Genomic DNA, 144,179 nt, shown 5'->3' with positions numbered 1-144,179 from the left:
CATATTGAGTGCAGCACTTTCACAGCATCATCTTTCAGGATTTGAAATAGCTCAACTGGAATTCCATCACCTCCACTAGCTTTGTTCATAGTGATGCTTTCTAAAGCCCACTTGACTTCACATTCCAGGATATCTGGCTCTAGGTGAGTGATCACACCATCGTGGTTATCTTGGTCTTGAAGATCTTTTTTGTACAGTTCTTCTGTGTATTCTTGCCACCTCTTCTTAATATCTTCTGCTTCTGTTAGGTCCATACCATTTCAGTCCTTTATCGAGCCCATCTTTGCATGAAATGTCCCCTTGGTATCTCTAATTTTCTTGAAAAGATCTCCAGTCTTCCCCATTCTGTTGTTTTCCTCTATTTCTTTGCATTGATTGCTGAGGAAGGCTTTCTTATCTCTCCTTGCTATTCTTTGGAACTCTGCATTCAAATGGATATATCTTTCCTTTTTTCATTTGCTTTTCACTTCTCTTCTTTTCACAGCTATTTGTAAGGCCTCCTCAGACAGCCATTTTGCTTTTTGGCATTTCTTTTCCCTGGAGATGGTCTTGACCCCTGTCTCCTGTACAATGTCATGAACCTCCGTTCATAGTTCATCAGGCACTCTATCTATCAGACCTAGTCCCTTAAATCTACTTCTCACTTCCACTGTATAATCATAAGAGATTTGATTTAGGTCATACCTGAATGGTCTAGTGGTTTTTCCTACTTTCTCCAATTTAAGTCTGAATTTGGCACTGATCTCTAAAATGGGAATAATAATCCCTCTCAAAAACAATTGTTGATGATTTTATTTATCCATTCATTGAGCAAATATTTATTAAACTATAAACTACTATGTGCCAAATTTCACTCTAGATGCTAGGAAAGAAGCAGTGATTAAGATCTACAGAACTTGTCATGGAATTTGTGTTCTATTGGGAGACACAAATAATAAGCAAGTGAATAGATGCACACATAATCCAATATTCTGAAGTGAAAAGTACCATGAAAAATGAGTGTGTGAGAGAGAGAGATTGTAGGAAGGCAGTTGGTAAATTGTTGTTGTTTAGTCACTGAGTCATGTCCAACTTTTTGTGACCCCACGACTGTAGCCCATCAGGTCCCTCTGACCATGGGATTTCCCAGGAAAAAATACTGGAGTGGGTTGCCATTTCCTTCTCCAGGGGATCTTCCCAACCCAGAGATTGAACCCAGGCCTCCTGCATTAGCAGGCATGTTCTTTACCACTGAGTCACCAGAGGAGCTCTACTTGGTAAATTACAGAACATCAAATAATTGCCTGGCATGTAGTAAGTGCTCCATAAATGCTAAATTCCTTCTTGTCTTCATTTCTCATTTCTACCTTCCGTAGTCATTTCCACACCCACTGTTATTCTCAGGATGCCCATAATCCCACTTTGAGCATCCTCACCATTTCTATCCACCATCCACCCAGCCATGTTATGTTTCTTTTCACACTCCACCTCTTGCAAGCCCCTGGACCAGGCACTGGGCATTCAGTGACAGCAGGGCATCAGTGACATAGGAGTCCGGTGCACAGCAGCAGAAAGGCAAGGAACCAGAGGCACAGGATGTAGCCTGGAGCATTGCCCTCTGTGCTGCACAGCTGCTTAGCCCTGGGGACTTGCCCTTTTAGGACTGGGAGATCTTTATGGACAAGTTTTCAGTTTAGTAATGAAGAGATTCTCTGAAAATACCACAGTGATCATCAAGGATCAAGACTGTCTCTTCCAAATTTATTTGTAATAATGAAGTTTAACGTCATTAATTAATTGATCTTATTCACCAAAGAGTGTAAAAAGCAGTTCCAAAATATAGAGCAAAAACAAGGGAAAAAGCTTAAAATAATTTTTTAAGTGAAAAAAGGCAAGGAAAGGAAATTCAAGAAGTCCATCATGTTTTTTTTTTTTCATTTGTAAATACATACTCTGTCCCCTTTCACTCTCTGCCTTTGTTATGATTAGCTCCAGGTGTGAGGTGCTTGTCAGAGTTCAAGTTCAGGAAGGTTCTTGATTAGTTCTGTTCAGGGTTTCAGAAGGACAGTTCACATTTTTTGGGAAAGAAGAGTTGAAAACAATCTTCCTTCCGTGGCAAAGCCTCCCTTTTGCCCTTCTCTTCCTCCTAGAGCCCCCATCTGAAGCCCCTTCTCTGAAGTAGGCACCTACATTTCATCTCTGAGCAAGGCTAGGTGCCAGCACCTGAGGCCACACAGAGATCCTATCTCAGGGATCCAGCTCAGGCTTTCACCACTAATATAACTGGTATGACCAGGCCTCAGTTTCCCCACATATAAAATGAGGGAGCAGGCATATATCAGCCTCCCCCAACTGTTATCCACTAACTGCAGGCCCATGAGATGCTCTGGGGACAGCAGCACGTTGGACCATAAGCTCTTGAGCCACTCCTGCCTGCAGAAGCCCCCGGGGAGGCCTGCAGCTGAAGGTCAGCTCTCACTGCAACCAGCCCAGCCACCCACCCACTTGGCTGGGACTAGAGCCCTTTCCTGCCAGGTGCCTGCAGGCTGCTTTCTGGGAAGAGCCGGCGGTGGGTTTCTAGTGGCCTTTCCCAGTCAGAGCACAGGGCTGTGAGGCTCTGGGTCCCCTCCCTGACCTGTGGCCTGTGGTCACGTCCTGCCTCCCGGAGCTGCTTCGGCTGCAGTGGGCCTGATTCTCTGCAGGCTGGTGGTTAAGGGCAGGACCCACTGGTTGCATAGCCGCAGCCGTGAGCAAGCGGGGCTTCATTGCTGCAGCCCCAGACAGGCTGCCTCATCCTGCCCCTCCTCACACCCTCCCTCAGCTTTTCCCAGATTCCCTGGGGCAAGTGAGACTCATGGTGATGCTCAGGATAAACCATGGAAGGGCAGGTCAGCTTTGCCGGGTGGGGCCCACATCAGGGTCACCAGCAGGCTTCAAGAAGTGGAAGAGAGGCACGGCCGGCAGAGCAACCGAGTTAGTTTGGTTCCCTTCCCATTCTTCTTGGTTCCAGAAAGAGGTGACAAATGAACCATCCTTGGTGAAGGAGAGGAAAAGCAGTGCACAAAAACCCTAGGACTGAGGCCGTGGTGGCCAACATCAGGAAGGGGGAGCTGGTGACCTCAGCCTGTGCGGGGTCGACCAGGAGTCCAGCTGGCACGGCCACAGGAGCCGGTGGGAGGTCTGGCTGGAGTGTAAAACTGAGTCATCCTGGGACGGCGGAATCCAGGGGAGTCACCCCTGTGAGTGATGATCACCTTGAGGAAGGATGTCACGGATGTATGTGTCTGGAAGGTGAGTCAGGGACCCACAGAACAGAGGTCTCAGCAGTCCTGGGAATGGCTTCCTCTGTCGCCCTGTTCTGATGTGTTTTCTGTCCTGAGTGACTTCAAAGGAATGAAAGCTTCACAAGTGATGTTTCTACAGCAAAATGAGCGGGTGTGCATCAGCTCTAGGAAATTGTGCAATTAGAGGTTGATAACGCTCCTCTCCCTCCCTCCCTCCCTCCTTGCTTCCATCATGTCTGTATGCGTCTTTCAGATATTTACTAAACATCTGCCACATGCAGGCACATGACTGGGAACAGAGAGATGATTGAGACACGAATGGTCCCTGCTCTCACATCGCCTGTGCCTAGAGCAGGAGAAGGACACGAAACAATCCCAGATACCCACCAACAACCTGGACCTAGTCTGGGGGGCTCTGAGTGCCTCTAACAGGGGCCTAGGCAGACCTGGAGGGCCAGGAAGGACAGCACACTGAGGAGGAGACAGAAAGGGAGGAACATTCCCGGGAAGTGTGCTCCAAGCAGAGGGGCAGAGGAAGTGGAGGCTTTGAGAAACAGTGTGGTCAGTGGACCTGAGAGAGGGGAGTGACGGCAAGGGCAGGAGTCAGGCCAGGCAGGGTCTGGGGCTGCACTGAGGATGCTGAGATTTATCCTAAGAGCAATTCTCAGGTAGGGGAGGGTGGAGGATGGGTCCCCAGTGGCTCTGCAGGGTGGCTTTGAGATCCTGCTGGTGGACTCTTCTGACCACACCATCAGTCACACCTGTGGAAAGGTGTGAGCTCACAATCAGGGAGAGGCTCAGGACTGGGTGTTCCGCTCCAGGAGACTGGCTTCCAGGTGTCATCCTGCCCAGACCCATGGTGGGTGACTGTGGGCAGATGCTTCAGTCTCCCTTACTGTAAAGTGGCTTGAGTATGACTTGGATCAGTATGTTGAATTTCTAAGGATAAATGATTGCAGGAGGCAGGGGGAAGCCTCGTGCTCTTTCAGTGGAGAGTCTAGGCCCAGACAGAGGATACTGACAGCCCTGCTCCAGCCAGCAAACTCTGGGGTCATAGAACATAGCTGTCTCTTCCTCGTGAGGTGGTACCTTACTGCAGGTATTGGAGAAATCCCAAGGAAGAACCAAGTAGTTCCCAGATACTTTGACATAGGAAGGAGTCCAAGCTCTGGAGTCAGAAAGGACTTGGACTTGCTTTGTGGATCTGCTTCTAGCTGTGTGGCCTTGAGCAGATCACTTCATGTCTCTAAGCCACATGTCCTCATCTGTGACATGGGGACAGTGGCAACAAGTCGCAATGCTTACCAGTTGTTTCAAGATGGTGTTTGTAAGTAGTGGAGGTGGGGAATGTTCTGAGAGAGGGGGCTTCCCACCTGCATTCCTAGAAAGGAGACGCTTCCTCTGTCATCAGAGCCCTGCAACAGTCCTTATTACATCAGCCATCACTGCCAGGAAGTCCTGCCCTGTCTCTCTCTGCATGGCAGCTGGAGCCCATCTCCCTTGATGTGTCCTAAGTCAAGCCTGGCAGCATATGGGCTCCAGGACCCCTCTCCTCCTCGCCCCCTTGGAGTTCATGGAGACAGGGAGTGTTGGTCCCACTGAATCCAGTGCAGGAAAGCTCCCTGGATTGAACCCTGTCAATGCAGGCACAGAAACTACCCCCTCATCCCTATCTTTGGGCCACATGCCAACACCTACGCCTGCAGCTCTAAGCCTTCCCAGGACCAGCACAGGAGAGACCCACCCTGAGATGAGCAGGGGGCCAGGATGAGGATATGGGGTTTCTGGGGCTGCAAACACACACAGACATATGCACCAACATGGACACACATAATTGCATAACACATATAAATATGTGTCAGGGGACCCAGAACCTAGAAACCCCCCCCAGATAATTCAGTCCATGAACTGAACACATAATTGTGTAACACACACAAAGATGTGTCAGGGGACCCAGAACCTAGAGACCTCCCAAATAATTCAGTCCATGAAAATGTTACCTAACTTTTCCAGATCTCAGATCTCCTGTCTGTGAACAGGGATGGTAGTAAGAGGGTAATGTGGTTAAGGTCACACATAAGGTACATGGAACCTGGCAGGGCTCAGAGTGGATGCTCAAGTGTTCCTTAGCTGTGATTCATTACAGCTAGAAACCCTCCTAGGACACAAACAGACATGGGAACACCAGGACACCAGGCCCATGGGATCGGATCACAGTTCGGTTCAGTTCAGTCGCTCAATCATGTCCGACTCTTTGCTACCCCATGAATCCCAGCACGCCAGGCCTCCCTATCCATCACCAACTCCCAGAGTTCACCCAAACTCATGTCCATCGAGTTGATGATGCCATGCAGCCATCTTATCTTCTGTCGTCCCCTTCTCCTCCTGCCCTCAATCTTTCCCAGCATCAGAGTCTTTTCCAATGACTCAACTCTTCTCATGAGGTGGCCAAAGTATTGGAGTTTCAGCTTTAGCATCAGTCCTTCCAATGAACACCCAGGACTGATTTCCTTTAGAATGGACTGGTTGGATCTCCTTGCAGTCCAAGGGACTCTCAAGAGTCTTCTCCAACACCACAGTTCAAAAGCATCAATTCTTCGGTGCTCAGCTTTCTTCACAGTCCAACTCTCACATCCATACATGACCACTGGAAAAACCATAGTCTTGACTAGATGGACCTTTGTTGGCAAAGTAATGTCTCTGCTTTTGAATATGCTATCTAGGTTGGTCATAACTTTCCTTCCAAGGAGTAAGCGCCCTTTAATTTCATGGCTGCAATCACCATCTCCAGTGATTTTGGAGCCCCCCAAAATAAAGTCAGCCACAGTTTCCCCATCTATCTGCCATGAAGTGATGGGACCAGATGCCATGATCTTAGTTTTCTGAATGTTGAGCTTTAAGCCAACTTTTCCACTCTCCTCTTTCACTTTCATCAAGAGGCTTTTTAGTTCCTCTTCACTTTCTGCCATAAGGGTGGTGTCATCTGAGTATCTGAGGTTATCGATATTTTTCCTGGCAATCTTGATTCCAGCTTGTGCTTCTTCCAGCCGATCACAGGTATACACATTTCCCAGGTCTGGCCACAGACACAGGTGCAGGGGCCCATCCGAGAGAAGCCCACTGGTGGCCAGTGTGGTGGGGCTCATCTGGTTTGGCCTCGGCCCAGTGAGGCCCGCTCTGTCTCAGTCAGACGGCAGGAAGAAAAAAGAATGAGAAAAGAATTTGCCTGGCAACTTCTAACGAGCAGAATTTTGAGACAGAGTGTGGAGGGAGACCAGGGAGAGAATGGTGTGAGGAGGGTCCGAGGGCTGGGCCTGAGACATCAAAGCTTCTTTCAAGAGGTCAGTTAGTCAGTTAGTTTGCTTTTAGCTCACAGTTGGGCCTGCTGTGTAGCCCCCACCTTAGCCTCTGCCCCTTCAGTGGAAGCTGTATTGCCAGCAGCATCTGGCGTGACAGGTGTTTCGAGATGATCCAAGAGAGTGGGCTGCGTCCCCATCTGAGTTACTGCAGGATAGGCCACTCTTCAAGACTGAGATGAGGAAATTAGAACCTGCTGACCAGTACAAAGGGAAGGGGCCTGAGGCCTCTGGGAGATGGGGATTGGAGTCGTTTCTATGGCTGGAGGGCTATTCAGGTGACCAACTTCTGAATCATAAACACAGCAGAAATGTAAGCACATAGGCCCAACTCTCGCAAAAACAATATCCCCAGCTGCTAAGGGTGGAGGGAGGGTGTGGGGATTGTGAGGGTTTAGTAAGAGGAAGCTCTGTGAAAGGTGAGTGTGGGACAGACGGGGATACTGCATTGAGGTCAGTCGACCTGAAAGAGGGTTAGACATGAAGGGCTCCTCTAGGAATCTTCTCTCAGTTCACCAAATGATTTACCATGATCCCACACTACTTACATTTAAAAGGAGTCTGTGGGTGAATAATTAGTCCCTATCATTTTTTTCTTTCAAGGATGAAGTCCTCCCCCCTCCCCCGCCCCCGTAATCTGTGATTAACACGCGCTGACTCTGGATGTCAGGGAGGATTAAAGGAGGGGTTAGGCACTTTTGAACAAAAGGTGGCCATCTGGCTGCTGCAGGTGCAAGGGCTGGGCTGGAAGGTGGCAGATGGTTTGGTTTTCTGAAGACAAATTAGGGAATATGGAAGATGACAGATGGGCAGGTGTTGTGAAAGAGTTTTGCCCAGGTGAAACAAAGGTTTTTTTTCGTTTAAATTGGGGCTAAGCACAAGGATTTCATCAGTGTTTATTAACTGCCTTTCAAACTTTGCCCACAAATGCAGGAGGAATCTCTCTATGGCATATTAATTTGGGAAAGAAACAATAAAAAGAAGAGAAAGGAGAAACGACGCAGGCCTAGCATCCCTTATCTGCAATTTCAAAATGTAAAACAGTTCTGAAAACTGCAAGTTTTTTAAAAACTCATTTGGCAGCACGACCTGACCTGAACTGACCTGCAGCTCTTCATTCTCTTTATCCCATGTAGTGCGAACGTTTGGTGCTCAAATACTGATGCATTTGACTACTGAGTCCTGCCAAGTTTCCACTGGGGTTTTACATAATATAAGTAAAATATATTACATTAACTTTCTAAAATTCCCAAAGTTCTGGATTCTGAAACACATTTGGACCCAGGGGTTTGTGGATGGGTCCCAGCCACTTCAAGACTGAGATGAGGAAATTAGAACCTGCTGACCAGAACAAAGGGAAGGGGCCTGAGGCCTCTGGGAGATGGGGATTGGAGTCATTTCTATGGCTGGAGGGCTATTCAGGTGACCAACTTCTGAATCATAAACACAACAGAAATGTAAGCACATAGGTCCAGGCTGGGTGGTCTGCCTAGTGGTGGGTCTCAGCCTGGGATGCCCAGGTGAAAGACAGTGGAGGAGAGGCTTCAAGAAAAGGCTGCAACTCTTTGTTGAGCGGGTGGGGGACACTTGGGGAGGGGATGGGGCCATTTGAGGAGGATTAGAGAAGGAAATGGCAACCCACTCCAGTGTTCTTGCCTGGAGAATCCCAGGGATGGGGGAGCCTGGTGATCTGCCGTCTATGGGGTCGCAGAAAGTCGGACACGACTGAAGCGACTTAGCAGCAGCAGTGGGGGACACTTATGAAGGGGTGGGGGAGGGGAGCGGTGGGGGACACTTGGGGAGGGGTGGGGGACATTTGGGAGGGGATGGAGGGATACTTGGGAAGGGGGACCAGGGGTATACTTGGGGTGGGAAATGGGCATACATTTGGGTTGGGGGAGCTGGGGGTTGGTGCATGCCCAGGCTGGTTCTGCTGACTCAAGGATGTGACATTAAGAAAGGAGAGAAGCCCTTAGGAAAGCTGTCTTCCTGTATGAAGTGATAGTACACTTTGAAATAGTACTAGCAAAGTATTTTGATGGCAGTTTTCTTTTTAACAGACTCTTTAACAAATGTCCACCTGCCAAGCCATCCCCACTCCTTTTGCAACACGTTTCAGCAGTCTAGGGTGTGTTTTTTCTATTCCCTGACTTGCCTTTTTGTCTCCATCAGGTGGGTCCCAGTCCTGTGTCCCTGCAGTGTCCCTTCCAGGGCAGTGAGGAGGAAGGTGGAGGTGGGAGGGAGCAAGCAGAGCCAAGGAATCATAAATAGATTCCACCTTTCCCCTTCTTCTCACTGAGGTGTCCTGAGCTGCCCCAACAATAGCAGAAGCTGCAGCCACGGCCACAGAAGTGTTGTGTTACCCAGGACCCAGCATCAGGTAAGAGCGGGTGGCTGCAAAGGAGGGTGGAATCAGAGGGGTCCTGCTGGCTGGAAGCTCCAGAGCAACTGATAAGAAAGGCTAAACAAGTAAACAAGTGAACATCCAGAGAGCTCTCATACTAAAGGAGAAAGCTTACCCATTTCTTGGACAACTTTTAAAACACAGAGTGTAACTCAAAAAGGAATATTCTGTGTGGTGTTTGTGCAGAGAACACTGAGTGACTTGCATCTTTAAGAGTGGTTTTGCCACTGATACAAAGGTAAATTCTTAATGATTTCTTGTTGACATGATCAGTAATGGATGACCTGAACGAGGCTCCAGACCAGTGATTCTTCGGGGGTCACTGTAAATGTGCAGCATAAACACTCCTGTTACAAAGGCAGCAGGGCAGCGTCTGGGAGGTCCCTGCACAGGGCGCAGGAAGAGATGCTCTGGGGCAGGGCTTATCGCCAGGAGAGGCTAAGGCTCTGGGTGGGAACCTGCAGTCCTCTTCACAGACTGAAGAACTTCCAAAAGGAGGAGGAATCAGGGAACCAGGACCAATGGAAGGAGTCTTCATAGTCACCTTCTGTCTGCCTCTGTTGAGTCACCTTCTGTCTGCCTCTGTTGAAGGAAGAGTCCTTTGATGGGGTGGGCTCTGGGGAGAAGAGATGGGCTCCTCATCATCAGAGGTGGTGAAACAGATTGGCAACTCCTTAACAGATGGGCTGCAGAGGGGATTCACGTGTCAGGTCGGGGATTAAAATATACAAGTTATTGAAAGACAGAGGATTTCGGAATCCATGGGTGTAGGGGGTTAGGATTTAAAGTTATCTTTGGAGCCACTGATCGGTCCTTCCTCAAATCTCAGATTGTGAGTTTCTGAAGCCAGTGGGTAGGCACTGTGTCCCTCAGCTGCTGGGGAGGAGAGGTTGACCTCTGGGGTGCTGATCTCCCCTGAGGGACTTGGAGCAACAAGTACCTGGGTAACTAAAGACAAATACTGAGTAAGAGCTTCCTAGGAGTATTTCAGTCCAGGAAGGGAAGCTCATCTCACATTTGACAACAAGCAGACTTTCTAGGGAGTGGCTTCTTCCCCATGTAAGCCGGGACCCCCCAAACCCCACTGCAGCCATTGGCCTGGCAAGGGGCTGCTTCTGGTTTGTGGGTGATTGAATATAAAAGATGGATATCTGCTAATACTTAAAAGCAGGGGAAATGTGGCGCTATCTAATTTATGTCTAGTACCCACTGCCTGTCCCCACTCTAAGCACCATCCAATGGAACTCTTTGCAATAATGGAAATTTTTTCTGATCTAGTATGACAGCCACCACCACAGGTGGCCACTGAGTGCTTGGAATGTGGCTAGTGTGAATGAGGGACTGAAATTTTAGTTTCCTTAATCTTCATAGATGTAATTTAAATGCTGCCTAAGTCATTCGGTTGGTAAAGAATATGCCTGCAATGCGGCAGATCCAGGTTCAATCCCTTGGTCAGGAGAATTCCCTGGAGAAGGAAATGGCTACCTATGCCAGTATTCTTGCCTGGTGAATTCCATGGACAGAGGAGACTGGTGGGCAACAGTCCATGGGGTGGCAAAGAGTTGGACATGACTGAGCAACTAATACTTTCACTTTCATTGTCTATTATACCAGACAGCACGCTGCTAGAGTATCTTATTTGTGGGTTCTTTGTTCATAGATTCAACCAACCTCAGATGAAAAATATTCAGAAAAAAAAAATTCCAGAAAGTTCCCCAAAGCAGAACTTGAAATTGCAACTATTCATATAACATTTACATTGTGTTAGGCATTAAAATAATTTAAAGTATACAGGAGGATGTGCATAGGTTACATGTAATTAGCATGCCATTTTATATAAAAGACTTGAGTATCCTCGGATTTTAGTATCCCAGGAGGTCCTGGAACCAATCCCATATGGATATCGAGGGACAATTATATTTATTCTCTGAGAGCAGAATTTGTGTTTTAAAACAATCTTCCTATCTCCAACTCCTTGGATAATACCAGTAAGTAAGTATTCTGTAAAGAGATAGTAAATGAAAGTGAGGACCTTCTGGGAGTTTTCTGGAGAGGGCATGGTTAGAATCTGAAAGCCCAAGCACTGCATTTAGTAGATTAATATAGAAAGCGAATCAATGGAGATTGCTGGCTGGTTTGTCTGCAGTTTTGTTCTCATCACTGGCTTTGGAAACTGCTACCATTTAAACCCTAGTTCACTATGCTTTGACAAATGTACACAAATGTGTCAGTTCAGTTCAGTCGCTCAGTCGTGTCTGACTCTTTGCGACTCCATGGACTGCAGCACGCCAGGCCTCCCTGTCCATCATCAACTCCTGGAGTTCACTCAAACTCATGACAATCGAGTTGGTGATGCCATCCAGCCATCTCATCCTTTGTTGTCTCCTTCTCCTGCCTTCATTCTTTCCAACCATCAGGATCTTTTCAAATGAGTCAGTTCTTCGTATCAGGTGGCCAAAGTATTGGAATTTCAGCTTCAGCATCAGTCCTTCCAATGAATATTCAGGACTGATTTCCTTTAGGATGAACTAGTTGGATCTCCTTGCAGTCCAAGGGACTCTCAAGAGTCTTTTCTGACACCACAGTTCAAAAGCATTAATTCTTCGGTGCTCAGCTTTCTTTATAGTCCACCTCTAACATCCATACATGACTACTGAAAAAACCATAGCTTTGACTAGACAAACCTTTGTTGGCAAAGTAATGTCTCTGCTCTTTAATATGCTGTCTAGGTTGGTCACAACTTTTCTTCCAAGGAGCAAACATCTTTTAATTTCATGGCTGCAATCACCATCCACAGTGATTTTGGAGCCCCCCAGAATAGTCTGTCTCTGTTTCCATTGTTTCCCCATCTATTTGCCATGAAGTGATGGGACTGGATGCCATGATCTTAGTTTTCTAAATGCTGAGTTTTAAGCCAACTTTTTCACTCTCCTCTTTCACTTTCATCAAGAGGCTCTTTAGTTCTTCTTTGCTTTCTGCTATAAGGGTCGTGTCATCTGCATTTCTGAGGTTATTGATATTTCTCCCAGCAATCTTGATTCCATCTTGTGCTTCATCCAGCCCAGCATTTCTCATGGTGTACTCTGCATATAAGTTAAATAAGCAGGGTGACAATATACAGCCCTGACGTACTCCTTTGCCGATTTGGAACCAGTCTGTTGTTCCATGTCCAGTTCTAACTGTTGCTTCTTGACCTGCATACAGATTTCTCAAGAGGCAAGTCAGGTGGTCTGGTATTCCCATATCTTGAAGAATTTTCCAGTTTGTTGTGATCCACACAGTCAAAGGCTTTGGCATAGTCAATAGAGCAGAAGTAGATGTTTTTCTGAAACTCTCTTGCTTTTTTGATGATCCAGTGGATGTTAGCAATTTGATCTCTGGTTCCTCTGCCTTTTCTAAATCCAGCCTGAACATCTGGAAGTTCATGGTTCACGTACTGTTGAAGCCTGTCTTGGAGGATTTTGAGAGTTAGTTTGCTAGTGTGTGATGAGTGCAATTGTGTGGTAGTTTGAGCATTCTTTGGCATTGCCTTTCTTTGGGATGAGAATGAAACTGACCTTTTCCAGTCCTGTGGCCACTGCTGAGTTTTCCAAATTTGCTTCCATATTGAGTGCAGCACTTTCACACCATCATCTTTTAGGATTTGAAATAGCTCAACTGGAATTCCATTACCTCCACCAGCTTTGTTCATAGTGATGCTTCCTAAGGCCCACTTGGCTTGGCATTCCAGGATGTCTGGCTCTAGGTGAGTGATCACACCATCGGTATTATCTGGCCATGAAGATCTTTTTTGTTTAGTTCTTCTGTGTATTCTTGCCACTTCTTCTTAATATCCTCTGCTTCTGTTAGGTTCATAACATTTCTGTCCTTTATCGAGCTCATCTTTGCATGCAATGTTCCCTTGGTATCTCTAATTTTCTTGAAGAGAAATCTCTAGTCTTTCCCATTCTATTGTTTTCCTCTATCTCTTTGCATTAATCACTGAGGAAGGCTTTCTTATCTCTCCTTGGTATTCTTTGGAACTCTGCATTCAAAGGTGTATATCTTTCCTTTTCACCTTTGCCTTTCACTTCTCTTTGTTTCACAGCAATTTGTAAGGCCTCTTCCAGACAACCATGTTGTACACAAATGTATAATCACCACCAAAATCAAGATACAGAGCATTTCATCCCCACAAAAGCCCTCTTGTACTCAGGGTTAGTTTCCTGGGTGTGTGACTTGTGTGTTTATATGGGGGCTCACTGGTGGCTCAGATGGTAAAGCGTCTGTCTACAATGTGGGAGACCTGGGTTCGATCCCTGGGTTGGGAAGTTCCCTGAAGAAGGAAATGGCAACCCACTCCAATACTCCTGCCTAGAAAATCCCATGGATGGAGGAGCCTGGTGTCCATGGGGTTGCAAAGAGTTGGACACGACTGAGTGACTTCACTCTTCACATTCAGAAGGGCCACACACTTGGTTTAATGCTCTGCTGCCCCTGCCTTGGCATTCTTAATAATTTTTTAATAGGGGGCCCCATGTTTTCATTTTACACTGGGCCCCCACAGATTATGTAGCGCATCACTGACTCGATGGACGTGAGTCTGAGTGAACTCCAGGAGTTGGTGAGGGACAGGGAGGCCTGGCGTGCTGCGATTCATGGGGTCGCAAAGAGTCGGACACGACTGAGCAACTGAACTGAACTGAACTGTTAGTCCCCCTTCAAAACTGATCCCCTTCAACTACCCCAACCTCAGGTAATCACTGATCAGTTTTTGTTGCTCTGGGTCAAATTTGTCTGTTTTTAGAGTTTTGCTACTGAATCAAATCTTGGGTTTGCTCATCTGGTGTGCAGCAAAGCCAATGTACTGATACCAGGTTGTGGTAAAGGAAAGTTCAGTGTTTATTATGGGACCAAGCAGGGAGAATGGGCAGTTCATGCTCAAAAGACCAGAACTCCCCAGTGACTTCTAGGAAAGGATTTTTAAAGACAGTGTGAGGGAGAGGGTCACAGGGTATATGATCAGCTCATGCACAATTTTCTGATTGGTGGGTGGTGAGGTAATTGGGAAGGTCACAGAGGTCAATGTTATCAGTTTTCAGGCTCCAACCAGCTTATGGGGGTTCAGTTCAGTTCAGTTTAGTTCAGATTGGTTGCTCAGTCATGTCTGACTCTTTGGGATCCCATGAACTGCAGCACACCAGGCTTCTCTATCCATCACCAACTCTGGAGCCTGCTCAAACTCATGTCCATAGAGTCGGTGATGCCATCCAACCATCTCATCCTGTCATCCCATTCTCCTCCTGTCTTCAATCTTTCACAGCATCAGGGTCTTTTCCAGTGAATTAGTTCTTTGCATCAGGTGGCCAAATAGGGGGTTCATCTGGGGGTTATTATGCAATTAGCTTCATCCACTTGGTGGGGGTTTTAGTATCTGCAGAACAACTCAAGGATATGGCTCAGGATATTATCTACCGCTTGAGGAGGAAATAAATGTCCTTGATTTTGTTTTATGGCTAAATTATTGTTATTTTGTCTTGCTCAAGTGTTTTCCTTTGTTTCTGTATTTTCTCACTTCTCTGGTTAAATTTGCTCTTTGGAACTTGAAGAAGTCCTAGGAAGCTAAATTAGCTTTTCTATAAATTAGAGCTGTGGGTCATGGAGTGTGTATCTGGGAAGGCCTCACAGAATCCCACTCCATTTCAGTTTCGTACAAATGGACTTATAAACTATGCACTTTGTGTCAGGCTTCTTTTACTCAAAGCTCTTGAGGTTTATCCTTTTTTTGTGATTAGCAGTAGTTTGTTCCTTTTTTATTGTTGACTCTTGGGTCCTATTTTATGGATATGCCATAATAAGCCTATCCTTTCACTTGTAGGTTGTTTACAGTTTGCATATTATGAATAAAGCCTTTGTGTGGACATAGGTTTTAATTTCTCTTGAGCAAATACCTGGGCACGGGACTGCTGTTGTAGGATAAGTGTACCCCTTCATGCACAGCCTTGTCACGACGAAGGGCTTAAGTAACTCAGTAAAGCTATAGGCCATTCTGTGCAGGGCCACCCAAGACAGATGGGTCATAGTGGAGAGTTCTGACAAAATGTGGTCCACTGGAGGAGGGAACGGCAAACCTGATTCTGGGAACGATTGAAGGCAAAAGGAGGAAAGGGCAGCAGAGGATAAGATGGTTTGATAGCATCACCACCTCAGTGGATGTGAACTTGAGCAAACTCCAGGAGATAGAGGAGGTCAGGGAAGCCCAGCATGCTGCAGTCCACAGGGTTGCAAAGAGTCAGACACAACTTAGGAACTCAACAACAAAAACAACAAGGATAAGTGTATGACCAACTTTTCAGAAAGTGCCAAATTATTCTCCAAAGTGTCCGTACCATTTGGTAAGCTCACCAGAGATATGGGAGAGTTCTGGTTGCTCCACATTTTTGCTAGTACTTTGCCCATCTTTTTAATTTTAGCCATTCTAATGGGTAGGTTATACTTCTTATTGTGGTTTTACTTTGCATCTACTTGGCAATTAATGATGTTAAGCATCATTTCATGTGTTTTTGATAATTTATACATCTCCTTTTGTGGTTTCTGTCCAAATCTTTTGTCCTTATTTGTTTTCTTATTATTGAGTTCTTTATATATTTTAGATCTACATTTTTTTTGTCAAATGTGTGTATTTATCAGATATATTTTCTGCCATGTTGTGTATTACCTTGTTGTATCCTTAATGATGTCTTTTAAAAGTAGAAGTATTTTTAACTTTGATGGACTCCAATTTAATAATCTTGTCTTTTATGGTTTGTGCTTTTCAGTATCCTAAGAAATTTTGCCTACCCCAAGATTACACAAATTTGCTCTAAGTTTTCTCTTAGAAATTTTATAGTTTATTCTTTATCTTTATGTCAATGATGCTGTTTTTTGAGTAAATTTTTGTGCATGGTATGAAATAAGAGTAAAGGCTCTTCTTCTTCTTCTTCTTCTTTTTAAAATATTCTATATTCAGTTGTTCCAGCACCGTTTTCCCAAAAACTTCTCTCTCATCGTTAAATTACCTTTGTACTTATATCAGAAAAGCAATGGCCACACATGGGTCCATTTCTGGATTCCCTGTTTTGTGCCACTGATTGATATGTATCCTTAATATGATATGTTAATACCATATTGTCTTGATAATTATAGTATTTAGCAAGTGTTGGAATCAGGTAGGTAAATACTCCAAATTTGTTGTTCATAAAAGTATTTTTAACTAATCTGGATCCTTTGTACTTCCTTATAAATTTTAGATTCCACTCATGAACATCACATGATCAGTTTGGGTAGATTTGGTTTCTTAATCATATTGAGTCTTCCAATTCATGTACTCTCTCTCCATTTATTTAGTTCTTCTTTAGCTTGCTTTAGTGATGTTTTATAGTTTTGAATACATGTCTGCACATTTTTTGTTAACTTTATTCTTAAACATATCATGCTTTTTCATGGTATTTTATAAATGGAATATAACATTTCTTTTCTAATTTGTATTGATACTATATAGAAATACTTTTGATTGATTTTTGCATATTGGCTTTGTATTCTGAGATCTAGAACTGATGCATTCTACTAACATTTTGTAGACTCATTAGATTTTTCTGTGTATGCATGCATGCTTAGTCACTCAGTTGTGTCTGTCTCTTTTCAACCCTATAGACTGTAGTTAGGCTTCTCTGTCCATGGGATTTTCCATCAGTGATGCTATCTAGGACTGCAGTTTTCCTTATGGAAAGATATTTATTTAATAATTTTTTTTAGTAAGCATATGACTATTTAGACTCTATTTCTTTTTCTGTTTGGTAAATTGTATTTTTCAAATAATTTGCCTCTTTAAGTTGTCAGAGTTATTGGCATAGGATTGTTCTTAATATTTCCCTTCATCCTTTAATATCTATAGCATCTGTAATGATGTGTCCTCTTTCATTCCTGATATTAGCAATTTGTGTCTTCTCTCTTCTTGGTCAATCTAGCTTGTCAATTTTATTGATTTTTTTTTTTTTAAAGAAACTAGAGGTTAAAAATTGATGTTCTTATTGTTTGTTCATTTTCATTGATTTTCACTCTTTTGACTTTGGGTTTAATTTGATCTTCATTTTTTAGCTTCTCAAACTGGAAGCTTAGATAATTGATTTTAGACTTTTTCAAATATAAGCTTATAAAGCTATTAATTTTTCTCCAACTACTGCTCCAGCTATATTGTGCTAATTTTGGTATGTTGTATATTCATTTTCATTCACTCTAAAATATATTCATGGTTTCTTCTTTGACCCATAGTGTATTAAAAGGTTTATTTTTAAATTTCCAAATATTTGGGGAATTTTTCTCCTAGATATATTTGTTACTGATTTCTAATTTAATTCTGAGTGGGCAGAGAATATATACTTCAATATATTTATATTTATTGAGACTTGTTTTGTGGCCCAGAATATGGTCTATCCTAGTGAACATTTCATGTGTACTTGAAAAGAATGTGTGTTCTGTTGTTTTTGGTGTGAGTGTTCTACAAATGTTATTATATCAAATTGGTTAATTACTGTTCAAATCTTCTAAATACTAGCTGATTTTCTGTCTACTTGTTCTATAAATTAATAGAGAATGTTGAAATATCCAACTGTAATTAAAGATAAATTCTAGTTCTCTTTTCAGTTTTGTTAGTTTTGCTTCAAGCTGCTTGAAGTTTTATTTTTGGGTACATAAACATTTAGGGTTGTTATGTCTTCTTGGGAAATTGACCCTTTTATCATTGTGAAATGTCCATTTTTATCTTTGATTATATTCTTTGAACTAAAGCCTACTTCATTTAATATTAATATAGTATTGTTAGCTATCTTATAGTTAGTATTTGCATTTTATATCTTTTTCTCTAAACTCTTTTTTTACTTTTGACTTCTATGTGTCTTTATGATTAAGGTAGGATTCTTACAGACAACATATACTTGGGACTTAAAAAAAAATCCCGTTGGTGTTTCACTTTATCTCCACTTTTAATTTTTAGCTATATGTCTTTGTTTTATTTTTAATAATTACAACAGGATTTATAATATATTGCTATGTCTTTAACTTATCACAGTTTACATTTAAATAATATTAATCACTTTGAGTATAAAATAGAACTTTACAACAATATATATTTTAGACCTTAATCCTTTGTACTGTTGTTATCATATATTTCACTTCTGTTACAATATATTATTCTTTCTTTGAACAGCTATCTTTTAAATAAATTTTTTAATGTGGTAAAAGTATTTTATATTTACCCACTTATTTGCTATTTTGGGAACTTTCATTCATTTGTGTAGGTACAGGTTTCCATCAGAGTCATTTCCCTTCTGTCTAAAAAGGTTCTATTTATATTTATAAAAAAATTCTATTTCTATTTATAAAAATATTATTTTGCAAAGCAGGTCTGTGGACAATGAATTCCCTCAATTTTTGTTTGCCTGAAAATATCTTTATTTCACTTAAAATTTTTTAAAAATTTATTTTGGCTACACTGTGTCTTCGTTGCTGCACACAGGCTTCCTTTCGTTGCAGAGAGCCGAGCCACCCCTCAGTCACAGTGCCCAGGCCTCCACTGCAGCAGCATCTTTTGTTGCAAAGCACAGGTTCTGGAGTACAGGCTCAGTAGCAGAAGCGCACAGGCATAGTTGCTCTGTAGCATATGGGATCTTTCCCAACCAGGGATCAAATCCATGCCCCCTGTATTGGCAGGCGGATTCTCAACCACTGAATCACCAGGGAAGTCCTCCACTTTTAGTTTTGAAGTATATTTTCACATCTTACAGAATTCTGGATTGATTTGTTTTTTAATTTCAGCAGTTAAAAAAAGCCATTTCATCGTCTTCTGGTTAGCATTTTTCCTGAAGATAAATTTATGGGAATTCTCTTTTTTTTTAAATGTTGTATGTGATTTTTTTCCCCCATCTGCCTTTAAGATTTACTCCTTATCCTTGGTTTTAGCAATATGCCTTTGCGTTGTTTTATTTATGTATGCCCTTCTTTAAGGTTAGTTGAGCTAATTAGATCTATGATTTGAAAAAATGTATCAAATTTGGAAATGTTTCAGGTATTATTTATATATAGGAAGAAATACGTTCAACCACATGACATGTTTCATGGTTCACAGGCTCTGCTGATTTTTTATCAGTTGTTTTTTTTTCATCTTAATGTGTTAGTTTTAGAATTTCTATTCCATCTTAGAATTCACTTGCATTTTCTTCTGCAGTATTTTATCTGATGATAATTCCATCCACTAAACTTTTCATTTCAGATATTGTATTTTTTATCCCTAGAATTTTTCTATTTGTTCTTTTTTAAATCTTGTATCTTTTTCATGAGCCTATTTATTTTAACATTTATAATATCCATTTTAATATAACTGTTTGCTTATTCCAAAATTTCTTTTCTAGAGATGCTTCTATTATTGATTTTTTTCTAGTTATGGGTCACGTTTTCCTGCATCTTGTATGTCTAGTACATTTTTAGGGGATGCTAGGTATTGTTATGGGCTTCCCTGGTGGCTGAGCTGGTAAAGAAACCATCTGTAATGTGGGAGACTTGGGTTCGATCCCTGGGTTGGGACGATTCCCCTGGAGAAAGGAGTGGCTGCCCACTCCAATACTGTTACAGGGCTTCCCAGGTGGCGCTAGTGGTAAAGAACCTGCCTGTCAATGGAAGAGTTACACAAGATGCAGGTTTGAGTCCTGGGTCAGGAAGATTCCCTAGAGGAGGGCATGGCAACCCACTCCAGTATTCTCGCCTGGAGAATCCCATGGACAGAGCAGCCTGGTGGGCTAAAATCCATAGCGTTGCAAAGTCGGACATTACTGAAGCAACTTAGCGCAACACAGCACGTAGCCATTGTCATAGTTGCCTTTCTGAGTAGACTTTTCTGTTTGTTTTTCTCTTTAAAGAATATTGAATTTTGTTTCAGTATGCACGTGGGGAATTTAGGATCAACTCAATTTTTTGAAGGTTTGCTTTTAAATTTGTTGAGGCAGGTCTAGAGTAGTCTTTACTTTAGGTCTATTTTAGCTCTGCTACTAAGATATAGCCCTTCTAGGGCCTGTAGAGTGCCCTGGGTGTCCAGTGAAATCAATTCCCCAGCTGGATCTATACCATCTTGTATCTCTGTGTAAGCTCTGGGACTGTTCACCACAGATTCCCAATACTTCTTTGCATAGCCTCTTGGTGTTGTACCCGAAGTATTCATAGCTTGGTTTTCAGCAATAGACTCAAGGAGCCACTCTGTAAATCCAGGAGCTCCTTCTTTACATAGTTCTTTCCTCTCTCAGCCCCATAAATTCCAGTCATTTCTGCCTCTCTGAACTCTGATCTCTGTTTGCTTGACTTGGCAAAACTGTAAAGCTATTCTGTACCACCATCTGGAAAAGCGGCTCCTGGCAGAAAGCCAGGGCAATCATAAGGCTCACTGTGTTTCCTAGCCCTCCTTGACCATTGTCCTGCACTGCCCATTGTCTGGTATTTGGAACAGCAGTTTCATATATTTTGTCTAATTTTACAGTTTTTTAAAATAATGGGAGGTCAAGCCTGGTACCAGTTACTCTGTCATGCCTAGAAAAGAAAGATGGTGGTTTTTAAAAGATCACATCCACAGCAGTGGTGATCCTAAACATTTTTTTATAGAGTCACATACCAAGGGACTTTGGGAACTGGAAAGGACTTTGGAGAATCTGAGATATGGAGATTTGACAATCAGAGCAGAGGCCAGGATGCCGGGAGAAGGCTCTCAGCAGAAAACCTGACAGTTTAGGCTAGAACAATTATAATTCCTGGTGTGCAGGCTAAGGACATGATAGAAAAAAGATTTGAGTATTTTTTATCTGAATATTATTTGCTTCTTCTTGAAGCAGGGAACCCAATATGAGATGGACTGAAGCCTTTTCTTCTAAGAACTGGATTTCAACATTGGGTACATATTAGAATCATCAGGGGAACATTTACAAATCCTGCTGCTCAGAAGCACTGAAAAAAAAACAATTCAGTCTCTAGGTGGGTCTAGTTATCTGCATTTTTTAAAGTGTCTTAGTTAATTCCAGTGTCTTGCCAAGGTTGAGGCAACTGCCCTGAGATGCTCCACAGCCTGCATTGGGGCTGTAGATCTTTCTCCTCAAGGAGCTGTGTCAAATGCTCTCTCTGTATCACTGTATCAGATGTGCATTTCGCCTACTTAACACCCCCTTCCTTTACTTTCCTGAACATCTTGTCCCTTCCCCTTCTGCTCTCTCCCTTCCTTCCTCTGCTCCAGGCCCAAACGAGTTCAGAGCTGGGCAGCTCCACTGGCGATTGTCCAAGGTCTTCTGCCCATACTCGCTGGCCACAATTCCCCTTTTGGAGTGATGAAAGAGCCCTGGAAGTCCCTTCCTATTTACCGAAGAAGTGTGGGCTCGTTTCCTGGGAACAGTGTCCACATACTTCTGTGATGAAAACAGGCCTGGGTCAGAGCTCCTGCTATTGTTGACTCCACAGTGACCTGGCTCACTTCTCCTCCATGCCCGTTTCTCCACCTGTAAAATTAGGGGCTCATGCTGCCTGTCTTCCATCTCTGACAGTGTGGACATGTGCAGGCAGCCTCTGTTCCAGTGGGAAGGCTCCAGAATGTCTCCTGAGATGTGTGGTATCTGGTGGGTGTGGTTCTGACCTCCCGTCCTGAACGTGCCCAGCTCTGAGAAACAGGTTGAAATGGAAATCTTTGGCAGCTGAGAAGCTTTCAGGTGGATTATTGGATGTGTGACAAATTAAGCAGTAGAACTGGATCAGAGCATGGTCTTTTCTTTTTTTTTTTTTTTAACTGAGAAAAATGATTACTTTGAAAGGGTCATATTGGAGACAGACTAAATATTTATTTTTCAAGGAACCACGTAGTACTGCCACATGGTTCAGGGAGAGAGAGACCTGCTCTCTCATGGCTGAGCGGGTACAATGGAGATGCCTGGGGATTAGGTTGGCAAGGCTGGAGGGCCATTTGGAGCATGCCACAAGAGGTCCTCAGAGGATGTCTGGGAGCTGGGAGAAGCCAGCCAGCCATATAGGGACAGGCACTCTCTGAGGAGATGCATGGAGCATCAGGGGAGGAGGGATTTCTGTTCCTGGGAGAGTTGGGTCTCCAGGCTGGCCTCGCAGCAAGGCTCTGGTGGGGCTCAGACCAGCCAGCAGCAGAGACACACCTTCACACGGATGTTAGGCAGAAGAAGCAGCAGTGCTGGGGCTGAGGACGAGCGGGGAGACTGGAAGCAAGTCTGCAGAGCGCCCCCGGGATCAGATTTCAGACAGCCTGGATTCCCTGACCGGGAGGCAAGGGCTGACGTAGAACAAGAAATTGTCCTTCCTTTACGAGCCGGGGTGTGAGGGATGCTCCTCACAACACTTATGCTAAATACCCAGAGATCCACTCAGAACAGGGCAAACAGCTGATTAGGAGAGCTGAGAGTGTAGGAGCCAAGGCCTTTAGGCGAGTTTATAGACCTGCAGCTGTGGTTGGCATCACAAATGATCTGTCATGGGAATGTTTTCACGAACTGTGGCCCAATTCATGTGGACCTTTTTGCTGACTTCTGCTCGATAACCAGGGTACCACTGTCCAGGTCTGTTTCTCACATTTGCGGAGCCCAGGCCAAGAGTGTGAATGGAGGTTTACGTACTGAAACATTACAGATCCCACTGATGGCCAAATTTAATAGCAATGGGAATGATGTAATAAAATTGCAAAGCATTCCTTAGCTGCCATATATACACAACTGCTGTGAATATGGCCCTAATTAATGGAGACCATCTAGAAGCAAACACTGGAATAGGAAGAGAGCAGGAAATTGAGTCCTCGGTACATCTGAGAAATTATATTCTGTTATACAAGGATCTATTGTGTTCATACTCTCAGGGAAGGATCAGTTCAGTTCACTTCAGTCACTCAGTCGTGTCCGACTCTTTTTGACCCCATGGACTTCAGCACACCAGGCTTCCCTGTCCATCACCAACTCCTGGAGCTTGCTCAAACTCATGTCCATCAAGTCAGTGATGCTGTCCATCCATCTCATCCTCTGTTGTCCCCTTCTTCTCCTGCCTTCATTCTTTCCCAGCATCAGGGTCTTTTCCAATGAGGTAGTTCTTCACATCAGGTAGCCAAAGTATAGGCATTTCAGCTTCAGCATCAGTTCTTCCAATGAATATTCAGGACTGATTTCCTTTAGGATTAACCGGTTGTATTTCCCTGTAGTCTGAGGGACTCTCAAGAGTCTTCTCCAACACCACAGTTCAAAAGCATCAATTCTTCTATGCTCAGCTTTCCTTATGGTCCAGCTCTCACATCCATACATGACCACTGGAAAAACCATAGCTTTGACTAGACAGACCTTTGTCGGCAAAATAATGTCTCTGCATTTTAATATGCGGTCTAGATTGGTCACAGCTTTTCTTCCAGGGAGCAGTCATCTTTTAATTTCATGGCTGCAGTCACCATCTGCAATGATTTTGGAGCCCCCCAAAATAAAGTGTGTCACTGTTTCCATTGTTTCCTCATCTATTTGCCATGAAGAGATGGACCAGATGTCATGATCTTACTTTTTTGAACTTTGAGTTTTAAGCTGGTTTTTTCCCTCTCCTCTTTCACTTTCATCAAGAGGCTCTTTAGTTCCTCTTTGCTTTCTGCCATAAGGGTGGTGTCATCTGCATATCTGAGGTTATTGATATTTTGATATATCTTGATTCCATCTTGTGCTTCATCTAGCCCGGTATTTCACATGATGTACTCTGCAGGGTGACATAATAATGATAAGCAGGGTGACAATATACAGCCTTGACGTACTCTTTCCCAATTTGGAACCAGTCTGTTGTTCCATGTCCAGTTCTAACTGTTGCTTCCTGACCTGCATACAGATTTCTCAGAAGGCAGGTAATGTGGTCAGGTATTCTCATCTCTTTAAGAACTTTCCACAGTTTGTTGTGCTCCACACAGTCAAAGGTTTTAGCATAGTCAATGAAGCAGAAGTAGCTGTTTTTTCAGGAATTCTCTTGCTTTTTCTATGATCCAATGGATGTTTGCAGTTTGATCTCTGGTTCCTCTGTCTTTTCTAAATCCAATTTGAACATCTGGAAGTTTTCGGTTCATGTACTGTCGAAGCCTGGCTAGGAGAATTTTCAGCATTACTTTGCTAGCATGTGAGATGAGTGCAATTGTGCAGTAGTTTGAACATTATTTGGCATTTTCTTTCTTTGGGATTGGAATGAAGACTGATCTTTTCCAGGAAAGGATCAGGCAGGTTAATTTGTCTTTCTTGATCTGAGCACTCCATCTCCTCTTAAGTACACTGTATCTCTCTGCGGCTGTACCTTCACAACAATCAGTTACTTTGTTTTGAGGATTGAGGACAAAAGGTCTGGGGATAGGGTTTCTCGGGATCTCGGTGGTGCTCATCATGAGAGTGGATGTTTAGGTTTTGTGTTTGTAATATGGGAGGTGCTCAAACGCATGGGGCCCCTCTTGCTGGATCAACATTGTTTTATTTCATCTTGTTTTCTCTTTGGAGCTTAGCCACAGAGATTTTAGCCTGGAGTACTCCCTATTTCACAATACAATATAATCCTTGGTATGTCCAAGGGCCTCTTAATGTTGGATGTAATATTCAGGATGAGTTTTTTTTTCAGAGAATTACTAAATTAAACTACATGTACTGCTAAGATATTCTTTTCTATTTTGAGAAATATGATTTAGAATGTGTTTAGTATAAATTTGGCTTAATTCTTGGATTTTTTTAAATCAAAACAATTTTCAGGGGTTTTCTACGATGTAGTAACTCATGTTACTAAGTTCCTGGAGCTTCCCAAGTGATGCAGTGGTAAAGAATCTTCCTGCCAATGCAGGAGATGCAGGAGGCATGGGTTCTAACCCTGAGAAGGGAAGACCCCCTGGAAAAGGGAATGGCAATCCACTCCAGTATTCTTGCCTGGAAAACTGCATGGGCAAGGAAGCCTGGTGGGCTACAGTCCATGTGGTCCCAAAGAGTTGAACAGGACTCGATGACTGAGCATGCACACACTAAGCTCCTGAGAATTGGAGGGTGAACCCCACTGGGTGTAGATGGATGTTTATAGAGGTAGATGTTCAGATTTGCCCTGAGGAGCATATAGGGAACCCAGGAAGAGGTGCTAAACTTGGGGGCTGGGCTGCCTGGCTGTGAGGATCGTGTCCTGCATCCCCATTACTGGTTAGTCCATGTGGTCACTCCTGGCGATCAGCCACTTCCTGTTGCCCTGGCTCTCACTGGCTGGCTTTCCCATTCTTGTGACCACCCACAACTATCATTCAGCCATTTCAGCCGGCACTGTTGGAGCCTTGGCAATACTTCTGGTGTCTCCTTAAAACCCAGGAACTGTGTCCTCTGTGCCCGCCACCCCCATCTTACTGCTATTGTCTGCCCTGGAGGACAAAGGCTCTGCTATGGAAAGACTTCCTTGGTATCCAGGATGGCAGGGGAGACTGGAACTGTGGTGAGGCAGCTACAGGAGTGAGCCATGCTGCTCTCCCTTCAAGAGAGAACCTGTCCAGAAGAGCTCACAGGCTCCACTGCCATGCCTCCAGGATCCGTTGCTGCGTTAGAGCCGAGGCCACACTCTCCTGGGCAGCGACAGGAAATGACCACATACAGCAGGGGTGTCCGGTCATGACAGGACCCCTCTCACAGGCAATCCTTGTCCCAGGGCTCCCAGTTGGGCTGACCAAGATTTCCTGGGGGCTGTACTGCTGTGTACTGTACTGATAGGGAAACCTGGCATGTTGCAGTCCATGGGGTCACAAAGAGTTGGACACGACTGAGCGACTGAACTGAACTGTACTGCTCTGACGTTCTTCCTACTTAATTCTATTTCCTTCCCTCTCTCCTTTCAAGGGATGAGAACGGTATTGTGATCTGAAGGCTCTCCCTGCCTCCCATTGCTTCTTCCTCTCTGCCTTCTTCTCGGTCATCTCCTCCAGGAAATCCCTCGCTCTCCTAACTCCATCTTGGTTTCTGCCACCTGGAGGACCTGAACTGATGCAACTTGTGAGGAAGTCTGTGTGAGAAATAGCACACGTGACTTTTCAGCTGTCGGCAGAGAGGGGAATATGGTTGAGGGCAGGGCAAGTCAACAACGCCCTGCCCAGAGCCTGAGCAGCAAGTGAAGTGGGGGAAAGCTGCAGGCTCTTGGTTTCTGTGCCTCCCGAGATCTCCCCTTTCCCAGGGTCCAGGGCTGCTGCTCACCGTCTGCTGCTGACTGTTATTTGCTCCCATTCCTCCCCAACTCCTTGCAGTGTTGTTGGTTTTTTTTTTTTTTTTTTAACAGTTGGAGTGTCACAGGGAAGAAACTGGCCGCAAGACTGTCTTTTCATCTGGCAAACTTACTTCCATATGAAGTCCTATCTGTATTAATTACTGGTGCAAATATCTCTTAAATGTCCGTCTTCCCCTCTACCATGTCAGCACTGTTAGCAAAGGGGCCCTGTCTGTCCTGTTCAGAGCTGATTTCTTAGAACCAAAAGTGGCCTCTGAAATGTAACAGTGACTCAATAATGACTGATGGATATAAGTGGGTGAATGCAGGATGGGCAGTATTGTACTTCCAGCAGCTACAAAAGCAAATCAAGAAATAAAAGGCTTCCCAATGGTTTAGTATTCTAGCCAAAATAATGCACCCCATGGCCACCTTTCTAATGGGATGGTCCCTGTGGTATGTCTAGTTACCCTCTCACACCATCATGGAGCAATCCTTCCCTCCGGAATATCTGCACCTGCCCTAGAGATGCCATTCCTGTATTTCAGATATTGTTGTTTTTTTTTTTTTAATTCCTTGTGGGAAGCCTGTTCCCCCACCTCCTGTGCCCAGACTTTCCTGAGAGGCTAAAGTCAGCTCTGTGTTGGCTAACGTGTTTAGAGTGCCCAGAAATTACTCCTAACTCAGGAAAGCCTGTGAGACTACATTCCAAAGAGCACTCCTCCCATCTTCTTTCATTTTAATAATTACAAGTCTCTTCCTCCCAAGGTCCTGAAAGAGGTTCCCTGTGGGGTAAAATCCTAGGAAGGTGATCCAAGTGGCTTTGTTGATGTGCACCCATACTTCACAAGCCATCCTCTGTCAACTGTCTCAGGCACTGGGCAACATTATCTGTCTCTACTGAGAGGAAAAACAATGGCCACACTCGAGTGTTGAACTCAAGACTCTGGGCTTTTACAGCAGAGGAGAGAGGGCTCTGTTCATGTCTCTCTTTACGGAGAACCAGAGGAGACCTGATGGATGGAAAAGGCAGTACACATCCCTTGGGCTGGGCGTTGCTGAGCCAGAGCTCCTTTAACAAATAAGGCCAGCTTGCTCCTGCAGAGTACGTTAGATGTGCTCTTGCGGAGTATCTTAGATACGCTCACATCCGTATGAGAGTGTATGTGTAACCGAATGTGCTCTGGATAAAGTCTTCTGTTACTTTCCTCCTTGCTCACCTCAGGACGTGAAGCCAATTAAAGGGCAAGTTGCTGTACCAGGGATGAGTCCTTTCAACAAATGAGTCTTTTTTATCTGAGTCTCAGTCTTCCAGAAAACATTATATCATATAGAAGGAAATTTCTCCAAGATCAGGGTGGGAAAGAGCAGGTTCATTTAATCATTTATTCATTCAACAAATGTTCCTGACATGGGTACCATGTGCCGGGAATTGTTGCAGTGACCAAGCAGGGTTCCTGCTCCCACAGACCTTATGCTTTCATGGAGAGGTAAGTCTGAAACAGGCAGAAAATAAATGGGTAGGACAATTTCCAATAGTGAGAGACAATGAAATGGATGCAGTGAAGAAGAGAATGGTGCTCTTTGGGCACATGTTGAGGACAGAATTGCTAATTCAAGTTGGTAGTCAGGAAAGAACTCACTAAGGAGGTACTATTTGAGCTGACATATAAACATTCCCCAAAGGCAGCCATTCAAAGACCTAGAGCAGGGCTGGGCACACGGAAGAGCATGGATGAAGGCTCTAAGATGGGACTGAGCCGGATGTACCTGAGGAATCAAAATAAAGACCAAGTGACTCAGTGCAATGGCCTTGGGGAAAAGGAAGAGGTCAGAGATGTGGATGATGAGGTGAAAATAGCCAACCTGCCATGCTAAGGAAAACATTAACTGTTCCATGTCATCTCAGTCTCTAGGTGCCAGTGGTATAGGGAGCTGACTTTGGTTACTACCACAGTCACATATATATGCAGGTGTATGTAGAATCCTTCGCTCCTACCAAGCTTCTGGCTGGTCTTTTCCATATTTCACTCTCATTTTGATCAAGTCAACAGAAGTGGCTTTGCAAACAAGCATTATAAACCAACTACAGCATTCCCATTTAAACAATTTGTGTTCTTTGAGAAGGAAGTGGTTAGTACTCGATGCTTTCTGGTGATGCCTCTGACTTCCACCTAAACTCTCTTACCACGAAGCATCAGGTTACAGACCAAAGCTAATTCAAAGAACTCACACCAAAGCTTCTCACTGATCATGCCTAGGCATTGCAGAGTTTTGAGCACCTTCCCTAGAGATTATATCTTCTACTTTATGTTGACTGCTAGGGCCAGAAGAGTCATTTAAAATTCACCTTTCCCACCCAGTGAAGGGATCTCAGTGCCAACATCTTTGTCAGGAGGCCATCTATCCTTGACTGGATTGTTCCTCTGATAAGGAGGTCACCTTCATCTGAAGGAGCTGGTTGTACAACTTTAATTACTAGCAAACTCATCTACCTGTTGAGCAGACACAGTAACATCCCTTGATATGGTATCTGAAGAGTTATTGTGTAGTCTTGGAATCTTCTCTTCTCTGGATTATATCACCAGTCCTTCAGCTCCTCTCCTTGGTGAAATTTCCAGATCCTTCTAAGTACTCAGATACACTTATTAGCAGTTAGGACACAAGTTTTTTACCCTTTTGGTAACAAATGACTGAAACTCCAAATCAAAAAGATTTAAACTCCAAAGGTAAATTATTGGCCCAAGTAACTGAAAAGTCCAGGAAATGCTCCAGGACTGTCAAGGTCCAGGGCCTGGTTTCTCCCTGTCTAACTGACAGACAGCCTTCCTTTGTGTTTGGTTCATTCTGGCACCCGATGTGATGGCCCTCAGAGCTCCAGACTCCAGAGTTTACTAGTGATACTCTGACTGCCTGGTCCTGATCACCTTCTAGTGGGTAGAGAAGGGGTAGGAATCCATGGCACTAGGAACAGAGACATTGACCATGAAGGAGAGGTGGTTCCCACAGAAAAGAAGTAAGGTACAGATACCTGGAGAAAAGAGTGAATAGATGATTTAGACCACCGATTTAAAAGTAACCAATATGTTCCACTTTATCTGCTTGGGATACAATTGAGGTCGTCTCTCTGTGCAATATTCCAATTAAAGATCTCAAGGTCCCAATCTGAACTCACCTTTCCTTTCTTCCTGGGGTCTACCCTGCCAGATAAACCAAGAAGCATGCAAGCTGTTAACTTGTATTTACTTGTTTTATCCTGCCTCATGGTGGAGAAGAACTCATACTTATCCCAGAAGCCAAGAATCAAGCATGACAGTGGATGTCTCTAGGGTCCCTAGAGACCTCTGCTTGCCACTGGGGTACTCCTCACGGAAGGATGTCACACCACTGGTCACAGGTGAAAATCAGTGGTCAGCTGGGACTGAGTCTTCTCGTCAGGGACAGCTTCAGCAGAGGGTCTGTAGGTTAGGATGGAGGCTGACTTCCCCCTTCTCCCCTTCCCACGTCCTCATGCTGAGACGCATACTTTAGGATCCTCAACAAAGAACGGCCCAAGCTTTAAGCATGCACATGAACAATTCTTGAGAGTTTTTGAGGATGGAGAAGGATTACTACTCCTGTACTTTGTTTAACGGTTCACTCACTGATGTTTCAAGTTTAATCAAATGATAAGCATTCCATTAATTTTAAATGTTCCATATTTCTCTACATATTCATTAATACTTACACAGTTGTAAATCAAAACTCATTGTCTTACAAATTAAATTTTCCCAGTCATTTTTCCACTGATGGGAAAATAATTTTCTAAGCATTTATCATACTCTAAATCATATTCTAAAATTATAAATCCATTATATTAGACTTTCTTAATGCTTCAAATACCTTAATAAACAAACTTCAAATATCACAGTCATTATAAAACTGATTATTAGATTTCTATTAAAATCATTTACAAAAATGCTAGCACCTGAATTTATTTATTATGCTAGTGTTTATCCTAATTCTTTATTCTAATATCTCACTGAAACTTTCTTCCTAGGATTAGCAATGATTGTAAAGGTTTTGTTTTTTTTTTTTAAATAAAAACCATCTGTGCTTTCTCAATGTAGACTGCTTGTAACAAAAGATGCTTCTAGCAAATTCAGCTTCAAACTTGGTGAAGTCTCATTTACTTCACAGTGTTAATATAGGTTATGTCTGGGGAGTGTCAGTGAGAAGAAAAAGAGGAGAAACTTTAAATTTTACTCTATATAGTTATATATTGTTGGAGTTTTTAATCAAGAATTTACTACCTTTGTAGAATATAATTTTACCCATTGGAGTTTATTTGACAGAAAATTGGCTAAAAGGAATGGACTATTGAGTATTTATTCAATTAATAAATACAATTTTAAGTGCTCTGAATAGTAAAAACTAAAGCACCCATGGTAAACAATGCTAATTTTTTTTTTGTGGTTCCTTCTAGGCTTTTATTTCTCTGAAGTATCTATTCCATTTTGCACCATTAGAACCATAATCTATGTTTAATTTTCTCATCCTACTTTTAATTTTAGCTTACCATCATGTCACAAGCACTTTCTCACTTTAAATATTCTTGGGAAACAAAGGGCTTGTAACAGCTGCACGATTCCCTATCATGAAGACACACCATTATTCACTGAGTCATCTTCCTTTTGTTGGCAAAGAATTGATTCAAATCTGGGAAGTACAGGAAAGATCACCCCATTGAGTTTCTTGTTTTCCAGATGAGAAAACTGCATTCCCTGAAGCTAGTAACTTGTCCAAGGATGGCCAGCTGGTCCAAGGCTCCCAGGCCCAGGCCTCTGCTCTCGCTGTCACCACACACTGCCTTCCTGGGCCTCTGCAAGGCGCTTCCAGCAACCTAACTGCCGGGCACTGCCTACATTCTTTCTAAATGACATTTTGTCATTTGGGGCCCATTATTCCTGTCTGTCAAGCTCATATTTTATCTTCTGTCATATAAACCATTAGCTAATGAGGGACACTGTAGCCAACATCAGAAATTGTGGTTTTTCCCTCTATCGAGATGTGCTTCCCAAATCATCTCTGTGCCAACAAAGAGGAAATATTGTCATAACTTTTATCAGATAATTTCGACAGTCACCAGCAATTAGAGGGTAGGGTGCTAGTTACCATGTTTCTTGGGGGTCCCATGGGTTATGACCTTCTGTGATCGACATGCAAGTGCTGGGCTCTGCCCAAGGGCCAGTGCTCGCAAGATGGAAGAAGAGTAATAACTGGGTGAAGAGAGGAGGAAAAAGACAGGAGGAGGGAACTAACATCCGTGACCAACTCTATGTTCATGCCCAGCTCCGGGCACCAGGGTGTGACCGACAGAGCATTACAGGAGGGTATCCTGGAGGATAGGATTGGTGGTTTGTGGGAAGACCAGACGTGGCTCCTTTTACTCACAGTCTCATCTTGAGGCTGTATTTGTTCAGTTCTATGCAGGAACTCAGCATGACAGAGGAGATTGTTCTGGGGGGGGGGGGATTGGGGCTTATTCTGCTTGTTCCTTCACATTTTATGAAATACACTTTATCCAAACTTTACAAATGAGTCTTTGACATCATAACTGTAGTCACTTTTTGAGTCATGTAATATAGCTTTATTCTGAATTCCATGTTCTCTCCCACCTAAGTTAGAGATACAGTCCCTTTAAAAATCCATCTTTGGAAATGTGGTGGCTTGGATTTATCCTGCATTAACATTTTTTTGTGTGTATTGCTTTTCAGAAAATGCTTAATTCATACGAATGTAATTGGCAGGCACCACAGAATGTGATGGTTTCTATTTATGACTGATGTTAATCCATTGACCATATGGTAGTTTAAATTTCTGGTACAAATTCCTTTTCCATGATGTTGTAGCTCATTCCTGGACTGCTATAATTATGTAATTTATCAATGTGAAAAATGGACTTTGAAATATAATAGTCCAGAGCTAACAGGGAGAGCAGCAAAGGAATTTAGTATGCTTTGAGAAGAGCTGTTTCCATGGAAACTAATTCCTTTGAGCAAGGTCCCTGGTTCCCCTGAGATTTGTGCATCCAGGTGATACGATCTGGATTCCAGGCTCAGCTCTGACATGAATCACCAAGTGATGGGCAAGTCCCTTAACCTCTTTGGGACTTAATGTGCTTATCTCTGACTTGAAGAAGTCAGACAAGTGCAGTGTTCTGACTTTGGAGTATTAGCGACTGGTAATATATATTTCTAAAGGTTTTATTTTGGAAGAATTCTAGATATTTCTAGATAGAGAAGTTGTAAAGCTGATAAAGAGAGATTCCACATACCTTTTACTCAGCTTCCCCTAATGTTAACACACACTGCGGCACATTAGTGAAAACTAAGAAATTAACATAGATGCAACATAATGGACTAAGCTACAGACTTTACTGGAATTTTCCTAGTTTCTTTCACTACTATCCTTTCCCTGGTCCAGGATCCGATCCAGGGTCCCACTTTGTATTTAGTTTTCACACGTCCTTAGTCTCCTGCAATCTGGGACCATTTCTCGGTCTTTGTTTATTATGCCTCGTCGGTTTTATTGAGTACTGGCCAGCTATATGTAAGACACCCCAAAGTTTTCAGGAAGCAAAACTGGAGGACCAGTCTAGGGCTGGAAAAGTTATATAAAGGAGGTCTCTGTGTTGCAAGTGACAGAAAACCAACCCTGAACCATCCTGTCAAACAAGGAATTTATTGGCTCAAGAAGCTAAAAGGCCAAGGGCATATGTGGCTTCAGAATGGCATTTGTATCCATTTCTGCCTCTTGATTCTTCTCTGAACAGTCAGATCATTCTCAGATATGCACTTACCACATAGTTATAAGACAGCAGGGCATATGGCTGTATCCATCCAGTGTGTATGTGTGATACTCACCTCTGTTCCACCTTCCCAGCTATGCTCTTTTTGGCTCTGATTCTGCCATCTGCCTATCCTTGAACCAGGTGGGAAATATAAATGGTTTTCTGCTTCTGAAGTGAGGATATGTTGCCCAGAGTTGTGACCACCATCTTGTGAATATGACAGGTGAGGAAGACAAAAGAACCTTAAAAATGGACAGGAACTTGAGTTCTGGATGATGTCATTTGGCTGCAGAATTAACCAACCCTGGATGTGGCCTGGTTATATGAAATAATAAATCCCCTTGCTTTAGCTTCTGTTAGTTGAGTCTCATATTACTTGCAACCAAAAGCATCCTAATTGACACAAACATAGTGCTTGTTTCCTTGTTGGATATAAGATATTACCTTGTTTGATACAGGCTTGTTTGGGGGCTTACATTTGACAGCATGATACAAACTGGAGTTCAAAATATTCTGATTCATGGTTTTTTTTAATCAAAGTTATTTTTGAAAACTCCAGTTTCACACTGATGTTTTGGCAAAAACAGAAGTGATGCTCCTCAGCTTCACACAATGTAGAAAGAACATCTAAGTAGTACCTCCAGTGTTCCTGGTTACTTCTTCCCATGAAGGCTAGGAGCACACATTGGTTATAGGCCTGGGGGAGGGGACAGGAAAGGGTCTGCAGCGTGTCCTCAGTCAGAGCACATCCACTACTTAGGCTCATCCAATGGGTACAGTCTGGAGTTGGTCAGAAAGGGCCAACTTGCCTGGAGAACACGTTCTCATGACAAATAACTGAGCACCCTGGGCTGAGATGATCTCGTCTAAGGCCCCTTCAAATCTAGTGCTGCGTGCTATAATGGGGTGGAGGCCACCATGCCAACAGCTGTGGGGTCCTTTCAGGGTAAATATAACTGAGATAATGAAAAGTTGGGCGATAAAGATTTTTTTAATAAGATTTTTATGAAAGGATCAAAGGCTTTTTATAAAAGAATAAAAAAAGTGATTGTTTAAATCCTATTTAAACTCCCTTCTTAGAGTCACTGAGATTAAAAAACAACAACAGTGCAATTATCACTGAGAAAATAAACACTAGTCCATGGTTTCCCATTAAGGAGTCATCTTTTCAAGGGCTAAAGGAATGATAATTTGGAAACGCATCGGCTTCTCCCATCTTTATGTCTTATACATTCACTTCCTTAATGATGTATATAAATAGTTTTTACTTGCCCCTCTAGGTTTTAAAAATTAAAACAGTTTCTACCCCTTCCCTCCCTCCCACACACACTTTCTCACGAGCAGACACATACTTACATGAATACACTCAGACCTCTTGTGGATCCACATATTTTGGGCATGTACATGAAGCCATTTATGGGGGTTTAATCCATGAATCATAAACAGAAGTTTCTCATTAAGAATGGGCAGTGGCCTCTTTAAGCTTGCCTAGTGCTTACAGTATTATGTACTCTCAACACTTTGTGGGAGGCTCAGAGATTCACAACAGACACTGCATTTTAATATTAAAAACTCAGATATGGTGTGAAACCCAAGAGGCAATAATCTGATACCATAGCCCCACTTTATTCAGAGCCTGGCATAGAGTATGTTGTTAAAAATATTTGCTGAGGGACTTCCCTGGTGGTCCATTGGTTGGGACTTTGCCTTCCCCTTAAAGGGGTGTGGGTTTCATCCTTGGTGGGAGAATTAGGATCCCACACGTCCTACGGCCAAAAAACCAGACCATAAACAACAGAAGCAATGTTGTAGCAAATTCAATGAAGACTTTGAAAATCGTTCACATCAAAAAAAAAAATCTTCAAAAAAAGATTTGCTGAGAAAATGAATGACACTTCCCCCCATTTTTAACAACAAAATAAAGGAAACGGGGGTTTCAGGATTAAAAAGTGTAGGGCAGAGCTTTTGGGAAAAACCAGTGACTTCAGGATAAATAGCAGCTATTCCTGAATTATGAACTAAAACAATTTTTAAGTTTCTGTATAAATTTCAACATGGCTGTGGACACTCTCAGGCAGATTTGTTATTTTTCTGTGAATGAAATTTCACTTTTAGTGTAAAACTGACTCTGTTCTGGAGCCCTTTTTTCAGGGAAAGCTGATGCTCTCCACAGCCCACATAGACCTGCTATGGCCTGGGCACTCACACTCCTAAGCAGCCAACACTTTCCCTCTTGGGCTCAAATTAGTTTCACTGAAACCCTATCTTTATGTGGGTCAGGGCTTCCTTTTTCCTTAAAAACTTTTTTTTCCCACTTCAAAAACAAACAAAAGAAAACATCCTCTTATTTCCAAAAATTCCTTGCAATTCTTTATTTCCTGTTGGCTTCTTCAGGAGCATTTTTTTACTAATGAAGTTTCAAGATGATTTCTTGAAACTGTTATACAGTTATGTAACTCTGGTGATTTAAAACTATCTTCTTTTCGAAAGAATTTAGCAAAGAATTGAGTCTCTTTTTTTCAGAACAGACACACCTTCTTAACTATCGATGGTCATAACAGTGAAACTAGGAAGGACTGTACACCATATTGATCTCAGTTGCGAAGGATGCAAAGCCACGCACTTCCCCCCCACCCTTCTCTGTAACCACCCTCTGCTCTGTGATGGTTCTACGCCCTCCTATTTTAACCCTGCTGATTCATCTGTTTCATCAAAACCCATTTTGGACTCCAAGGTCAACTATGGGCTTGTTTCCAGAGGTTCTGGGGACATGCTGTCCAGAAGAGAACCTTGTACCTGGACCTAGGACGTGGGGCCCAGCCCGACTCTACATTGGTTCAAACCCGCAGTGACTGCCTTAAAGTAATGGTACCAATGGCACCCCACTCCGGTACTCTTGCCTGGAAAATCCCATGGACGGAGGAGCCTGGAAAATCCCATGGACAGAGGGCTGCAGTCCACGGGGTTGCTAAGAGTCGGCACGACTGAGCCACTTCACCTTCACTTTTCACTTTCATGCATTGGAGAAGGAAATGGCAGCCCACTCCAGTGTTCTTGCCTGGAGAATCCCAGGGACAAGGGAGCCTGGTGGGCTGCCGTCTATGGGGTCGCACAGAGTCGGACACGACTGAAGTGACTTAGCAGCAGCAGGCTTGCTTCTGTCCAGGTACTCTGCCAGGCATTCTATTTCTAAAGGTTTCAAGAGAAGAAAATTCTAGGGTCCATAGGTTGTTTTTTCTTTGTTTTTTTTTTTTTTTGGAAGTACAGTTGATTTACAATGTTTCAGGTGTACAGCAAAATCATTCAGGTAAATATATATATGTATATATTTATATATACATCTTTTCCAGATTCTTTTCCATTGTAGGTTATTACAGGGACTATAGTCTCTGTGCTATACAGTAGGACCTTGTTGCTTATCTATTTCATGAGTTCTTTTTCTGCCTATTAACTCTAAAAATTTCTTCCTTCTATCACATAGATCTTTTCCCATTCAATCAAGACCCACATCTTTAGCCACAAGGATAGCTGGCATATGTATGCTGATCCAAGCCTCTCTCCTTCCTGAATGTTGACTACCATAATTATTCATTCATTTCAGAATAAAGATTAAGGGTGGGATATTCCGGTGCGAGGAGGATGGGCCTGGGTTGGGCAGATTGCCCTCGAATCTTGGCTTTCTGAATTTCCTTCGCCCATGTGTAAAGTGGGGACCTGGCCACCCTGGTCATTGTGGGTTATTGTGAGGCTGAATTGAGACGACGTAGAAGGGGGCGTCCTCGGGATCTGTGATTTTCCTGCTGCTGGGGAAGGACAGGGATCCGACTGTGCACCGACACCCCTCAGGAGCGGCTTTAGACCTGGTGGAATGCTTGGTGGAATGCGGCGGGCTATAAATAAAGAGAATAAGGTGAAAATGGAGACTTCGAGAGTCTGGCTCCCTGTGATTCCGCTGCGGTGCCGGCAGGGAGCGTTTATTCGGGGCACTGTGGCTCCCTCCAGCGCTTCCCTCCCCGCCCCCTCCCCATCCTAGGCTTGAAAACAAACAGAAAAACTTTCCCGAATTTTCCCATTCCTCCGTGGCCTGGCTGCGAATGCTGAAATTCCAGCCCGTGTTTGTTGTCACCCGCGGGCCCGTTTCCACGGTTACCCAGATTCCAGATTCCGGCGCTGGCCCCGGGCCCGCCGCAATGCATCCCTCAAAGTCTCCTTGGCAGAGGAGAGACATTCCTCCTCTGCCGCACGCCAGGGCGAAGAGAGGCGCTCTCCTCCAGCCCTCAGCTCTGCCTCACCCCCATCGTGTGTGATGTGCGTGTTCTAGGTGATTCTCTTCAGAGTCAGTTTTGGGGGGTAAGCACGATGTAATAGTTTCCTCCACTTCTCTTTTCCTCATTTAAACTAAGAATTACTTTCTTAGACCAAACATTACACCCTTGGCAAGCACTCCAGATGGTTCTCATTAAAATTCCTTTTTTATTTTTGCAATTCCTTTACCCCCATTCTCCTCACCCTTCTATCTCAAAAATAAACACCAGGTGGAGAACGGATGAAGGGTCCTGTGGCAATGAAGGAGTCCCAGGTCCTCTTCCTACCAGTGGCCACCTCTGCCCTTCCTGGGGTTGGCTGGCATAAATAGGCACTGGGGTGGGATATATTCAAGTTAAATACAGCCTCTCTAGGGCTTCTCTGGTAGCTCAGCTGGTAAAGAATCTGCCTGCAATGCAAGAGACCCCAGTTTGATTCCTGGGTGGTGAAGAAAGGGATAGGCTACCCACTCCAGTATTCTTGGGCTTCACTGGTGGCTCAGAGAGTAAAGAATCTGCCTACAATGCAGGAGACCTGGGTTTGATGCCTGGGTTGAGAAGATCCCCTGGAGGAGGACATGGCAACCCACTCCAGTATTCTTGTCTGGTGAATCCCCATGGATAGAGGATCCTGGCAGGCTACAGTCCATGGGGTCGCAGAGAGTCCAACATGACTGAAGCGGCTAAACATAAAACCGCAAGTGAACTCTGCCTCTCTAGGAAGAGGGGCAGAGACTCAGTTAGGTCTCTGCTCCCCAGTAGGGACTGACCTGGATTCTGTCTGCAGGGAGACTGGGGAAGGGGCTTCTGACCTCTCCATTAATGTACACTGAGGTCTCTGCAGGCTACTCAGGACACAGGAGTGAGATGCACTGGCTCTAAGAAGCCAGAGGGAAGGATGGCCAATGCTTTTTGGCCCTAATTGCATCTGGGCAAGCCACAGGCTTTGCTCCCACATCTGGAAAAATTTGCTTGCGCAGGAAAAGTGTGTGTGTGTTTTGGATATGTTTTTATTTCCGACTTCATGAGACAAATTTTAAAATACAGAAAAGTTGAAAAAATAATACAGTGAAAACCCATATCCCTCCACCTAGGTTCAACAAATTTTGACATATTTGCTTTCTCTCTCCTTGTCTTTCTAGATAGATGGAGGGATAATAGATAGATCCATCTCTGTATCTAATGTCTAGGCATTTGGAAGTTGGGATCTTGCCCTTGTAGTATTTTAGAAACTTTCAATCATGTATTATAATAATTTAATATATATGAGTGCATTCTTATTGTAAAATATTCATATGTTCAAATAATACAGATTAGAGAGTGAAAGCAAAACCCTGCACTGGTCCCTCCTCAGTCTTCAGGGTACTTTGATTTGGGTTCTTCTTGACCTTTGTCTAAAAGAAATCAATCCTGAATATTCACTGGAAGGACTGATGCTGAAGCTGAAGCTCCAGTACTTTGGCTACCTGATGTGAAGAACTGACCCATTGGAAAAGACCCGGATGCTGGGAAAGATTGAAGGCAGGAGGAGGAGGGGACGACAAAGGATGAGATGGTTGGATGCCATAACCGACTCAATGGACATGGGTTTGAGCAAGATCCAGGAGTTGGTGGTGGATAGGGAAGCCTGGGGTGCTGTAGTCCATGGGGTTGCAAAGAGTCGGACATGACTGAGTGACTGAACTGAACTGACCTTTGTCTGATTTTTTGCAGACATAAGCATATTCAAATAGAAACTTACACTTCTGTTATATGTATTTTTAGACATAAATGAGACTATACTACACATGCTCTTGCAATTTGTTCTTCATTTGAAAGACTTTCTATATCAGTACTTGGAGCTCTGTCTTATTCTTTAACTACTGTGGAGAAGTTCCAAAGGATAGTTGTACGTTAATTTTCTTAACTATTTCCTCTTGATGGATGTTTCGGCTATTGTTATTTTTCCATTTCTCACAACGATGCGATTAATATCCTTGGAAGATGTTTCCTTCAGGATAGGTGGTAGTGTTTCTCTTTGATAGATGCTTAGAGGTGGAATGCTGGGTTGAATGTGATGCATATTTTACATTTGGATAAATACTGCCAAACTGCTTTTCAAAAGGCGGCTCCAACAGCCACCAAGAAAGCACCCATTTCTTCTCATTCTCACCAATGATGAATTTTACCAATGTTTCTAAGTGTTCATGGGCTTCCCTTGTGGCTCAGCTGGTAAAAAATCTGCCTGCAATGTGGGAGACCAGGGTTCAATCCCTGGGTTCGGAAGATCCCCTGCAGAAGGGAAAGGTTACCCACTCCAGTATTCTAGCCTGGAGAATTCCATGGATTGTATATAGTCCATGGGGGCATAAAGAGTTGGACACGACTGAGTGACTTTCACTTTAAGTGTTCACATTCTGATGAATGAGAAATTATTTCATTTTTGGTGTAAGTTGCATTTCTTTGATTATTTGTAAGGTTGATCATTGTATCAACGTTCAACTACAGATAACAGAAACCACTCTACCAGTTTATGTAGAAAGATAGTGGGGTAGGGTAACTACTTGAATTAAAATAGGGAATTGGGTGCTTATAGTTTTGTCGGATTAGCCAGAAAAGCAAGTTCTAGTTTGGTCTTATAGGACTGACTCCTGGAACTCCAGCTCAAAACAGATCTAGCAAAGGAGTCTCTCCTGCCATGACCAGGAAACCTGGGGGTTGGGAAAGCTGTGTACAAACTGCTGACGCAGCAATCTGTAAACCAGGAAACCTCAGCCAGGCCTGGTCTCCAGGACCACGCTGCCTCAGCTGCCTAAGAAATGCCCTGCACCCTGTCCACAACACCCATGAAGCTGGAGATTGCATCTAGACACAGATCTCTATTATACTGATGAACCAAAAAAACAAAAAAAAATCAAACTAGTCACGAAAAATAAGAAACTCTGTATCCTTAACTCTGTTAAGGGAAGGAAAAAAAAAGAAATCCTTAACTCTGTGTACCAGCAGAGTCAGTAGATCTCCTGGAGGGTGCATCTGCCCAGGGAAAGCCAGGGCACATGCAGAAGCTCAGCCCTAAAGAAACTGGAAAATTGTCGGCATTAACTCTTCAAGCTCCAGCATGTGGCGAGGCAAGCTACAGAGTGGTAGGCAGAGTTGAGTGACTCAGTCTGAAGAGTTTGCCATAATCATATTTTCATGTTTTGTACCTTTGTTTTCTTTCTGTGAATAGCCTGACTAGACCTATTGCCTATTTTTCTATTTGGGTGTTTTTTTTTTTCTTATTAATTTATAGAAGCCTTATGGGTTATCTGGGAAATGATCTTTGTTATATAAGTTAAAACCAACTTCCATTCTTTCAATGTTATATCTTTTGCATGTAGAAATCTTAAGCTCACCTATTTTTGTACTTTCTGATTCCTGGGGTTTGTAGATTTAAGAAGGCCTCTCCTATCTTAAGTTTCCTAAAGTATTCAACTACATTTTCTCCCAACATCTTTAAAATATTTTATGCTGAATTCTTTAAACCATCTTGAATATGTGGTGTGAGGTATGGATCTAACCTAGGTTTTGTTTTCCTTGTTGAATGAATTTACTTTATTGTACTTCAAATTTGCAGAAGTTTAAAAAATATAGGAAGACTACCTAGCATTGGCTGATGCAAAACCAGGGTAAAGCTGAAAAAATTTAGCTTATCACTTCATATTCTGGTTCTCTTTAAGATAAAGATTTGGCATTTCTTAAAGTGGAGGTTTCATGGGAAATAAATGAGGAGACAGTGGAAACAGTGTCAGACTTAATTTTTTTGGGCTCCAAAATCACTGGAGATGGTGATTGCAGCCACGAAATTAAAAGATGCTTACTCCTTGGAAGGAAAGTTATGACCAACCTAGACAGCATATTCAAAAGCAGAGACATTATTTACCAACAAAGGTCTGTCCAGTCAAGGCTATGGTTTTTCCAGTAGTCATGTATGGATGTGAGAGTTGGACTGTGAAGAAAGCTGAGCACCAAAGAATTGATGCTTTTGAACTGTGGTTTTGGAGTAGACTCTTGAGAGTCCCTTGGACTGCAAGGAGATCCAACCAGTCCATTCTAAAGGAGATCAGCCCTGGGTGTTCTTTGGAAGGAATGATGCTAAAGCTGAAACTCCAATACTTTGGCCACCTCATGCGAAGAGTTGACTCATTGGAAAAGACCCTGATGCTGGGAGGGATTGGAGGCAGGAGGAGAAGGGGACGACAGAGGATGAGATGGCTGGATGGCATCAAGGACTCGGTGGACATGAATCTGAGTGAACTCCGGGAGTTGGTGATGGACAGGGAGGCCTGGCGTGCTGCAATTCATGGGGTCGCAAAGAGTCGGACACGACTGAGTGACTGAACTGAACTGAACTGAACTGAACTGAACTGAAAGTGGAGGTATGACAAGATCATTCCCCTAATCAAAGACCTTGATTGTGCCCCCTTTTCTTCAAGAGCTAGGTTTAATCACTGTGGACTAGCCATCTGCCTGCTCAACACCCACCATGGTACTTTCCAGTCTTATTTCCTTCTCCTTTGCCTGGAAGAAACGTCACAACATTCGACTTGGCTGACAAAAGCAGAAAATGTGCATGTATCTGTCAGCACTTTCTTTATGACACTGTAAAAATCTATTTATGATGCTTCTCTCACTAACTGGTATTTCTCAGCGTGGTCACCGTTAATATTTTGGAACAATTCTTTACTGCAGTATATTTAACAACTCTGGCCAACATACCACTAAATGCAGTAGTAACTGTTGACATCTCCCTTCCCCACCATCCCAGTTACTAACAACCAAAATAGCTTGTTTCCAAACACACTAGCTCTGTCTCTTAACTGGAAGGAAGTGAGAGAGGGAAGGAAAAGCTGGGATTGAATCAGAAATGACAGGATACCATCACTAAGGGACCTTCCCATCTTCCTAACTCCCCTTCTAATCTCTAGATGTCGAAATCTAGCCCGTGTTTCAGAGGCTATCTTTCCTACAAAGCTTTTCTAAATTCTCTCAACTCTAGATCTATTTCTCTTCTGATTTCCTGCTTTCATGGCGTCATCTTCATCTGTTCATCCATCCGTTTATCCACCCATCCATCCACCTCTGTGTCCATCTATCCAGTAAGTATTTACAGTACCCCAGGCACACTGACCACTGTATTTTTAGATTATGACCCTTTGCCTCAGTGTCTTATCTGATCTGACATGTTGTAATCTCAGGTAAAATCCCACATCTGATCTACTTTTGCATCCCCCAGAGTGCTTCACACCAAGCCGGTGTTCTGCTGAATGTCAGTAGAGTGAGTTATCAAAATCTGATGCAAGTTTTAATGTACTTTCCAAATCTTTATTCAAAGGCAGCAAGAACATTTTTTAAAAAGCAATGCCGTTCTGACTTTCACAATATCTACATTCTTATTTTCAAAGGTTACCCATAATCTCAGCACTACTCTTTTCTAGAAGGAGCTAGAGTTAAGAGGTGCCAATTTCTTTCTTGGCTGGTCTAACTTTGTCCCTAGAGGTAACAATTACCAAGAATTTGTTGTCTTTCCTTCCAGATTTGTAAAAGCATGTTTACCTACATACATAATTTGTATATAGATTTGCCTACATGTACATTTTCTGTGTTTAAATTAGCACATATGTTAAGAGCTATATGAAATATGAATTTTAGAATCAATTTCAACTTATGAAGCAAATAAATTATGATGTTTAACACAAGTGTATACAGTTCTTTATAACTACAAAACAGTTTTGAATTTATTGTACACATTTTATTCACTAAGTCCGTGATGTAGGTTCAGAGAGGTTGACAGGCAGGTTCCTGGTCACGCAGCTGGTAAATGGTGGTCTAGGATTTGAACCCAGATGTTTTGCCTTCTAATTCATTGCTGTTTCTACTATATAAAATAATACCCAAGGATTATTTAGAAATGATTCTTTATATAAGAAAATTAATTATCCTTTGTTTGACTTCAGATGGTCAGTGTAGAAAATTTTTGGAAATGCTTATTTTATTATACTGAAAACAAACAACAGCTAATATTTATCAAGTGCTTCCCACGTGCCAGAAACATTTCTAAGTGCTTCACTTGCATTGTCTCATTCACTCTTCCAGCAAGCCATCATGTAAGCAGTATTGTCAACTCAATTATCAATGTGGAAACTCAGGTTCAGAAAGGTAACTTGTTTGGGGGTAGGCACCTGATGTGCTTTTTTTTTCTGCTCTGGGTTTTGAACCTAGGTCTTTCTGCCTCCAAAGTCTGTACTTTTAGCCACTATATTTTGCAGCAGCCTGTATATGTTTTGCGTGTGTGCAAGCTAAATCACTTCAGTTCAGTCACTCAGTCGTGTCCGACTCTTTGCGACCCCATGAATTGCAGCACGCCAGGCCTCCCTGTTCATCACCAACTCCCGGAGTTCACTCAGATTCATGTCCACCGAGTCCTTGATGCCATCCAGCCATCTCATCCTCTGTCGTCCCCTTCTCCTCCTGCCTCCAATCCCTCCCAGCATCAGGGTCTTTTCCAATGAGTCAACTCTTCGCATGAGGTGGCCAAAGTACTGGAGTTTCAGCTTTAGCATCATTCCTTCCAAAGAAATCCCAGGGCTGATTTCCTTCAGAATGGACTGGTTGGATCTCCTTGCAGTCCAAGGGACTCTCAAGAGTCTTCTCCAACACCACAGTTCAAAAGCATCAATTCTTCAGTGCTCAGCTTTCCTCACAGTCCAACTCTCACATCCGTACATGACTACTGGAAAAACCATAGCCTTGACTAGATGGACCTTTGTTGGCAAAGTAATGTCTCTGCTTTTGAATATGCTGTCTAGGTTGGTCATAACTTTCCTTCCAAGGAGTAAGCGTCTTTTAATTTCATGACTGCAGTCACCATCTCCAGTGATTTTGGAGCCCCCCCCACCCAAATAAAGTCTCACACTGTTTCCACTGTTTCCCCATCTATTTCCCACTTCAGTCGTGTCCAATTTTGCGACCCTATGGAATGTAACCTGCCAGGCTCCTTTGTCCACGGGATTCTCCAGGCGAAAATAGTGCAGGGGGTTGTATATATTTTATTTCTATGTAATTTCACATAAGTAACTTTTATGTAAAATAAAACAAGATGTAAAGGTGATGTGGGTTCTATTTAAGGAATTTACAACATGAAAGAAGAAAGATAAGTCTAATGTACAGAGAACGATATTTAGGTAAATAAGTGAAAGGGAGATAAGCAAGAACAGAAATAGGAACATACACAGAGAAAGAGTGATTCCTTGATTGATCTTAGAGAAAGTAATTGGGTGAAAGAGGCAGGAAGCAGTCAATAGGAGGAGGGGGACCAGAGGCACAACCCTTCCACTCCTGTCTCGAGTCCAGTCTACCTGGAATCCTCCAGCTTGGCCTGGGGCTCATTTCTCTTATACTCCTGGAACCACTATTGCCTGTCCTCCAGGGCTAAGAACTTGGACTTGTGAGGACTGAATCTCCTAGAGGGCAGCCCCGGGTGAGCAGGAGCTGTGAATGGAGCAGAAAGAGTATCTTTCAACACCCACAGAGCCGTGAGAGTTGAGAGCCTGGGCGGGAGGAGAGCAGCTGGAAAAGCAAAGCCAGGAAGATGGGCCAGTATACAAAACGTATCTTTCTCTTTCTGACTTATATGGAATCTAGAAAGATGGTACTGATGAAATTATCTGCAGGGCAGTAACGGAGACACAGACATAGAGAACAGAATTATGGACATGGGTAGCGGGGAGGAAGGAGAGGGTGAAATGCATGGAAAGGGAGTAACAGGGAAACTTACATTACCATATGTAAAATAGATAGCCAGTGGGAATTTGCTCTGTGACTCAGCGAACTCAAACATGGCCTTTGTGACAATCTGAAAGTCTGACAATCTGAAGGGGTGAGATGAGGCGGGAGATGGGAGGGAGTTTTAAAAGGGAGGGGATATATGTATACCTATGGTTGTTGATTCTTGTTGCTGTTTGGCAGAAGCCAACAAAATTCTGTAAAGCAATTATCTTAAATTAATAAAACAAAAAGATGGGCCAGGAGAGAAGGGCCTCACCAGGCACATCTGTCTGGGCTGCACTGAGGGAGGATGAGGTGGGGGGGTGTCTTATTGGATGACAGATACAAGGGTGTTCCCACTAGTGATCTCCCTCTTCCTCAAGAAGTTCGGACAGTTAGACTGCCTGCCAGTTAAAGTGGATACCAATCTGTGAGCATGGCAAGGGGGTCGGGGGGAGGGCTTGAGACTGAGCTGACAGAGGAGGAGGCGGCGCCAGGAGCGGTGCCTGGAGAGAGGCAGCAAGACCATGGCGTGGGCGGAGGAAAACCCCCTTGTCCTTGGGTGGTGGCCACGATAAAGGGGAGCTGAGTCACAGGCTAGGCATGGAATCACGGGGATGGGTTTACACATCAACCTCTCTCACTTCCTTTCCAGTCATTTGGCTGTTTTCAAATTCTCCACCCTTTGCCAGATCCTTGCCTCCCTCATCAAGTCTGGTTTGTGTGCCTTGTGTATGCTGTGTCTTTGGGTGTATTCATGCACAGTTGGCTCTAAGAAAGAATAATATTAGCTAAAAACAGAGCAAATGGTGACTATTTTGACCTATAAAAATAGCTTTTGCATATGGCCCAACACAGAAGGTAAACTAAAGAAAAACCTGGGTTGAACCGTCCTGAAGGAATGCATGGACTGAAGTTCCCAGCTCTGCAGCTGGGCCCCTCCTCTTAGTCAGAGGCCCTTTTCTGAGCCAGCTGCACTGCTGAACTCAGGGCCACAGGGTACACATCCATGTAGCAGTTGGCTGAGCTCCAGATGAAATTTGGGCAAAAGCATACCTAGGATTGGGTGAACACCTCTCTTGAGGTTTGCTTAGCCGTCCACAAAACCACCTTGTTGCACTTCCAGCATTTCTCTACATACCCCTCACCCCAGGGGCCACTTTCAGGCAACAAGAATGACATAGGAGCTCAGGAAACACTTTCAGTAACGCATTGTACGACTTTGTGAGGAAACGGAATAACTTCCAGGATTGCATAGGAAGCCTGCAGGTTGGCCTCAGGTTTTCTCTGACTTTCCTGCCTGCTCTTCTGTCACCCCTAAGGCCAATGCTCATGGTGTCTTACATTGTCACTCCCAAGGTGAGGGCACCGTCCATCATGGAACCCCTTAGATGGGTGCCAAGAACCAGCTACATAATTTCGGGCACCTGGAACAAAATGAAAACGTGATCCGCTTGTTCAAAAATGATTAAAGTTTTCAAGACAGCCACGGTGGGGGCCTTCTGCATGCGGGGCCGGTGCGTCTGCACAGGCTGTGTGCCCATGAAGCCAGTCCTGGTTGGTGCAGGTGCAGAGGCCAAGGCCAGGAAGGCCGCAGATGGGTGTCTTCTCAAGTGACCATGCACTTGCCCTCGCCTGCCAGTCCCTGACTGCCCACCCCCGCCCTTTCCACAGGAGCCCACGATGGGGGGAAGCGTGGCTAGGGACTGGGGGGTGAATTTAACTGTGGGTGAAGCGGGGTTAAGTCAAGAAAGGAGACTTTGGGAAATAGTCTTTCTAGAGCCTAATGGTTCATTTTATGATGGTGAATAGCATCTCCAAATAACACCAAGAGCTGGAGAACAGCATAGTAAGGAATCTCCAGGCCTGAGTGTGAGTATGAGCTTGAGTCTCAGGTGGGCAAAACCCTGATTCTGGCTCTTTTTCACTGTAGCCCAAGTTCTGAACTGCCCACAATTTCCACGTGCCTTCTTGGATCCTTACAAAACGGGAGTGTGGAGCCCACTAGGTGAGCTGCCCAGGCCGTGTGTGGCCGGCCGAAATTCCAGGGATTCACAGAAACCCATACCCAGCACACGAACCCAGATATGCAGAATCACTCCCAAGCAAAACACCACATTTATTCAGGACCTTGAGTTTAGAGTTTAAAGGTCCACCAGCAATTCAGACTTTCTTAAAGAAACTGAGTGCCCCCTGCTGGGGACCAGGTAGCATTGACATGAAGCTGTCAAAGCACCAAAATCTGAAAACACATCTGAAGGGCTGAACCAGTGAACCAGTGAAGTTGCTCAGTCCTGTCCGACTCTTTGCGATCCCATGGACTGTAGACCATCAGGTTTCTCCATCCATGGAATTTTCCAGGCAAGAGTACTGGAGTGGGTTGCCATTTCCTTCTCCAAGGGATTTGACCTTGTATACAAAACTGTATAACAATATAATAATGATAACAATATAACTCATAATGGTAAAATTAAGAGTTACATGAATTATATATGGGTTTGGTAATAGGTTGTATTTGTAAATGTTTCATGACTCCTGTGCTTAGTAGCTCACTTGTGTTCAACTCTTTGCAACCCCATAAACTGTAGCCTGCCAGGCTCCTCTGTCCATGGGGATTCTCCAGACAAGAATATTGGAGTAGGTCGTCATGCTCTCCTCCAGGGGATCCACCCAACCCAGGGATTGGACCCAGGTCTCCCACACTGCAGGTGGGTTCTTAACCAGCTGAGCCACCAGGGAAGCCCACGAATACTGGAGTGGGTAGCCTATCCCTTCTCCAGGGGATCTTCCCAACCCAGGGGTCAACCTGTGGTCTCCTGCTTCATGACTCCTGGGATCTTAATAAAAATTATTTTTTCAGTTCTTTCTCTCAATTATAAAGGAAGGTAAACGTTTGGAAGTTCTAAATAATCAGACAGGATTTTCTTCCCAGTTCAGAGCAGAGTGGTCAAAAGTTTTTCAGGGGGCATAACATGGTCCAGGGAGAGGATGTGGGTTTTAGGATCAGTAAACTTAGGTTGGAACCCATTTACTATTTAAGTGACTTTATCTTGGAAGAAGCTGTTCAATGTTAAGCCTCCATCTCTTGGTCATGTGTTTAGAACATGAATAAGTGCTCAGTTAACAGTATTATTTTTACTATAGTATTAAGAATTGGGTTTAAGTTGGACTTCAAAGGATGGGTAACTCCTGGACTAGATCCTCCATTTCTATAGGACAGAGGCTACATCCAGAGCCCTGGGTCTGGCTCAGAGAATTGCCTCCTGGTCACAGGTTAGTGCTCACACTGGACACCCAAGTCTCTTTTGAACCATACAGCCACCACCTAGGGTGCTTGCTGCCTGATAGACACCTCTCACTCAGCATGTGAGGACAGGTCCCTCTACTGCCACCCTCCATCTTGCTGCTTCAAGCCATCACCATTCCTCGCCTGAGCCAAGGCAAAACCTCTTCTTTCTGTTTCTGTTCTTACCAACTCAAACCCAGAGTGATCTATGTTTAAAAAATAAAATAAAATCTGATCAGGCCTTCCCCTACCTTCTCCTGCCTCCCCGCCCACCTTGCTTCTGATGCCAGTTTCACCTCTGGGCTTTACGCAATTTGCTCTCGGCCATCAACCCTCACCCTCCAATTCTTCCCCTGGCTACTCCTACCCATCTGTCAGGTGTTGGCTCACAAACTCAAGGAGGGTACAAGAAATACCACGTTTTCTGATTTTTTCAGAGCAAACTAAGTATTTTTGGCTCCATTCTGTTGTGCTGCAGCAGCAATTAGATCTCTGGTCACTGAGGCATCCTTTCCTCTTTGAGGGTCTCACAAGCATTTCGTATGCTCAAAAATGGGCAAGGACCTCCGGTCCATCTGCATGCTTGCTCCTATCCTCACTGACAACTCTGAGGGCCCTTGAAGGAGGTGGTTCCAGTCCTCAGGGGTCTTTGCTCTGGCAGGGAGATTCAGGTTGACTTCAGATTTCCTTTGGGGGACCCCCAAACCTCAAGCCTCTGAAGATCACCATCTCGCTGGGTACCACCAGCCACTGGGGCACAGACTTCCACTGCTCCTAAGAGGCTCCTCCTCTCCATCCCTTCCCTGCTCCTCAAACAAGGATGAGGGTTGGTTTTGAGCATGTGCTGTCTGCTGTGAACAGGAAGCACTAAGGATCTGGCCACTTGACTGGAGAATGGGAAAAATTCAGAAACAAAATATGTGCTATAAAATCTACTTACCAAAAGGGTTTCACTGTGATCATCTAATCTAAATCAGGTCCCCAGTCACACTCTCTACTTTCTATACCCTGCAATTGTCACTGTTGGGGCCCAGATCCCCTCTGCTTGGTCTGTCTGGGCACCTACTCCCTCACTGTTGACTGTCAAGAGCTACACTATTCCTTGGAGAGTCCTGTCCCCTAGCAATGCCTGGTTGTGCCCTCCTTGGTTAGTCCCTCAGTCATGTCGGACTCTTTGTGACCCCATGTCAGGACTGCAGCCTGACAGGCTCCTCTGCCCGTGAAATTCTCCAGGCAAGAACACTGGAGTGGGTTGCCATTCCCTTTTTCAGGGGATCTTCCCTACCCAGGGATCAAAAGTGGGTCTCCTGCATCACAGGCAGATTCCTTACCATCTGAGCCGCCAGGGAGGCCCAAGAGGGCAGAGCTGGTGACTGACCACCAGATACTGGGCTCAAAGGCCTAGGACCCTGCCTCAAGGTGGGGAGACTCTCGTGACATCATGCTCTGTAGCTCCCAGGAATGAGGCACAGGCCAGACTCCAGCTGAAGCCCTGCTTTGCTCAGGTTTTTCCTTGACCCCACCCTGCTTCCCTCACAGGCTTCTCCAGGGAGCTTAATCTCAATAAACTCCTTGCAGAAGAAACCGCTTCTGATTTTGCTTCTAGGAACCTAAGGGACATCCTTTTTCTCCCTAGTATGTGTCACAATTTAAAACCATAGATTCATATGCCTATTGGTTTAATACTGTTCCCCACTAAATGAAGGCAGAAGCCGTACATTTCGTTCACTGCCATTACTAGTACCTAGTGGGGTGCCTCCCACAGAGAGCAGCACACATGCGCTGAACTGGAAAGCACAGCAGCCAAGGCATAGGAACCACAGGAGGGCCACGTGGACACGGCCCTTCAGACCCCCTGCAGACACCTTCCTCCGCGGGTATTTCAGCTCCTGTGGTTAGGGAGGCACCCTACAAGGGCAGCCTAGCATCTCTTGTGCCCATCATCCAGCCAGGCCTAGGTGGGCAGATTCTAAAGCTGCAGTTGACAATTTGGCCTAGAATTGGTCACCTAATTCCTTGCAGTGAGCTACTGTTCTGCCACCCTATCATGGGTCACAAATGTGTTGTGGGAGCAGTTCTCAGATGAGGGTCACAACCAAGCAGATAAACGAACAACGGTCTAGTTTACAAGTCTCATACTGTGAGACTGGTCTACCAATACTCCTGGGAAAGGTTGGGCCCACAAGCAAGGCTGGATTTCCAGATGTCAGTGTCTTGGGTATTGCACACAAGTAAAGCTGTAGTAAAGCTCTCAGTTACCTAGAATGTGGAAGAACTGTGGAATTTTAGGTAATTTTTTGAAAAGCTTTGTTTTCTCTTGGTATGTTTTTTCTGAACATTGTAATTTTCTTTTTTACTGAGCTGTCTTTGGTTACTGAGGGACTGGTGAATTGAGCCCTTTATTCTGAGATGAATGACTTCTGGGCAAGTCACTGATACCCAGGGACCCCATCAGCCTGGGTGTGTCTGGATGACAGGTGAGTTGTTACAACCATGTTTCTGATTGAAAGCCTAAAATCAGCTCATTTGTTTTGTGGTATACTTCTTATTCTTAAAAGGTATGTAAATAAAATGACCCAGTTAAAAATGATAAGGGAGATTTCAATTATTCAGTGTTTCCAGTTTTATGATGAGGGGTACAGATGTAAAAACCAGGGCCTCTCCCTGCAGAGTTTACAATCTGGGGAGAGAACAAGAGTGATACCACGTAACAGAGGCAAATAATTCTGGGAAATAAATGTCCATCAGTGTGTTATTCAAAATACAAGTTCTTACTCAAATGTGTAACCAAATATTGACTCTACAGTGCTTCAGTTACACCTTAAAGGGCTTTGAGAAAACAAAGAATCCTGTTACTGGGTAAAACTAGTGGTCCATCTCACCTTCCCTGAGGCACCAGAGAAAGCTGTAGGGAGAAGAGAAGTTAATTGTCAAGATAGCTTTTAATTTGTAAATTTATCCCAAAGTTTTGAAAATTTCATGGGGAATTTTAGGAATCCCTGTAGTCAGTGACCAGGCTAGGTATCCACAACATCTACAGACTCCACATATACCCACTCAGATGAGTCTCAGAATGGGAGTTCATTCTCATGCCTGACTTCATCTTTCTTCACCTTTCCCTCTCATATCCCTGTATCACAGGACACATATAAGTAGTTGGGAAGTGATGAACTCTGACAGTAAAGCAAAATCAGAATTAAAGGCAAATGTTTAATGAATCATGTTCAAACACAAGCTAGTCAATGAAGAACTTCAGGTTCAAAGGGCCAGATGTTCTCCATCCCTAAGAAACTGCAATCAGCTTCTCAACCTGATGGAGTATTTTCACATCATATTTCGCTGCCACAAAATTAGTTGCACATTTTTGAGTGTTAATCTATCACTAAAAGATTTAAGTTGGAGACAGAAAGAAAATGTTTTGTATCTGTATTTAAAAAAAAAAATCTGTTGATGAACAAGGAGCCAGGAGTCAGTTTCCTATGGGGGGAACGTTCTCATGGAGGTACTGTAAGGCCAAGTCGGTCCACTTCATCTCTTGTTCTTTAACAGATTCTGTGGTGCCTCCATTGTCCTGTTCAGGTTCAGGAAGCTCATTCTGAAAAGGTACAAAGGACATTCAGAACGATGGTTTACTTTGCATTAACAAACCCCTTAAAACTCAAGAACACTTAGAATGAAAACCTGTGAGTTCCTGAAACAGGTAGTATAGAAATATATCCTACAGAAAGAGTAAGAATCAAAAAAAGTGAGGAAAAAACATCACAACTTTGATCAAACGTGCCCCATCCACCTCCAGTCAGAACAACCGCATCATGACTCTGGGGCCTGTATGGGAGGCACTGTGGCAGAAGGCTAAAGACACAGGATTCCTGGACCACTGGGATCCTAGCCCATGACGCCACCATTTCCTGGGGTACTAAGGCGAGGTATTCAGACTTTGGAGGCTCTGATTCCTTTTCAGCACTGAGTAAAAAGTAGTCCTCGCCTCTCAGGACTGCTGTGAGGGCTAAGTGAGGTAACGCCGCAGGCCAGGTGCCCAGCACTGCACAGGCAGGGCATGAACTACTAGCCATCCTCACTAGTGGCTGCTGCTGCTCCTGCTGCTATGTCGCTTCAGTCGTGTCCGACTCTGTACGACCCCACAGACAGCTGCCCACCAGGCTCCCCCATCCCTGGGATTCTCCAGGCAAGAACACTGGAGTGGGTTGCCATTTCCTTCTCCAAAGCATGAAAGTGAAAAGTGGAAGTGAAGTCACTGAGTCGTGTCCAACTCTCAGTGACTCCATGGGCTGCAGCCACCAGGCTCTTCCATCCATAGGAGTTTCCAGGCGAGAGTACTGGAGTGGGGTGCCATTGCCTTCTCCGCACTAGTGGCTAGGAACAATGAAATCAGCCAGCACTAAATCCTTTGGAGCGGGTGGAGTGGGGAAGCTGCTTTATAGAATGCCACATCTGCTGGCATATGCCTTACGCACGAGAAAGGTATTCAAAACAATCCAATTCAAAACAATTCAAAGGTATCCAACGTGCCTCTGTTACATAATGGAGGTAAGTGGGGAGCATGGAAACATAAGACGATAGAAGAGACTTCCCTCTAGTGCTGGAGCAGGGCAACAGAAAGCAACACAGCTTACCTACAACTGTCTGAAAATGGTAAGCCATGGGCCACACTTAGGGTAGAACCTGGGTAGTGTCCTTATGTATTTCCAGGTTTACTGAGATTTAATTTACATGTAACATTGTGTAAGTTTAAGGTGTACAACATGATTTGATACACGTATATATTGTGAAATGATTATTGCAGTAAGGCTAGGTAACATGTCCATCAACTCACATAGTTCATCAGTTTTTTGTAGTGTGGTGAGAATTTTTTGACAGCTTCCTTGTATTTAAATTTGTTACTACCAGAACTCTGCTTAGTACTAGAATTCTCTGATACCAATATATTTCTTTTCATTTATCTTAATTTAGACTTTATTTTTAAGGGCAGCAAACTGTTACTCAATATCTAGACAGGATTTTCCACTGGACTCCAACTTGCAGTATATGAATATAATAACTTTTTACTTCAAAACGACATTCAATATGAATAAAATGATTTAATTGTAAGATGTACAAGTATATCTGAATCACATACATTTTGCTCTACAAAGGTAAAACTCAGATTCAAACATACTTGTACAAATTGAAAGGAATGATCATTTACTGTAAAGCAATAATGCACTCAAAGAGAAAATTTGGTTTCAATTACTCCTTATAGCTGACAAAGCATAAACATGTCCTTGGTTAATCAATTGTTTAATTTCATCTCATTCTAAAATAAGCATGTCTTTAATTTGGTCACTATTGTCTCTTGCAACAAATGCCAACATATAAAATTGCCTATGTGCCTGGAAAACAAACACAAAGTATCAAAAAATGGCCACAGTTCTTTGCAGCTACTCCTATGAAATGTCAGAGTTTATTTCCCCAACCCTCAGCTGGGGTTGGTCATGTGACTTCTGGGTCTAGGCTTCAGGAAGCCTTGCAGTTTCTTCTCATACTTTTCTTAGAATCTGAAAATGACTATGTGAAGTCTGGGCTAATCTGCTGGATAATGAGACTATGGCCTAGTTAGCTCATCATTCCAGCTGACAGCCTGGTAACTGTGAGACATGTCAAAGCCTCCAGAATTACTTAGCCACCAGCCAGTCTGCTGGCCCACTGTAAAACACCACCAAGTCCAGCAGGGATCAACCATGCTGGCAAAGACAAGAAGACTCAGCTGAGTGACAAAATCATGACATAAATAGCTATTGTTTTAAGCCACCATATTTTGGGGATATTTGTTAGGCAGCAGCAAAAGCTAACTGACACAAACACTGCCTTAGGGGAAAAGACATTGCCTGGGGAAAAGACACGGATTAGCAACAGGGCCAGGCTACAGCTTGGAAGTCAGCATAGAAATTTCCCTCTCCCTCAACCCCATCCACACAAATGGTCCCCAAATCCTGCTGTTAGCACGTCCAGAATTCAGCAATTCCTCTGCACTTTCTTGCCTTTGTTTAGGCCCTCCTCCTTTGTCTAGACACTGCATTAGCTTCCTAACTGGCCTCTCTGCTCTGTCACCGGCTCCTTTCTCCTTGGCAGACATTCTCTAATAATGCTGCTGAACTGATCTTCTAGTATTTTTGAATATAGCACATGTCTACTTTGAGGATCCTCACTTCTCAGGATGAGGGGTAAGCTTGGTATCAAATGCTCCTCTCGAAATAAGGTCCAAGACCAATTTTTCTTCTTACTTAAAACCATTATATTCTCCATCCACACTGAATACCTTAGCATCTCCCAAAGCCATTCAAAACTTTTGCACATCTGTTCCCACTGCTTGTCTACCCTCACTAACCCTCTGTTCCTCCCCTCTGACCAGCTTAAATGTGATTTTCCTCTTGAAGCCCTTTCTAATGCCCGCCAGGCAAGCAGTCACTTTTTAGACTACATAGCTGTTCATGACCTCCACTCAGAACATTTACTATTACAATTATTTTTTGATGTATGTTGCCTTTCTAGACTCAGAGGGGCAAGAAACATCCTTAAGTTTACCTAGTCTTAAGGCACACAGTAGGCTTCAAAGAACTGCTTGTGGAATGAAAGAACCAACAAAAGTCCACAGGACAGGATCTGGAGCCTCACAGACCTCAGTGCGAAGTCTAGCTTATTAGCTACCAACCTTTGGGCAAGATCTCCTCTTTGAACCTATTTTCTTCCTGTGCAGTGGGGATATCATCATCACCCCTGAAGGTTCTTTTAAGGATATAGATAAAATAAGTCAGGTTTCAACCTCAGCCCATGGCACAAAACAGGTATTCAATGAAAGTGGAGCTATAATTCTTATTATGCTCTTTTGATTATTTTTCTAAACGTGAACTAAGCTGTCATTTATTATCTGTTACGTGTATTATTCCTTGAACACATTACCTCTTATTCTTAAATGAAAACATGTATGGCCACAGCAGACCACCTGCTTGCAAATTCTATTTAATCGACAACTCTTGGCAGGCTCTAAAGAAAAACAGTCCTTATTCTTCTTGTTAGGCTTCTATGACAAAAATTCTATGACAGAATTTTTAGTAAGCATTTATTCGAGTAAAACGTTTAGATCTTATGACGTGAGGCTTAACAAACTCCCTGCAGAAGAATTTTCCAGAGATTAGGAAAGAAAAGAGCCTGATGATCTAAATGTAAAAGAAGAAAAGCCAGGTCTCTTCTGAATATTTTCCAGGGAACCTAGAATAGATATGTGTTCCAAAACTGTGAGTTTCTAAAAATGACAGGCCACAGGTAGAGAAATTAAGCGCAGATACCACTGCTTCCTGTTCCTCCTCATGGTGTGCATTAAATTCTTTACTCCCTTTGGTGTGGTGGACAGAACATGGCTCAGAGGACCTCAGTTCTAGTTCTCATATGACCTCTAATTGAGCTAGTCACCTCAGCAATCTGAACCACATTTCTCTTCAAATACAAAGTTGAGCTAAATACTCTCCAGAGGTTTCTAGAGTCAGAGGACTCCATAGTTTTGATTTCTTTGACTTTAGTTTATTTGTCCATTGATAACCTACAGCTACTAGGGTCTACCAGATCAGACCTTTAACCCATCACCCTCAGCACACATTACAGCCTACCAGTGGTATTGCAACATCCTCATAAGGCAGCTTGTCTTCTCGCCAAGCATCGTCAATCAAATCCAAGATCCTTCCATCTCTCTGTACCTCACTGTCCATTCTCTTGCAGCTTTGATCTTGTCGGATGGGACCTGTAAACCAGAGGTTATTTCTTAAACACGAAGAATGAAAAGATGATGTAATCCAGCCACTAGGGTTCTCTAGGCTCTCTAGTGTGGATGTTTTGGCATTGGATCATCCAGGGAGACTCATCTCACCTGGATTAGATTACAGTTTCTTTATAACATCACAGTACCTCCCAGCTGTTCTTCCTAGTCACACACAGATTCCATCTTTTGGTAAAGTTTTCTCGGATCACTCAGCGTCAGCAAGCATTCTGCCCTTGAATGGTTCCCTGTTTTTATGATTCACTAGGCAAGTTAAGTTGGCTTTATGACTGATGGTTCAAGCATTATTGTTTTCAATTGCGGTGCGTAAATTTTTAATTAATGATTCAGCATGTTTTCCCCCAATTTGGCCTCAAATAGTTTTTCACCTATTCTTCTTTAGAATATATCTAACTTGTCACACTTTCCAGCCTTTGCACCTAAAAAGGTCTCTTTGCCCCATCACGAACACCTATTTTTCCTTCCAAACTCGAAGTTGGGTGTCAGCTCATCGGGGCTAACATCTCATTTCCAGAGTTAGGCGCTAAGGTGCCGTCATTCTGCAGGGGCTGGAAGCGTGGAAAGTACAAGGCGGGCAATGACCAGGTCACAGCCAGGGTCCCAGGCACTTGCCAGTCCCCATAATTAACTGTTACCACTTTCCTGAACAAAATCTTACACATGTGACTGTCCCAAAGCTTGGAATACTCTGTCTTCTTCTTTTTTTCCTCAGCTAACCCCCAGTCACTCTAAACAACTTAGCTCCCAGGTTGCCTCCTGCAGGAAGCTTTCTCTAAGCTCCAAGAACGCGGCATCCGCCCCTCCGCAGGTTCCATATTTCCCTGGGCGCAGTGAATGGGCCCCATCAGGGGCTTGTTACATTGCCCGTTACAGGGTCTTCCCAGACAAGCGGTGCGTGCGTTTCTCCAGGACAGGGGTAGTTTTATTCACCTCTGTTTTAGAGCTCCGTAAACTTGTAGTTAAAAGAGCAAATCTGGAATGCCTTTTCCCCCCGCTAAATATGACCCTCTCGGGCCACCACCGTCCGTACAGGCGTGGGATCCCGCCCCATAGCCTCGGCTTCCGGCCCAAGGCGGGCTCTACCAAATGCGGAAGCGGGGGAAGTCCAGGGCCGTCGTGTAAGTCCCTTTCTACCCTCCCGACGAGCGGTAAGGGAGGTAGTTATGAGGATGAGGTGAGGACAACGACCTCTGCCGATAGGATCGGCCGAAACCCGAACATGCACCTCTCCTACACTACCTAAGCTAGGGCGCGGGAAACCTTTACCAGCACTGGCCCAGCGCGGCCAGAACCACGCCCCCAGCGGTCATGTGACCGAGGCGCCCTGCTCTCCGATCCCCGGATGTCGGTGAGCCCATTTGGCGGGGCGGAGGGGGGGTCGAGGAGGACGTTGCTTCAATCAAAAGTCAGGGAGCAGTAGGCGGAACGAATGTTCCGAAGACCGTGACTGGACCTCAGGTTGGCGGTGACGCGCGTGCGCGCCCCCGTCCGGAGGTAACGGCGGGAAGACTCGGGGGCGCGCTCGTGGCAGGCCTGTAACCGCATGTGTGAAAGTCCAACAGGCGACGGGTGCCGGTGTCCGGAACCGGAGGCCGCCCTGGCTGCAGTGGGGCCGCAGACTGAGCGGCCGAATGGCCGGGGGCCGACTTCCTCAGGCGCCCGCTGGCCTCCGGGCTCGCCTCCGCCGGCCCGGCTCCGCCCCGGCGCCCCGCCCCTCCTCGCCGCAAACGCTTCGCAGACCCGCGAAGCAAGATGTGGCCTCCCACGGCGCGCAGTCCGGGCCAGCCAGGTGGTCAGCCCTTCCCCTGAGGCCGGCCGGCGGGAGGGCGGCGGGGTGGGCGAGCTGCTCCGCTTCTCCCAGCGGAGTCGGCAGCGAGTCAGCCTGCCACTTCTAGAGAGGTACCCCCGGCCCAGCCCTCCCGCCTGGGCTGCCTCATCTGGCTAGCTTCCTAGCCTTGTTGCGGCTTAGGTTACTGACGGCAGGTGATAGTGGTTTATTTGTGGGTAGGAAATTTAGCAAGTTTTTAAAAATAATTGACTTAAAAACCTTAATGTTAGTTCCAGAGGTATGGTAATGTGGCAGAAATCATGACGGACAGAATTTGGGGAACCCTGAACTTATTGCTCCATAGAAATCAGGGATGTGAAATAAAGTGAGAAAAAAGAGGGATGGGCCCATAAAACACTATAATCATGAACATATTTGAAAGCAGTAAACCTAGGCTCATAATGTAGTTTTTACAACATCAGAGAGTAAAAGTGAGCTTGCTGTCAGCGACTCGTGTTCATTTATGGCGTCTAGTTAAAGCACACGTATTGCGCAGAGTAGTTTTCCTTAAGCCTTACAAACGGTTCCTTAAACCAGTGTTAACATTTGTGCCCTGTAGTTATACAGTTCCCCACATGCTTGCATTTAACTATTTTCTAGATACGAAGAGGAAACCATAAGGATCATTAACTACATGTTACCTTCAAATTTTTCTATACTGATCATAGCTGTAGCTTAATGATATAATAAAGGGTATGTATTTTCTTATTTGAAATGTAGTATCATTAGCTTTTTATCGAGCTTCTTGCCTTTTGACTATATCATCAGTGATCAGTATAGTAAGAACAACTGAAATTAAAATGGGCTAGATATTTATAAACATTCAGTTACACTACTCTTTAAAATGGATATAGATTCAGGTTTTAACAGTTATTGTAGTTGTTGTATGTATTAATTGTATTGATGCCACTTGTCTCCCGTTAAAAGGTAGAACAACTTTGGCCCTTCCCGTTCTCAGTTAACATAGTAGTGGTATTGGATGGTAACAGCATCAGTAGTCAACTTTATTAGAGCTTCCTACTTTTAGGAAGCTTGTTTGAAATTCAGCTAAAACCCACACTGACCTGGGTTTCAGGAGTTGAATTTTTGGTTTCTGTGTTAGTTTAAATATTTTTCTTTAAGAACTCAGATTGTGATTTCAGCTTTACAAAACTAGTTTTGTCATCACATCTATGAAAATTAGTAAAAATCCTATAGACTGAGGGCAGGAAGAGAAAGGGGCAGTGGAAGAGGATGAGATGGTTGGATGGCATCACTGACTCATTGGACATAAGTTTGAGCAAACTCCAGGAGATAGTGAAGGATAGGGAAGCCTAGCGTGCTGTAGTCCATGGGGTTGGAAAGAGTTGGATATGACTTAGCGACTGAACAACATTGTCAGTATTCAGTCTGGGTTCAGATTTTCCCACCTGTCCCATATATGTGTTTTTAAAATCAGCTTGTTTGGATTAAAATCGCATAGAGATCCATGTGTTGCTAAGATTTTTTTGGTTTGTTTTGATGAAGATCATTTTAAAAGTCTTTTATTTATTACAGTATTGCTTCTGTTTTATATTTTGGTTTTTTGGCCACTTGGCATGTGGGAGTTTAGCTCTCCGACCAGGGATGGAACCAGCAACCCACTGCGCTAGAAGGCAGAGTCTTAACCACTGGACCTCCAGGGAAGTCCCTCAGTCTTATTTAATGTTACAATTTTGTTACCTCCCTTTTTTCCCTTAACATTCTAGATTTAGTTCATTGCATCCAGATGCCATCTTTTAACTTGTACACCTGTTCCCTTTATTTCCTTTAAAGGGAATAAACTGGTAGTGAGGCACAGCCCATATAGTAGGTGTCAGCCACCTGTGGCTATTTAAATGAATTAAAATTAAATAAAACTAAAAATTTCAGTTTTCTAGTTGCATTGGCCACATTTCAAGTGTCTAATAGTCACATATGCCAAATGCTGCATATATAAAGTGTCTTCATAATTGCATAAAATTCTGTTGAACAGCACTGATCTAGAAGCTTGATCAGATTCAACCTTGACTTTTTTGGGGGAGGAAGCAGAGGAAGATTTCATTGTTGGTGCAAAATACTTAAGTGAGGCATGTTATTTCTGAGTTTCTCTCTTTCTTAATGTTAAGATTGAGCAGTGTGGGTTCAGGTATTGTCAGCCCAGTCCATTCATCATGAAATAATCCATGAACCATTCACTTAATGGTGAGATCCTTTCATGGATTTAAATTGCTTATATCCATTGCATTAGGGGCTGCAATATAGTGATTTTCTGATTCCATCATTCCTTAGTATTTATTAGCTGGAAATTTTTTATGAAGAACTTTTTAACTCACCAGCTGTTTGATTACCCACCAGCTATTTGAAATACAGTTTGTATAGGAAAAGCAAGAAAAATGCTTAATTCTTTCCCTCTATTTTCAGAGCACAGTAATGAGTTGGTGGCCTAGCAACCTTCAAAGGTAACCATGAGGATTTTCTTTTTTTTTAATCATCATGAACTTATAGATTTGAATATATTTTAACTGTCTCAACCTATTGCAGTCTTTTTTTTTTTTTTTGCATACTTAAGTTGTTGGCAAGTGGCAGCCTGTTTAAGTTGGCTCCTGTCCACTTTGATATGACCAGTGGTAGTCTTTGAGAGTTTCCTTATTTTCTTTTAAAACATGTTCCTGGCTCACTTATACATTTCTGGCCACCAAGAAGCCCTGGTTCCTTGAGGTGATTTGAGAGAGAAGTCTGGGTGCCAGAGGTCCTCTTGCTACTAGGTTGGTCATTGGTTTTAGGATTTACAGTAGCCAAAGTTAGGAAATAGGTACATTTTAAAAACAAGAACCATACAGAATTCACATTGATATTGCCAGTTTAATTTTATAGCTTTTTAAAAACACTTGATTTTATATTTTTTATATCTTTTTCTCTTTTGCTTATTAACATAGTTACTTTTTTCCTGTATGTAATTCTTTCAAATTAAGGATACCAGATTTACTGTTAACTGTTTCCTGAATGGTGTTTAGGATTTCTTTGTAGTACTTTTTTGTCCTTAGTACCTACCCCACTTGAAATATGTATAGTAAAGTTATTGTGTTTTCAAAGCATATGAAGCAATTTGTTACATGGTAAGGCTGCCAGCTTGGTATCTAGTTGACAGTTTATTTCATTTCTAGTAATTTTCAATACTGCTTTTTTCTTTCTTCATTTGGATTTGTTTCATTATAAGTAAAACATTGGCATAGTGCCTATAAAACAAGTACCTGTTAAGGTCCTTCCCGACAAATTTAGCTTCCTGTTTTCTCCACCCTGACTATTTCCCTTTCTTATAGGTATCATATTTACTAGCTTGGGGCTTGTCCTTACGTAAGAACAAATGCACTATATGTTATATATCTGTATATAATTTTATATGCTTAATGTATTTTGACAATCATGCATAACATGTATTTTATATTTCTCTACTGTGAACAGGGTTGAGGATCTTTTCATATGTTTAAGTTCATTTGGATTTCTCTTTCTGTGAACTCTTTGTTCATATCTTCTGTCCATTTTTCTATAGATTTCTTTTTTCCCTTCAGTTTTTAGAAGCTCTTTATGCATTTGGATAATTAACCTTTGTGATAAAACTTTAAGTATTGTTGTCATTTATCTTTCAGCTTTGCTTACAGCATTTTTACCATGTAAGATTGTATTTTTATTTACTAAAGATTTCTTAGTCTTTGCCCTTATTTTTTTGAATTTGGAGTCATAATTTAGACCATGTTTTAAAATTTCACTTTTATTTTGGGAGGTTTCTTTTATCTTTTATCTGATAATTTTCTCCCTTAAGTTTAAGTAGGAACCCTTCTGGGCATTTGTAAATGATACTGATTATTTATTGGAGCAGGTACAGTTTTTCAGTCATAGTATATCTGACACAGCCATAGATCTTTGTAATCACAATAACACCAAGGCAGTTAAGGGACAAAACATTGTAATCCTCCTTTAAAATGAGACTTGATGAATAGACATATTCTTTCTCTTAGGATTAATTAATAATTCCAACTAGATTTATTTTGTTTCTGTGTCCCATTTTGTGAATATTTTGATCTCAGGCACATACCTCTGGCTATTTTTCCTGACCTATAAGGTGAAGAAGCTAAATTGGAGGCCTTCCGGTCCTTTCTAGCTCTTAAATCCCAATATGTTAATGAATTTCAAAGATTTGCCCATTATTAGATACCCTCTTTGTATTCTTTTTCCTCTAAGATTTAAAGTATGTTTTCCCAGCTTTCCAGACTTGAGGAAAAAGCCTATATTTCTTTTAACCACCTTATTCTAGATTTCACTGATTTAAAACAGTCTTCATTCCAGTGGAGATTTTTAATTATAACTTTTGTTTGTTGATGTCTTGGTCTAAATGCTGAAATGACTGAGCTTGTCCTGTACCAATTATAGAGCTACAGAGTTTCCATTTAACTACTTTAACATTTTATGTTAATGGCAAGGAATAACAGATTATTAAACTAATTAACAGGTTGGTGCAAACACAATTGTGGTTTCAGACTGTGAATTTTAAATCATTATAACTAGGCTCAAGTCCATCTTTATTAATCAAAATAGTGTGTTAAGTTGCTCAGTCATGTTCGATTCTTTGCGACCCCATGGACTATAGCCTGCCACGCTCCTCTGTCCTTGGGATTCTCCAGTCCATTGGAGTGCATTGCCATTCCCTTCTCCAGAGGATGTTCCCCACCCTAGGATCGAACCCATGTCTCTTATGTCTCCTCCATTGGCGGGCAGTTTCTTTACCACTAGTGCCACCTGGGAAGCCCAATCAAAATAGGAACCATTACAGTCAACATATTTTTGCCAACAACAAATAAGTTTGTTTATTACTGTAGCATAAAAATTCATGCCTTGGGATTCCATGAGCTTATGGAAAGCATTTTCTGTCACCGCACTGGTTGTGGAAGCATTTTCCCTGCAAAAAATTGTTAAGATGCTTGAAGATGTGGTAGTCTGTTGAGTCAGGTGAATATGGGGGATGAGGCAAAACTTTGTAGCCCAATTAGTTAAACTTTTGAAGTGTTGGTTGTGTGACATGTGGTCAGGCGTTGTTGTGGAGAGGAATTGGGCCCTTTCTGCTGACTAGTGCCAGCTGCAGGCATTGCAGTTTTTGGTGCATCTCATCAATTTGCTGAGCATCCTTCTCACATATAATGGTTTCACTGGGATTCAGAAAGCTGTAGTGGATCAGACAGGCAGCGGACCACCAAACAGTGATCATGGCCTGTTTTTGGTGCCAATTTGGCTTTGGGAAGTGCTTTGGAGCTTCTTTTCAGTACAACCCCTGAGGTGGGGGTTGCCATTTATCCTACAACATCCACTTTTCATTGCATATCACAGTCTGATTGAGAGACGGTTCATTGTTGTTGTGTACGATAAGGGAAGACGACACTTCAGAATGACTTTTTTTTTTTTTTTTTGATTTGCAGTCAGCTCATGCGGCACTTACTGAGCTTTTTCACCTTTCCAATTTGCTTCAAATGCCAAACAGCTATAGAATGGTTGATGTTGAGTTCTTCAACAACTTCTGTAGTTGCAAGAGGATCAGCTTCAGTGATCCTTTCACTTGCTTGTTGTCAACTTCCGATGGCTGGCCACTGTGCTTCTCGTTTTCAGGCCTCTCGTCTCCTTTGCAAAACTTCTTGAACCACCATTGCTCTGTACATTCATTAGCAGTTCCTGGGCCAAATACATTGTTGATGTTATGAGTTTTCTCTGCTACTTTATGACCCATTTTGAACTCAAGAAAATTGTTCAAATTTACTTTTTGTCTAACATCATTTCCCTAGTCTAAAATAAATATAAAATAAATAGCAAGTAATAAGTCATTAGCAAAAAAATATAAAGTGAGAAATTGCATTAAAATGATGTATAACATAACTGCATGTATACAAAAATGTATTCCAACATCAAAGGGCAAAGTTTGACAGTGCAAAAACTTTTGCACCAACGTAATACTTAAAATTGTATTTATTTTGGACAAGAATAAACTTCACATAATTATTGCATAGAACAGGCCAAAAAGGAAAGCAAAGTAATGTACTGCATGCAGCTGAATGAGGGTCAGATTGTTTAGAAAAGGAGTCCGTGATACAGCTGCTGGAGAAACTCAGAAAAGTCCATAGAAAATCTGAGTTCTTTCTATTTACCTGATCCTCAGGAAGGAGAAGGGATGGTGTTTGTTAGCTGCTCAAGATGATGGTGAAAGTATTTTTAAACAAACATTATATATTAGATTATTTTCTATAGCATTTGTTACTTACCTTCCCTACATCACCCCCACCTTTTGTTTGAAACAGAGCTCATTATCTTAGACTTAGACCGTGGTTTTAATTTCTGAAATGGGCCATGTTCACTGTTGTGCTACTGCCCTCTGGTGTCCATGGAGGTGGTGTCATAGTTCAGTCTGTATTTCTTCCTGTGTCCAGACTTTTCAGTTTGGTTTCATTTTGTTTATATCAGGAAGATATTATTAAATCAAAAGAAGATATGCTGATATATTTTAAGATCTGGAATACTGTAAAATATATAAAGATCACCTATTGGCTGGAGCTTAGGAGCCGCACTGCCTAGGTTTGAGTCCTGGGACTGTGGTTTGTAGTTTACCATAATCAAGTTAACCTTTCAAGCTTCAGTTTCCTCAAAATGATAGTATGTATCTTGTATCATTGTTACGAAGATTGAATTAGACAGTACAGACAAGGTAGAACAGTTGAGCATTCAGTGACTTTTCGCTTCTCGTTGGACGTGAATTTGAGTAACTCCTGAAACTAATGGAGGACAGAGGAGCTTGGCGTGCTATAGTCCATGATGTCAGACACAACTTAGCAACTGAACAACAACAAAATAAATATTGCTAGTTACTAAATAATGCCATCCAGAAAATATATTGTGTATTATGTTACTAAATCTAAATATCCACAGAGTTGTCAAGAGCATGGTACTTACAGTATGTATGTGTTTGACCATTAGAATCCCTTTAAAAACGGGAAAAAATTTTGAAGACTATATAGGTCATGCCCCTTCATAAAGAAAGAAAGTGAAGTCCAAGGACACAAAACTAGTTAGTTGCAGAGTAAGACTCTCCTGGATCTTCATCTGCATAGTACTGTCTGAACTGTGTACTGCCATTCAGTTCCCTGCAGTGGAGCAAAGCAGAATCTTTGTCTTGTTGTAATTGACTGTATCATTGTTTGAAAGACAGTGGAATAGAACATGAAAACCTTTAACTTTTTATTTTATCTAATTTTGGCATAATAAAAATGATAAACCAACTAGAAAGAAATCCTCCTTGCCATATTTATGCATGAATAGTTATTTAATACTCCGGATAGTAACTTTAGAAATAGGTGCAGACAATGTGCCATGGTTGTATTTTCCAGTCTTCTTATTCTCCTGTGTTTGCAGGATACCCTATGCATGTCTCTATCACTGTATTTATCACTTCAGGGGAACATTTTAGTAAATTTTTTTTCTTTCCTGTACTGGACTATTAATTCCTTGAAAGGGGCTATTTCAGTTTCAATACTGTATATCTAGTGGTTTGTTCAGTTCCGTTCAGTTCAGTTGCTCAGTCGTGTCCGACTCTTTGAGACCCCATGAACCGCAGCACGCCAGGCCTCCCTGTCCATCACCAACTCCTGGAGTCCACCCAAACCCTTGTCCATTGTGTCAGTGATGCCATCCAACCATCTCATTCTCTGTCATCCCCTTCTGCCCTCAATCTTTCCCAGCATCAGGGTCTGCATCAGGTGGCCAAAGTATTGGAGTTTCAGCTTCAACATCAGTCCTTCCAGTGAACACCCAGGACTGATCTCCTTTAGGATGGACTGGATGGATTTCCTTGTAGTCAAAGGGACTCTCAAGAGTCTTCTCCAACACCACAGTTCAAAAGCATCAATTCTGCATTCAGCTTGCTTTATAGTCCAAATCTCACATCCATATATGACCACTGCAAAAACCATAGCCTTGACTAGATGGACCTTTGTTGGCAAAGTAATGTCTCTGCTTTTCAATATGCTATCTAGGTTGGTCATAACTTTCCTTCCAAGGAGCAAGTGTCTTTTAATTTCATGGCTGCAATCACCATCTACAGTGATTTTGGAGCCCAGAAAAATAAAATCAGCCACTCTTTCCACTGTTTCCCCATCTATTTGCCATGAAGTGATGGGACCAGATGCCATACTCTTAGTTTTCTAAATGTTGAGCTTTAAGCCAACTTTTTCACTCTCCACTTTCACTTTCATCAAGAGGCTCTTTAGTTCTTCTTCACTTTCTGCCATAAGGATGGTGTCATCTGCATATCTGAGGTTATTGATATTTCTCCCAGCAATCTTGATTCCAGCTTGTGCTTCTTCCAGCCCAGCGTTTCTCATGATGTACTCTGCATGTAAGTTAAATAAGCAGGGTGACAATATACAGCTGTGATGTATTCCTTTTCCTATTTGGAATCAGTCTGTTGTTCCATGTCCAGTTCTGTTTGTTGCTTCCTGACCTGCATACAGGTTTCTCAAGAGGCAGGTCAAGTCCTCTTAGAGCAATATAATTTGAAGAGGATTCAGAGTTGAGCCTCTGAATTTTGAAGGAAGAAAGCAGTTCTTCAGGAATGAGTAGTGGTTTGACACATGAACATTCTGAAGATTTCTGATAAGTGAGAAACCTACAGCACTTATGTTCACTGGCATATCCAAATTTAAGGGCGGTCTTTCTCGTCTCATTTACCTTTCTTTATGGTGTGTCTTTCTCTTTCTGTGACAGTCTGTTCTGTCTCCCTTCCCTTCTTTCTCTGCTAGATTCTTCTCTGTAGTTCTCCAGCTATAGACCAGTTTATACAGGGGGCTAGGTAAAAAAGGGAGGGGAATTGAGATAAGCCAGCCGAAAGCATTCAGCGCAGATCAGGTTGAAATGCCACACTAAGCCCTGGAGCTGCAGGTATAAATAAAACTGGTTTTCTGCCCTTGAGGGTGGAATAGTAAGGGGAAAAGGTGTGAAAAAAGACATTTCCAGTGTGATGTAACTGTAGTGAAATGACCTGTTAAGGACTAAGAACAATGAAGTGCAGAGGAAGGAGGTCAGTAGTCGCCTCTTAGGGGATGGAAGCTGTTCTAGGAGCTTCGTGGGCCTGTCATCTAGAGTTGAATAGGAGCTCCCATGATGGACCAGTAAGTTCAAGCACAGAACGTTTACCTTTTAACACTGTCTCTTTAAAAAAACTCACTTTTCCTCTGACCTCTTGTTTTTTTAGTGTCTGTGTCCCTCTGCTGCTAGCACCCCACTTCCACCCAGACCTGCTCTTATATGAGACAGTAGGGATGCCACAATAAGGTATTTGACTTCAGTCATGCAGGGAGTGTCACTGGCAGCACAGATCATTGTAAGTTACTTTGAAGTGTGTTCATTTCTGCTATTTCTTGAAGGGATATTCCTTGACTCTTCTACAGTTATCCTAAGGAGTGCTACATTTTCTCATTGTTAATTTGTATGCTTTCATGCACATTCTTAAGTTTGTAAGTTGGAATGTTACAACATAAAAAATGAGTTTTCTCCTGACTGACATTTTTGCTTTCCCAGTTGCCAAAAGAAAGGAGATTTGGCGATGGAGGCTTTGTTGGAAGGAATACAAAATCGGGGGCATGATGGGTAAGTTTGCTTTTGACCCTAAGTTTCTCACTGAGTTTAAAAAACATGTCTGAGTTACACCTCTGAACATTTTGTGCTTTGGGTGCAGAAGCAGAAATGTGAACAAAATCTAGGCTGATCCATGTCATGTTTGTGGACAGCATCTCTCCGTGGGGTGTTTCCCTCATCTCAGCAGTGTGAAACTGGATACTTTCTGTCAACCCACTTTAAATTTTTGACTTTTAAAAAACAAAAGGATTTTGTGATACTAAGAGCAAATGATTTTTTTTTTTAAAGTATTTAAGTCTTAGTAGTTATCTCTCTTGGAGAAGGAAATGGCAGCCCACTCCAGTACTCTTGCCTGGAAAATCCCATGGACAGAGAAGTGCTGGGGTACTGCCCTGGTGGATCCAGGGAATTCAAAGGGGAGACGGCGTAGGCAAGGAAAACTTATTTATTTAGAAATATAAAAGAAATTAAGAAGAAATAGTATAGTAGGAAATTTTAGTGGAGAAAAGAGGCTGAATAACTTGGTTTACGTGGAGAAGTAATAAAATCTCAGGACAAGAGATTTGCACCATCTACTTCGGGCCACCAGCGCCCGTTTGAATAGCGGAGGGTGCCCCGCTTTGGGCTCCCTCTTTCATGGATCTTAGAAGCCGGGGCAAGTAAGTAGACATGGTGAGCCTCCCCGCTCTAGATGGGAATTCAGCCAGAAAATAGAGTAAAGAAGACGTGGGGGAAACCAGTCCAGTGACTGGCCCCTCCTCTATTGTTGTAAAGGCTTTTTATACCTTTTTTTTGTACATAGAGATCAATGGATAATATATAATTATGCAACGTCAGCAGCCCTGACTCTTATTGAGACCAGGCTTTCTCTCTGCATACCTAGTTGTATACACAAGTCTTAGGTGATTTACATCATCTTCTGGTCAGAAGGCCAATTAACATTTTACGGCCCTTTTCTGATAAGGGTTTGTCAACCAGAAGACTTATTTGTCTTAAAAATGTTGTTGTTCTCAATGTCTGGTGCCACTCTCAGAAAGCACTAAATAAAGTTACATTCTTACATAGCAAGGATACAACAATTTATAACAATGAAAGAAGTAAAGTGATTTATAACAAAGAGAAAAGTAGTTAACTCAAAAGTCTAGTGTTGCTAACATCAAAACTACTATATTCCTATTTCTGCATCCCAATTACATTGGTCCTCCCAGGTGCCTAAAAGATAAAGGTTATGGAGGCCTGGCGGCAAACATTAACTCAACAAACTCTTCACCAAACTAATTCTTAACTCTAAAAGGCTCTGTATCTTTAAGATGTTTTGAGCTTCATGCCTCTCACAGTTGGGGGCTGTAAACAATCCATAAGTTGTAAAGTCCGGTCAGATAAGTTAGGAAGCCATCAAAAGGGGTTTAAGCCGAGACATTCTTTTTACATGCAGGAGACTGTTAACTGGAGCTCTGAATTAACTCTTTCCAGAGAAAAGGTAGTAATGTCAGAAGAGTATAGTATAGCAGACAGTAAACAGACAGATTTTGGTTTCGGGGTAGATGCTCATACAGAGGACCCCTTGAGACCTGACCCGCCTTGCCCATCAGGCCTCTCCGCATGACATTGTCATGGGTGGGATCTCCCGTGCTGGCTCCCGGCAGAGAAGCTCTCTGTGGCCATTCCTGGAAACCTCATTGAATCCAATACATTTGTGTCCACTTGTGTTTTTACCTTTGTAATATCTGACATCTCCTGAAATACTGAAGGACATCAGTAAGTTTACAGGAAGATAGATTGTAGTAAGTTGTTAATAATAAGTTGGAAAGAAGTAGTTGAAATAAATTTGGCTCAAGGATGAATTTCTTAAGACAGTTCTTAAAGTTATATTGTCATTTTCCTACTTGTTTCCAAAGCTTTTTATTTGCTTGGCTAGCTGAGAATATGACATATGCTTGCCGGGATTCTTCGGAAAGCTTCCCTAAAATGTTAAAGATGAGATAGTTGTTGGTTGTGGAAGGCTCACTCCCAAACCAGACTTCCACCAGTCTGTGTTTGGCCACATGATGTAGGCTTTAGGTCGGCTGCTGGAGGAAGACTGTTCTGTGGAATAGGTGATCACCTTATGTGCCTTAAAGGGAAAAGCTCAGAGATCCTGTTTTTTACTTCTGATTATTTGTTGACATTGTTCCACCTTAGGTAGGTTTACATTTGCTCTGTTTTTACATGTGAAAGATGAAAAGCCACTTGGAGATATGTTCTATGTTCTTAAGGGTCTGTTCTTATTTATAGGGGATTTTTGACATCCTGTGAAGCAGAACTGCAGGAGCTCATGAAACAGATTGACATAATGGTAGCTCATAAGAAATCTGAATGGGAAGGACAGACACATGCTCTAGAAACTTGCTTGGACATCCGTGAACGGGAACTTAAGGCTCTCAGGAGTCAGTTGGATTTGAAACACAAAGAGGTAATGCAGACGATTTGCTGCTCTTATTGATATTTTCACTTTGCCTTTTATTAGGTTGGTACAAACGTAACTGTGGTTTCAGACCGTGAATTTTAAATCATTATTCATTCATTTCACTCACTCAGTCGTGTCCAACTCTTTGCGACCCCATAAACTGCAGCACGCCAGGCCTCCCTGTCCATCACCAACTCCCAGAGTTCACCCAAACCCATGTCCATTGAGTCGGTGATGCCATCCAACCATCTCATCCTCTGTTGTCCCCTTCTCCTCCTGCCCTCAATCTTTCCCAGCATCAGGGTCTTTTCAAATGAGTCAACTCTTCGCATCAGGTGGCCAAAGTATTGGAGTTTCAGCTTCAGCATCAGTCCTTCCAATGAATATTCAGGACTGATTTCCTTTAGGATGGACTGGTTGGATTTCCTTGCCATCCAAGGGACTCTCAAGAGTCTTCTCCAACACCACAGTTCAAAAGCATCAATTCTTCTGCATTCAGCTTTCTTTAAGTCCAACTCTCAAATCCATACATGACCACTGGAAAAACCATAGCCTTGACTAGATGGTCCTTTGTTGGCAAAGTAATGTCTCTGCTTTTTATTATAACTATGCTCAAACACATCTTTATTAATCAAAATGGGAGCCATTATATTCAGCACATTTTTGCCAATAGGAAGTTTATTCCTGTAGCATAAAAATCCGTGCCTTGGGATTACATGAACTGTTGGAAAGCATTTTCTGCCTCCTGCTAGTTGTGAAAGCGTTTTCACTGAAAAAAGTTGTCAAGATGCTTGAAAAAGTGGTAGTTGGCGAGAGGTCAGCTGAATATCACAGATGAGACAAAACTTCGTAGCCCAATTCATTCAAATTTTGAAGTGTTGGTTGTGTAATGTGCAGTGGGGCATTGTCATGGAGAAGAATTGGGGCCTTTCTGTTGACCAGTGTTGGCTCCAGATGTGGCAGTTTTTGGTGCATCTCCTCAATTTGCAGAGCATACTTGTAGATGGAATGGTTTTGCCAGGATTCAGAAAGCTGTAATGGATCAGACGGGCCGCAGACCAACATACAGTGACCATGACCCTTTTTTTTTGGTGTGTCTGGCCTTGGAAAGTGCTTGGGGCTTCTTTGTGGTCCAGTCACTCAGCTGGTTGTCTCTGGTTGGCGTGTGAAATCCACTTTTTGTTGCACGTTACAGTCAGATCAAGAAATAGTTCATTGTTGTTTGGATTTTTTGATTTATGGTCAGCTCACAAGGTACCCACTTATCAAACTTTTTCACCTTTCCAGTTTGCTTCAATGCCAGATGACTGTAGAATGGTCAACATCGAGTTCTTTGGCAGCTTCTCATCTAGTTCTAAGAGGATCAGCTTCGATGATCCTCTCAGTTGGTCGTTGTTAGCTTCTTATTGCTGGTCACTGTGCTCCTCATCTTTAAAGTTCTTATCTTTGCAAAACTTCTTGAACCGCCACTGCATTGTAAGTACATTACAATTACTGGACCAAATGTGTTGTTGATGTTGCAAATTGTCTCCATGGCTTTACAACCCATTTGGAACTCAAATAAGAAAATTGTTCAAATTTGGTTTTTGTCTAGCATCATTTCCATAGACTAAAATAAAGGTAAAATAAATAGCAAGTAATAAGTCATTAGCAAAGAAATATAAAGTGAGAAATGTGCATTAAAACGATGTATAACCATCACATTTAAGAATGCATTCCAATATCAAATGGCAGAGTTCAAGAATGCAAAACCGCAATTACTTTTGCACCAACCTAATATGTTTCTCATATATTTGTTGAAGAAAGCATTAAAATTTTTTTAAAACTCCGTTTATTAAAACAAAACACTGATCACTCATTTCTTCCACCATCTGATCCAAGTTTTGCCTCTTGTAGCCACCAATGTGTTTTCTTTATCTATGAGCTTATTTTTTGTTTGTTTTTGTAGATTCTACATGTAAGAGAGATCAGACAGTATTTGAGTATCTGTTTTTCTTTGTCTGAATTACTTCATTTAGTGTAATGCCCTCAAGGTCTACCTGTGCTGTGGCAAGTGGCAACTTTTTTGTTTTTTATTGCTGAGCAATACTCTTTATATATACACATACCCCATGATCTCTTTATCCATTCATTCATCAATAAATACTGAGGTTGTTTCCACATCTTTGTATTATAAATACTTCTACAGTGAGCATGAGGATGCATGTATCTCTTTGAATTAGTGTTTTTTAGTTTTCTTTAGAAAAATACTCAGAGGTGAAATTACTAGATTGTATGGTAGTTCTATTTTTAATTTTTTGAGGAATCTCTGTATTATTTTCCATAATGGTTACACTAACTTAAGTGTTTGCAAACAGTGCACAAGGTTTCCTTTTTTGTCTGCATCCTTGCCAATACTTGTTATTTGTTGTCTTTTTGATACTAGCCATTCTGCAAGGTTTGAGTTACTCTCTCATTGTGGTTTTGATTTTCATTTCCCTGATGATTAGTGATGTTGACCATCTTTTCATGTCCCTGTTAGTTATCTGTATGTCTCCTTTGGAAAAATGTGTATTTGGATCTTTTGCCCATGTTTTCATTGGATGATTAGTGGTTTTTTGCTTTTGAATTGTGTAAGTTCCTTGTGTGTTTCGGGTATCAACCCTCTATCAGTTACGAATGTGCAGATATTTTCTCTCGTTCGGTAGGTTGCCTTTTTCATGTCGTTGATGGTTTCCTTTGCTGTGCAGAAGCTTTTTAGTTTGATGCAGTCACAGTTGTGTATTTTCCCTTTTGCTGCTTTTAATTTTTTTACTTTTGCTTTTGGTGCAGTTTCAAAATATTATCACTAAGACCTATATCAAGGAGCTTACTGCTTATGTTTTCTTCTAGGAGTTTTATGGTTTCAGGTCTTAATGTTCAAGTCTTTAATCCATTTTGAGTTAACTTTGTGAATGGTGTAAGATAGTGGTTCAGCTTCATTCTCTTGCATGTGACTATCCAGTTTACCCAACATCATTTATGGAAGAAACTGTCTTTCCCCATTATATAGTCTTGGTTTGTCATAAATTAATTGACCATATATATGTGGGTTTATTTCTGGGCTCTTTATTCTGTTCTATGGATCTAAGTCTCTGATTTTATGCCAATAAAACTTTACTGTTTGCATGTAATAATAGCTTTATAATATACTTGGAAGTTAGGGAGCATGGTGCCTTCAGCTTTGTTCTTTCTCAAGATTGCTTTGACTGTTCAGGTCCATACAAATGTTAGGATTTTTTTGCTTTATTTATGTGAGAAATGCCATTAGAATTTTGATATCTGCTTCACTGAAGTTGTATTTTGCTTTGGATAGTATTGCCATTTTAACAATAGTGATTCTTTCAGTCTTTCATCTTTCCATTTATTTGTGTCTTTTTCAATTTCTTCTCTAACGTTTTATAGTTTTCAGTATACACATATTTCACCTTGTTGGTTAAATTTACTCCTAGGTATTTTACTATTTTTATGCAGTTGTAAATGGAATTATTGTCTTTGATTTCTCTTTTTGATAGCTTGTTTTTAAACACAATAGATTTTTAAATTGATTTTGTATCCTGTAGTATTATTGAAGTCATTTATTAGTTCTGTTAGTTTGTGATGGAGTCTCCGGTTTCCTAGCTATGTTCGTGTCATCTGCAAACAGTGACAGTATTGCTTCTTCCTTTCCAATTTGAATGCTTTTATTTCTTTTTTTTGCCTAACTATTCTGGCTGCAGCTTCCAATACTGTGTTGAATAAAAGTGGTGAAGTGAACATCCTTGTATTATACCTGTTCTTAGAGGAAAAGCTTCGAGATTTTCAACATTGAGTACGTTAGCTGTATGCTTGTCATGTGTGCCATTAATTATGTTAAGGTATGTTTCCTCCATACTTGCTTTGTTGAGAGATTTGAGATTTTTATCATAAATGAGTGTATTTGAGTTTTGTCAAATATTTTTTATGCATCTATTAAGATGATCATAGCATTTTTGTCTTCATTTTGTTATATAGTGTATCACATTGACTGATTTACAGATGTTGGACCATTCCTGCGTCTCTGAAATAAATTTCACTTGATAATGGTATGTGATCCTTTTAATGTATTGCTGAATATTTTGTTGAGAATTTTTGCATCTATGTTCATCAGGGATATTAGCCTGTAAAAAAAAGTCTTTTTTTTTTTTTTTTTAATAGTACTCTTGTCTGGTTTTGGTGCAGGGTAATACCACCCTCATAAATTGTGTTTTGAAATGATCCCCCTCTTATATTTTTTTGGAAGAGTTTGAAGAAGATTGATATTGATTCTTCTTTGAATGTTTCATAGAATTCACCAGTGAAGCCGTTTGGTCCTGGACTTTTGTTTGTTGAGAGTTTTTGATTACTGAGTCAATCTGCTTGCTAGTGATTGGTCTGTTCAGACTTTCCGTTTCATTGTCATTTAGTCTTTGAGCATATACGTTTGTAGGAGTTTATCCATTTCTTCTGGTTTGTCTAATTTGTTGGCGTATGATTGTTCACAGTAGTCTGTATGATCCTTTGTATTTCTGTGGTATCACTCGTAATATCTCCTCTTTCATTTCTGACTTATTTGAGTCCTTTCTCTTTTTTTTCTTAGTCTAGCTAAGGCTTTGTCAATTTTATTTGCCTTCTAAAAACTAGCTCTTATTTCACTGATCTTTGTTGTCTTTTTAGTCTCTATTTCATTTATTTCTGTTCTAAAGGATGACAGAGGGTGAGATGGCTGGATGGCATCACCACCTCAATGGACATGAGTTTGAGTAAACTCCTGGAGTTGGTGATGGACAGGGAGGCCTGGCGTGCAGTCCATGGGATTGCAAAGATTCGGACACAACTGAGTGACTAAACTGAACTGAATCCTTATTTCTTCTCTTGTACTAACTTTGGGCTTTGTGTTTTCTTTTTCCAATTCATTAAGGTGAAGTTAGATTGTGTGTGAGATTTTTTTTTGCTTCTTGAAGTAGGTATTTATCACTGTAAACTTCCTTCACAGAACTGTTTTTACTGTATTTTATAAGTTTTAGCATGTTAATGTCTACATTTTTGTTTTTCTGAAGGTATTTTTTATTTCTCTTTTGATTTCTTCCTTGGTCAATTGGTTATTCAGTAGCACGTTGTTTAATCTCCACATAGTTGTATATTTTCCTTTTTTCGTCATGTAATTTCTCATTTCATGCCATTGTGATTGGAAAAGATGCTTGATGCTATTTAAATATTCTTAGATTTATTAGGACTTGATCTCTGGCCTAACATATGATTTATCTATCTATTAAAGATGTTCAGTATATACTTGAGAAGAATGTGTATTCTGTTGTTTTTGGATGGAGTGTTCTATAAATATCTGTTAAGTCCGTATAGTATAATATGTTGTTTCAGGCTGATAGCTCCTTACTGACTTTCTGTCTGGATGATCTTTTCATTGATGTAAGTGGGATATGAAAGTCCCCTGTTATTATTGTATTGCTGCCTATGTCTCCTTTTAGGTCTGTTAATAATGGTGAGACATATTTAGGTGCTCCTATTTTGGGTACATAAATATTTACAAATGTTATATCCTCTCATTGGATTGACCCCTTGATGTAATGCCCTTCTTTGTCTCTTATTAAAAAGTATGTTTTATAGGTTTGTTTTTTGTTTGTTTTTAATACAAATATAGCTAATCCATCTTTCTTTTTTGGTTTTCATTTGCATGGAATCTCTTTTTCTACCCCTTTACTTTCAGTGTGTCCTTATATCTAAAGTGTATCTCTTGTAGGCAGCATATATAGGAGTGTGTTGCTTTTTATTTCTTCAGCCTTTCTATGGCTTTTGGTTGGATAATTTAGTCCATTTACAGATAAAGTAATTATTAATAAGTATGTGCTTATTGCCATTGTGTTAATTGTCTCCTAGCAGCTTTTGTAGTTTTTCTCTGTTCGTTTCTTTTGCTCTCTTCCTTTGTGATTTGATGACTTTCTTTAGTGGTATTCTTATATCTGTTTCTCTTTCTCTTTTGTTTATTTATTGTAGGTTTTTGCTTTGTGGTTACCATGAGACTTACATTTAACAACTTATATCTGTAACAGTCTATTTTAAGTTGATAACATCTGAAGTTTGATCCCATTCTGAAACTCAACATTTATTCTCATGTTGTATGTCTTAATGTCACATTTTATATATTTTTATCTTGTGCATTTTTAGCTAATTATCATACTAGTTTTTTCATTTAACCATTATATTAACTTTATTAGTAATTAACCTGCTGCTGCTGCTGCTGCTGCTGCTGCTAAGTTGCTTCAGTTGTGTCTGACTCTGTGCGACCCCATAGATGGCAGCCCACCAGGCTACCCCATCCCCGGGATTCTCTAGGCAAGAATACTGGAGTGGGTTGCCATTTCCTTCTCTAATGCATGAAAGTGAAAAGTGAAAGTGAAGTCGCTCAGTCGTGTCCGACTCTTAGCGACCCCATGAACTGCAGCCCACCAGGCTCTTCCGTCCATGGGATTTTCCAGGCAAGAGCACTGGAGTGGGGTGCCAGTGCCTTCTCCGATTAACCCACTACCTTCACTATATATTCACTTTTCCAATGATAATTATCCTTTCATTTGTGTTCTTGTTACTAATTAAAATTAGCATCCTTTCTGTCAGCTTAAAGGAGTCCCTTTAAAATTTCTTATTTAGCCAATTTAGTGGTGGTGAACTCCTTTAACTTTTGCTTGTCTGAAAACCTTTATCTCTCCTTTGATTCTGAATGAAAACTTTGCCGGGCAGAGTATTCTTGATTGGACATTTTCTTCTTCCGGTACTTTGAATGTATCATGCTTTCTGGCTTACAATGTTTGTGCTAAAAGATCAGCTGATAGCTTTATGAGAGTTCCCTTGTACAGAACTAGTTTTTCTCTCACAGCTTTTTAGATGATCTCCTTATCTTTAACTTTTGACATTTTAGTTATAATGTGTCTTGGTATGGGTCTCTTTGACAGCTTCTTTTTAAGTATAATTTTAGTTATTTATCATTTATCTTTGGCTGTGCTGGGTCTTTGTTGCTGCGTGAGCTTTCCTCTGGTTGTGGCGAGCAGGGGCTGCTCTCTGGGTGTGGTGCGCAGGCTTCCCCTTAGAGTGGGTTCTCTTGTTGCAGAGCGCAGGCTCTAGGGCATGCAGGCTTCAGTCGCTGCAGCACCAGTGCTCAGTAGTTGTGGCTCCTGGGCTCTAGAGCACAGGCTAAGTAGAGAGTTGTGGCCCATGGGCTTAGTTGCTCTGAGGCATGTGGCATCTTCCCAGATCAGGGATTGAACCCATGTCTCCTGCATTGGCAGGCAGATTCCTTACCACTGAGCCACCAGGGAAACCCTGGTAGCCTCTTGTTTGGAATGCTCAGGACTTCTTGGATCTGGATGCTTGTTTTCTTGCCCAAGTTAAGGACGTTTTCAGCCGTAATTTTTTCAAACTAAGATTTCTACTCCTTTCTCTCTTCCTCTTTTAGGAACCCTATAAAGTAAAAGTCTGTTTGGTGTTGTCCCATAAGCTCCTGAAGCCATCTTCACAGTATTCATTCTTTTTTTCAGTTTGCTGCTCTAATTGGGCGTATTCCATTGCCTTGTCTGTGAGTTGACTTCATCTAGTCTGCCATTGTGGAGAAGGCAGTGGCACCCCACTCCAGTACTCTTGTCTGGAAAATCCCATGGATGGAGGAGCCTGGCGGGCTCCCGTCTATGGGGTCGCACAGAGTCGGACACGACTGAAGCGACTTAGCAGCCGCAGCAACAGCAGGCTGCCGTTGAACCCCTTTAGTGTGTTCTTCAGTTCAGCTATTGTATTCTTTGGTTCTATGATTTCTACTTGGTACTTTCTTATATTTTTCTTGTCTCTTTGTTGAAGTTCTCATTGTGTTCTTCCATTCTTCTCCCCAGTTCAGTGAGCATTTTTGTGACCATTACTTTGAACTCTTATCAGGTAATCCCAAATTACTTACCTCCATTTCATTAAGGTTTCTTCTGAGGTTTATTTTCATTTGGAACATATTCCTCTGTTCCTTGACTCTCCATTTGTTTCTGTATAGTAAATGAAATAACCACCTCTTCCAGTGTTGAAGGAGTGGCCTTGTGTAAGAGATGAACCTTGTAGTTCAACCCTGCCTCAGCTTCTGGTTGTTTCTCAAACATCTGTGCTTGTCTAGGCAGCCTATTGTATTTTTAGTAGCACCTAGTAGTTGAGGATGTGCCAAGACCTGTCATTGTCCCAAAGTGGAGAATCTCAGCACCTAGATTCAGACTGACTGGAAGCTGGGGCAGCAGCATTTAAAGTATGCAAATATATATAGTTCTGAAGGGCTGCAGGAGTAAGCCACACTGGTCCTCAGAGCCAGGCGATTTGGAGGCCATCATGTGGGCTCCATTTGAGCTGTTTTCTGGGTAATACTTCTGGGCTAGAGCAAGGCAGAGGGAGAATGCCAAGAAGGTGTCACAGCCTATGTTCTTTGAGAGCAACTCCATAGGCCACTAAATGTGAGCCAAACTTGAAGCCTACTCCTTAGGACAAAGGTCTGAGACAAGTAAAGGGGACTCTTTCACAGAAAGCCTGGGGAGTGTGCCTCATTCTACTTTCTGTACAGTGCCTTAAGGGTAGTAGCCTGCTAAGAACTATCCCTCTGATTGCCATAGTCCTGTGGGATCCCGGAATGCAGGTCCTCCCACCTAGAGCTAGGTAATCAAAGGGAGGCCCCTGGGCACAAGCCATGTGTACAGCCATGCCATCTGTGCACTGGAGATGCTGTTAAGTTGCTTCAGTCGTGTCTGACTCTGTGTGACCCCATAGACGGCAGCCCACCAGGCTGCGCCGTCCCTGGGATTCTCCAGGCAAGAACACTGGAGTGGGTTGCCATTTCCTTCTCCAATGCATGACAGTGAAAAGTGAAAGTGAAGTCACTCAGTCGTGTCCAACTCTTAGCAACCCCATGGACTGCAGCCCACCAGGCTCCTCCATCTATGGGAATTTCCAGGCAGGAGTACTGGAGTGGGGTGGAAAGGATTGCAGTCAATGCCAAGATGCATGCCTAATCAGAAGCTTGTCCCTTAGCAATCTTGATGATCCTTTAATAATCTCCCTTCACAGAAAGAATGCAACTCCAGGGTCTGTTGCCTTTTGCTGTGCCTTTGTGATAGTAGCTGTTTAAGAACTCTTTCTCCTTGGGTTGCAGTCCTGTAAGACCCACGAGTATAAGTCCCACTGACCACCTTTGCTTAGTCGCTCAGTCATGTCCAACTCTTTGTGACCCCATGGACTGTAGCCTACCAGTGGGGATTCTCCAGGCAAAGATATTGGAGTGGGTAGCCATGCCCTCCTCCAGGGAATCTTCCCAACCCAGGGATTGAACCTAGGTCTTTTCCTCATTGCAGGTGGATTCTTTACCATCTGAACCACCAGGGAAGCCCAAGAATACTGGAGAGGGTAACCTATCCCTTCTCCAGGGGATCTTCCCAACCCAGGAATTGAACCAGGGTCTCCTGCATTGCAGGTGGATTCTTGCAAATCCACCAGGGAAGACCCCACTTACCACCAGAGCCAGTTAATGTAGACATGTTCTGTAGTAGCAGTCACAAAAATCCTGGCACCTGACTAGAGCATCAGCTCCTTTCTGGGTGACACTGATTATAACAGTTCCTTAGGACCCAGAACACGAAGCTTCCTTGGTCTCTAGAGCCAGGTAATCTAGAATCATATCCTGGGCAGGAGCTGTAAAAATCAGGACATCAGAGAAAGCTTCTCTTCCAGGAGATAGTGGTGATCTGGAGCATGACAAAGGTGGTACCTTCCAGTCTTTGTTTCCAGAGTGTTCCAGCAGGATCCTAGCTGTGTGTGTTGAATAAGACCCCTGTCCCTTTAGCTGAGGTTTTAATGGTGGGCCTTACTCACTTTAAGTCTAGCCCCAATTGGCTGCCTCTGAGCTGGACTCTGGGATGGGTGAGTCCAAGCATATGAGCCCTCTAAGAGGTGTTTCTCAGGTTGCTATCATTTTGTGGATCTTGGGACACAAGACCCATTGGTTTTCAAAAATTAGATGTTTGGGGGCTCACCTCTCAAGTGCATGTCTTAAAACTTGGGGTGCCCAAGGTGAGGTTTGAACCCTTTGCTCCTCAAGGAGAAGCTCTGAGTTTTGAGTTCCCTTCTGGTTATGGTTGCTACACTAGGGGTGAGATTTATGGTGAGATTGTGTCTCCATCTCCTCTACAGGTTTTTGTATGGTTTTCTTTTCTTTTGTCCAACATGTAGTTGTCCCTCAACCAAGCTTTAAGTTTTTTTCTGAGAAGAAACTGTTCCATGTTTAGCTGTAGATCCAGTGAGTCTGAGGAGGGAGGTGAGTTCAGAATCTTCCTACATCGCTATCTTGAATTGTTAATGCTCTTTTTTATAATGCATAGAAAGTATTTGTATGTCAAATTCTGTTTTTTTTTTTTTCAGAAGAAAAATTCATTGGTGAAAATGCATAAGAATGTTAATGTTTTTAATATTTCAGAGATCATGTTACCTTTGTCACATGTAGTACATATGTAACTTCTTTAAGAAAATGTAAAGGGAGTCACATGATCATTCTGTTCCATGCCCATGTTAATAATCACTGAGTTTAGTGAATGTTGTTTTTGGCCACACTGTGTGATTAGTGTAAAAAGTTAAGCCCAGATTCAACAATTTGCTTCTTTTGGTTAGGTTTAAAATAAAATTCAGAAAACTTAAAAAAAATGTATATTTACACTTGTTGAAAAGAAAAGGGGACATAGACTGGCGATTCGTTTCTTACGTGATAGTATACATGTTTCAATGCCATTCTCCCAAAACCAGCCTATGTCGGATGCAGGATACAGGATGCTTGGGGCTGGTGCACGGGGATGACCCAGAGAGATGTTATGGGGAGGGAGGTGGGAGGGGAGTTCATATTTGGGAACGCATGTACACCCGTGGTGGATTCATGTCAATGTATGGCAAAACCAATACAGTATTGCAAAGTAAAATAAAGTAAAAATAAAAATTAAAAAAAAAAGAAAAGGGGAAAAGAAAGAAAAGAAGAAAATAAATATTATTTATGATCTCACCACCCAGTGTTATTGCTGATTTTTGGAAAAAGTTTAATAACATTTGCTAATTGATTTCTCTTAATTTAGCTGGTACAATAAAAAGAACATTGAATACTGGAAGAGAAGAAGAAAGCATATATAAGTGCAAGAATGTCCCCTAAATTTCTGGCATAAATACTAATCTCAGAAGGACTGGAAGGACTGTAGGTAAAACTGGTCCCAAGCCCCACTTGGATGGGCTTTCCTACCAGTAGGATCACCACTCATTAGTGCTGCTGTTCTGGTTCTTAAGGGTACTTCTGTGAGTGATACACTGAGATTTTGATTTTGTTGATGGTACTGCACTTATCAAGAATATCTTTGAAATGTTTCATGTCACAAGGAAAGTGTTAGGCTTCATAGAGTGTTTTTTTCCTTGTCAAGAGAATCTGTCAGTGGGTTGGCCTTTTGCAGTTTGGGTCATAGCAGTACAGTTGACTCTTGTACAATGTGGGCGTTAGATGCATTGACTCCAATGCACTCAAAAATCCACATAGAACTGTATTAGTCAGCCTTCTTTATAGTCAGCCTTCTTTATCTGGTGGCTCAAATGATAATGAATCTGTCTGCAGTGCAGTAGATCTGGGTCGATCCCTGGGTTGGGAAGATCCCCTGGAGAAGGGAAAGGCTACTCACTCCAGTATTATGGCCTGGAGAATTCCAGCCCATGGGGTTGCAAAGAGTCCCACACAATTGAGCTACTTTCACTTTTACTTTCTTCCTCTTTATCTGAGAGTCCACATTCATGAATTCGTGTAGCTCTGCAGTATTTATTGAAAAAAAATCTATATATAAGTGCACCCATGAAGTTCAACCATGTTGTTTAAGGATCAACTGTACATAGTTACATTGGCTATGTTAGATTGTGTTCTGAGATGCCACCTGCTAAACTGGAATTTATTTTAAAATTTGGGTAGACTTTTGAGAATGTATTTTAAAGTTATATCTCATGAAAAGATACTGAAGTTATTGAAAAAGTACATGGAATGATAATCATATATATGTATATTTTTTGTAATTTAGGTAGAGTCAGTGCTCCTTGGTAAGTTACTTTAGTTACCACTTATTTATTTCTTCTGGGGCAAAACACAGGTAGTTCCATTTAGTAAGTTAAGGTGATAGTGGTTTCCTAGTTAAACACTGTACTGTTGACCTTTGAACAACCTGGGAGTCAGGGGGCACCAATCCCCCATGCAGTGGAAAATCTGTGTACAATTTTACAGTTGACTCTTTTATCTTGGGGCTTTCTTGGTGCCTCAGATAGTAAAGAATTTGCCTTCAGTGCAGGAGACCCGAGTTCAGTCCCTGGGTCAGGATGATCCTCTGGAGAAGGGAATGGCAACCCACTCCAGTATTACATGGAAAATCCCATGGACACAGGAACCTGTCAGGCTACAGTCCATGGGGTCACAAGGAGTCAGGCACGATTAAGCGACTAACATTGTAACTTGTATCTGTAGTTCTGAATCTGTGGATTCAGTCAACTTTGGATAGTGCAGTATGTAACACATGTTTATTGAAAAAAATTCCCATATAGGTGGATCTGTGCAGCTTAGACCTATGTTGTTCAAGGGTCATATCTATATATGTAGATGTCTAAGTTGTTTATTTTGTTAGAAACTCCCATGTATGTTTCTGTGAATTAAAGAAATTCCCTTGTGTGTAATCGTGAGACTGTTTTGTCACTCCTGGGCTGTTTAAATTTATTCCTGTAGGTCAGTTTTGATGTCACAGGCACTACCGCACTACAGGCAGACTTCATTTTATTGTGCTTCACTTTATTGCACTTTGCAGATACTGTATTTTTTACAGATTGAAGGTTTGTGGCCACCTTGAGTTGAACTCAAGTGTGTAGGCATCTTTTTTCTAACAGCATTTGCTCACTTGATGTCTCTGTGTCTAATTTTGGTAATTCTTAAGTATTTCTTTTTTTAAACAAATAATTTATTTTCGGCTGTGCTGGGTTTTTGTTGCTTTCCTTTAGCTGCAGGGAGCAAGGGCTACTCTAGTTGCAGTGCATGGCTTCTCTTTGTTGTGACTTCTCTTGTTGCAGAGCATGGGCTCCAGAGCACATGGGCTTCAGGAGTTGTGGCACATGGGCTCAGTAACTGTGGCTCCTGGTCTCTGGTGGTGGTGGTTGTTCAGTTGCTCAGTCATGTCTGAGTCTTTGCAACATCATGGTCTGCAGCACGCCAGGCTTCCCTGTCCTTCACTGTTTCCCTGAGTTTGTTCATGTCCATTGAGTCAGTGATGCCATCCAGCCATTTCATCTTCTGTCGCCTCCTTCTCCTTCTGCCTTCAGTCTTTCCCAGCGTCAGTCTTTTCCAGTGAGTCAGTTGCATCAGGTGGCCAAAGTGTTGGAGCTTCAGCTTCAGCATCAGTCCTTCCAGTAAATATTCATGGTTGATTTCCTGTAGGATTGACTGGTTTGATCTCCTTACTTTCCAAGGGATCCTCAAGAGTCTTGTCCAGCACCACAGTACAAAAGCATCAATTCTTCAGTGCTCAGCCATCTTTATGGTCCAACTCTCACAACTATACATGACTACTGGAAAAGCCATAGCTTTGTTAGCAAATGATGTCTCTGCTTTTTATTTGTTGTCTGGGTTTGTCATAGCTTTTCTTCCAAGGAGCAAGCATCTTTTAATTTCATGACTGCAGTTACCATCTGCAGTAATTTTTGAGCGCAAGAGAATGAAATCTGTCACTGTTTCCACTTTTTCTTCGTCTATTTACCATGAAGTGATGGGACAAGATGCCATGATCTTAGTTTTTTAATGTTGAGTTTTAAGCCAGCTTTTTCACTGTTTTCTTTCACTTTCATTAAGAGGCTCTTTAATTCTTCTTTGCTTTCTGCCATAAGGGTGGTGTAATCTGCGTATCTGAGGTTGTTGATATTTGTCCCAGCAATCTTGATTCGAGCTTGTGATTCATTTCTCATGAATCACCCAGCATTTCTCATGATGTACTCTGCATATAAGTTAAATAAAGCAGGTGACAATATACAGCCTTGACATACTCCTTTCCCAATTTTGAACCCTCTGTTGTTCCATGTCCAGTTTTAACTGTTGCTTCTTGACCTGTACACAGGTTTCTTAGGGGACACGTCAGGTAGTCTGGTATTCTCATCTCTTTAAGAATTTTCCAGTTTGTTGTGATCCACACAGTCAAAGGCTTTAGCATAGTCAATGAAGCAGAAGTAGATGTTTTTTGAAATTCCCTTACTTTTTCTATAATCCAGCATATGTTGGCAATTTTATCTGATTCTGCCTTTTCTGAATCCAGCTTGGACATCCGGAAGTTCTTGGTTCACATACTGCTGAAGTCTAACTTGAAGAATTTTGAGTGTAATCTTGCTAGCGTGTGAAATAAGTGCAATTGTACAGTAATTTGAACATTCTTTGGCATTGCCTTTCTTTGGGATTGGAATGAAAACTGACGTTTTCCAGTCCTGTGGCCATTGCTGGGTTTTCTAATTTGCTGACATATTGAGTGCTGCACTATCTTTTAGGATTTGAAATAGCTTTGCTGTAATTCCATCACCGCCACTAACTCTGTAGTGATACTTCCTAAGGCCCACTTGACTTCACACTCCAGGATGTCTGGCTCTAAGTGAGTGACCACACCATTGGGTTATCTGGGTCATTAAAACCTTTTTTGGTACAGTTCTTATGGTAGTCTTAATAGTTGTGGCCCATGGGCTTAGTTGTACTGTGCACAGGATGGGATTAAACCTGTGTTTCCTGCATTGGCAGGAGGATTCTTTACCACTGAGGCCCCAGGGAGACTTGATTCTTGCAATATTTTAAATCCTCTATTCTGATGATTGTTAGCATTTTTGTTTTTAGCAATACAATGTTTTTTAAATTAAGATAGATATATGCATTGCTTTTTAGACATAATGTTCTTGCACATTTAGTTGACTATAGGACAGTGCAAACATAACATTTATATGTGCTGGGAAACCAAAAATATTTGTATGACTCATTTTATCACAAAATTTGCTTTATTGTGGTGATCTGGAAGGAACCTGCAGTATTTCTGAGGTATCTCCATACTTAACACTTAAAAAGATAAACTGACGGGATTGAGCAGATGGGCTCCTTTGTAAGGATTTGAAGATTACAAGTTTGGGCATCAAGACGTAAAAGATATTTAGAAATGTAGCTGTCAGTGATTTGCTGCTTCATTGATTGGGTTGCTGGAACTTGATTAAGTTTCTAGAGGTAAAGTGCATTTACCAAATACTAATGATAAGAATCTGTTCCATAGAGTTGATCTGTGATATTGTAATTTCACTGTTATTGGTAGTAATATATTTGTTAATCTACTTGAACAGCATATGATAGAAGAACTAGAATATAGGCCTTTAAGTTTTTGTCATTTTTGATTGTAAGTTTCAGGCCTAGGAGCAGTTAGCCCCATGGTATAAACCAGTGCTACTCAAATGACAGGTTCACGGTGAGGTAACACTTGCATCAGAATGTAAATCAGTGCATTGCATCCTTCACATCACAGAACGTTTTGCTGTATAAAAATGGCAGTTGCACCAAACAGTGTTTTTTGTAACATAATTGATTTACATTCTGCTTCAAGGTTCTTAGCTCAGTTGGATTGCTGTTGTGACCAGGTCCAGCCCATCTGCAGCTCATACTTGGAGGAGTACTAGTATAAACAGCTCATTTCATAAGTGAATGCTTTATCTGTTTTCTGATTACACTGTTTGGATGGGATTGGTTTTAATGGACCTTGCTGCTGCTATTACCTTCCAGTGCCCTACAGAGCAGGTAGACCTAATGAAACAAGTAAGGGGTTTGGAGTCCTGGCTGTGCATTTTTTCACCTGAATGGTGGTGGACAAAATAATTTAATGTCTCTGAGCCTGTTTCATCCTGTGCAAAATGAGGATATAATTCCTCTGTTCCCATGTTGTGAAGATTGAGTTACGGTTTAAGAAACCACTTTAAAAACTCTAAATTGTAGTTACAATGATATCATCCATACTGACAGTTTTCAAAATATGACCTCCTTTTCTCTGCCTAATGCCTATTGCTGAGAGTGAGGGAGTTGTTTGTACTAGTAAGAAATATACTTTCTTTAAGAAATTTAAATATTGTTGCTTAACTATTATGAACAGGACTCTGGTTAATAAATAAAATTTAACAATTGTTTCTTCACATTTTATACTAATGTTTTGACTCTTATAATAAATGAAAAGAAAAATAGTTCTTTAAGTCTCATAAGAAAAAACAATGATCATCTGCCCTATTCCTCTGAACCTAGGATTCTTGCTTCTCTAAGCAAGTATTTTAACTCCTTGTTATCTTTAACTCCTTTTTTTTTTTTTTTTTCTTTTGGCATTCTCCTCTTATTTCAAAATAACATTTTATGGCCTATTCTTAAGTTTTAGTCTTAGCTATTTATCTAATAGGGCTTCCCAGGTGGCTCAGTAGTAAAGAATCCACCTGCTAATGCAGGAGATACGGGTTTAATACCTGAGTGGGCAAGATCCCCTGGATTAGGAAATGGCAACCCACTCCAGTATTCTTGCCTGGAGAATCCCATGCACAGAGGAGCTTGATGGGCTACAGTCCTTAGAGTTGCAGAGAGTCAGACACGACTGAAGGACTTAGCACAACACTAAATTTGTGGGTAAATCTAAATGAATGTTGACTGTATATAACAAGAGCTTTCAGCCTCCTGGTGTCTTTCTGTCTAATGTTAGTATTCTGTGGTTTGCTTTATAGAATTTATTCTTGACCTCTCATAGATTTTTGTTCAATATTTTTAGATTCCAAGGTTCTTGTAACTTGTTAATTTTTTGTGAGGTTTTTTTTTTCTGCTAAAAAGGGTTAGAAAGAATAAATGAGATAGAGCAAATTTTCATCTAAACCTAGAAATTTTAGAACAATTGCTTATTTTCTATTTTTTGGAAGTGTTATAAATGATTAAATAATTAGGTATTTGACTTCCTGAGAAGTTGTACAGTTGAGAATGTGTCTTTACAGATGAGTACAAAGGTTATTTTCTATTTTTATGTTTCAGGGTAATTGTTTCAATGGTAATAATGAGAAATACTACCACCTCTCTGCTTTTAGATTGGAATGTTGCGTCAGCAGGTGGAAAACCATGAAAAGGTCAAGCAAGAGATGGCTATGGAGTATAAGCAGGAGTTAAAGAAACTGCATGAAGAGGTAAGATTTTAATTCTATTATATATTGTGTAGTTCTGTCTCTTGAACCTTGAGGATTTTGTTAATGAGCTGGTTTCTACTTTATAAAGTGGATATATATATTCCATGGAAGATATTGGGGTAGAAATCTTTCTCTATTCTTAAACCTAGAATTTCGCCTTTTATGTATTTGATGTTCTCTACAACAGTGATTCTAAAGTGTGTTTCTTGGTTGAGTATCTGAAAGAAATAGAGCTATTTTTGTATAATACTATGAAATGCTGATACCAAAAGCTTATGTTAAATGTTTTAATTTTTGAGTTGAGTCAGTAGATTTTAAATAATGGAAGATTCAAAGGTTTCAGAAGCATTTTGGGATAGATTAGAAAGGTAAGAAGATTCTATCAGTTAACTGAATTGTATTCTTCAGATTGGCAAAAAAATACTTTTTGTTCAATTCCGAAGCATTCCCCTCCTGCATAGTGAATATCAGTGTTCCACTGGGGATGGTTCAAGAACCACAGGCCTGGGAGAAAAGAAAAAGAGTGTTTATTTGCTGCTTTTATTGTGAAGATGGGTTGTGGGGCCCCTAAGTGCAGGGCTATTGTATATTATAATAGAAAATTAGACCTTTGTTTTATTTATTTATTAAACTTTTCTCCTTATTTTTTCTTTGACTTTTTTTTTCCCCTCTGGTGTTTACTTTTTGTATGTGGTTTTGAGTTTTGTGTTTTATCTAATGTGCTCTCTATTTTCAGGGATGCTAGTTAGCTCTACTTGTGCTTTCATAATGCCAGTTTGTTTTATCAGCACTGTTTACACATTCTTAAATTCTAAGTCTAGAAATAACTGTGTCTACAGTTAGGCAGACTGAAGAGAAGCTATGAAAAGCTCCAGAAAAAACATGTAAGAGACTTCAGAGGAAATGCCAAAAATCACAGGGAAGATCGGTCTGAAATTGAGAGGTTAACTGGAAAAATAGAGGTATGTTCACAGTACTGATTGGCTTGTAGTGATTGTCAGCCTTCATGTAGGAAGACTCTGTTTCTAATAGTGCTATTTCATGAAGCCAATTTCCTCTCACCTGCAGGACTACCACTGAGCTATTTCAAAGGTGGGAGGGTGTCCTGTCGTCATCTGGTTCCCTGTGGTTACTAGCTATCAGTAGTTCTCAAGAGGGTGATGCCATCCTTTGAGGGCACTGGAAATATTTGAGACATTGTTTTGGTTGTCAGAATGACTGGGTGTGAAACTGGTGAGTAGGGCACAGGAACCAGGGACACTAACATGACTGGGCCTATTCCACATAGGAAAGACCTATTGTACCCCAAATGCCAATACTAAGGAACATTGATAGCAGCTACTGGCTGTCCTCTGTGGGTATTGTCTTTGTTTTATTTATCACCTAACAGAAGGGCTTAGTAAGTGTTAAAGGCATGTGGCTTTTTTGTACACAGTACTTTGCATATCAGATTATTTATTCTTAGTTCCCAGTTAGATATGATAAGTCACTTGGCTCCCTCTGGGCTAACTAAGTTTTTGTTAAGTTTGAGTAACTCCATGATTATTGTATATCTTGATTCCACAGAGGAGTTAAGGAAGCTGAGATAACACCACCAAGAACAGCATGGGGCTGTCACTTTCTCCGCCTTGAATCCACCACTCCTCTCCTCTGTCTTTGCTCTTGGTTCTCAGGTGTACCTAAGTGTTAACCAGGGTCGTCTTTAGTCTCCCAGAGATTCTGATCCAGTAGTAAGGCACGTGAGCTAGGACTCTGCATTTTATCTAGCTTCCCCAGCTGATGTTAATTTGAGAAACATTGTTCAGCATCTTCGTATGATTACTTACAGTGTTTCTACTCAGAGTGACCTGTCACCCACTAATACTGTTATATTATTACTACCTAGAATTTTAATTTCTACTTTTAATATTTTTTTACATCTCAATATTTTTCTATGTTTGAAGAGCTTAGAATCAGATTTTGCTTTCTGTCCAGCATTCTTCACTGGTACCTGGGTTTTTGCAGAAAGCCTCTCATGTTTTTATTCCCCATTACTGCTTCCAGACCATTCTGTTTTCTTTGTACCTCAGAGTCTCCATCTTTGATTTTCATGTCATCAGCATAAACCACCATCCCTGGTGGCTCAGTGGTGAAGAATCTGCCAGTCAGCATAGGAGACTCAGGTTCCATCCCTGGGTTGGGATGATCTCTTGGAAAAGGAAATGGCAATCCATTCCAGTATTCTTGCCTGGGAAATCCCATGGACAGAGGAGACTGGCAGGCTGCAGTCCTTGGGGTCTCAAGAGTCAGACGCAACATAGTGACTAAACAACAACAACAACAACAATGTACATACAGGCAAAATTAGTCATCTTCTGATCCCTGATTACTCCCCTGGTTGATTGTCATTCTCTCCAACATTGTTCTTACCATAATTCTTGAGGATTTTGGTGTCCACAAGGATGATCCTTACAATACTGTGGTCTTTGGTTCATTGATGTTCTTTCCTCCAGAGATATTTTGATCTCCTGTCTCTTTTCCCTTTTCCCATTGCACTTCCTTAGGTGTTGTCACTAGCAATACTTGGAACCCTCCAAGAATCACATTTTTAAGCATCTCATTCTTTCTGACTACTATCCCCGTCTTTTCAGCTTGCTCCCTCTTATTCCTAATGCTCGATAATCATCTGATTCCCCATTCCTTAAAGTGCTTGGATCCGGCCACTTGTCACTGCTCCATACCTACCTCGTGTCCGCACTTACCATTCTTTACCCAGCTTCTATCCCATGGTTACACTCCTTATATTCCCCTTCCATTCCTGTGCCCTCTCTTTTTTTTGTTGTTGTTGCTGTTCAGTAGCTCAGTTGTGTCCGACTCTTTGTGACCCCATGCACTGCAGGGCTTCCCTGTCCTTTACCATCTCCCTGAGTTTGCTCAAACTCATGTCCATTGAGTCAGTGATACCATCCAACCATCTCATCCTCTGTTGCCCCCTTCTCCTATCCTCAATCTTTCCCAGCATCAGGGTTTTTTTCCAGTGAATCGGTTCCATCAGATGACCAAAGTATTGGAGCTTCAGCTTCAGCATCAGTCCTTCCAACACATATTCAGGCTTCATTTCCTTTAGGATTGACTGGTTTGATCTCCTTGCTGTCCGGGAGACTCTCAAGAGTCTTCTCCAGCACCACAGTTCAAAAGCATCAATTCTTTAGTGCTCAACCTTCTTTATGGTTCAGCTCACATCCATACACGGCTACTATGGAAACCAGAGCTTTGACTGTACGGACCTTTGTTTGCGAAGTAATGTCTCTGATTTTTAATACACTGTCTAGGTTTGTCATAGCTTAGTTAGTCACTTCACTTCAGTCATGTCTGACTCTTTGCGACCCCATTGACTATGGTCCACCAGGCTCCTCCTCTAACTTTCGTTAAATCCAGCTTTCTCCCTACTGTCTACCTGTCATTTGTGGCAGATCATGGCTGGAGAAAAATATGATCTTGCTGACTGGCCTCATTTTCAATTTGTGTTCACTCACCTCAGATGGGTCCTCATGCTGTCCAGAATCATATTTCTCTTCACTCTCCCCTTATTTTTCCATAATGACTGTTTCATACTTTCTCTTTTCTTGAATTTTTAACACTTTGCTCCACATCCTCACTTCTGGATAATGACCTTTATATTTCACTGAGAAGACTGAGGCAATGAAAAGATAATTTTCACAGCTTCCAGCCTTTCTGGCTTCCTATTTGCAACTGTTTCCATATACTTTGCCTTCCTACTGAAGGATCTGTCCATGCTCTCCCTGTTCCCTTTCCACAACGCCACTCCAGAAATTCTCCTCCATTCTGCGTCCTTAGGTTCTTTCTCTCTACTGGATATTTTCCACCAACATGCAAATTTTCCCCCTCTTAAATATCCTTTGTTGACCTCTATTTTTGTCCTTTGGATACTGTCTCATTTTGCTCCTTCATTTTATAAAAAATGAAGTTGTTTAACTAAAGTTGTTTAGTCATTTAACTAAATGACTTTAGGTACCTATATTTGTCTCTAGTTCCTTTCCTTCCATTTTTCTTACACTCACTCAGTAAGCCTTTCTCTCCTCTGCAGAAGCTATTGGCATGGAGGTCACCAGTGAAGTCGCATTACTGAATCCTGTGTCCACCCTCATCTTCCATATCCTGTCTGCTGCATTGGACTCAGCTGGATTTGGCTTGGAGAACAATTGTACTTTCCTGGCTTTTCTCCTGCCTTGTTTGCCACTCCTTCTCAATTATTTTCTCTCCCCAGCCTTTTAGCATTGGAACACCCTACGACTGTGCTGTTGTACCTCTTCTTTTTTCTGTCGAGGCTACTCCCTTGGTGATACTATTCAGTCGCATAGTTTTAAGCACTGTGTACATGTTGGTAATTCCTATATTCCTATATCTAGTCTTGACTTTTGGCTACAGAATAATTTCCAACTTCCCATTTTACATCTCCATACAGTATCTAAAGCTGTCTCAAACTTGACATGTTTAAAATAAAGGCCCTGACTTTCTTCTTCCTCATCTTCCAGCACCATTTCTGTTTTAGTTAATGTAACTCCATTCCTCAGATTGCTGAAGCCCAAAAACCTTGGAGTCACCCACAATTTCTCTTTTCTCAGCAAAACAGCCAGAATGATTCTGTTTAGTTTAAGTTAAATCATGTTCTCTCCTATACATAAATTTCCAGTAGTTTCTCTTAAAAGACAAAGTTATCATAATGACTATAGAGTCTTACTGCCTGTTAACTCTGACCTTTCCCTTCCTTTTTTCCCTTTTACTCACTCCCCCACAGCCACACCAATCTTCTTGCTCATCCTTGAACATGCCAAGATGCTTCCATGTCAAGGCCTTGTACTTCTCAGAATAGTATAACTTCATCTCCATCTCCCTGGTGTTTACTTTCATGTTACTCAATCTAACCACTCCTTTTGCAAACTGCAACCACCAACTCTGAGTACTCCATGCTCGATTTCCCCCAAAATGGGTACAGTTGGCTCTCTCTATCTATGGGTTCTGCATCCGTGGATTTAACCAACTGTGGAACTAAAATATTCTGGAAAAAGCAAATTCCAGAAAGTTCCAAAAAGCAGACCTTGAATTTGTTATGCACAAGCATTTATATTGTATTTATAGTTATTTACACAGCGTTTACATTATATCAGGCATTATAAGTAATTAGCAATGATTTCAAGTCTGTGAGAGGATGCACATTAGTTACATGTGAATAACATACCATTTCTTATAAGGGACGTGATCATCTGTAGATTTAGTAACCACAGAGGTCTGGAACCAGTCCTGCACAGATACTGACAGATGACCGTATTGCTATCTAATTACTGTACAATAATGTGTTGCCTGTCTCCCTCCAGTTGAGTGGGGCTAGAATTTTTGTTTGTTTTGTTAAATATTGAATCGCTAGCACTAGAACAGTACCTGGACTATATGTGGTAGAAACAATGAGTAAGTGAATATCAGCTGGTGAACAGTAATTACCTTAAGCTAGCATGCTTCTGGGGTTGAGACTCTTGGAGGACAGTGATAGAAAGGCTGAGTTTCCTTTCCCTTTGATATGCCTCGTTTTCATGAATATTGGGCTCATTTTCTTGATCGTGCAACTTGAAGTTATTATTGATCCATCATTAATTTTGAACTCTTTGGCTTTGGGTTATAGATATCTGTTAAAATTTAATACAGATTTTTTTATTATTCATGTCTTTATAGTTCTGTTGAGATAATAAAAATTTGGATATCAAAGGATACTGTGTTAACTGAATCTGTCTGGTTCCTGAGTTTTAGGCTCTGATGAGAATTGGGCTCCCCAGGGATTTATCTGAACATTTGTTTGAATCTGTTCAGTTCCTGGGTTTGGATATCAAGAATTTGGGTAGTGAGTGATAAGTATAATCATATTTTGAAATTTTCATTATCTTAACATCAGTTTTCTGAAAAATCACTAAAAATTATAACAACCCTTAGGTGGCAGCAGATCTTTGAAAATCATCTTGAATCCAGTGTTTAGTATCTGTGTTTCGTACTCTTCACCATTAGTGTGTTAAATTTAGAAAGACAGATATCCAGAGGCACAGTATGTAAGGAATTTAGTATTACTCTATAGTTCTATCAGTTAAGTGAGTAATGGGGCTCCTGCTGTGGAGAAAGGTGCATGTGTACCCAGGGACCTGGGGAAAAATTAAAGTAAAAGTGAATCTGGAAGGTGGTGACAGCAAGGGGAAGCACTTAGAAGTTAAGTACCTTAATTGCCTCTTCAGGAATTTCGTCAGAAATCACTGGACTGGGAGAAGCAGCGCTTGATTTATCAGCAACAGGTGTCTTCTCTGGAGGCACAAAGAAAGGCTCTAGCTGAACAATCAGAGATAATTCAGGTAAGTTTAAGACATCTTTGGAATAATGAGAGGCGGAGAGGTTTTAGTTAAATTTGAACCAGCTTAAAAAATGCAGCGCCGTGTGCTCACCGTGCTCACCCCATCCTCACGCCCGCTGCTCTTTGCTCGCTGCTTTCCTTCACTGGTTCCTTTCTCCCCCACTCGGGCTCACTCTTGTTCTCTCAGTCTGTCACTGAGTTGCATTCTCCTGCTCACTCCACGCTTTCATTTCACTCTCCCTTCCTTTCTCTTTCTACCTCTGCTCTCCATCTCCTTTTCCATTTCTTTCTGGCTCTGACTTATTCTGGCTGTTTCTTGCTCTTGCCTTGGCCCCACTTCTGTCTGTGTCTTGTTCCATCTCTGATAGCTGGGGGTGCCATAGCTGAGGTTCTCAGCCAGGGAGCTTTGGCCAGTCAGCCTGTTTGAACACAAATGCTGAAAGATTTATGCTAACAAAAAGCAGTATCTTTGTGGGAACAGAGACACTTTTTACAACATTACTAGAAACTTTTTTAATGAAGAACTGATGGCTTAAGCAAAACAAAAAATTAGCTACCTAATTTAGGAATTTTCTTCTTGGAGCATATTCAGTTTGTTTGCTTTTTCAATTAAAAACCAAGATCAAAAGGGAAGTGAACATAGAAGGTAATGAATATTTATGACCATGGGGTTAGAGAGAGTCAGATATGACTTAGTGACTGAACAACAACAGCGATGTGCTAGACACTGTCTCAATGCTTCTTCTAAGTGTAGTTATCTAGAATATGTAATTATATGTTGTCTGTTTAATATCATGATAATTTGTCAAGGTTGGTAGAAATCTCAGTTTTATAGAAGAGGGAATTACCAGAGAAATTAAGAAGAGCTAGAGGGACGAATTAAAAAAGGTAAAAAACAGTCTGCATTATTTGCTGCTCCAAGTCTTAGTAATACATTGGCTTTTAATCATCTACCCTGAAATATCAGTGGGCTAATAAACTGCCATGAATGGCTCTGCTGCTAGTGACTCCACTCAGAATGGCGCAAGGGGCCCACAGCAATCTAAAGGATCAAAATTATTTACTAGGCTGCAGCAAGCTGTGCAACCAGCGTGGGCCAATAAAACCCTGGAAGTGTAGACCAGAGTTTTCTTTATTTTTACCTGAATGCTAAAGCACTGTACAAACATAAATAGCTATAAGATATTATAGGCTTCAGATTGGCAAAAAAGAAAACTGAGTCCTAGTTTTTAAGTTCTCAATTCTTCTTCTATGTAGTATGCTTATTGTTGGTCGTAGATCCTTTTTTTAATTTGCTATTGTGATTACTGAACATAATTAAGGCTTCATTGTTAGAAAAAAATGAGATTTTTATTTACCATAATTCAGCTAGAGCTAGAGTAAGAAGCCTTTAAAAAGCCAACATTTGTTTTCTGTATTTGAGCTCTTCTGATAGTTTTGTTCAAACTAAAACTGCTCTGATTAAGGAAAAACTGTTACTTTTATGTCTTTCTCCCTTAGCAGTACTTGCTGGTCCTCATTTTAAAAAAAGTTCTTAAAAGAAATTTCTATATACCCATTACCCAGCATTAATAGTTACCATTTTGCCAATCTTAAAAATTGGTGGTAAAAAGTATTAAAACATACAGTTTTAACCATTTTAAAGAGTACAGTACAGTATTAACTATATGTCCATTTTTGTGTAACAAATCGCTAAAACTTTGCAACTTACAAGAGTAAGACTCTATATTCATTGAACAGCAACTCATTTTGCCAATTTTGTTTCATTCTTCTCTACTTTTTTTGGCTGAAATATTGCAAAGCAAATTATAGATATTATCTTATTTCCCAGCAGGTTTTGACTTAAAAAAATTAAACATACCACTGTCATGTTAACAGACTAAAACACTTCTTAAATAATTTAATATCTAATCTTTTCAAATTTCCCAAGTTGTGTGAAATAATGTTTTGAACTCCACTTAAGGTTGAAACATTGTATTTTGTTGATAAGTGAATCATCATTGAACAATAAGAGTAGAAAACTTTGTAGATTGGATAAATGGCTATCAATAGCCAAATGCATGCTTTAGTCCTGTCTGACTCGTTGTGACTCTATGGACTGTAGCCCACCAGGCTGCTCTGCCTATGGGGTTCTCCAGGCAAGAATACTGGAGTGGATTGCCATGCCCTTCTCCAAAGGATCTTCCTGACCTAGGGATTGAACCTGTGTTTCTATTGTCTCCTGTGTTTGGCAGGCAGGTTCTTTACCACTAGCGCCACCTGGGAAGCCCTTAACAGCCACACTTACCCCCAAATTAAAAAAAAAAAAATGAGAAAAAATTTTTTCTTTTATATTTTTTAACATCTAAAATTGGAGTTCAGGGAATTCCCTGGCAGTCCAATGGCTAGTACTCAGTGTTTTCACTGCTGTGGGCCTCGGTTCAACCCTGGTTCGATAACTAAGATCCCACAAGCTGTCTGGTGAAAAAATAAAAGGAAAAGTGGAGTTCCAAATAACTTTTCACCCTTTGAGTCATATATTTGCTTGAGTTTTTTTGTTTTTGTCAGCTATTAAAATGACATAAAACATGTTCATTTTAGAAAACTGAGAAAATGAGAATGAAATAAAATCACTCATAATTCCATCCTTTAGAGATTTACCATAATTAGCATTTGCATGTAAATTTCTTACTTATTCTGTGCTTGTATGCAGTGTACATTGCATTCACGTACATTTGATAGGAGAAACTATATGTGTGTATGGGAATGGAGGAATAGTTGCAAACTTAAAAAATTACTGAAAATAGCAAAAAGTTGATAACTGTTGAAGCTAGGTGATGAATGTTTAAGGGTTCATCATCTTATTTTTCCCATATTTATACACCTATGAAATTTTCCATGAACATAATGTAAAAATGCAAATTATTTGCTTACAATGTGACAGGCAGTATGCTAAGCATTTTACAATATTTTATTTAATTTTTACCAGTTAAAAATTTTTCTCTTTAAATAAGACATGTCAGCAAATATGAGTCATAATGATTGTATAGAAGCTTAGTCTACCATTAAATGCCTTAATTCATATAACCAATATTTTGTTGTAGAAGTTTTAGGTTTTTATTTTTTTCACTCTTAAGTAGAGCTTGGGTGAACATCCTTATTTAAATATTTAGGTGTTTATGTCCATTTATTTTCTTAGGAAATGGCCCTAGAAATAAGATTACTGCATCAAAGTAGTCATACATTCTTAAAGATTCTAATGCATATTGTCAAAGTACTCTTCAAAGATGTACTGATGCACACTTTTCACCAGCAGTGTTTGAGAATGTATGTTTCCTCACACTTTCTCATTATTGAGCACTATTATTTATTTAAATATTTATTTTAATTTCCCCTACTTTTAGGCTTGTCTATGCCAATCTGATAGGTGGAAAAAAATGGTGTCTGATTATTTGTTTTAATTTGCATCTTTAATTATGAATGAGGCTGAGCATTTTTTATCTACCTATGACTTTCCATTCTTTTGTAAATTCTGTCCCTTGCTTATTTTTAAAGAATATTTATATTATACTATGAAAGCGCTCTTAATATATACACTGAATATATTAACTCTTTGCTGTTTTGTTGCAGTTGTGTGTGTTTTCCCAGTTTACCTTAATTTTGCCTAGTAATTTTCATGGAAATACAGTTGTTTTACAGACAATTTTTAGAATGGGTTAAGTCTATTAATTTTTCTTTAAGGTTTTTATCTTTGCTGTCATAGCATAAAGACTTACATAAGCCAAGATTTCTTCTAATGCTTTATAACTTCTTGTTAATATAGTTGATCTGAAAATTCTTTTGGTACAAGGAATTTGATAGAGATCTATATTTTTTTCCAAATGGTTATCCACATAATTTGTTGTCTGTTAACATTTTGAAAACTTTGCAGAATGATTCTAAAATTCATGTGGAAGGATAAATGAATTAGGTACCAGGGAACATTTTTTTATAAGGGTGATGTTTGTTCTATCAAACATTAAAATATATTAAATTTAAAAGTACAGTTGTTAAACAGTTGTAAGTACTTTATTAGATGCAAAGACAGAGTGATGGTTATATAAGCGTAGGAAAACATCAGAATAATCACTAAAACATAAGGTCATTTCTGTTTAGAGGGCAAATAATCACTTGCCACTTTCCCTCCTGTCCAAATAATACAGTGAGTCAAAAGGAAACATTCAGGGAAGTCTTAGAGAACATTAAGAACATTTGAAAAAAATTAGAATTTTAAGCCAGCTCAGAACGTAAAATATTTAGCTTATACGTGGTATGTGAGAAAAGTAAAGCCTGCATAGTATATGTTTTCCTTTTGAAGTATTTAGATGGGCTATGTGATATTGTTCAGATTTGAATATATATTATATTTTTAAAGGCACCATTTTCCTTATGAAAAAAAGATGATCCTAACACAAATGTTAATCTACTGTCTTGGTAGAATTATCATATACTTGATTGAATTGGCTCAGATTTACTGTTTAAAAGTTTATGATGACAGAGACACAGTAGTGATACGGTCTTACTGGGAGCTATACCTCTGATGGGCTGTCTTCCAAGATGTTTCTTTAGTGTAAATGCTGCAGAGCTGTTGTCTGCACTGACATGTTTGGAGTTTACTCTGATGGAGAGTGTGGTAAAAACTGAAGCCTACAGTGGCATAACTTCATTTTGGGGTTCTTTGGAAAATTAAAAAAAGAACACTTGCTGCTTTGTATCATATTCTTCTCAGTAATCTCGCTATATGGAAAAGTTATTTTCTTGAAGCCCAAGGATTATATACCACAAACCCAAAGGAGGATTTGAGTTCAGTCCCCAATCCCCAGCCTTTTCCCTATTCTCACACATTAGCTGCCCACCCTTGGCTGTTATTTTTATCTCCATGACATAAATTACTTTCTTAATTATTTCTTTATTTTTAATCACCTCTTTTGTGATTTGTATTGTTGAAGTAATTCCACCCACTCTATTAGAATGGTAAAGAATCTGCCTACAATGCAGGAGACCCATATTTGATCTCTGGGTTGAGAAGATTCCCCTAGAGAAGGGAATGGCTACCCATTCCATTGTTCTTGCCTGGAGAATTTCATGAATAAAAGAGCCTGGTGGGTTGCAAAGAGTCAGACACGACTGAGCAAATAATACACACACATGCTCCACTAGAATAGTTAAAATGCTATATGTTATATTAATAAGAGAAAGCTCTGGTTTTCAAAAAAATTAGTGGCAGTGGCTAGTGGGGAAAAAAAGGCTTAAAAATATGTTGGCTTTAAGATACATCTAACACTAGATATTTAAGAGAAGTAATCATTTTATAAAAGTTTATATTTTTCTTTCTGACTTTTCATATTGGAAGAGGTAGTCTTAAGATATTCTAGTGTAGCTCTGTCCAATAGAAATATAATATGAACCACCTATGTGTAAAATTTTCTGGAAGTCACATTAATAAAGTAAAAAGAAACAGATAAAATTAATATATTCTATTTATCTCTGTTTTGTTGTTCATTTGCTCAGTCGTGCCTGACTCTTTGAGGCCCCATGGACTGCAGCACACCAGGCTTCCCTGTCCTCCTACAGCTTCCCACTATCTCCCATAACTTGCTCAAACTCATGTCCATTGAGTCTAGATGCCATCCAACCATCTCATCCTCTCTCGTCCCCTTCTCCTCCTGCTTTCAATCTTTCCCAGCATCAGGGTCTTTTCTAAAGGGTTAGATCTTTGCATCAGGTGGCCAAAGGATTGGAGTTTCAGCTTCAACATCAGTCCTTCCAGTGAATATTTAGGATTGATTTCCTTTAGGATTGACTGGTTTGATCTCCTTGCAGCCCAACGAATTCTCAAGAGTCTTCTCCAACACTACAGTTCAAAAGCATCAATTCTTCATCACTCAGCCTTCCTTATGATCCAGCTCTCACATCCACCATAAATAACTACTGGAAAAACCATAGCGTTGACTATATGGATCTTTGTTAGCAAACTGATGTTTCTGCTTTTTATTATGCTGTATAGGTTGGTCATAGCTTTTCTTCCAAGGAGCAAGCATCTTTTAATTTCGTGATTGCATTTACCATCTGTACTGACTTCGGAGGGCAAGAAAATCACTGTTTCCATTGTTTCCCCATCTATTGAAGTTATTGGACTGGATGCAATGATCTTGGTTTTTTGACTGTTGAGTTTTAAGCCAACTTTTTCACTCTCCTCTTTCGCTTTTATCAAGAGGCTCTTTGGTTATTCTTCGCTTTCTGCCATAAGGGTGGTATCATCTGCATATCTGAGGTTATTGATACTTCTACTAATCTTCATTCCAGCTTTTGTTTCATCCAGCCCAGGATTTTGCATGAGGCACTCTGCATATCAGTTAAATAAGCAGGGTGACAATATACAGCCTTGACATACTCCTTTTCAATTTTGAACCAGTCCATTTTTCCATGTCCAGTTCTAACTGTTGTTTCTTGACCTGCATATAGGTTTCACAGGAGGCAGATAGGTGGTCTGGTATTCCCATCTCTTGAAGAATTTTCCACAGTTTGTTGTGATCCACACAGTATAGTCAATGAAGTAGAAGTAGATGTTTTTCTGGAATTCTTTTGATTTTTCTGTGATCCAGCAGATGTTGGCAATTTGATCTCCAATTCCTTTGACTTTAAAATCCAGCTTGAACATCTAGAAGTTCATGGTTCAGGTACCGTTGAAGTCTAACTTGGAGAATTTTGAGTATTACTTTGCCAACATGTGAAATGAGTGCAAGTGTGCGGAAGTTTGAACATTCTTTGGCATTGCCCTTCTTTGGGATTGGAATGAAAACTGACCTTTTCCGGTCCTGTGGCCACTGCTATTTTCCAAATTTGCTTACTGAGTGCAGCACTATAATAGCATTATCTTTTAGGATTTGAAATAGCTCACCTGGATTTCCATCATCTCCACTAGTTTTGTTCATAGTGATGCTTCCTAAAGACCCACTTGACTTTGCAGTCCAAGATGTCTAGGTAAGTGATCACACCATTTTGGTTATCTGAGTCATGAAGATCTTTTTGTATAGTTCTTCTGTATATTCTTGCCATGTCTTCTTAACATCTTCTGCTTCTGTTAGGTCCATACCATTTCTGTCCTTTATTGAGCCCATCTTTGCATGAAATGTTCCCTTGGTATCTCTGATTTTCTTGAAGAGATCTCTAGTTTTTCCTATTCTATTGTTTTCCTCTATTTCTTTGCACTGTTCACTTAGAAAGGCCTTCTTATCTCTTCTTGCTATTCTTTGGAACTCTGCAGTTGTTATGATAGGTATATTTTTCCTTTTCTCATTTGCCTTTAGCTTCTCTTCTTTTCTCAGCTATTTGTAAGGCCTCCTCAGACAACCGTTTTGCCTTTTTGCATTTCTTTTTCTTGGGGATGGTTTTGATCACTGTTCAGCCTCAATGTTCACCTGTAAGTATTACAAACCTCCATTCATAGTTCTTCAGGGACTGTCTATAAGATCTAGTCCCTTGAATCTATTTGTCATTTCCACTGTATAATCATTTAGGTCATACCTGAATGGCCTTGTTTTGGTGGAATCCAACATTGTCCTGTCAATGGTTGTTCAGCAGCTAGTTGCAATTTTGGTGTTCTCACAGGAGAAGATGAGTGTACATCCTCCTACTCTGCCATCTTGAGTGCATTATCTCACGTTATGAAAGTATTATTATAGCATTCACAGTTTTAAAAAGAATGAATCTTTGACCCATTATGCTTGAGTACATCTCAATTAGCCATAATTCAGGTGCTCAGTGGCCCCACATGGCTGTGACTGCTGTATTGGTCTAGTGTATTTATTCTGGTTTGGCTTTCCCTGATGGCTCAGCTGGTAACAAATCTGCCAGCAATGTAGGAGACCTGGGTTTGATTCCTAGGTTAGGAAGATCCCCTGGAGAAGGGAATAGCTACCCACTTCAGTATTCTGGCCTGGAGAATTCATATACATATTCATGTATATGTATGTTCATATACATAGTCCATGGGGTCACAAAGAGTCGGACACGACTGAATGACTTTCACTAAGACTAATTAATTCTGGTTAATGAAAATTTAGATTTTCACTATGCTTAAAAACTGTATTTGTATGTAATGGAAATACTGAATCAATTAAAGATAGGCTATGCCTGCCTGCAGCAGTCATAGCCAAGCTTTACAGCCAGCTGGCTTGGGGACCAGTCCCATCTACCAATGTGCCTGCAGTAATCATGGCTCAATAAAAACAGGAGAGCACACATACCCACATGGGGGATACCGCTGGAGCACTTGGCTGGAGATGTAGCTAATATACCTCATACATAGAAACAAACAATGAGAGTTAAGGAAAATGAGGAGACAAAGAAATAGCTTCCAAATGAAAGCTAAGACCAAACTTCAGGAAAAAGAAAAAAAAATGTATATATAAAGCAGAGATACTGCAATTTACCAGATAAAGGATTCAAAGTAATAGTCATAGAGATTCTCCAAACTTGGCATACGAATGGATGAACTCAGAACTCAAAGTGATAAATATATATATATTTATACAATAACTGAAATGAAAATGCACTAGAGGAAATCAACAGCAGATTAGAGGATGTAAAAGAATCAATCAGCAATCTGGAAGACAGGGTAGTAGAAATTACTCCAGCACAAAGAAAAAGATTTTTAAAAAGTTAGGATAGTTTAAGAGATTCCTGAGTGGGGGCTTCCCAGGTGGTTCAGTAGTAAATAATCCACCTGCCAATGCAGGAGATGCAGGTTTGACCCACGGGTCAGGGAGAGCCCCTTGAGTAGGAAATGGCAACCCACCCCAGTATTCTTGCCAGGCCAATCCCATGGACAGAGAAGTCTGGCATGCTACAGTCCATTGGGTTGCAAAGAGTTGGACACAACTGAGCGACTGGGCAGGCATGCACAAGATAACATTAAGCATGCTATCATTGGCATTATAGGGTTCCTGGAAGAAGGAGAAAGAGGAAGGGACAGATTACCTATTTGAAGAAATAATGGCTGAAAACTTCTGTAATCTGGCAAAGGAAGTAGGCATGCAAGTCCAGGAAGCACAGAAAGAGTTCCAAACAAGATGAATCCAAAGACACACACATATATGAACCCATAAAGACACAATATAATCAAAGGTTAAAAGTTAAAGAGAATCTTAAAAATATACACGCATGCACACACAAATGCACGCGCACACACACAGAGAAACTAGTTGCGTAAAAAGGAATTCCCATAAATCTCTCTGCAACTTTATCAACAGAAACTATAGGCTGCTGGCATGATATATTCAAAGTGATGAAAGAAAAAAAAAAAACTTACAACCAAGAGTAGTCTAACTGGCAATGTTATCATTTAGAATTGAAGGAGGGAAAGATAATTTTCTAGAGAGCAAAAGCTAAAGTTCACCACCCCTAAACTAGCCTTGAAAGAAAGTTAAAGGAACTCCTATAAGTGGAAACCAAAAGCCAATTTCTAGAAACAAGAAAATTATGAAAGAAAAAAAACTTACTGGTAAAGACAAACATATAGTAAAGGTAGTAGATCATCCACCTGTAAAACTAGTATAAAGGTTAAAAAATAAAAGGAGTAAAATTATATCTAAAATAATTAAGATGGAGAGATGAAGGTGGCAGAAATAGAGGATATAGAGCTCACCTACTCCCATAAATACATCACAAATAATTTACGTGTGAAACAGTTCTCATAGAATACCTACTGAATGGTGACAGAGGATCTCATACAACCATAGTTGCAAGAATGATCACCATGTACTTGAGTAGGATGGAAAAAATGAGGCGGAAGTATCTGAAGTGCCCCTGGGAGGGAGCTGTGAAAGGGGAAAGATGCCCTCATCTTGGGAACTCCCATTCATCAGCTAGGAAGTCAGGCAGGACAGAAAGGGAGCTTCAAAGGCTCAGAGGAGAGCGGAGAAGATATCTTACGGCAGGCAGAACAGAGACCAAAAACACAGATAGATGATCTGGGCCACCTCACTGCGCTCCCCAGCCTGTGATACATATCTGATGGTGCATGCAGGCGCTGGGTGCTAAAACTCGGGCTTCAGAGGTCAAACTATAGGACTGGAGTTGGCTGCATGGAGATACCCTGAAGGAGTTGGGAGTGTGGGCCAGAACTGGGAGAGTATGCAGGACAGAGCTGAGGTCCACATAGAAGCTGCATGGTTAACAAGCATGCAGAGGAGGAGGTGGGGCCTCACTATAGGAGCCTCATTTTTGGCATGCTTGCAGTGGGTATGGCTCTGCCTCTATGAGCTTTGGGAGCATGCAAACACAGAAGGGTTGTCCAACACAGAAGCAAGGCTGAAATCAGAGCAGGTCCCCAGGGGCCACATGACTTTGGAAGCAGGGCTGAAATCTGAACTTTATCTGGTGGCTTTGCAACTTCAGCAGATTTACACCTGGAGTGTCTCTGTAAGCTCAGTGGTGGTGGGACATCGGAGCAGATTTCCGGTTACTGGTTGAGGTGGGTCTGGAGGTCGTGGCTGTGGGCATTGTGGGCAGGGACATGTGGAGCCAGGGCCGGGATGATACTGCATCTCCCATAGTGGGTCCAGGCGTGCAACTGCTCATGAGTGTGGTGGGTTCCAGTGCCTGACGTAAGTAGATCTGTGCCAGTGGATCTCTGCTGATGACTTTGTGAGCACAGCGCCTGAGGGACATCCAGTTCCTACATTTTCACAGCTGAAAGCAGAGCCAGCAGCAGTGTAACAGCAGTGTACTTTGTGAGCATGCACATGGGGTGAAGCTGACACCGAAGAGAGTGCTTTCTGGTGGATAGCTCCTGCGGAGGAATAATCAGCGACTCCTCTCCCAGTGGAGGTGCACCATACACCTACCCCACACTGTAGCTCATGAACAGACCTAGGGGCATCTGCTCCAGCAACTGGGGAGCAGATCCTGCTTCTGGCAGGGCTTTGACAGCCACAGAGCAAAGAGGAGGCCCTGCTCAACATGCAGTGCAGGCTCTGGTTACAACACCATTCACACCCTGTATCAAGGGGCTAACAGCTGGCAAACTCTGAGGAAAGACATGGGAGGCTTCTATACTAAAAGCCCTTGCACCAAAAATATTAGACACATGCAGGCCACACACAGATGCTCCTACACAAAAACAGCCACAAGTAGGTAACTGTTTCTCCTAAATTTATAGAGTTAGAAATATAAGTATAAAGAAGCAGAGGAACCATTCCTAATTAAAAGAACAAGAGAAGTCTCCTGAAAGAATAAACAGTGAGACAGATCTCTCCAGTCTACCACATCCTGAGTTCAAAAAGGAGGTAATAAAAATACTAAACAACACAAAACTCCTAGAGGAGAACATAGGCAAAACATGGTGTGACATAAATTGTAGCAATGTTTTCTTAGGTCAGCCTCCCAAAGTAATAAAATTTTTAAAAAATCAAATGAGACCTAATCAAACTTAGATGCTTTTAAGGAAACCATAAACAAAATGAAAAGACAACTACAAACAGGGAGAAAATATTAGCAAACAATGTAATTGACAAGGCCTTAATTTCTAAAATATAGAAAGAGTACATAGAACTCAATAACAAAAAGATAATATAATAAAAAATGGGCACAAGTAGACATTTTTCCAAAGAAGACATAGAGATGGCCAATAAGCACATGAGAAGATGCTAAACACCGCTGATTATTAGAGAAATGCAAATCAAAACAAGGTTGTACCTCACACTAGTCAGAATGGCCGTCATTAAAAAATCTACAAATAGTAAATGTTGGAGAGGATGTGGAGAAATAGGGACCTTCCTACACTATTGTTGGCAGGTAGTGTGAATTGGTGTAGCTGTTATGGAAAGTAGTATGGAGGTTTCTTTAAAAAGAGAGTTACCATATGACTCAGCTTTATCCTGTTGCTGGGCGTATATCAACAGATAGCTGTAATTCTAAAAGATACATGCCCCCCACCCAATGTTCATAACAGCACTGATTACAATAGCCAAGACATGGAAGCAACCTAAGTGTCCGTTGGCAGATGAGTGGGTAAAGAAGATGTGGCATATATATAAAGGAAGCTATAAGAAGGTGAAGAGACAACCCTCAGAATGGGAGAAAACAATAGCAAATGAAACAACTGACAAAGGATTAATTTCCAGAATATACAAGCAGCTTATACAGCTCAATAACAGAAAAACAACAAAAGTGGGGAAAAGACCTAAACAGACATTTCTCTAGATAAGACATACAGATGGTTAACAAACACATGAAAAGGTGCTCAACATCGCTCGTTATTAGAGAAATGCAAATCAAAACTACAGTGAGATATCACCTCACACTGGTCAGAATGGCCATCATCAAAAAGTCTACAAACAATAAATGCTGGAGAGGGTGTGGAGAAAAGGGAGCACTCTTGCACTGTTCGTGGGAATATAAATTGATACAGCCACTATGGAAGACATGGAGATTCCTTAAAAAACTAGAAATAAAACCACCATATGACCCAGCAATCCCACTCCTAGGTATATATCCTGAGGAAACCAAAATTGAAAAAGACAGTGTACCCCAATGTTCATCGCAGCGCTATTTACAATAGCTAGAACGTGGAAACAACCTAGATGTCCATCACCAGATGAATGAGTAAAAGTTGTGGTACAATGGATATTACTCAGCCATAAAAAGGAACACATTTGAATCAGTTCTAATGAGGTGGATGACCCTAGAGCCTATTATACAGAGTGAAATAAGTCAGAAAGAGAAAGATAAATATCCTGTACTAATGCATATATACAGAATCTAGAAAGATGGTACCAAAGATTTTATTTGCAGGGCAACAGCAGAGAAACAGACATAGAGAACAGAGTTTTTTGGACACGGGGAGCAGGGAAGAGAGAGTGAGGGGGAGGAGAGGGTGAGATGTATGGAGAGAGTAACATGGAAACTTATATTATCATATGTAAAATAGATAGCCAATGAGAATTTGCTGTATATCTCAGGGAACTCATACAGGGGTTCTATATCAACCTAGAGGGTTGCGACGGGAGGGAGATTAAAGAGGGAGGGGACATACGTATATCTGTGGTTGAGTCTTGTTGATGTTTGGCAGAAACCAACAAAATTCAGTAAAGCAACTATCCTTCAGTTAAAAATATAAATAACTTTAAAAATTAAAGATGTGGCACACACACACACACACACACACTCCCACACACTCCCACCCACCCACACACCCACCCCAGAGGAAGGTAGTAACCGAAACCATCCCAGAGAAAAAGAAACGCAGTCAGGCAAAATGGTTCTCTGAGGAGGCCGTTCTGATAGCTGAGAAAAGAAGAGACACAAAGGGCAAAGGAGAAAGGAAAAGGTAAACCCAACTGAATGCAGAGTTCTGAAGAATAGCAAGGAGAGAAAAGAAAGCCTTCTTAAGTGAACAATGCAAATAAATAGAGGAAAATAATAGAATGATAAAGACTAGAGGTCTCTTTAAGGAATTTAGAGACACCAAGGGAACATTTCCTGCAAAGGTGGACACAATAAAGGGCAGAAATGGTAAGGACCTAACAGACACAGAAGAGATTAAGAAGAGGTGGCAAGAATACACAAGAACTGTACAAAAAGGTCTTAATGACCCAGATAACTATGATTGTGTCGTCACTTTCTAGAGCCAGACATCCTGGACTGTGAAGTCAAGTGGGCCTTAGGAAGCATCATTACGAACAAAACTGGTGGAAGTGATGGAATTCTTCTAGCTCAGTTCTTCAGTCCTTAAAGATGACGCTGTTAAAGTGCTGCACTCAATATGCCAGCAAATTTGGAAAACTCAGCAGTGGCCACAGGACTGAAAAAGGTCAGTTTTCATTCCAATCCCAAAGAAAGACAAGGCCAAAGAATGTTCAGACTACCATACACTTGTAGTCATTTCACATGTTAGCATGATAATGCTCAAAATCCTTCAAGATAGGCTTCAGTAGTACATGAGCCGAGAACTTCCAGATGTACAAGCTGGGTTTAGAAAAGGCAATGGAACTAGGGATCCAGTTGCCAACATCCGCTGGATTGTAGAGAAAGCAAGGGAATTCCCCCAAACATCCGCTTCTGCTTCATTGACTACACTGAAGTCTTCGATGGCGTGGATAACAACAAACTGTGGAAGATTCTTAAAGAGATGAGCATACTAGACCACCTTACCTGCCTCCTGAGAAACCTGTATGCAGGTCAAGAAGCAACAGAACCTGACACGAAACAATGGGCTGGTTCAAAATTGGGGGAGAAAGCACGTCAAGGCTGTATGTTGTCACCTGCTTATTTCACTTCTATGCAGAGTACATCATGTGAAATTCCAGGCTGGGTGGGGAGTCACAAGCTGGAATCAAGATTGCCAGGAGAAACATAAGCAACCTCAAATATGCAGATGACACCATCTAATGGCAGAAAGTGAAGAGGAACTAAAAAACCTCATGATGAAGGTGGAAGAGGAGAGTGAAAAATCTGACTTAAAACTCAACATTCAAAAAATTAAGATCGTGGCATCCAGTCCCATCACTTCAGGGCAAATAGAAGGGGACAAAGTGAAAGCAGTGACATTTTGTTTTCTTACTCCCCAAAATCACTGCAGATGGTGACTGCAGCCATGAAATTAAAAGATGCTCCTTGGAAGAAAAGCTTTGACAAACCTAGACAGTGTATAAAGAAGCACACACATCATTTGCTGACAGAGGTTCAATATTTTGGCCACCTGATACAAAGAGCTAACTCATGGAAAAGACCCTGATGCTGGGGAAAATTGAGGGCAACAGGAGAAGGGGGTGACAGAGGATGAGATGGTTGGATGGCATTACTGACTCAATGGACATGGGTTTGAAGAACCTCGGGGATATAGTAATGGACAGAGAAACTTGGCATGCTGCAGTTCATGGGGTCGCAAAGAGCAGGACATGACTTAGTGACTGAACAACAACAATATATGAGAAACCCACAGCTAGAATAATATTCAACTGTGAAAGGCTGAAAGCTTTTCTACTAAGATTAGGAAACACACAAGGATGCCCATCCTCACCAGTTTTATTCAACATAGTATTAGGAATCCTAACCATTGCAGTCAGGCAAGAAAAAGATAAAAGGCACCTAGACTGGAAAGGAAGAAGTAAAACTGTTTGCAGGTTATATGTTACTACATACAGAAAACCCTAAAGCCTCTACAACAATGAAAACAAAAAATGGCTACTAATGAATTCAGTGAAGTTGATGTCTTCAAAAATCAGTACACAGAAATTTGTTGCTTTTTTGTACACTAATCATGTACTATCAGAGAAATTAAGATTTCAAGCCCATTTACAACTGCATCAGAAAGTTTAAAAGTTTAAAATACAAAAAAATGTGAAACACCTGTACTTTGAAAACTAAGATGTTAAGAGAAATTGCAGATGGAGATAACACAAATAAACTGAAAGATATACCATGCTCATGGATTAGAATAATTAATACTGTTAAAATGTCCATACTACCTAAAGCAGTTTACACATTCAGTGCAGTCCCTATCAAAATTCCAGTGATACTTGGCACAGAACTGGAACAGATAAATCTAAAGTTTGTATAGAATCACACACACACGAAACCAAACCCCAAAGAGCTAAAGCGATCTTAAGAAAGAAGAAGAAAGTTGTAATGATCATATTCCCTGATTTCAAGCTATTGTACAGATCTATAGTAATCAAAAGTATAAGGAAGGTGCTGGCATAAAAACAGACACAGATCAATGGACCAAATAGAGAGCCCAGAAATAAATTTACATTTATATGGTCATTAACTTATGACCATATAAATTGGATAAGGAGTATGTCAGGACTGTATCTTGTCACCCTCTTTTATTTAACTTAGATGCAAAGTACATCATGTGAAATGATAGGCTTGATGGAACACAAGCTAGAATCAAGATTGACAGGAGAAATATTAATAACCTCAGATATGCAGATGACCCCACTTTTATGGCAGAAAGTGAAGAGGAACTAAAGAGCCTCTTGATGAAAGTGAAAGAGGAGAGTGAAAGAGTTGGCTTAAAACTCAACATTCAGAAATCTGATCATGGCATCTGGTCCCATCACTTCATGGGAAATAGATGGGGAAACAATGGAAACAGTGACAGACTTCATTTTCTTGGGCTCCAGAATCACTGCAGATGGTGACTGCAGCCATGAAATTAAAAGATGCTTGCTCCTTGGAAGAAAAGCTATGACCAACCTAGACAGCATATTAAAAAGCAGAGACATTACTTTGCTGACAAAGGTCAGTTTAGTCACAGCTATGGTTTTTCCAGTAATGTATGGATATAAGAGTTGGATCATAAAGCTGAGCGCCGAAGAATTGATGCTTTTGAACTGTGGTGTTGGAGAAGACTCTTTGAGAATCTCTTGAGCTGCAAGGAGATCCAACCAGTCCATCCTAAAGGAAATCAGTCTTGAATATTCATTGGAAGGACTGATGCTGAAGCTGCAGCTCCAATACTTTGGCCACCTGATGCGAAGAACTGACTCATTAAAAAGACCCTGATGCTAGGAAAGATTGACGGCAGGAAGAGAAGGGGACAATAGAGGATAAGATGGTTGGATGCATCATTAACTCGATGGACATGAGTTTGAGCAAGCCCCGAGAGTTGGTGATAGACAGGGAAGCCTGGTGTGCTGCAGTCCATGGGGTTGCAAAGAGTTGGACATGACTGAGTGGCTGAACTGAAGTGAACTAATTTACGACAAGGAAACCAAGAATATACAATGGGGGAGAAGACAGTCTCTTAAAAAAATGGTGCTGGGAAAAAAGAATGAAACGACAGCTTTTTATACCTTATATAAAAATAAACTCAAAATAGATGACACATAAATGTGAAACCTGAAAGCATAAAACTCCTAGAAGAAAGCATAGGCAATATGTTCTTTGGCGTTGTTCTTAGCTATATCTATATCTATATCTATATATTTGGATCTGTGTCTTCAGGCAAGGAAAACAAAAGCAAGAATAAACAAGTGGAACTATATCAAACTAAAAAGCCTTGCACAGGAACTGATGGCAGAGGAACTATCAACAAAATGAAAAGGTATACTGCTGAATCAGTTACGTTCAGTTGCTCAGTCGTATCCAACTCTGCAACCCCATGGACTGCAGCACACCAGGCTTCCCTGTCCATCACCAGCTTCTGGAGCTCGCTCAGACTCATGTCCATTGAGTCGGCGATGCCATCCAACCATCACATCCTCTGTCGTCCGTTTCTCCTCCTGCCTTCAATCGTTCTCAGTGTCAGAAGAAGAGTCAGTTCTTTACATCAGGTGGCCGAAGTATTGGAGTTTCAGCTTCAGCATCAGTCCTTCCAGTGAATATTCAGGATTGATTTCCTTTATGATTGACTGGTTGGATCTCCTTGCAGTCCAAGGGACTCTCAAGAGTCTTCTCCAACACCACAGTTCAAGAGCATCATTTCTTTGGCACTCAGCTTTCTTTATGGTCCAACTCTCACATCCATACATGACTACTGGAAAAAACATAGCTTTGACTAGACGAACCTTTGTCAGCAAAATAATGTGTCTGCTTTTTAATATGCTGTCTAGGTTTGTCATAGCTTTTCTTCCAAGGAGCAAGCATCTTTTAATTTCATGGCTGCAGTCATCATCTGCAATGATTTTGGTGTCCAAGAAAATTGAATTGAAGAACATATTTGCAAATGATTTATTTTGTAAGGAGTTTAATATCTAAAATATACAAAGAACTTAAAGAGGTCAAGGTCAAAAAAAAACCTGATTTTTAAAAATTGGTAGAGGACTTGAATAGACATTTTTCCAAAGGAGACATACAGACTTGAGAAAAGATACTCAGCATCACTAATCATCAGGAAAATGCAATTCAAAACCATGGTGAGATACCATCTCACATGTGTCAGAATGGCTATTATCCAAAGATAACAAATAAGTGTTGAAGAAGATGAAGAGAGGGGGAAACCCTCATGCACTGTTGTGTGTATGTACTCTATCATGTCCAACTCTTGCAACCCCATGGATTGTAGCCCACCAGGCTCCTCTGTCTGTGGAATTTTCCAGGCAACAATACTGGAGTGGATTGCCATTTCCTACTCTGGGAGATCTTCCTGACCCAGGAATTGAACCTAAGTCTCTTGCATCTCCTGCATTGGCAGGCGGATTCTTTTATCATTGTGCCGTCTGGGAAGCCCCCAAGCAATGTTGGTGGGAATATAAATTGGGAGCACAGCATAGAGATTCCTTAAAAATTAAAAAAAAAAAAACTATCATATGATCTAACAATTGAAATTCTGTCCATTTTTTGCAACAACAACAAAAAAAGACTAATTCAAAAGGATGTGTGCACCCCTAAGGTCCATCTAGTCAAGGCTATGGTTTTTCCTGTGGTCATGTATGGATGTGAGTGTTGGACTGTGAAGAAGGCTGAGCGCCAAAGAGTTGATGCTTTTGAACTATGGTGTTGGAGAAGACTCTTGAGGGTCCCTTGGACTGCAAAGAGATCCAACCAGTCCATTCTGAAGGAGATCAGCCCTTCTGGGATTTCTTTGGAAGGAATGATGCTAAAGCTAAAACTCCAGTACTTTGGACACCTCATGCGAAGAGTTGACTCATTGGAAAAGACTCTGATGCTGGGAGGGATTGGGGGCAGGAGGAGAAGGGGACGACAGAGGATAAGATGGCTGGACGGCATCACTGACTCGATGGACATGAGTCTGAGTGAACTCCGGGAGTTGGTGATGGACAGGGAGGCCTGGTGTGCTGTGATTCATGGGGTCGCAAAGAGTCGGACACGACTGAGCGACTGAACTGAACTGATGTTCTTTGCATCATTATTCACAGTAATAAAGATACAGAGGCAACCCAAGTGCCCATTGATAGATGAATGGATAAAGAAAATGTGATATATGAATCATAGAAAAGAATGAAATTTTACCATTTGCAGCAATATGGATGTCCCTAGAGGATATTATGCTAAATGAAATAAGACAGAGAAAAACAAATTCCATATGACTTCACTTACATGTGGAATCTAAGAGATGAAACAAAACAGAAACAGACTCATAGATCCAGAGAACAAACTGGTAGTTGTCATGGAGGAGAGGATAAGGGGAGTTGGGCAAAATAGGTGAAGGAAATTAATTTAAATTTCTAGTTATAAAATAAGTCATGGGATGTGATGTGCAGCATAGGAAATACAGTCTATAATATTGTAATAGCTTTGTATAGTGACAGATGGCTATTAGGCTTGTCATAGTGATCAGTAATAATGTATATGTGTCGAATCACTATGTTTACACCTGAAATTAACATACTATATGTCATCTGTCAGTTCAGTTCAGTCCAGTCCCTCAGTCGTGTCCAACTCTTTGCGACCCCATGAATTGTAGCACGCCAGGCCTCCCTGTCCATCACCAACTCCCGGAGTTCACCCAGACTCACATCCATCGAGTCAGTGATGCCATCCAGCCATCTCATCCTCTGTTGTCCCCTTCTCCTCCTGCCCCCAATCCCTCCCAGCATCTTTCTTTTCCAATGAGTCAACTCTTCGCATGAGGTGTCCAAAGTACTGGAGTTTCAACTTTAGCATCATTCCTTCCAAAGAAATCCCAGGGCTGATCTCCTTTCTTCAATGTAAATAAAAGGGAAAAAAGGCTATATTTTTGATGCTGTAGGACTAAGATGTTGGTTAGTTTTTATGTATGAAATCTAGACTCGCTGGTTAAACTATAGCTTAGTTAAACTATTAATTTCAACACCAGTTTACTTTAAGATCACAGATTTGAACTGAATGTTAAATAGCTATTACAGGGTTAAAAAGACAATGCTAATGTTTTACAATCACGTATTGTCTTTCATTCTGAGCATCCAGTTGAGCAGTGGTTTTCTAGCTGTGTTCTGCCAAGCCCCAGGGCTACTGTGCAATTTAAAATAGGATTGGGAGGTTCAGTAAGCTGGGCTCTTTCTCTTACCACCATCATCCAGTATCTTCAGTGTTTAATTCTGTGCAGAATTCTGTGTAAGGTTTCCCCTTGTTGAGGTGGGTAGTTTATGTGGTATTTTAAAAGTTTGGAGCCAGTTGCATCCTGGCAGTTATTCCTGTGCATCTAAACATATTTGATGTTCTTTTTTTCACACTATTGTAGGAATCTGGTAAAAAGTTTTTGATTCTTTATGCTGGAATCTTGGTCTGTAATTTATAGAAACAATGGTTTTCTGCCTCTTTACCTTTCTCCTCCCCGCCTCTCTCTGGCTTATGGGCATCATTGAACATCTACTTTTGTGACCATAGTAGGATTTTTGCCCTGTACTATATACAATAAAAATCTTTAAATACACAGCAGATAGATTTCCCAGAGACTTAAATTTCTAAAATAAAATTGTGTGCTTTACCTTTTAAAAATACTTAGAATATGGGAAGTTTTACTTACACAAATGCTTTATGTCTATCTTCAGTGTGAAGATGAAGTACCTTTCAGGATGCTGGAATTAAACTTGTGAAAAACTAGAAAGTTGGGAGCTAAAAACCAGTAAAAAAAAAAGTATAGCTGGGATACAAAGCCTAAAAAATCATCCAAATGTATAGGAATTGGGTACTACAGGTCCATGAGACAGTTGCTAAAGTGGCTTGTCTTCTCATTCTCTTGACATTGTCTTTTACAGAGCAAAGGTTTTAAATTTTGATGAATTTCAGCTTATCAGTTATTGCTTTCAGGGATCATGTCTTTGGTGTTGTATTTACAAAGATACCACTATACCCAAAGTTAGCTACATTTTCTCCTATATTATCTTCCAAGAGTTTTGTAAGTTTTGCGTTTTACATTTAGGTCTATGATCCATTTTAATTAATTTTTGTGGAGAGTGTAAAGCCTTTGTCAGACATGTCATTTTTTTCCCTTGCATATGGATGTCCAGTTATTCCAGCACCATTTGTCTAAGAGACTATCTTTGCTCCATCTTATTACCTTTGTTCTTTTATCAAATATCAGTTGACTACATTTATAAGGGTCAATTTCTGGGCTCTGTATTCTGTTCCCTTAATCTGTTTGTCTGTTCTCTTGCTGATACTACACTGTTGATTACTGTAGCTTTATTGTAAATCTTGAACATCAGACAGCCAGCTTTGTTCTTCTCTTTTGATATTGTATTGGCTATTCTTATTCTTTGCCTCTCCCTCTAAACTTTAGAATCAGTTTTGTTGATATTCACAAAATATTGATAACTTGCTGATATTTTGATTAGGATTATATTGAATTCATAGATAATATTGGGAAGAACTGACATTTTGACAGTATTGATTCTTCCTTTCCATGAACATGGAATATCTCTTCATTTATTCTTTGATATTGTTCATCAGAGATCTGTAGTTCTTCTTTTATAGATCTTGTACATATTTTATTAGATTTATACTTAAGTAATTTCTTTAGGTGTTAATATAAATAGTGCTGTGTGTTTTTGTTTTTTAATTTTTATTTTATTCATTTGGCTGCAATGGGTCTTAGTTGCAGCATCATATCGGCTTCTGTAGCTGTGGTGCGCGGGCTTAGTTGCTCCAGGGCATGTGGGATCTTGGCTGCAACCTGTGTCCTTTGTGTTGCAAGGCAGATTCTTACCACTGGGCTACTGGGAAAGTCCTGTGTTTTGTTTTTAAGTTAAATTCCACATGTTTACTTTTGGCATATAGGAAAATGGTTGACTTTTATATATTAACTTTATATCTTGCAACCTTACTATAGCTGATTATTAACTTAGGGATTTTTCTTTTTTTTGGTTGATTCTTTCAGATTTTCTACATAGATGATCATATCATCTGTGGATAAAGGTAGTTTTATGACTTCTTTCCTGATCTGTATGCCTTTTATTTCCTTTTCTTACTGCATTAACTAGGACATCCACTGTGATGGTTGAAAAGGAGTGATGTGAGGATAGATTGTTGCCTTATATCTGATCTTTGTAGAAAAGTGTCAAGTTTCCCAATATTAAGTATAATGTTAGCTGTATGGTTTCTGTAGAAAGTCTTTGTCAAGTTGAGAACATTCCTCTCTATTCCTAGTTTTTATCATGGAGTTTTTTTTTTCTATCATGAATATATTATATATACACATATATATGTACGTATATATATGTATTTTAAATTGGAGAACAGTTGCTTTACAATGTTGTGGTGGTCTCTGTAGTACATCAGTGTGAATCAGTCATAATTATGTATATATCACCTCTCTCTTGAGCCTCCCTACCTGCCACATTCCACTCCTCTAAGTTGTCATAGAATGCCAGACTGGGCTCCCTGTGTTATGCAGCAGCTTCCACTAGGAAGGTTACCTGTTTTACACATGATAGTGTATATATGTCAGTGCTACTTTCTGTTTGTCCTACCCTCTCCTTCCCACGCCATGTCTACCAGTTTGTTCTTTACATCTGCATTTCCATTTCTCTGTAAATAGGTTCATCAGTACTATTTTTCTAGATTCCATATATATGCATTAATATATGATATTTGTTTTTCTCTTTCTGGCTTATTTCACTCAGTATAATAGGCTCTAGGTTCATCCACCTCACTAAAACTACTCAAATTCATTCCTTTTTATGGCTGAGTAATATTCCATTGTATATATGTACCACAACTACTTTATTTCTAGCTTTATACAATTTTTTTTTAATGGGTGAAAATTGCTTTACGATGTTGCATCAGTTTCTGCCATATAACAGTGTGAATCAGTCATAATTTTATATATATCCCCTCCGTGTTGAGCCTTCCTCCCCTCCCCGCATCCCACCCCTCTAGGTCATCACAGAGCACCGGACTGGGCTCCCTGTATTATACAGCAGCTTTCCACTGACTGACTGTTTTACACATGATAGTGTATGTATGTCAGTGGTACTTGCTCAATTCATCTCACTCTCACCTTCCCCCACTGTGTCAAGTCTGTTCTCTACTAGTTTCATCAGTACCATTTTTCTGGATTCCATATATATGTGTTAATATATAATACTTGTTTTATTTTTCTGACTTACTTCACTTTATATAAGAGGCTCTAGGTTCATCTACCTCACTACAACTGACTCAAATTTATTCCTTTTTATGACTGAGTATATTCCATTGTACTACAACTTCTTTATCCATTCATTTGTTGATGGACATCTAGGTTCCTTCCATGTCCTGGCTATTGTAAATAGTGCTGTGATGAACATTGGGGTACATGTGTCATTTTGAATTGTGACTTTCTCAGGGTATATGCCCGGTAGTAGGATTGCTGGGTCATATCATAGTTTGGGGGCTTCCCTAGTGGGTAAGTGATAAAGAATCTGCCTGCAATTCAGGAGATCACCTTCTACGCAAGGGACATGGGTTTGATCCCTGGATTGGGAATATCGCCTGTAGAAGAAAATGGCAACCCATTCTAATATTCTAGCCCCATGGGCTACAGTCCATGGGGTCGCAAGAGCCAGACATGACTTAGTGACTAAACCACATGGTGGTTTTATTCCTAGCTTGTTGTGAATCTCCATACTGCAGTGGCAGTACCAGTTCACGTTCCCACCAGCAGTGCAGCAGGGTTCTGTTTTCTCTACATCCTCTCTAGCATTTATTGTTTGTAGTTTTTTTGCTGATGACCATTCTGATTGGTATGAAGTGATACCTCATTGTAGTTTTGATTTTTATTTCTCTAATAATGAGTGATGTGAGCATCTTTTCATGTGTTGATTGGCCATCTGTATGTCTTCTTTGGAGAAATGTCTGCTTAAATATTTGTTCATTTTTTGACTGGACTGGTGAATGAATTATATATTTTTAATGATCTATTGCTGTATGTTTTTATGGAGGTAAAATTCAGTTTCATTTTAGTTTTCCTTGTTCATTGATTATTCTTTTACTTTTACCAATTGATAATTTGTGTATTTTTAGGCTCAGCTTGCCAATCGGAAACAAAAATTAGAGTCTGTAGAACTGTCCAGCCAGTCAGAAATTCAGCACCTGAGCAGTAAGCTGGAGCGGGCCAATGATACTATCTGTGCCAATGAGTTGGAAATAGAGCGCCTCACCATGAGAGTCAATGACTTGGTTGGAACCAATATGACTATTATGCAAGAGCAGCGGCAGAAAGAAGAAAAATTGAGGGAATCTGAAAAACTACTAGAGGTATATTTTTAAATTTTTATATACTATAACTGAGGAAATGTGTGTATATCTGTTTTAAGAGAAACTAATTAACCTACAACTAGTTTCCAAAATCTGCAGTTTCTTACCTACTCTGTAGCCAATGGATGAGATATTGATATTGGGCCTATTAATACTGTATCTGTTATATAATTTACAGTTTGACTCCTGGCTTCCTTTTCTCGTGAAATAGAAAAAGTGTAATAACATCTGACTTTTTTTCTGAGTATTTTTACAGGTTCTTCAAGAAGAAAAGAGAGGATTGAAGGCAGCTCTTCAGACTCAAGAAAATTTTATCCATGATGCAAGAATACAAAAGGAGAAGCTGCAAGGAAAATTGAAGGCAGCTGATACTCAACACACAGTAGAGACCATAAGGTATAACCTTAAATATTATTAGTCTTAGCCACAGGGTGGTTTGGCATTAAGCATGAGTACGTCAAGGCTGTATATTGTCACCCTGCTTATGTAACTTATATGCAGAGTACATCATGAGAAATGCTGGACTGGAAGAAACACAAGCTGGAATCAAGATTGCCGGGAGAAATATCAATAACCTCAGATATGTAGATGACACCACCCTTATGGCACAAAGTGAAGAGGAACTAAAAAGCCTCTTGATGAAAGTGAAAGAGGAGAGTGAAAAAGTTGGCTTAAAGCTCAACATTCAGAAAATGAAGATCATGGCATCCGGTCCCATCACTCCATGGGAAATAGATGGGGAAACAGTGGAAACAGTGTCAGACTTTATTTTTTGGGGCTCCAAAATCACTGCAGATGGTGACTGCAGCCATGAAATTAAAAGATGCTTACTCCTTGGGAGAAAAGTTATGACCAACCTAGATAGCATATTCAAAAGTAGAGAGAGACATCACTTTGCTGACTAAGGTACATCTAGTCAAGGCTATGGTTTTTCCAGTAGTCATGTATGGATGTGAGAGTTGGACTGTGAAGAAAGCTGAGCGCCGAAGAGTTGTTGCTTTTGAACTGTGGTGCTGGAGAAGACTCTTGAGAGTCCCTTGGACTGCAAGGATATCCAACCAGTCCATTCTGAAGGAGATCAGCCCTGGGATTTCTTTGGAAGGAATGATGCTAAAGCTGAAACTCCAGTACTTTGGCCACCTCATGAGAAGAGTTGACTCATTGAAAAGACTCTGATGCTGGGAGGGATTGAGGGCAGGAGGAGAAGGGGACGACAGAGGATGAGGTGGCTGGATGGCATCACGGACTCGATGGACATGAATCTGAGTGAACTCTGGGAGTTGGTGATGGACAGGGAGGCCTGACGTGCTGCGATTCATGGGGTCGCAAAGAGTCAGACAAGACTGAGCGACTGAACTGAACTGAACTTAATATTACATATTCATTATTTTGTGCTTGATCATATTATAAGGTTTTCTTAGTTTTAATTTCTGAGTTAAATTTTTAGGGTATTAGATAATAATGTATGGCTATTTTTTTCTACCTTCAGTTTGGGTCCCCTAACCAAAAAATTCTGATGTTTAGAAAGTTAGAAACCCTTTTGTCAATCTGTATGGACTTCCCAGGTGGTGCAGTGGTAAAGAATCCACCTACCAATGCAAGAGACGTGGGTTAAATCCCCTGGGTTGGGAAGATCCTCAGAAGGAGGAAATGACAACCCACGCCATTATTCTTGCCAGGGTGATCCAATGGACAGAGGAGCCTGGCAGGCTACAGTCCATGGGGTTGCAAAGAGTCAGACATGACTTAGCGACTCTTCTCTCTCTGTCTCCTGTTAATTTGTACCCTTGTTGAAACTCCAAACGTGAAAGGAATTATAGTCTTATGTCTCCTGGGAGGCTTACCTTCTATGGTAAGATAAATCATGATGAGTAGCTGGTAAGGACATGTGCTTATCTTCTATGAGAACTCCAAAATTACAACTTGCTGCTGAACAGCCATGAACAGAAGAATGTTGGCTCCCACCAAAAAGATACCCCACTTCCAAGGGCAAAGAAGAAGCCCTAGCAAGATGGTAGGAGGGGCACAATCACCTTTAGAATCAAACCCCATACTGGCCAGAGACGCTCGGAGGGCTCAAACAAACCTTGTGCCACGGGGACCCAGAGACCCCACAGAGACTGAGCCAGAACTGTGTTTGAGTGTCTCCTGCAGAGGTATGGGTCAGCAGTGGCCTGCCGCAGAGGCAGGGGCTCTGGGTGCAGTAGACCTGGGTATGGCATAAGCCCTCTTGAGGAGGTCACCATTAACCCCACCATAGAGCAGCCAGAACTTACACAGGACTGGGAAATGGACTCTTGGAGGGCCCAAACAGAACCTTGTGCATAGCAGGATCCAGGAGAAAGGAGCAGTGACCCCACAAGAGACTGACCTAGACTTGCTTGTGAGTGTCCAGGAGTCTCTGGCAGAGGCATGGGTCAGCAGTGGCCTGCTACAGGGTCAGAGGCACTGACTACAGCAGTGTGTGCATGGAACCTTTTGAAGGAGGTCATCATTATCTTCATTACCTCCGCCATAGTTTGCCCTCAGGTCAAACAACAGGGAGGAAACATAGCCCCCCCTCCCCATCAAACAGAAAATTGGATTAAAGATATATTGAACATGGCCTCGCCCATCAGACCAAGACCCAGTTTCCCCCTCAGTCAGTCTCTTCCATCAGGAAGCTTCCATAAGCCTCTTATACATCAGAGGGCAGACAGATTGAAAACCACAATCACAGAAAACTAACCAAATTGATCACATGGACCACAGCCTCGTCTAACTCGGTGAAACTATGAGCCATGCCGTGTAGGGCCACCCAAGATGGATGGGTCATGATGGAGAGTTCTAACAAAACGTGTTCCACTGGAGAAGGGAATGGCAAACCACTTCAGTATTCTCACCTTGAGAACCCCATGAACAGTATGAAAAGGCAATCCCCAGGTCGGTAGGTGTCCAGTATGCTACTGGAGATCAGTGGAGAGATAACTCCAGAAAGAACAAAGAGACGGAACCAAAGCAAAAACAGCACCCAGTTGTGGATGTGGCTGGTGATGGAAGTAAAGTCCAATGCTGTAAAGAGCAATATTGCATAGGAACCTGGAATGTGAAGTCCATGAATCAAGGCAAATTTGAAGCGATCAAACAGGAGATGGCAAGAGTGAACGTCAACATTTTAGGAATCAATGAACTAAAATAGACTGGAATGGGTGAATTTAACTCAGATGACCATTATATCTACTACTGTGGGCAGGAATCCCTTAGAAGAAATGGAGTAGCCATTATAGTCAACGAAAGAGTCTGAAATGCAGTACTTGGATGTAATCTCAAAGACAATAGAATGATCTGTGTTCGTTTCCAAGGCAAGGCATTCACTATCACAGTAATCCAAGTCTATGCCCCTTCAGTAATGCTTAAGAAGCTGAACGGTTCTGTGAAGACCTACAAGACCTTCTAGAAGTAACACTCAAAGAAGATGTCCTTTTCATTATAGGGGACTGGAATGCAAAAGTAGGAAGTCAAGAAACACCTGGGGTAACAGACAAATTTGGCCTTGGAGTACAAATAGCAGGTCAAAGGCTAACAGTTTTGTCAAGAGAATGCAAACACCCTCTTCCAACAACACAAGAGAAGACTCTACACATGGACATCACCAGATGTTCAGTATCGAAATCAGATTGATTATATTCTTTGCAGCCAAAGATGAAGAAGCTCTGTACAGTCAGCTAACTTTTTTTTTTTTGGTAAACCAGGAAACAGACTAAAGAATTCTGAAGAGTTCATTACTAAAGAGTTGGGAAAATATGAATTACCTCTGTGTTGTTTTTGTTTGCGAAGATACAGGCCTTTAACAATCCTTCTGTGTCTTCCCTTAGATCACTGGAGGAACCTCTGGCAGAAAGGAGGTATGCCTCTCAAGGGCAGGGGGACTTGCAGAACGTGCTCTGCCAACTGGATTTTACCCACACTAGTGAAGAGCTTCTGCAGGCAGAGGTGACGCGTCTGGAAGGCAGGTAGATAATTACATGCATTTCAGCAATGTTCAAATTGTTAGAAACTATTTCAATCATTGTATTGATAAAGTAAGCTAATATAACAAATGAAAACATGTTTTTTCCTCCAGTTTTCACAAATTGGCCTAACTTCTGATTTCATTGAGATTAAAGGAGAACTTTGATTTCAATTAAAGTAGAACTTCCTAATCTTTTTACCACCAAACAAATCTACCAGTCAGCCTGCACCTGTCTGTGCCCTTAATCTGTGAAGAGTAGATGAATCAATGGATGACATGTCTGTGCTTCTAAGATTCCACTTATGTATAGTTTCTACAGTTTTTTCTTTTCTTTTTTACATTGTCAATTCTTAATATCTGCTAAATCATTTCCCCTGGTATAAAATATGTTTTAATATTCCTCATCTTGGGAAAAAGATGAAAACCCTCCTTTAATCCTACATCCCTATCAAGTTACTTCCATATAGCTCTGCTCTTCTTCAAAACCCAATTCTTCAAGAAGTATCTGTATGAACTCTCGGAATGTCTTCACATTTGTCCCATGCAGAAGGCCTTCAGTTAGACTGACTTTCCCTCTACCAGCCACCTCACTGGAGCTTCTCTTGGGGAGGTCTCACTGGACATGTGGTGCTCCTTCCTTCTGTTCTGAAATGCTGTTGATATGTCCTTGTGTGCTGATTGAATCCTTATTTATGCTGTACTATGCCCAGATCACTTGTATTGCAATACAGTGAACTTTTTTTTTTTTGGTCATACTGCAGAACTTTTTGATTGGGAGCAGTGTGATATTTTATTTTAAACATAAATCATAGTCATTTGTACACTAATGTTTTCTGCATGTAGAAGATAAAAATATATAAACTGTTAGCCTGCAGGGAAACAAACAACCAAAAAATTTCCATTTTGCCTTTTTAAGTAACAAACTTTTATCCCTACTCTAACTAATATATCTTTTATTTCTGTTTTTGGAAACCACTAAGTATTTTCTTTGCATAGTAAATATACATGCATCCACAGAGTTTTTGCTTTCTTTCTCACCTTGAAATACTTAAGATATTCTTAACTCTCATTACTGAAGTATATTTGCACACTGTAGATTGAATAAAATAAAGTTTAGCATTCTTTTGATGGGCTTCCCTGGTGGCTCAGACAGTAAAGAATCCGCCTGCAATGCGGCAGACCTGGGTTCAATCCCTGGGTTGGGAAGATCCCCTGGAGGAGGGCTTGGCAACCCACTCAGGTATTCTTGCCTAGAGAATCCCGATAGACAGAGGAGCCTGGTGGGCTACAATCCATGGGGTCGCAAAGAGCTGGATGCAACTAAGCACAGCACAGCATATTCTTATTGACATGGCTTCCCTAGTGGCTCAGCAGGTAAATAATCCATTTGTACCAGTGAAGAAGACACAGGTTAAATCCTTGAGTTGGGAAGATGCCCTGGAGAAGGTATGGCAACCCACTGTAGAATTCTTGCCTGGGAAATCCCACAGACAGAGGAGCCTGGTGGGGATCCATGGGATCACAAAAGAGGTGGACACGACTTAGCGGCTAAACAATAATGACAAATTGTTATTGATATTAGAGTTAATATTTATATTTTTTTATCATAGATTTTCCGTTGATTAACTTTTTAGCGGTCTTTTACATGTTTTGCTATGCTTTTGGCAGACTCTGAAGACTTGTGTCTTGCTTCTGACACACTGCCCACTTGGAACAGCTTATTCTCTTTAGGTCTCAATTTTCCCATCTTTAGATAGGACAAGATTATTTCTGATTTTTCTTCTCTCTCTACCTCAGTGTTTTATTTGACATATTATAGCCATGTACTAAGTACCACATAATAAGCATTCTAGGATTTTTAGAAATAAGGTTGGAATAAATGGATACAAATACCCCTGTTCAGTAGTAAAACTGAATGACTTTAAATATTATTTTTATATAGCAAAAGACAGGTAGAAAAAGGAACCCTTTTAGACAGCTTATTTGTATTGTGCAGTTTGAACAGAATACTCCCTGAAACAGGAACTGGAGGAATGTACATGATTGTTTTGTGTTGTTGTATTGCCAAGGTGATATTTTGAACGATAGCTTATCTGGTAAATTGACTGTGTGGGGGAACAGTCTAACAGTTATTAAGCCTTTATTGAACAGTCTGGAACCGAATGATGAAGGGCCCAAGAGTATGGTGGACAAGGTTAAAGGGAGGTGAGAAGTTAAAGATATTATTTTAATTATAGAATTTGTAGTTTCAGAGACAGAATATGTATATTAAAAGACCTAAGAGCAACTTAAAGTGAAAGTTCTAGAAAGTGTCTACATTCAAACTCTAACAATTGAAAGTAGACTGTTTTTAAGATGATTTAGGAGAAGGCAATGGCACCTCACTCCAGTACTCTTGCCTGGAAAATCCCATGGACGGAGGAGCCTGGAAGGCTGCAGTCCATAGGGTCGCTGAGGGTCAGATATGACTGAGCAACTTCTTTCATGCACTGGAGAAGGAAATGGCAACCCACTCCAGTGTTCTTGCCTGGAGAATCCCAGGGACAGGGGAGCCTGGTGGGCTGCCGTCTCTGGGGTCACACAGAGTCGGACACGACTGAAGTAACTTAGCAGCAGCAGCAGGGGAATGAGAGTCGGGGTGGCTCCATCCAGGTAAATGCTGATTCGATTCTTGAAAGGATGTTGACTGTCCATTGTCAGGTGGTAGGGGGACGTGCTGTGTGGCCAAGCGGGTGGTATGTGAAAAGAAAAGAAGTCAGGCTTAGCACATGGCACAAGGCAGACTGTAAAGCCTAGCAATTTAGGAGCAAAACGACGTTATAGTGGGTATGAGCTGTGAGATAAGAGAGGTATGGTGTCCCTGAGGTTCTTATATCTGATGAGGGATAAATAAAGGTGACAGGTTGGAAACTCATGATTATTTTGGCAGCTGTGTGTAGGATGGGATTGTAATTAAGCGTGGTGAAGACTGACATTATGATGGCAGTTCGTGTATGACTAGAGAGAAAAAATTGCCTAAGTTGCTATAACATTTAGAATTTTGTAACCAGTAGTATTTTAAGCAGATAGAAGGTATATAGGTGAACACAGAAGTCAAAAGTATTTCCCCAGAAGTGTGGATTGGATTTTGCTGACTTCACTGATATGGAAATTGGAAATGAGTTTTATTTTGGGGTGCAAAGTGATGTTTATTTCTTGGACATTAAGAGGGTAGTTAGATAACTCAACTTGTGGGTTTCAGGGTTTTGTTTTGTTTTAATTATGTGACCTTATTTTTGTCATAAAGCTTAGAATCTGTGAGTGCAACATGTAAACAGCTGAGCCAAGAGCTAATGGAAAAATATGGAGAGCTGAAGAAGATGGAAGTGCACAACAATGAGTACAGGGCTGAGATCAAGAAGGTGAGAGGTGCAAACCCCGCTGTGTTTGTAGACTGAGCAGTGGGTTGGGAGGTTATAGTACTGAATTTTAATGAGAGAAAATTCTCATCCAGAGGCCATGTGATGCTCATGAGTAGAGCACCTGTAAGGTGCTTAGGAGAATATCTTTCTGTGTCATCCTCAGGGATGCCATTTAAGTATTTTCAAGATAATTGAAGCCTGCTCCCTTTGAACTCTACAACTTTTTTTAAAATATGTCTTGATGAAAAATTTTCTAGAAGATAACACACCTTCTTGCTTGCATGAACACATGAACATATTAATTGAGATAGCATTTAGTATTTTCTTACTGACGGAAGGTGGTGATGGATGTGTATTCTCTTCTGTACTGTAGGTAGTTATATCCTCATTGGCATTTGAAGTTTGTGGAATTTGTCTCTGTATTAGTGGGCCCTAACTGTCCTATTTGTTGAGTCAGTTTTTTTTTTTTTTTTATTATTACTTCTTTGAGATTACTTCTAGCTCCTTTCTTTTTCTCTTTCTGTTATCTTCTGTGGACCAGGAAACCATATATACAAAATTTTTAGATTTGCAACCAGAAAGAGTGAAGATAACAAATGTTGTCCTCTAAACAATGTGTGTTCGACATAGTCAAAGGCTTTGGCATAGTCAATAAAGCAGAAATAGATGTTTTTCTGGAACTCTCTTGCTTTTTCCGTGATCCAGAGGATGTTGGCAATTTGATCTCTGGTTCCTCTGCCTTTTCTAAAACCAGCTTGAACATCAGGGAGTTCACGGTTCACGTATTGCTGAAGCCTGGCTTGGAGAATTTTGAGCATTACTTCACTAGCATGTGAGATGAGTGCAATTGTGCGGTAGTTTGAGCATTCTTTTGCATTGCCTTTCTTTGGAATTGAAATGAAAACTGACCTTTTCCAGTCCTGTGGCCACTGCTGAGTTTTCCAAACTTGCTGGCATATTGAGTGCAGCACTTTCACAGCATCATCTTTCAGGATTTGAAACAGCTCACACGACTGAGCGACTGAACTGAACTGAACTGAAACAATGTGTGCTTCAGCTCTTTGATGCTGGTTCTCAGCATTTGAGTCAGCCATTTCTCACTGTTTGGAGATCTAATAAATAATTGTGGGCATAACTACCTGACCTTCAGTACAGATATGCAGCTTGGTAAATTGCTAATTTTTTGCAGATTTAATTAGGGAAAAATTTATGACTTGAGGCAAGGTAAAAATTACTCTATTATAAATATTATATTTTTTTTATCTAACATGTCTTCTCTCAATTTGTAATGCTTTCTTTGCAGTTGAAAGAACAGATTTTACAGGCTGAACAGAGTTACAGTTCTGTACTAGAAGGAATGAAGATGGAGATCTCCCAGCTAACTCGAGAGTTACATCAGCGAGATATCACTATTGCTTCCACCAAAAGTTCTTCCTCTGACATGGAAAAGCGACTCAGAGCAGAGATACAAAAGGCAGAAGAAAAAGCAGTCGAGCATAAGGTGAAACTTGAACAAAAATTTTCTTTATTTGAAGTTTGTTTTTGAAGGTTCAGTTTATTAAAGGTATAATTTCCATAGTGTTTAATTCAGTAAATTTTTATTAACCCTCTTCTTTAGGCTGGTTAACAAGCAGTCTAGTGAAGATTGGCAGGAGTTAAGAGTAGTTCAGACAAGTGAAAAGACTATTTCTATGGTGAGTGGTGAAGGTTACCCTGTTCACTGTGGCAGGTGGGACAGGTGGTGAGGGATGAAATGGGAAAGCAGGGATTTGCTCCCGAAGGGCCTGCCTGCCCTGTGCAGGAGTTTTCATGTTATCTTGGGGTCTGTAGAGAATGGGTTAAACAGGAGTAAGAAGTTTCTGTGGTTGTATGGAGAATAAGGAGGCAGAGAGACCACTCAGATGCTGTCACAGCAGTGAGATGGTGGCCTGAGCACTGCGCAGGGGAGACCCAGGGAAATGGATGCATTCTGGAGATACTTGCTTGGTAAGATTGACTAGACTTTGTATTTGACTGGACAGGGAGAGTGAGTTAGAGTTAGGGAAGAATGTCACTAGGATTCCGGCTTGGGCAACTGATTAGAGAGAGTGATGCTCTTTAATGAAATATAGAAAAGATAAGGAGCAGGTTTGGGGAGATTAATGAATTTGTATGAAAGGGACAAAAAAATGGGGAAGCTGGCAGATGGGACACTGGTTTGAGATAAAAGCTGGACTTTCATATGGAAATATCTAATAGTTCCACAGAAGGCCTGGAGTGCAAGATTAAAATCAAGGTAAGACATTTAGCCATGGAAGTCTTTACATGAAGTTGGCATTTGAAACCCCAAGAGACTTAGATATTGTAAGGAGAAGGCATAGAGTGTGAAGAGGAGAGACTTGAACCCAACTTAGGAAACTACTAGGGTAAAAAAGTGCCAGAATGATGCTAAAAAGGAAAGAGACAATAAGGAAGAAAACCAGATAGTTTTCACAAAAGAAGCAGGAAGCCAAGGAAGGCAGGAATCTTCAAGTAGGAATAAGCTACTACCCTTGAAAGGAGTACAGATTACAAGATGCTGGAGGCAGAGGCCAGGAAGAGGAGTGCCAGGGCGTCACCAGTGCCTGGATTGATGTGTTTAGAATAATACTCTTAATTGCATGCGTACAAATTCATGTTGAAACACCTCTTCAAAAAATGTTTTAGAAAGTATTTGTATATATGAATGAAGAATGTTACTTCATCCAATGAGAATTATATATAGAAAAAATTTTTAAGATGCATTTGATTTATTCATTATATTTATTTAGTTTTTTCTACTTTTCCCTTCTCAGGAGATGTTGGGTCAGCTGGAATCACTGAAGTTAGAAAATCGTCATCTTTCTGAAATGGTGATGAAATTGGAATTGGGTTTACATGAGGTACATATATAGAAACTTGCTTTTCTGCTATACAAGCCTCTTGTATAGCTTTTCTGCTGTACAAGAAATTACTTTGTAAATACTGATATTGTAAAGAGAAAGCTAAGATCAAACTATGAAGTGATCCTTCTGCAAAAACTTTCTCAAAAAGAAGTCAAGACAGTGATAGGAGTGAGCAAAATATCACTCTTCACTCCAGCAACTGGAAGATTTTAAAAAATACTATGTGTGATAAAAATACATGTAAAATAGAGAGAATATATATAAAGGGTTTAGCATAATGTCTGGCATTTAGTAGGTATATAATAAATATTTAATGCTGTTATTATTACTGTAATGACTATTTTCACAGTCTTTTCATTATAAAGTATGTCATCTTTTAAGTATTTTTGTTTTAAATATATTTCTACAAGGTGAAAGTGTTAAGTGAAAGGTTTAGTTGCTCGGTTGTATCTGACTCTGCGACCCCATGGACTATAGCCCTCCAGGCTCCTCTGTCCATGGGATTTTCCAGGCAAAAATACTGGAATGGGTAGCCATTCCCTTCTCCAGGGGATCTTCCCAACTCAGAGATCAAACCCGTATCTCCTGCATTGCAGGCAGATTCTTTACCATCTGAGCCACTAGAGAAAATACACTTCATTTAATCAAATATTCTAGAATCTTTTATGCTCAAAGTATTTAGTAAATGGTGTAATAGATACAAGGATGAATAAGATTCTTGTCTGTACAAGACTTAGGATAATCCAGTAGGGAGGATAAGAAATGTAAGCAAGCGTCTATGAAACCAGAGAACAGGATTAGCTAACAGAGAGTTACCAACTGTGTGGGTGCTCTTTTAACTATTTTGTTATAAAATTGTTATTTTTGCAAAATGACCCATCTGTTTCTTACCCCTCTTTTCTTGATATGGGTCAAATGCCCAGAGATTTTAGAAATTCTTCTTTTCTGTTTTTCTGGAGAGTCTATACCTCTGAAAATTCATGGTTATACAATGGCCCTGTTGGCTCCTAAGTAGTTTTAGTTTCACTCTCAAGGATTGTGGAGGCTGGGGTGTAAGAACATGCACAACACTACATGAATACTTTATTTCAGCTAAAGGAAAATACAGGGAACCATTTTTATAATCTTTTGAGAGGGTGAGACTCCCTTCGCATCTTGAAACCACAAAGAATTTTACAACATAAAGAATTCTACAACATAAAAATATAAAATTTCTGGACTACAAAAGGCCCCATTTAAAAGACTGATAGACTAGAGGAAAACAATCTGTTAACAGACAAAAGGTTAATATAAAATATTAATATATAAGGCCTTATAAAGATAATACAGTCATTGGGATCTAGTAGGAAAATAGGTTCAGTTCAGTACAGTTCAGTCACTCAGTCGTGTCCGACTCTTCGAGACTCCGTGGACTGCAGCAGGCCAGGCTTCCCTGTCTATTACCAATTCCCAGAGCTTGCTCAAACTAATGTGCATCGAGTCTGTGATGCCATCCAACCATCTCATCCTCTGTCATCCCTTTCTCTTCCTGCCTTCCATCTTTCCCAGCATCAGGGTCTTTTCAAGTGAGTCAGTTCTTCACATCAGGTGGCCAAAGTATCGGAGCTTCAGCTTCAGCATCAATCCTGCCAGTGAATATTCAGGAGTGATTTCCTTTAGGGTTGACTGGTTGGATCTCCTTGCAGTCCAAGGGACTCTCAAGAGTCTTCTCCAGCACCACAGTTCAAAAGCATCAATTCTTCGGCACTCAGCTTTCTTTATAGTCCAATTCTCACATCCATACACAACTATTGGAAATACCATAGCTTAGACTACATGGACTTTTGTCAGCAAAGTAATGTCTCTGCTTTTTAATGTACTATTTAGGCTGGTCATAGCTTTTCTTCCAAGGAGCAAGTGTATTTTAATTTCATGGCTGCAGTCACCATCTGCAGTGATTTTAGAGCCCAAGAAAATAAAATCTCTCACTGTTTCCATTGTTTCCCCATCTCTTTGCCATGAAGTGATGGGACCGGATGCCATGATCTTAGTTTTTTGAATGTTGAATTTTAAGCCTGCATATCTGAGGTTATTGATATTTCTCCCAGCAATCTTGATTCCACCTGGTGCTTCATCCAGCCCAGCATTTCTCATGATGTACTCTGCATATAAGTTAAATAAGCAGGGTGACACTATGTAGCCTTGACATACTCCTTTCCCAATTTGGAACCAGTTTGTTGTTCCATGTCCAGTTCTAACTGTTGCTTCTTGACCTGCATACAGATTTCTCAGGGGACAGGTAAGGTGATCTGGTATTCCCATCTCTTGAAGAATTTTCCACAGTTTGTTGTGATCTACATAGTCCATAAATAGATAATCATAGAAGTAATGCAGAAATTCAGCAAGAAGAAAAGCAGTTACATCCCTTTAATAGTCAAAAGAAATAAATATTCTTTGGTTTATTGACATGACATTGATTTTTTAAAAACTGATATAAGCAGTGTTGGCAGGGATATAGAGCAACAGGCTCTTTAGTGCTCTGTTAATGAGAAAGTAAATTGACACAGCTATTCTGGAGGGCAGTTTAGCAATGTCCATTAAACCGAATGTAAATACATGTAGTCTATAAAGTCCTGAGTCATGTGCATTTCTGATTTTGGTTGTCATTGCTGAATTGTTCTCCTTTTGTCATCAGTCTGCATTCCCAAAGAGCCCATCCCGGAGAAGCAAATGCATGAAAACGGTCATTTCAGTGTTGTTTGCAGTATCCACAATTTTTTAAAAATGTAAATGTTAGTCTGTAGAGGGATGGTTTCTTGATTTTCTTTACTAGGAAAATGTTATGCCGTCATTTATGTGGCAGATGAACATATGCTCCCCCGCCAAATGCCTCTAAAACTAAAGTGAAAGGACTTTGTTTTTTAAAGCAAACCAACAAGGATGGAAAAAGTAGGAGAGGAGACAACAGCTAAATATTTTGTAAGGGGGAAGGTGGATGGAAGGAAGGAAAGAAGGAAGGATGCATAGATGGAAGGAAGGAAAACAACTTTATACACCTTGATAAGCAATACTAAGCTAGTGGTGGAGAAAACCAAGAACGTGGTTTGCACCACAGAGTCTTCAAAAGGCTCAGGATTTCAGTTCAGTTCAGTTGTGGCTGATTCTATGCGACCCCATGCACTGCAGCATACCAGTCTTCCCTGTCCATCACCAATTCCCAGAGCTTGCTCAAAGTCATGTCCATCGAGTCGGTGATGCCATCCAACCATCTCATCCTCTGTTGTCCCCTTCTCCTCCTGCCTTCAATCTTTCCCAGCATCTTTCCCAGGGTCTTTTCCAGTGAGTCAGTTCTTCACATCAGGTGGTCAAAGTATTGGAGCTTCAGCTTCAGCAGCAGTCCTTCCAGTGAATATTCAGGACTGATTTCCTTTAGGGTTGACTGATTGAATCTCCTTGCAGTCCAGGGGACTCTCAAGAGTCTCCAACACCACAGTTCAAAAGCATCATTTCTTCGGTGCTCAGCTTTCTTTATGGTTCAGCTCTCACATCTGTGCATGACTTCTGGAAAAACCATAGCTTTGACTAGATGAACCTTTGTTGGCAAAGTAATGTCTGTGCTTTTTGATATGCTGTCTTGGTTGGTCATAACTTTTCTTCCAAAAGTCTTTTAATTTCATGGCTGCAGTCACCATCTGCAGTGATTTTGGAGCCCAAGAAAATAAAGTCTGTCACTGCTCAGGATTTGGAAATAGCTGATTGAGACTTCCATCTTATGTAATGTTCATATTTAAGAGTTGGGAACTCTCAGAGGTGCTTAACCCAGACTATGGCCAGAGATTCTGTTCAGCTCAATTTCTCCTGAAACCTCTTAACAGTGGTAGTGATGTCCTTTCTTCACACAGCCAGGTGTGTGCTTGCTATGCACTTTTTATATTACTTTTTACATTCATTTGTTTGTAATTGTTATTAATAAAATAGTAAATTTGAGAAAAATTTAAATGATGCCTGCCTGGAAAAAGCAAACATTATCTTCTTCTAAAAGATATCTTTAATGATATCAGATATCAAACTCTGGCTGTTGAGGATCATGTCAGCAGTTTAGACTTCCTCTGATTTTGAAGTTACAGTATAAACATGATGTATGTATTAAGAACAATTATTAGAAAGTTCCATTTTGCATTTACCTTCCTAGGAAGGTGATATTACTTTTACAAATGAATAATTTTGGCTAAATAACTCTTAATAAAAGTATCTAATTAGCTTTGTAATGAGAGCAATAGCTCTGATAAATTATTTACCACAGTGAAAATAAAAGTCTCCAGTAGTTCATAGTTTTAACTCCTATGTCCTGCATATTTTTTTTTTGAGATTTTACCTGTCAACAACTTGCTGAAAGATTTTATAACTTACTGTCACTACTAGTACAGATAGTTAAATGGTTGTATTTTAAGCTTTATTTTTTTGTTAGGTAAATTGTGTTTGTCAAACTACTTGACCAACTTATTTTCAAAAAATTCTTTATAGAAAAGGGTAAGCTAAACATATTAAATTCCAAAGATGATAACCATAATTTTTCAGAATGCTAATGAGAATATTTTGTCATTAGGAAAAAATGGTCCAGCCTTCTGTTTTTTTAGGTACTGTATTACTAGGAAACATCTAGAATTGAAGAGCAGTAAAATCTGTAATTACAGAATTCAAACCATATCAGAGTAGTAATTTGTACCTTATCCTTGTTGAATACTGACTTATCATGTCAAAATCAATCTCACATACCAGAATAGGTACAACATTATGTAAAAGTTTTTAAGACCAGAGAGTTGTTTATTTAAAAGTTGTCCATGCCAGTCAGAATTCCTTTTCAGAACCTTATATACAGATTTCTTTATTTGAAATAGGTCTCTTGATTTTCTTCCACAGGTATTGTGGGGCTGTTCAACCTCCTGTCTCCCTCTTTTCTTTTTTTTTTTTTTAAGTTAAATTATAGTAGTATAATTGCATAGTTACAATATTGTATCAAAGTGTACAACATAGTTATTCAATATTTTTATAGGTTATACTGTTTAAAGTTATTGTAAAATAATGGCTATATTGTCTGCTGTGTAATATATCCTTGTAGCTTATTTATTTTATACATAGTAGTTCGTGCCTCTTAATTCCCTTCCCCTGTCTAGCCGCACCCCCCTTCCCTCCCCCTACTGGTAACCATTCTGTGTCTGTGAGTCTGTTTCTGTTTTGTATTATCCATTTGTTTTATTTTTGGGTTTCCACATATAAGTGATAACATATAGTCTTTGTATTTCTCTGTCTGATTTATTTCACTAAGCTCAACTTTCTCTTTTCTTAAAAGAGAATTCATGGTTACTATTTTCTTTCTTTTTGTCTGTATTTGATTTTCATTTGTAGCTTTCTTCCATCCTAGTTCCAGCCTTCCTCCAGCTCCTTGGATATTCTTTCATACATCAGGGAAGCCCATTGTGCTCCTACCCCATTTACTGTAAGAAACACATCCTTTTTTTTTTTAAGGTGCCAAAACCAGATCTATACTTTTTCCTAAGTAAAACCATAGATTAACTAGTCACAGCTAAAAGTAATTTCCCACCAGAAGTATCACAGATCACAAGTATTCTTTTACAAATTAAGTGCCTCTGTTCTTTTTTATTAGGCAAAAGAGATTTCACTAGCAGACCTCCAGGAAAATTATATTGAGGCATTAAATAAATTAGTATCTGAAAATCAACAACTACAAAAAGATTTGATGGATACCAAAGGTCAGCTGGAGGTTTCTACTCAGATATGCAAAAAAAACCGGGACAGGATCTTTAAACCAACACACAGCAGAGTACCTGAGTTCAAGAATACAGAGTTCAAGTAAATTTTCTTCATAGTTTATTTAAAATATGTATCTTTATTATGTAATGCTCATTTCTTTGAGAGTAATTTCCAATTTATAGAAATTAAATCCTTATCAAAGGACCGTATGTTTAATTCTGAAGTACAGTATGTATAAGTAAAGCTGTTAGGTTAAAAAGTGCAGGGGGTTATATATTACTTTCAAGTAAACTTCTAGATGTAGGTGAGAATAACAGCCTAATTCCCCTGAGTTTTGTCATGCTGCTTCCCACCTTTCTAGTTTCACTTGTCCCATAAGAAGTGGAAGTTAGCTTTTTATAAAAAGCTTCTTTTGTATTTTTGGTGAACTAATAATAGATTGTTACCTAAAACATCAGCATTCAATGAAGAACCACCCGACTTCAGCTCTTACATGTTTTCCTACCAGGAACCTTTGCTGACACCCTCTCTGCCACTCCCACCTCACCCCCAGATGAAGATAAGGGACTTCTCTCTGCACAGTACTTCCTCTCTCCTACCACCAACCCCACTAGGGCACTTAGATAGCTTAAGTGTCTTCCTTGCTGTTGTGTAAGTCTGTGGGGGCAGGGACGTGGTCGTGGGGATTGGGTATTTGGGGCCAGGGTGATGAAAAGAATGCCTGGTCTGAACGGGCTTCTGAAATTTTGTAAATTATAGCCTTCTCCTTAGTCTGGTTCTGTATTTTTATTGAACTTCCAACAATAAGTCTGTTTCTTTAAAGGAGGGAAATTGCTACAATGTTTATCTGCTTTATTTTCTAATCTGCTATCCAGTTCAGCCCACGGCCAGCACAGGCATGATGGGATGAAGGCTGAGCCCTACAAAGCAGGTCTTCATTCTCTGCAAGGACAAGCGTCGGATAGCATAGAGCCTGTGTCCCTGTCCAGGGGCTTCAGCCCCCCGAGCCATCAGATCAGCTCTTGCTGCTCCACTGTCTCCCTGCCATCTAACTTTCTGTGCAAAACTAACTCTCTGCCTTCAGTGCTAGATACAAATGAAGCCAACTTTTCTGACACTATCTCTGAGAGTATAAATGACCCAGAAGACTTTATATCTTCGGTATGGAAACTTTCTGATCTTACTAGTTTATTAAGTGTGTTTAGTTTGATTTTTTTTTAATTTTAAGGCAGAGGATTTTTTTTTTCTTTTTGTCTCCTTACTGGTTCTTTCTCTTAAGTACCCTTTGTTATTCTCATGTATTTCTGTCCTAAGATTTTGCTTGTGAAGACTTCAGCCACAAGTACTTTTCAGAATGTGTCTTATTAAATATAAGTTATAGGGACTCATTTATTTTTAGCCAAAATTGAAAATTCCCTTCCTGCCTTTTTTCAGAGAGGGTCACCTTTGTATTGGAAATGATTGGTTCAAAGAATATCTCTGCCTGCCAAGATAGTCCTGGGGCGCAGACAGTGGTGAAGGAGAAAAGGAATGCCTGGAAAGGGAAAGAGTGGGTCAAGGCAGAGGAAGTAATGGCAGCTGATGTGTCTGTTATAGACCATAGACTGGGCCGCCCCACGGGGCCCTGGTGGCAGACGCTGCCCTTCGACAGGGCTGGCCCCTTGTTCCTGCAGGTGTGAGGACTCCTCTCCACCCTTGTTTTTGCCTTCTGTGCTGAAGCACTCACGTCTGGCCATTCATTCTCATAGCCGTAATGGTCCTGTATCTGTGAAAGTTCAGTATTTTTGACTTTTTAATGTGCCAACAAATCCATAGGAGTTCTCTTTTAGTTGTTGAAATAAATGTGCTATATATGTAATTCTGAAATCCAAAAAAGACCTGATGACTAACTTTCTTTTTAAGTTTGGCACTAAGACCTGACCTGGCCTGAACCGATATGATGTGATAAAATGTTGATTGATCCCACTGAACATTTTATGTCAGAAATACCAATGTGTTTGATGATGGGATGTTACCTCAGACTCATCATAGGTCCTGTATTCTATATTTGTGAATTCATCTACTTGCTAAACTATTAGTTACCTGTAAACAGAACTCGTAAGCACTTCCACAGTTATTCTTGAACATGGCAGAGCTGGACAAAATGTATCACTGGACTTGCACGTTTACAGCTAAGGTCAGCCAAGGTGGTACGTTACCCTCTTGTTTCAGCTTTTGTGCTGAGAGGCCCAGAAGATAGAGTCACTCAGGGGCAGTACAGTGCACGAAGCTCAGATGCTGGGCTTGAAGAGGGTTTGAACCCCAACTTTGGCACCCATTAATGGGGTGGCCTCAGGAAAGTCACTAAACACTGTGAACCTTGTTTTTTTGTGAAATAAAGCAAACAGAATCTACCTGGTGAGTTATTTTTAGGAGTTGGGATTATAATCTATGTGAAGTTTGTATGTATGTGTTTGTGTTTCCCATAAGAGCAGTGTTTCAATATTCATTAGTTCAGTGTTTGAGATGACGTTATAGAAAATAACTACTGCAGATAAGGATCACCTGAATATGGTACATCTAAATTCTGAAACCAGTGATCTCAGACAAGGGGCTGTAGACTCAAATTTTGGAGGAAGAAAAATATTGATTTTTAACTGGTATCTAATTTATTACTGGTAGATTTTCTATGCTTTAAAAAGTAACATTCAGATTTTTATAAGTGAGTTTGAAATAAATAAGCATTAAGTATATCTCTTCTAGTGTATAGAAGGCTCTGAAAGTCTTTAAATGAGTAACTAATATATTTATATGACACTTCACACTTACATAACTGTGTCAGAAAGGAAGAGATCTGTGTTAATTTTTGTGGAACCTTTTTTAAAAAAAACTATTATTATCATTAGGATAAAGACAATATCTTGCCAGAGGAAAACATTCCCCTTTTGATATTGGTAGTTAGAAAATATCATGAATACTGTGTCTTAGAAATATACTGTTCAACTTACATATGTCAAAATTTGTTTCTCTTCTAGTGTCCCTTGCCTCTGTCTCCTCTTGGTTCAATAGCCACAAGATTTTTGGAAGAGGAAGAGCTGAGGTCTCATCACATTCTAGAGCGCCTAGATGCCCACATCGAAGAACTAAAGCGAGAAAGTGAAAAGACAGTGAAACAATTCACAGTCCTAAAGTAGCCTCTTAAAAATCACAAACTTGGAAATAAAAATAAACTCTGAAGAGTTACTGTCATCATGAAGTAGCAGCTCTTTGAAAACCTGAACATATGACTATATAGAAGCCATAAAAATGAGATGTACTAAAGCTGCCGTGAGGAATCTGAGAAGCTGATACTTAGCTCTAAGGTGTTTTCTCTGCACTGTCTTGTTTAAAGGACTTTTTCCAGCAATAACATGTAAATAAACCACTTTGCTAGAATTTTTTCTCACATTAATATTTATTATCATAAAGTAGTACTTTCTCTTGCTGACTTAAATGTAATAGCTGTAGACTAATTAAAGATTTTATGATACATGTTGGAAATAAAGTAACTGTAGGAACTTCCTTTGGGAGCAGTGTCTGTAGTGGAAGCATGGATCGCAGGGTGATCCAGATTTTGCTGGGTTTTGTACTGGTTTTGCTTCTCATTAGCCAGTTGGGCTGGTAATGTGCGAGGCTAGGCAGAATTATGTGAAGGGGCTGGAGAAGTTTGACAGGAAGCCCTCTCCTATTCAAAAGACAGATGTGCGAAAGAGGTGGGCGCAGGGCCTGGGCCTGGGCCAGCGTGGGAACCTGGGGACACTCAGTAGAAATCTCGGCATCTGCATTTCTGAGGAGAGGTTTGAAGGGGAGACAAAGATGTCAAGGGTGCAGAGGCATTTGAAGCTGTGGAGATCTGGAGGAGGAGGGCAAGGAGAGAGAAGAGCAGAGCCTGGGGCCTGAAGGACACCAGCACATGAGCATTGTGTGGTTAGATCCAGCAGAGGGCGAGGTGGAGGGCTCTTTCACCCAAGACGGGGCTCCTATGATCCAGCCCTCTCTGTGGATCTTTCCTATCAGCAAGCAAACATCCTGTTGTTTCTCCTTTCTTTAAAGCAAAACAAAACCTCAGTTCCACATCCTCCCTACTGCTCCACACACTTGTCCTCTTCACACAGATGTCTCTGGCGAGAATTGTCTGCAGTGACTGTTGCCACTGTCATCTTTTTTTTTTTTTAATTTATTTTTAATTGGAGGATAATGGCTTCAAAATGTTGTGTTGGTTTCTGTCATACAACAAAGCGAGTCAACCATAAGTCTACCTGTGTCCCCTCCCTCTTGAGCCTTTCTCCCATCCCCCATCTCATCCCACCCCTCTAGGCTGTCGCAGAGTACAGAGCTGAGCTCCCTGTGTTACACAGCAACTTCCCATTAGCTGCCTGTTTCATACGTGGTAATGCATATGTTTCAGTGCTACTCTCTCAATTCATCCTACCCTCTCCTCCCCCAAACTGTGTCCACAAGTCCATTCTCTTCATCTGTGTCTCTGTTCCTGTCCTGCAAAAGGATTCATCAGCACCATTTTTCTAGTTCCATATATATGTGTTAATATACTATATTTGTTTTTCTCTTTCTGACTGACTGCACTCTGTATAGCAGGCTATAGATTCATCTACCTCACTGCAACTAACTCAAATGCGTTCCTTTTTGTGGCTGTGTAATGTTCCATTGTTTATATGTACCACAACTTCTTTATCCATTCATCTGTCAGTGGACACCTAGGTTGGCTCCTTATCCTACCTAGCTATTGTAAATAGTGCTGCAATGAACACTGGGGTACCTGTATCTTTTTCAGTTATGGTTTCCTCAGGGTATATGCCCAGGTAGTGGGATTGCTGGGTCATATGGTAGTTTGGGCTTCCCAGGTGGTGCTAGTTGTAAAGAACCTGCCTGCCAATGCAGGAGATATAAGAGATGTGGGTTTGATTCCTGGGTAAGGAAGATCCCCTGGAGGCGACCATGGCAACCCACTCCTGTACTCTTGCCCAGAGAATCCCCATGGACAGAGGAGCCTGGCAGGCGACAGTCCATAGGGTTGCAGAGTTGGACACGACTGAAGTGACTTTGCACGCATACATGCATGGTAGTTTTATTCCTAGTTTTTAAAGGAATCTCCATCCTGTTCTCCATAGTAGCTGTATCAGTTTGCATTCCCACCAGCAGTGCAAGAGTGTTCCTTTTCTCCACACCCTCTGCAGCATTTATTGTTTGTAGACATTTTTGATGATGGCCACTCTGACCAGTGTGAGGTGATAACTTCACTGTGGTTTTGATTTGCGTTTCTCTAGTAATGAGTGCTGTTGGTCATCTTTTCATGTATTTGTTAGCCGTCTGTATGTCTTCTGTGGAGAAATGTCTGTTTGGGTCTTCTGCCCATTTTTTCATGGGTTGTTTGTTTTTTCTGTTATTGAGCTGCATGAGCTGCTTGTAGATTTTGGAGATTAATGCTTTGTCAGTTGTTTTCATTTGCAATTATTTTCTCCCATTCTGAGGGTTGTTTTTTTCATCTTGTTTATAGTTTCCTTTGCTGTGCAAAAGCTTTTAAGTTTAATTAGGACCCACTTGTTTATTTTTGTTTTTATTTCTATTACTCTAGGTCAAAAAGGATATTGCTGTGATTTATGTCAAAGAGTGTTCTGCCCATGTTTTCCTCTAAGAGTTTTATAGTTTCTGGCCTTACATTTAGGTCTTTAATCCATTTTGAGTTTATTTTTGTATATGGTATCAGGAAGTGTTCTGTTATTGTTGTTCAGAGACTTTAAGTCGTGTCCGGCTTTTTGTGACCCCATAGACTACAGCATGCCAGGATTCCCTGTCTTTAACTATCTCCCAGAATTTGCTCAGATTCGTGTCCATTGAGTCAGTGATGCCGTCCAACGATCTTATCCTCTGTTTTTCCCTTCTCTTTCTGTCCTCAGTCTTTCCCATCATTGGCATCTCTTCCAATGAGTTGGCTGTTCGCATCAGGTTGCCAGGGTATTGGAGCTTCAGCATCAGTGCTTCCAATGAATATTCAGGGTTGATTTCCTTTAGGGTTGACTGGTTTGATCTCTTTGCTGTCCAAGGGACTCCCAAGAGTTCTCCAGCACAACAATTCAAAAGCATCAATTCTTCAGTGCTCAGCCTTCTTTATGGTCCAGTTCTCACCTCCATATAGCTTTGACTATATGGACGTTTGTCAGCAAAGTGATGTTTCTGCTTTTTAATACACTGTCTCGGTTTGCATAGCTTTTCTTCCAGGGAGCAAGCATCTCTTAATTTCATGACTGCGTCATCATCTACAGTGGTTTTGGAGCCCAAGAAAATAAAGTTTGTCACTGTTTCCACTGTTTCCCCATCTATTCACCATGAAGTGATGGGACTGGATGCCATGAACTTCGTTTTTTGAATGTTGAGTTTTAAGCCAGCTTTTTCACTCCTCTTTGACTCTCATCAGGAACCTCATTAGTTCCTCTTTACCTTCTGCCACTAGAGTGGTACCATCTGTATATCTGAGGTTGTTGATATTTCTCCTGGAAATTTTGATTCCAGCTTGTGCTTCATCCAACCTGGCATTTCACATGATGTACTCTGCATATCAGTTAAATAAGCAGGGTGACAATATACAGCCTTGATGTACTCCTTTCCCAGTTTGGAACCAGTCCATTGTTTCATGTCTGATTCTAACTTCTTGACCTGCATATAGGTTTCTCAGGAGGCAGATAAGGTGATCTGTTAGTCCCATCTCGTGAAGAATTTTCCACAGTTTGTTGTAATCCAGACATCTAAGGCTTTAGCATAGTCAGTGAAGCAAAAGTAGATGTTTTTCTGGAATTCCCTTGCTTTTTCTATGATCCAAGTTGGCAATTTGATCTCTGGTTCCTCTGCCTTTTCTAAATCCAACTTGTACATCTGGAAGTTCTCGATTCATGTACTGTTGAAGCCTCGCTTGAAGAATTTTGAACACAACTTTACTAGCATGTTAAATGAGCGCATCTAATTTCATTCTTTTGCATGTAGCTGTCCAGTTTTCCCAGCACCACTTATTGAAGAGGCTATCTTTTCTCCATTGTATTTTCTTGCTTCCTTTGTCAAAGGTAATAGATGTGTCCCATTATTTTCTTAACTTAATCCTCTCTAACCCCACCTGCCTCCCCGCCATGAAACTGCTCTCCTGGCCTGGAGGTCGCCAGTGACTTTGTCAGTTCTGAGCCTCATTTCACATGCTTGGTCTCCCCCTCACCGTCTCTTGGTTTCCCTGACCTGACACTCCTACTCATTCCGTCTGATTCTACTCTTCTGAATTTTCCTCTACTAAAGGACCCTGCTAGGACTTCGATGTGAGTTTTCTCACTCAACATGCTCTTTCCCTAGACTATTGCATTCAACTTTTAAGCTTTTAATTCTGTCTGTAGGCCAGTGACCTCTTTGACCTCTCCTCAGAGCTCCTGCCTTAGAATATCTCCACTTGAATGTCTGATTAGAACCTTAGGCTGAAGATTTCCGAGAGCTCTTGAATCTCCCTGTTGCTTAGATTCCATGTCAGGGTGGCATCATGTGTGCCAGTTGCTAGGAGTTATTCCTTAATTCCTTCCTTACCCACACCTCCGAATCCAAGCCTTTGGGAGGTCCTGTCAGTTCTGCCTACTGTCTCAGACCCAACCATTTCTCTCCTCATGCCGGACCCCCAGTCTCTCACCTAGATTCCAGCAGTAGCCTCCTAATTGCTATTACTCCTATTCCTGACTCAATAATTCATTCTCCGTAATGCCTCCTAAGTTATCCTTTAGAAATGTGAATTAAACAGTGTCCCTGCTACCTCCCTTCCAATCCTGCAAAGGCTCCGTATTCCACCGTTTAAATGTGAGTTGCTTGTCATCTCCCATAAGACCCGCAACGTTCCATGCCCACCTCCATCACCCACTCCATCACTGTCCTTCCCTGTGCTCCAGCCTCCCGGGCCTCCTTTCTGTTCTTGAGTGCTGCCAGCCTTAGCCTGTGCAGGTCGTTGCACTTGCTGTTTACCAGGAGTCCCATTCTTTCACCCATGATAGGTGCTTTCTCCACATCCTCCCTGACTGCCGTCTCCAAAATCCACTTCTCCCAGTTTCTCTTGCTCCCTGCCCAGAGTTATTGCTTTCATAGTACTTAGCACTCTGCAATCCTTTTGTCACTTGATTTGCGTTTTTATTGTCACTTCTGCCTTTAGAATTAAGCTCCTTGAGGGGAAGGACTTTGCTGTCTGATGGGGCCCTCACCTCTCCACACAAGCCCAGCACTTGGAGCTACTCAAGTAGTTCAGAAACCAGGGAATACATGTTTCTTGAGATGCCACACTTTTTTTCCTTTGTACATGGTGCCAACCCTTCAGCCAGCCTCTCTTCCCACATAACTCCAGCCCCATGCCCCAGTACCTTGCTTGGCAAAGCTTTCCCACACACATCCCGGGGAAGGGGCCTCCTTGTTTCTCATGGTGCTCTGTATGTGCATCTCTCAAAGCTCAAACCGCCCTGTGTTTCCTCTTCAATTTCTGTGTCTCCCACTGAACTGAAACCTCCTCAAAAGCAAGGGCCGTCCTCAGTCCGCAGGTTGCCTAACATAGTACATACTAAGCAAGTACTAGGTGGATGAAAATCACCACCATTCTAGGTTTCATTGTAAAATGAATCGTACTTCAGGGGGTTGAGTCGATTTACTGAAAAGATATTTCTGAAAGGGCTTTGTAGACTCTGAAAATACTGTACCAATATGGACTATTATGAGGGGATCCTGAGTCTTAAGCTTGTCCCAAGCTTATGGAATGTTCATACTACCTGTTGACTAGGAGAAACGATGGCAGACTGTAGTTGCTGGAAATAAGGAGTCATGAGGTGCTATGTATTTTCTTAAATTTATACAGTACTGTGTTATTTTAAGTTGAAATCGTTAACTGATTGAATTTGTCAGAACATTTAATTGTAATTTAATCTCTTAACTTTATTCTTCAAAAAGATATGCCAAATATTAAAATGTGTCAAAATTAAATTTGAGTTAGTTTCTTCATATACATTTTATAAAACCTCCCAGTGAGTGGGGTGCCCGAATTAGCTGAAAAGATAAGGGTGTTGTCGTCTGGTTGTGGGTTTTCAGATGACATTTTCTTGGGTGAGTTATTCTTCTTGGCCTGGATCCTAGTGAAGTTGTGTCTGGATTTCTATGCAGATTTTAGCTGAAGAAGACAAAGATGAATTCCCACTATGGGTTGGACATGACCTTTCCATGGAGTCTCTTTTGATTTCAGCAAATCTAGGAGGCAGTGAGTGTCGTTGTCCCCATGTGCCAGGAAGGATTTAAGTGGCTTGGCTTTCTAACAGCGCCTAGGGGTAGAGAGTGTGGCCTCTGCAGGCACACAACCCTGTTCTGAATCCTTGCTCTGCCACTTACTAGCCCCATGACCTTGAGCAAATTAATAACCTCTCAAAGGCCTTAGTTTTCTTATCTGTAAAGTGGGGGAGATAAAAATCGTATCTACCTCATAGTGTTTGTGAAGCACTTAGAACAGTGCCTGATCCAGTAAAAATTATGGAATTATCTTGTTGAATAGAAACAATACATGCTCTGTATTTCGACTATGTCGGTTTAGCTGCAAAAAAGTCTGTCTTCCTTTTCATACACAGACGTGTGACACCAGGCAAACTATAGGTGATGGTAGTCTGTTTGCAAAATGCCCTTGAGACCAAAACCTAAAAGTTACAGGTAAGAAAAATAACTACAGAAGCAGCTCTGTCGTTGAGAACATACACTGAGTAAACAGTTGTCATGCACAGCACTTCATGAAGTGCACAACATAAGGTGCAGAATGGCAAGGTTAGAAAAAGAAACGTGTTGACTTGTTCTAGAAACAGATTGAAATAGTGTACAAAAATGCATCGAAAAGGAACAAATGGTGGGCCTGGGCCAGAGGACAAGTGAGGGCCCTAAATGCTGGTCACAGAGGAAGAGCTAGTCCAGCCTGGTTGGTGGAGGCAGGCAGCAACACTACCTCAGCTTCT

General features: G+C 41.1%; 2 protein-coding genes across 5 annotated transcripts; one reads left to right on the top strand and one right to left on the bottom strand.

Annotated features, from left to right (window-relative positions):
* Positions 1–51,786: 51,786 nt before the first annotated feature.
* On the bottom strand, positions 51,787–57,376 carry ANAPC13 (anaphase promoting complex subunit 13). Of its 3 annotated transcripts, none has more exons than XM_068983006.1 (3): positions 57,266–57,376; positions 56,169–56,299; positions 51,787–52,102 (listed from the first exon to the last, which is right to left on the bottom strand). In XM_068983006.1, the coding sequence occupies exons 2-3, from the start codon at positions 56,265–56,267 to the stop codon at positions 51,977–51,979; spliced, it is 225 nt and encodes a 74-aa protein (XP_068839107.1). In that variant the 5' UTR covers positions 56,268–56,299; positions 57,266–57,376; the 3' UTR covers positions 51,787–51,976. The 3 variants fall into 3 exon arrangements, with proteins under 3 accessions (XP_068839107.1, XP_068839100.1, XP_068839115.1); XM_068982999.1 differs by lacking the exon at positions 57,266–57,376 and adding an exon at positions 56,994–57,135; XM_068983014.1 differs by lacking the exon at positions 57,266–57,376 and adding an exon at positions 56,464–56,508.
* Positions 57,377–57,711: 335 nt separating this feature from the next.
* CEP63 (centrosomal protein 63) lies at positions 57,712–137,522 on the top strand. Of its 2 annotated transcripts, XM_068974222.1 has the most exons (15): positions 57,712–57,829; positions 67,773–67,841; positions 70,104–70,281; positions 87,478–87,573; positions 88,413–88,535; positions 93,849–93,962; positions 117,875–118,108; positions 118,365–118,504; positions 121,963–122,100; positions 125,386–125,500; positions 126,804–127,001; positions 128,314–128,400; positions 134,048–134,253; positions 135,030–135,315; positions 137,169–137,522. In XM_068974222.1, exons 2-15 carry the CDS (start codon positions 67,798–67,800, stop codon positions 137,325–137,327), a joined length of 2,118 nt encoding a protein of 705 aa, XP_068830323.1. In that variant the 5' UTR covers positions 57,712–57,829; positions 67,773–67,797; the 3' UTR covers positions 137,328–137,522. The 2 variants fall into 2 exon arrangements, with proteins under 2 accessions (XP_068830323.1, XP_068830331.1); XM_068974230.1 differs by lacking the exons at positions 134,048–134,253; positions 135,030–135,315.
* Positions 137,523–144,179: the final 6,657 nt, after the last annotated feature.

The sequence above is a fragment of the Capricornis sumatraensis genome, chromosome 1 (assembly GCF_032405125.1).
Source record: "Capricornis sumatraensis isolate serow.1 chromosome 1, serow.2, whole genome shotgun sequence".
Lineage (NCBI taxonomy): Eukaryota > Metazoa > Chordata > Mammalia > Artiodactyla > Bovidae > Capricornis > Capricornis sumatraensis.
Note: the sequence above shows the minus strand (reverse complement) of the source record. Positions and strands in the feature narration are given on the sequence as shown.

Coding starts and splice junctions, on each gene's coding strand:
- CEP63 (XM_068974222.1), top strand. CDS start 67,798: ATGGAGGCTTTGTTGGAAGGAATACAAAATCGGGGGCATGATGG. Junction 67,842..70,103: donor CAAAATCGGGGGCATGATGG/GTAAGTTTGCTT, acceptor TCTTATTTATAG/GGGATTTTTGACATCCTGTG. Junction 70,282..87,477: donor TGGATTTGAAACACAAAGAG/GTAATGCAGACG, acceptor CTCTGCTTTTAG/ATTGGAATGTTGCGTCAGCA.
- ANAPC13 (XM_068982999.1), bottom strand. Junction 52,103..56,168: donor AGGATGTTGCAATACCACTG/GTAGGCTGTAAT, acceptor GTACCTTTTCAG/AATGAGCTTCCTGAACCTGA.